The 135,089-nt window shown below is 39.3% G+C and overlaps 4 protein-coding genes, 2 long non-coding RNA genes, 1 other non-coding gene and 1 pseudogene across 7 annotated transcripts in view; 5 read left to right on the top strand and 3 right to left on the bottom strand.

Annotated features, from left to right (window-relative positions):
- Positions 1 to 13,426: 13,426 nt before the first annotated feature.
- Positions 13,427 to 37,438, bottom strand: LOC140793247 (protein STAR1). The gene is made up of 4 exons (XM_073144619.1): positions 37,078 to 37,438; positions 36,659 to 36,994; positions 14,258 to 14,445; positions 13,427 to 13,938 (listed from the first exon to the last, which is right to left on the bottom strand). Exons 1-4 carry the CDS (start codon positions 37,091 to 37,093, stop codon positions 13,687 to 13,689), a joined length of 792 nt encoding a protein of 263 aa, XP_073000720.1. The 5' UTR covers positions 37,094 to 37,438; the 3' UTR covers positions 13,427 to 13,686.
- A 6,585-nt stretch (positions 37,439 to 44,023) lies between these two features.
- LOC140780333 (uncharacterized) lies at positions 44,024 to 46,219 on the top strand. Its single transcript, XM_073125791.1, has one exon. The coding sequence runs from the start codon at positions 44,240 to 44,242 to the stop codon at positions 45,941 to 45,943; it is 1,704 nt and encodes a 567-aa protein (XP_072981892.1). The 5' UTR covers positions 44,024 to 44,239; the 3' UTR covers positions 45,944 to 46,219.
- Positions 46,220 to 59,664: 13,445 nt separating this feature from the next.
- Positions 59,665 to 69,153, bottom strand: LOC140789234 (uncharacterized; annotated as a pseudogene).
- LOC140780808 (small nucleolar RNA R71) lies at positions 63,619 to 63,725 on the top strand. Its single transcript, XR_012107570.1, has one exon. It is a non-coding gene; the product is annotated as a small nucleolar RNA R71 (small nucleolar RNA).
- Positions 69,154 to 75,561: 6,408 nt separating the features above from the next.
- LOC140797600 (cold-responsive protein kinase 1-like) lies at positions 75,562 to 84,898 on the top strand. Its single transcript, XM_073151184.1, has 7 exons — positions 75,562 to 75,787; positions 81,870 to 82,067; positions 82,152 to 82,279; positions 82,382 to 82,595; positions 82,874 to 83,105; positions 83,924 to 84,074; positions 84,176 to 84,898. The coding sequence occupies exons 1-7, from the start codon at positions 75,766 to 75,768 to the stop codon at positions 84,491 to 84,493; spliced, it is 1,263 nt and encodes a 420-aa protein (XP_073007285.1). The 5' UTR covers positions 75,562 to 75,765; the 3' UTR covers positions 84,494 to 84,898.
- A 46,619-nt stretch (positions 84,899 to 131,517) lies between these two features.
- On the top strand, positions 131,518 to 132,056 carry LOC140799170 (uncharacterized). The gene is made up of 2 exons (XR_012110955.1): positions 131,518 to 131,655; positions 131,883 to 132,056. It is a non-coding gene; the product is annotated as an uncharacterized lncRNA (long non-coding RNA).
- Positions 132,057 to 132,829: 773 nt separating this feature from the next.
- LOC140802240 (uncharacterized) overlaps positions 132,830 to 135,089 on the bottom strand; it is a 10,050-nt gene continuing 7,790 nt past the window's right edge. The window contains exon 5 of the mRNA XM_073157703.1: positions 132,830 to 133,599. The gene's annotated coding sequence lies outside the window, so the exon portion shown is untranslated. The remainder of the gene's footprint in view (positions 133,600 to 135,089) is intronic.
- LOC140802249 (uncharacterized) overlaps positions 133,480 to 135,089 on the top strand; it is a 4,689-nt gene continuing 3,079 nt past the window's right edge. The window contains exons 1-2 of the long non-coding RNA XR_012111609.1: positions 133,480 to 133,622; positions 133,782 to 133,972. This is a non-coding gene — a long non-coding RNA (uncharacterized lncRNA). The remainder of the gene's footprint in view (positions 133,623 to 133,781; positions 133,973 to 135,089) is intronic.

Raw genomic sequence — 135,089 nt, 5'->3', positions numbered from 1 at the left:
AGCTCGGCGGTATCGGGTTGGCGCGATAGTGCATCCGCCGCTCTATTTTTCATTTCCTTCTTGTATTGAATTTCATAATCATACCCCAGCAATTTTGTAACACATTGCTACTATGCCAGAGTGTATATGCACAGTCCCATAAAGTATGAAAGGCTCCTTTGATCGGCTCGGATAATGAATCGTCTATCGATCAAATAATGCCTCCATTTTGGCACTGCATACAGAATTGCCAACATCTCTCTCTCATAAGTCGATAATTGTTGAGATTTTTGCGATAAAGCCTTGCTAAGATAGGCAATGTGACGTACTTCTTGCATTAGTATAGCTCATATGCCAACACCCGATGCATCACATTCAACAATGAATTCTTTGGTGAAGTTCGGTAGCGCTAGAATGGGTGCCGTCGTCATTACTGTTTTTAATTTTTCAAAGGCTGAAGTGGCTTCATCCGTCCATCTAAAAGAGTCCTTCTTCAACAAAGAAGTGAGAGGAGCAGCGATCTTGCCATATCCGGCAATGAATTGACGATAATAACCAGTCAGCCCCAAAATCCTCTCAATCCAGTGGTAGTAGTAGGAATAGGCCAACCGGTCATACATGCAACCTTTTGAGGATCCGCCACTACACCATCCGTTGAAATGATGTGGCCTAAATACTCCACCTTGGGTACTCCCCATAGGCACTTGGACTTCTTGATCTTTAATTGGTTTTGCTTCAACAAATTCAGCACATCCTTCAAATGCTGCCAATACTCCAATTCAGTCCTGCTATACACCAAAATATCGTCAAAAAAAACAAAACATACCTTCGCAAGAGAGGCCGAAATATATCATTCACAAGGCCTTGGAAGGTAGCTGAAGCATTGGTGAGACCAAAAGGCATCACTCAAAACTCGTAATGCTCGTTCGGAGTCCGAAATGCAATTTTGTGCACATCCGCCGGGTGAACTCTAATTTGATGATACCCGGCCGTCAAGTCAAGCTTACTAAATATAGTCGCTCTGCAAGCTCGTCCATTAACTCCTTGATAACCAGAATAGGATACCGGTCCTTGATGGTAATAGCGTTTACGAAGCACTACCTACGGCACGTGGATTTCTCCACCCGAATCAGTACATTTTGTGCAACAGCCCTTCCTATCTGATAGTTTGATAGTCGACACAAAAATGCCATGTTCCGTCCTTATTTCGCACCAAAAGCATGGAGAATGAGTATGAGCTATGACTTAGTTGTATGAGGTCTTGCTCCAACACCTCGGCTACCATCTTTGAGATAACTTCTTTCTGCACATATGGATACCGATATGGCCTCACGTTCGTCGATGCAGCCCCTGGTACAATCTCTATGCTATGATTTGCCGCTCTCCTCGGTGGCAACTCCTACGGCTCCTCAAACAGTCCAGAAAAGTTATCTAATAAATTAGACAATTCAATGGTAATACCTGAACTCATTTGAGGCTCATCTCCTACTGGTCCTAACTGAAGAAGATAGGTCAAATCATACGCACAAGGCAGCCCCACCATAGGTTGCATCGCAGGAATCGGCGAAAGCCGAACACTATCAAGCCGCACATTTTTGTTTCCTTGTTTATATTTCATCCACATGCTCCGGAAATCAAATGTGATAGGTCTCAAACTCTATAATCACTGAGCACCAAGGATAATGTTGGCTCCTCGCAGCGCCAATGGATACAAGTCCACAATGATGTCGTGTCCTTGCACCCGTATACCGACCTGGCGACATAAGCTCTCCGCTCTAAGCTTCATGCCGTCTCCAATAGCAACGTCAAACCCCGTAGTCAGTTCGGCATCCAAACCCAATCTCCTCACTAACCTCTCATTTAGAAAGTTGTGTGTACTCCTCGAATCGATGAGGATGTGCACATAATACTTTCTAACGAGTCCGTCTACCCATAACGTTCTCGGCATGAAAGTACCCAAATATGCATGCATATATATTTCAGCTTGGATATCTTTCTCAACGTCCTCCTCAATGGTCTCCTCATGGGTCTCCTCTAGACACTCTCCATCATTAACTACCTCATCATCCTCCTCAGGACCATTAATAGGCATCGCACTCCCGATCGGTTTAGAACACTGATGATCGGGTGTGAAACGCTCATCACATCGAAAATAAAGGCTCTTCACTCTTCACTCCTCCACCTGGGCAGGTGTGAGAGTTCGAACGGGTGGTCTAGTGCCTCCTCTAACGTCAGAAGAAGGTCTCAAAGGTGGTCGTGGTCTAGTAGTCGTAGCCGCTATTTTTGTAACGCCCCCACCCGGCACGGCACGTGCATGCCCACGCGCCCACACGGCACGCGCGGCGCACGCGACAGGTCGGGCAGGGCCCGTCACACATAGATACTCTCCTCTACACATATAATCATGACATCATCAAATAAAACCTATGAACCTATCCATGATCACATAATCCATCACCAAATACATCATACTATCGACCAAATAAACTTATTAACATATGAATATCCAAGTCCATAATAATATACACTAGACCACTACATAATCTGGCAGGGCCCACATAGGCCACAATAAATCATCAAGATACAACTAAACAACTGATACACGAGTGCTATAAAATCTGACATATACTATACAAATCATCATCTGATACAATAAGGTACAAATATAACAAACAACGATACAACTCAATGTTTGGTTAAACTATCTTCTATACCGTCTCGCATCAATAACTCACCTCATCATCACTCTAAAATATCTTCTCAAGATATCTCAGGTCGCTATCACATACCACAGATCTAAGGGGTTAGAAAAGAATAAAAAGAGTCATGAGCAAAAGGCTCAGTGAATAGACCTTACCCCGAATCAGTGATGCCAAACAGAGAGTAAATCATGTACTGGATAATATGAATCAGAAAGAGTATCATGTCATGAATGAGTGTATGAATGTATCCTCAATAATATATAAAGGAAAAGTAGATAACATGTCATAACTGATACAAATATATAATCCTCGACCATGAGTAAACAAATCTCCGTATCATACTATCATCATAACTCTCTCTCAAATATGACACATAATGCATGCCGACCATGACCACGTTATGATATCAAATGCAATCATATATGATGAATATTGACCACTCGATAATTAGGTAATCAAATGATAATGAAATCATATGCATTTCTCAACATCATAATCATCACCGACATCTCAGTATAATATCATCATACTAGACCACTATGCATAGTCAATACCCGGTACCTAGTCTCAACAGCATGTCCAAAGGCTCAGAGCATACTCCGCCACCCGCAAGAGTATCTCTAATATAACCATACCCCGCCACCCGCTAGGGTATCAACATCCATCCAGACCGGGGACCCACATAGTTGATAGAAACCTCGTGAGGATAACTTGCCACATATGCTCTGGCGAACGGCATGTGTCCAAATGTCTGCTACGCACACAGACTAACGACCTCAGACGTAAGGCCAACAGGATCGTGACTATGTCGAGTGATCAATCATCTCCAGGCACGTCCTGACCCTCGCGCCCACTCGAGTATCCTCACGCTTTCTATCAACTATCCTATCAATCATATTTCATGCTTTCCTTCTAAATAACAGAGCAAATGCATATATCCAGTACGATAACAAGTCAATGCATAACAGGAATTTAGGTGGAATAGGAATCAAGAGAAAATGATGCAATGTAGTCTCCAACTATATCGTCAACACATGCATACTCATGCTACAGATCAACTCGATAAACAACCATAACAGTAGAATCATCTCTAATCATCTCTATATATATCACCAATGTACTCATATCCCAAATCAGCATAATCGAATGCATGATAAAATATGCTCGACTATAATCATTTCTAGATAAAATCATATAATCATGCTGGAGGCCAAAACATGCATGTACATAATATATAATATAACCTAATTTAAGAAAGGCGTCTAAGGGATAAGACTACTCACATCTTATCAGAAGACTCAACACACGTATCCCTTGAGTCCATCAATCAACTGCCACTCAATGCTGGTGAGACCCTCGGGGTCTCAAATAACGGGGTTCAGAATCTGAAAATGTTTAAGTAACATAAAGTTAGTTGTTTGTCTGATTATAATTCGTTCGAGTAAAATATGATATTTTATTAGATTTAATATTGATTAGATTTATAGGATAAATTTAATTGTGGCAATATTAATATGCTATTTATATTTATTTAATAAAATCCTAATTTGGTAATTATAGAAAATAAGTATATAGTAATTTATCTCCTTTTTATAAATAACCAAGACGTCTAAATATATGATTTAATAAAAATATAATTATAGAATAATATTATTACTAGTTATTTTGCAATACTTACTCTTATTTAACTAATCCTAGATTATACATAAAATAATCATTATCCTATTATACAAAAATAATCTACAATTCTAGTATTCCATTTTATACAAACTATTAGACAATACTAATATACTAAAAATAGACATATATAATATAAGTTAAATATAAATATAAGACTACATATATTCACTAATAAATAATAACTAAAACTCTAATAAATTTATAGGCAATATTTATAATTGTAATTAATAAATTATTATACTAAAATGCTTAGTAAAATTATATTAGTTATAAATTATCAAAATAATTAATTACCTAAATAGACTATGTTACTTATCATTAGGAAGTAATTATATAAAATAATAATAATAATAGTCCTCTTCCAACACTGTCTGCTACAAAACAAGAGGAGAAGGAGGGCCAAGAATGGAGAAGAAGAAGAGAGGAAGGAGAAGAGAAAGAAAGAAAGAAGAAAGAAGAAGAAGAAGAAGAAGAAGAGAAGGAGAAGGAAGGGAGGCTCACCTAGGCTGCGGCGGTGGCGGCGGCGACGGCGACTGGCGTTGATAAGAGAAGGGAGAGAGCTCAAGAGAGAGAGGTGATAGAGAGAGAGAGGAGGGTAAGAGAGAGAGAGAAGGTGGTGCAGCGGCGACGATGACGACAACGAGAAGCCGTCGGCGAGGAGAGAAAGAGAGCGGTGCTAGAGAGAGAGAAAGAGAGAAGGGTAGAGAGAGAACGAGGGAGTTAGAGAGAGAGAAGGTGGTGAGAAAGGGAGAGGTGATAGAGAGAGAGAGAAAGAGAGGAGGGTAAGAGAGAGAATGAGGGAGTTAGAGAAAGAGAAGGTGGTGCGGCGGCGACGACGGCGACGGCGGTGGTAGGCCGGCGTCGGCAAGGGAAGGAGAGAAAGAGAGAGAGAGAGAGAGAGAGAGAGAGAGATTTAGAGGGAGAAAGAGAGAGGCGGTGAGGGTGGTGCTGCGGCGGCGACGGCGGTAAGAAAATATGTGAGAAAAGAGAGAGAGAGAGGAAGAGAGAGAATATGTGAGAGAGAAAGAGAGAGAGATATATATAAAGAGAGAGAGGGAAGGCGGTGGAGGAGGGGGAAGGGCGGCGGTTGCAGCGGGGCCCGCCGCAACTAGCTGGTCCGGCCCGGTTGGCCGGGCCGGCGGTTGTGGGCGCACGTGGCGCCCCCAACACGCGCCCACGTTGCATGGCACGAGCTTGTGCCATGCAACGCCAATATATATTTTTTAATTTTATTTTTATTATTATTTTTTATTTCTTTCTTTTTGTCTCTTTTTTTAAAAATTTATATATTATTATTATTTATTATATTAATTATTATTATTTTATTATTATTATTATTTATTATTATTATTATTATTTTTTATTATTATTATTATTTTCTCTATTTTTTGGGGGGTTATTACAGTTTTTGAAACCGCAGAATTTCCAATCGGCGTTCTAGGAGCAAACCGCTCATCTCGGTTGCCCCAATTGATTTTCGCTGCCATCTTTAGAGCCCTATGCTTTTGTTCCATCCTCACGTCCTTCTCAAAGGCCTCCTCAAGAGTAGTAGGATATAGAGCACAAACATCCGCTTGTATCTCCTATCGCAGCCCTGAAATAAATGTACTCATCAATGTACGTTCGGGTCATGGTGGCTCACAACGACTACTAACTCTTTCAAACTCAGCTTGGTACTCTAATACGGTAGTCCTTTGAACCATCTTGCTTAATGTGGCAGCAAAATCCTCATATGCCGCTGTCCCAAATCTGCATGTAATTCTCCTACAAAAATCAGCCCATCCGATAAATCCACCACCACGAATTATCGATCTATATCAATGCAATGCCGTTCCTTGGAGGTGAAAGCTTGCCATTTAGACTTTTGTATCTTCCGCTGTACCTTGACAATCAAAATATTGTTCAACTTGAAACACCCAATCCGGTGGATGACAACCTTAGAATTTTGAAAAGTCCAAGCGTGCGGTTCTCCCCCGAATAGCGTTGTCAGGTTCGCAAAAGATCCTTGGTTCAGGACTTAACCTTTGTGCATATTGATCACCTTCTCTAAATTCTCGAGCATGTCCATCACCATCTCCATAGGGATCAACCTCATCCTTAAAGTACCAATCCTCCTCATCGACGAAGCGCATCGGTGCCGCACGCCTCTCGGGTTCCACTACCGTCGGATGAGGGGATCATTGACACTCATATGACGCACCTAGACCTGTGGGGTATTAGTTCTATGGGGTCCCACCGCTCGTCCTTCTTGAAACTCCATTCGCCATCGAGGAGATGACGAACCCAATTGATTCACGACATATTCCTTGAATTCATTGTGATCCTTTTGTATGTTGTCAACTCTATGCAACAATGTTTAGAACATGCCCCTTAGTTCATCCATATTCGAACCCAAGGACGTTGGTTGACTCAGTCCTGCCATGGTCACTCCAAAGGAATCGACCTCTCGGTTAGGATCATCGTGCATTGAATCCTCCCTTGTTGGTGTGCTCTCTATAGGTCTCCTTGTTGATGTCATTTTCCTTGTTTCAACCATTAATGGAGGTCTGAGATTCGTTTGCTCTAATACTAATTTAATAAGGCTCTGATACCAATTTGATAAGGCTCTGATACCAATTGATAGGTTCTCGAACTAAAGATAGGCTACACAATGATTCCTTCAAGATCTGGATGTATTATAAGAATTAGTCCGCGCAACTATGAGAAAATATTCGTCATATATTCTTCGGTAGTCAGCAAATTATGAAACTAATTGGGTTACGTAACTTCCTAATCTACAACTTTTGTATTTACATCCTTCACAGATTCGAACTATAGTAGGGACGAAAATATGGAATAACGTGGTTGATGGTGGTGGTGACGGGCGGAGTGGATGTTAGGGTTATAGAGGGATATGGAGATTAAGGTGGATTGTGGATGTGGTTTAAGAATATAGACGAAGAAAACGAAGTGGTCGAGATCCCAAAGAAGAGGGGTGCCTCGATAGTCGAGGGAGATTAGAAATTAGGAGAAACATTGCCAACAGTAGATGTGGAAGGATGGTGAAGAGGGAGGAGGGAGGAGTCTAGAGAGAAAATAGGAGGCAAGAAATCAAGAATCCAATAGCATTATAAAGTTGGTTGTCATCCATATATTTATAGAGGCTAGCCAACAAGTCCTAAAACAATATGAAACTCTAATTCTAGAGGATTCCCGTCGATCGAATGTACTCAAAAAGCCCATTCTCTGGATTTGCGAACATGACACAGGCATTCACAAGGCGTTCACATTCACAAGGCGTTTGAACACGGGCGTTCACAAGGGCATTCGAACGCAACTCCACATGCGTTCGAACGCGACCTAGAAAAATTTTATTTTAATAAAAATAAACACCTAATGCAATAAGAAAAGATTCTTACTAAGTGTATCATTCCCCATTCTTGATTACTGCTCTAATCAGAGCAAAATATAGGTCCTCTTCTAACCCAAGTATATGACTTGACATTACCCATTCTATGTTCACTGCCTTTAATCTCACGTTTAACCTCAAATATCATATTTTCTATCATAATGGCTAGTTTAATTGGAATATCAACAATATCCTTCACCATTACCCATAATTTGGCCCATCTCAAGTTTTCTTTTTTCTTTGTTTTTTCATCTTCTAGTATTAGTGTCCCAATGGTCTCAATAATCTTCATAAAATGTATATAATTCCAGTAGTGAAGAGGGATACTTGATAGACGAATTCAGATAGGTTCCTTACAGCACACCACCTTCCAATCCTTCCGCCATGGCTTGAAATTGACCACCGTCACTCCTAAGTCAACATCCCCTTCCCTCACCACTTCCTCCATACTTTTTAGCGATGGAAAATCCACAAGGTATTCGTGTTTAGAGATAGCCCTAACCCTCCAAACATGCTCCCATGCCCATATTGTACTCATAGCCAGTTCAAGATTTTGAGAAGGTAAGAGGCTATCATACACTTCTTTAGTTTTCCTTCATTTTGCCTCATCTCCTTAGATGCTCTTAGAAAGACCCATGAAGATCCTGCTAAAGACACATTCCGCTCCTCCATGATACCAGTCTTGCAATTCTAGGCTCTGTGTCCAAATCTTCGGCACATGTAGCAAATGATGTTGTTATGGCAAGTCGTTGCCTAGTGTCTTTGTTCGCCGCAGTGAAAGCACTCTAATCTTTCTCGCCTTCTCTCTTTATCACCGAAAGTTTGAAGGTTTTTTTGAAACCTTTCTTGAACCCTAGGTTTGGATGAATCTCCTAATAGCACATCACGGTACAAGGTTTTGATATTCTCCCCCTTACCTACGTTGATTCCATCCTCACCTAAATGGTGTGATCCATTCATGAACCCTTGTTTTCTGTGCCCAGCATGACGTTAATCCCAATCTTATCTAAGGGTCTTTGTCTTTCGAGCCCCTCAGATCCACCATGTGCGTTTACTTGAGCTAGTTGTTTGCCATGGGCCGAAAGGGTTTCGCTCTGGGCTCGAGACATCTGACATCGCGTTTCAATCTTCCCAATTTAAATATTTTTTACTATTAAATATAACAATATTTAAAATATAAAATATTATTTTTGACTAGAAAATATGTAAGATAAATGTATCCAAAGACTAATATAAATAAACTAATATTTTAATGTATCGTACCAGCACACAATACATAGGTACGCTCTTATCATACTAATGGGCGCTAGTAGATAGGTAAAGCATGGTGATGATTGATATTGCTTGCCAAAATATAATACATTATATACGTATTAGTACACAATGCATAGGTGCGCTCCTACCATAGTAATGGGCGTTAGTAGATAGGTAAAACATGGTAATAATTGATATTACTTGTCAAAATATAATGTATTACATAAGAACTAACACATAATGCATAGGTATGCTCCCACCATAGTAATAGGCGCCGGTAGATAAGTAAAGCATGAAAATGATTGATATTGATATTGATATTGATATTGCTTGCTAAAAAGTAATTGAATACACACGTACTAGCACATAATGCATAGCTATGCTCCTAACATAGTAATAGACACTGGTAGATAAATAAAGAATGATAATAATTAATATTGCTTGTCAAAAGATAATGCATTATATACGTACTAGGACACAATGTATATGTACGCTCCCACTATAGTAATATGCGCTAGTATGTGCGTAAAGCATAATAATATAATATTTCATACATGCACTGCATACTAATAATATTATAAGCTTCTCTCCCTCTATCCTATCAATCTATTTTAAATCAAATTGAAAGGTATTATAGTAATTTTTCCATCATTTCATTCACTATGATTATTATACTTTTATTTTAGAATATAAGTAAACATAGGAATAGCTATTCTTAGAATACAACTATCATTTTAGTAATAACAAATTTATTTTTGTTATTCCTATTCCTTCCTATTCCTCTGTATTCTCAATGTGAACAAGGCATGGGCCAAAGTCTTTATTATCTCATTCGTAAGTCGAACGAGGCTAAATGGATTATATGCTGTGTATTATATCTCTGCGCTCTTTTGGACTTATTACAATATATTCTCTATATTGTGCGGTAAAAGCTTATCAATTTTACTAGAAATGATTCACCTACTCATGGTTTTCCCTTAAAAAAAAGTTTTACACGTAGTTTAAAAACTTCGACTCCAAAGAATAATTGAGTTGATTTTGAATTATAGTTTCTCCAAGCAAATCTATTGTTTGGAATCAAGTGAGCCGCACAACTACTCAAGATATCTACTTATTTCATGAAAGTCAACATGAATCAGAACAAGCCCTCGTTGTTCCATTATTAAAGAATAGTTGACATGAAAATAGAAATACTACGAATTAGACATAATGCATTGTATTGCCACAAAAGAGGAATTAATTGTATAAGATTTCACTATGCATGTTTCATTAATCGCAAGGAAGCATTTATAGGATACAATTCACAGTCAGTTTCAGCAGCAAGAGATCCGTATTCTACATCAGTTGAGAAACGCGCAATTTTTCTTTTTCTTTTTATTTTAAGGAAAGTCTGCAAACTAATGCATTAATATAAGATGAGCTTCCTAAGTTTTTTTAGGACTAGTACAACAAACTTTGATCAACGGATTAAGAGATAACCATTTACTACTGTCATCGAACAAATGCTTTGTAGACTAATCTTAGCACATTGTCGTATATATTCATAATTGTGTTAGCTGCAACCTAGTAGTCACTAAAGATCCACTTGTCCACATATGCTCACACATTCATCAGGAATTTGATGTCTTCTAGGATAGCATAAACTTCACCATAGAGAGCGCTTACACATGTTGTGAGCTACCTCGTTTGCCACAGCCTTGTAGACACAATATTATCCCCCTGCCAGTGCAACCCTCCCAAGCAGCATTGATCCATCAGATGACGACATTTTCAATTGGCTGAGGGTCCAACGAGAGGAGGAGCTTCAGTCATTAGGCATGGGTTGCTCTAGAAAGTTAGTTGAGACAGCAACAATATTAACTTTCTGTTAAAAATTGGCTCAAATTCATTTTCAGTAAGTTTTTAGCATATATCAGCATTTTCGTGTCAGTGCCATTCGAACGAGCCCTGGGGGCGTCCCAATGCGGTTTCTAGACAGAGGCTGTGTGATGTAGGCATTCGAACGACCCGACCGCATTTGAAAGCAAATCTCAACCCGAGAGCAACTTTGATGCAGGCATTCGAATGGCCCAGTCGTGTTCGAACACGAATCTCAACTCGAGAGCATTCTTGATATAGGCGTTCGAATGGGACCTCCTTGCATTTGACCGCCATTTGAGTTCTGTAGTGTTGTTACTAGGCGCATTCGAACACGCCCCGCGGGTGTTCGAACACCCCATGGAAAAGCCTCAATCTAAACCTGTCCTATATCAGCATTTTCTGTGTCAGTGCATTCGAACGAGCCCTGGGGGTGTCCCAACGTAGTTTCTAGACAGAGGTTGTGTGATGTAGGCATTCGAACGGCCCGATCGCATTCGAAATCTCAACCCGAAAGCAACTTTGATGTAGGCGTTCGAATGCGACCTCCTTGCGTTCAAACGCCATTTGAGTTCTGCAGTGTTGTTACTAGGCGCGTTCGAACGCGCCCCACGGGCGTTCGAACACCCCAGGGAAAAGCCCCAATCTAAACCTGCCATGTAAATACTAAAGTGAGTTTTTTAGGGCTTGGAAGAATATTTATGAGGGTGAGCTACCATTATAAAGAGAGTGATTAGAGTTGCTAAACTATTTGGGAACGTCCCAAATGGTGTCTGAGTAAGAATAGAGAATTGGGGGAGAAATGCATCGAAGAAGGATTCTATAGCTTATGGTGTTTTTGAGATATTTGATAGAGATGGTTGTTGATATCTGACGAATAGTGTTTAGTGAGTGCATACATTGCGCCAAATTATTGACAAGAAAAGCAATGTCTAATCTTTTTAGGGAGAAATAATGATGAGCACCTATTTCTTGTCAATACTGAATACTATAAATCTGGTGGAGAACTATTATTTAGAGGAAGATACAAAGCTTTCTATGAGAGCGCGTACAACTTTTGTGCTTAAAATGTGAGAGAAATAGACCATATGTAACTTTAACTCCGAAAAAATAGTGCAATATCCCATATATTTTCTTGGAGAATTCTAAGTGAAGAAGTATGTGCTCATATACGACGTGGTAGATTCCCTGAAAGAGCTGAGTGTTTATTTGTGCTACCTCTCCTGGAAGCTTTGTTGTCTTTAGGTTTTCGTCGATATCAACGAGAGATCGAATAGTGGATAACTCAAGGAGACAAATGCGCTTCTTAAAGAGTAACTTACTCGTGTTCGATCGACTTGAGGCTGGCTTTCGAGTGTGACGCCGATTTGAGTCACTGTTTGAAGCATGATATCTCAAGCTACAACAAAGAGAAGGCTACCAAAGTCAGACAACTCGTGAAGATACTTCTTCTTATAAATAATATCAGAGAGATCTTAAAGTTTCAACCAAACATTTAAGATGATGTGAAAAGTTGCTAGTGATGAAGAGGCTTTTTAAGCTTGTACATTATAGATAGAAGGAGGTATCATTTTGCGTGCCTATGATCATATATACAACAGTGATGACGACAACGTCATACGGGAGGCTAAAGAAATGAACCCTCAAAAGAAGATTTTTCCTATCATCTTTTTAGAAATGAATATCACAATCTTCGATCTATATATTGATTTCAAATCCACGCCTATCTTTGATGAATATTCAGAAGATGAGCCTCGATGGATGAAACCCAAGACTGCGGTGAGAACCTTGGTATTTTCTTTAGTGGTAAATTGTATGATGGCATATCTTTTAGTAAAGAATTCTGTTACCTGCATGACCTCCACTCAGACCATAATTAAAGATAAAAAATCTCTCAAATATTTATATAAAAAATCTATTATCACTCACTCATCGTATGGAGTCTGCCTTTTCAAATACTCACATGCATTTATGATTTCATCCATTTAGTGCAGACAAATGAAAGTTTTGTCATTCACCTCTCTTTTTTTTTCTCTTTTTTTTTGTTTGTTTTTGCACGTCAAAAAGTTGTGTTTCCAAAATGCTATGGGACTTCATTATCAATTGAGAGCGTTTGCTGAATTTCTGTCAATAATTATGGACACACTTTACTACCTCTTACAATTGTCCGTAGCTAGCTTGTATTTTTCTTCTTTTTTTTGGAATAAACCACAATTAATTTGAGATGCGTGACTATTTCCCTTTTTATTATTAATAATGCACGATTATTTTTAACAAGAAATAGGCAGTATTATTGCGAATATTACTAGACAAATTTTGTGAGACAAATAAATCAATCCAGCGTACTTATAGATAAAGTATTATCCAACCAATCACAATGGTTAACTTGGACCCGTCGTTATAATTATATCACGTCTAGCCTCAAGATATTTTAAGTGACTCAAGAAGTGAACATAACTTAAATAAATAAAGATTTTATATTTGTAAATAACAAATGGGTATAGTTTAAATTTCTGAATCTTTCTTTACTCTAATATCAGTAAAATCAAAAGCTTAAAAGCGTAAATTATCAGAGAATGGTGATTTTTATCATTTAAATCCATGCAAGTGTTTTGGAAATATGTATACACGTGAATAAGCAATTTTAGAAGAGTATACATATCTAAGGAAAAAAAATTCCCAATTACTAAACAGAAGGAAGTCTATAAAGTTTACATGAATATATCAATCACCATGGAACCTAGATTCGATATCATGCAATATTTGGAAGGCACAAGCAATTAAATATCATGATAGGAAGGGAAATTTTGAGTACACAAACTGAGACTAACTCAGTTCCAGGAACCGTCGAGCCATCGGGTGTTTTGCTTCAGATAGATTGGAGGGGTCAAGAACTTCCACCACCTCGCCGCCAACCAAGAGACAGACTACATCAGCAATGCGTTGGATTTGCTTTACACTGTGGGATACCATCAATGCTGTCAATCCTCGACTCTTCTTCAACCTCACAAGAACCTCCTCTATGTTCTGCGTCGATATTGGATCCAAAGCACTTGTGGGCTCATCTAGCAGAAGCACCTGGAAGAACATAAATGCAGTTCTATCTTGTTAGATATATATATCAGCTATTATAATGTTCACTACTTCACTTTATTTATATATTTTGTCCTGACAAAATCATCACTGCTGTGTTAATATGAATCATATAGATCACATTAGGATAGAAGATGGGGATAACATTTATACATAGAAGTCCCTGATACCACATGGATTAAAAAATAAAAAAATCTAGCTTTCATATTAATTTCGGTAACAAATTTATCTAAAAGTTTAAGCTATTAGGTAATGGATCAATGTGTCCATGCATGAATACATAGACATAAAAGAAGAGAGAGACCTCAGGCTCATTTGCAAGGGTGCGAGCCAAGGCAACACGTTGTGCCTGACCCACGGATAGCTGCGATGCCGGTTTGGAAGCGAGAGAGGGATCCAAGTCTGCTAAGCTCAGTAGCTTTTGTACCTCGGATTCTGGTAGCTTCTTTCCTCTGAGTTGAGGGCCAAATCTTATGTTGTCTGCTACTGTACCTGATCCAAGCAAATAAGAAGGTTAACTTAACAAGAAGGATCAGCTTATCATAATCGCGCTAGTTACTATTGATTAATTAAGAAGTTCATTGTTACATAGCTCCTAAAATGCTCATGTCACTTAACATGCATTATCTGTGCTGAATTGTTTAAGATTATTGTACTTTAAGCAAGTCATGGACTCTAATGAAGCCACAATTCCCATAGTAGTTTCCTTTTCTTTGAACATAGATTAGAAGTTAAATAAGACATCTACACTACAATTACATAAGTGGGTGTTCTGTAAAAATGACGAATAACCCTGACATAATTTGAAGTCAAGACTTCATACTTTAATACTTATTAAGAAGTTAAAATAGTTGTATTTGTTGACTATAGTCCATAGTACCACTAATCTTCAACGAAGTTTGCAATCAATTCTAGGGATATCATTTCACACCACAAATTTCTAATTTTATCATACATGGATATAAGTCTGTAACCTTTAACCTTTCTGCAATTACTCTCTTCAAATTTAAGTTATAGAGAGTAATTCTTAAGGCAAAATAAATTATCAGAATTAACTATAATAATATTGGAAAATACTTTAAATGGATTGATTATGTAAAAATTACAAAGCACAAGGATCGATCGATCGTATCCAATGGTTCAAGCTTGATTCAAAATCAAGATGGATTGAATTTTGATTCAAACTATTGGAGAACCTTTTGCATCTACTTTGATCTTATTTTTTCCCTAGCTCTTTTAGGGTTTTTCCACTACATGTGTCTTCTCCTTTTTCTCTCTCTCTTTGCTCTTTTGGTTGCTTCTCTCCCTTCCTAAGATGGATGTGGTTTACATTGTTGCCCATTTTCTAGTCCTTATCCTCTCTACCTTATGCTTAGCTTGCTGTGTGCTCTTCCCTTGGTCTTCGTGGCTGATGAGGAACTAATCAAAACCTTCGCAGAGATGGTAGTTCGAAACAAAATGGAGGTCTCCATCCCTCTGAAGGACGAACACAGGCTCAGCAATATGAACCCTGAGCTTTGCATGGGTAAACTAATCATTGACAAAATCATTAATGTCCGCAGTCTCAAGAATGCCCTCATGAAGGTGTGGAGCACAAAAGGCTCCCTTGAGTTCGTTGAAGTAGGTAAAGACACCTTCCTCCTAGAATTTGAACTCTTGGTTGATAAATGGCGAGTTTGGTACGAAGTTCCATGTTCTTTCAGTAAGGACTTATTCGCGCAAGGATTAGTGTGGGTCACTAGTCTCCTCCCTATTAGATACTTTGTTGGATGGCAGCATTCATGAAGTGCATGTTAAGGGTTTAGGGTTTAGGGTAGGGCACGAGATCAATGCATGGAGAGAGTAGCTCTTGAGGTGAAGATGTTAAGGGAGTACCTTACCATCCAAGAGCAGCCTTGTTAGACATGCTTAAGCATAGAATCTCTAATTTGAATGCTCCCTAAAGCTCTCTAGAGAGTGTGGCATGTTGGCCTCCATCATTGGAAAGGGGACCTCTAATGAACTCATATGACTAGATCCCACCTTGGAGGAGGAAGATGAATATAGTCTCTTTGTCCTCATCCTCGTTCAAATGAGTCCAATCACCCTTAGCAGTGCTGTTGACCCCATAGGAGAATAGAAATGCTATAGCCACTAAAGCCATCCAGCAAGACTGCAGCCAATCCCTCAATCAATCCATGTCTCCTCTAACTTCACATCCCCATATTTCCAACTATAGATCTTTAATTAAAAGGAAAGCTTTGCCTACAGCAAACCACTCTATCAAGAGATACTCTACTAGTCCGATTGAAAGTAAGAACGAGAATGTTAACCTCAATCACAAATCCTCTAAAACATAAGCAAAGGCGATGAACATCCTTGCTTAGAATTGGTGAGAGGGCAGAGGGGAGGGGGAGAGCCAATACCATCATTGAGACGTCACAATTTTGATTAGCATGAGGGGGTCAAATTGAACAATGAACGTGGAGTAGTTACGGTCCCAAACTTTTAGTAGGATGAACTAGAATGCTTCAACTTTAACATGTAGAGGATTATTCACCATCGAAGCATAGGCACCCACCAAGACTAAGATACCATCATGCCCCCAAGCGATATAGCTTTGTGAGTGGAAAAGGTAAAAGCACCATCCATATTGATAAGAATGGTCCTCGGTGTTGGGGCACACCAAGAGCACCCTTGACACGGCCGTAAGGAAATTGCAGAACAATGGCCAATGTGCTTGACCACCTCCTTAGCAAGGACAATAGTTTTGAACTAAGTTGGTTTAGTAGTGGTTGGCTTTTGTGGGAAGATCCTCTAGTTATGGCTTTTTCAACGATGCCACAAGCCGTAGGCAATGATACTCTTAATTAGGACCTAAGTATCCTTGGAGAGGCCATCCCCTTCTTTAATCTAAATAGCTCCAATTAGTATAGTGTGTGAAGTTAAACCCTAGGTGTTGTTCCAAAAGGTCCCAAAACCCTCCTACCGGAGGACACCCAAGGAGGAGGTGCTCCACGAAATCGACCTCCTCCTAGCTCATCGGGCAAGTGGCTGAGGATGATAGGGAGTACACATGGAGTCTGGCATTAGTAGAAAGTTGAAGCCAATAAGCCTTCCACAAGAGTATTTTAATGTTAGAAGTAATCGGCAGCCCTTACAATGCTAGCCACCCCTCCCAGGCTGACCTAGGAACCAACTTAGACTTAGATAGAAAATAGGCGATCGAGGAGACAGAGACAATCCCATAGGACTAGGCTGTTGGATGCAAATTTCCCTATTGTCACCGGTTGGAAGGGGAATATTACAAATGATATCATCTAAGACAGGCCCAAAATAATAAAAAATAGGCATCTTGTTCCAATCAAACTGGAACAATAGTGAGCAAACTATCTTGGTCTTGAAATTGGTATGAACGTTAACAAAAGCAGGGAAGAAGGCCAAGGGGGTAGTGAAAATCTAGGGGACGCTCATGATAGAGCTAGTACCTCTATTACTAATGGGGCACCCATTACCCGGTCCAATGGCATGGAGAGAGAGTTAAAAAGATGCTTAAAATTTATAGATTTGTTGGACTGGGCCCAAAGGGGCTACTAAAAATTGTGAAACGCATGCTTAGAGTGTATGAGCTTGATCAAAGCCTTATTAAGTATGTTAAGAAGATCAAAGGTATGAGGCCCAGCAAGGCCCACATGATAGTCCTGAAGATTATAGATATTTAGATCACCTATCGTGTATTGAAAAGTGGCTGCAGATTGCGGGTGATCACCTCACACTAAGACGATCTAGCAATTTAATATATAAAAAAATAATAATTATATATGATAATATATATATATATATTATTTATAAAATTTTAATATTGTAATTTCACAATCATAAAAATAATAGATTATATTCAATTTATAATTCACAAATATATATATAGATTTCTTTAACATCTTAGCAATAAACTATCATGATATGAAATTAAATGCATTAATAGTTGGTGCCTTGGTGGTTTCCAATGTTAACATGAGCAAGGCTTTCTTCCAATATAGCCTCTCTTTCCCACCACTCTCTTTCCCACATAGTGATCTTTTTCCCAACTCTTTCCCACGTGCTCTCTCTTTTCCAACATTAAAGCACAGAGAAAGATAGACAAAAAAAGTGGGTGGTTTCTAATGTCAGAGAGAAATAAAAGAAAAAGAAAAAAAAAAGAAGAGGAGATGAGGCAATTGGCAATAGCTTCAACAAAATCATTGTCTGATTGCCACTTTCATCTAACCTCAGAAGTTTTAGATCTAATGGCTTTAGAATGAAGTCGATCAGAGATCTGGATAGAAAATTATGGTTAAAATAGTGGAGCAAGGTCAGAACGGGGTAGAACGGTAAATATCCGATGTTGGGGGCAGTCATTAGAGGGTGGCTAACGGCTAAGAGTGATAGTGCATGGCTGTAAAGTAGGGTAGCTACTAGTGGACGAAGGTGGCTAGGGTTTGGAAGATCGGAATGCTTATACGGTTATGATCTACTTTTAAAAGGATAAAGACAATCTAATGGTTACGATAAAAAATAAAGACGAAAATAATAATTTGGCTAAACTTAAATTCATTCAATGATCGATTCAATGATGATTATGAACACATACCTACTTGCATTTATAGGAATAAAAATCTTAGCGGATCTGATCCACATATGAATTATCTGATTTATTTAAAATTTAAAATAATAAGATAAAGCTAACTAACTAACTTTTGACTCGACTCAACTTAAACAACTCAACTAAACTAACCCACATGGTAAATTCGTAAAAATTCACCACGCTTCCAACACCTTATCCTCAATGTGACTAGTACACGAGCTGGAACTTCTAGCTGATGTCATGCTCGTGAGCCCACGGGTCTACTTGTAGGTTTGGCTCAATTAGCTGACGTGGGTACATCGGGTTATTCCACCAGTCGTCCTCGGGCTCCAAGTCATGCGCACGGTTTCCCAATTGGTTCATGCAAGTTGATTGAATCGGATCACAAAAATTTAGCATGCCTCGAGATACATGTACTTCATCACCTTCAAGCACTTGCCATAGCCCTAACCTTAGGGATGAAATTAGTTTTCAGCCTAGGGGTGTCGTTGTGGCCTACATGAGCACTGGTGGCAGTTGGGCAATGGTGTGGGTTGCCAGGAGTCAACCTCCAAGTGGTCCTTGCAGCGGCGAGCGATAGTGGAAGCCCATTATCGAGCTCAGGTGATACGATTCGGACTTCACCGATGTCGTCTCGAGCATGGATTCACTTTAGGAGTGTTTTTGTTTCATGTTTTAGTGTTTAATTTCCATTAAAATAAGTTTTCTGTAAGTCACGTTCAAACGCAGGTGGAGTGAGTTCGAACGCGGTTTGTGAACGGGGTTGTGAACGTGGTGAAGAGAATGTACTGTGCGTTCGAACGCACTGTGAACGCCTGCATCGCGTTCGCAAATACCGACAGGCGCATTCGAACGCCTACATCGCGTTCGCAAATCCAGAAGAGCGAACTCGGTGCGTTTGAACGCAGTCGGGCGAGTTCGAACGCGGTCGACGAAAATTGTGTTTTTAGGGTTAATTTGAGTTGTTGGTTAGCCTATAAAAGGATGTGGTAGGCAACCAAATTGATTATTGATTATTGAGATTGAGTTTTGCCTTGCCTCCTTCGTTTTCTTCGCTCCCGTTCTCTCAATCCCCGGTGACGCCGCTTCTAACCTCCCTCGTCCGGCTAATCACCCTAGTCCCTTAGGGGTGGCCCTCTTCTCCCCCTTCGTCCAATCTATCCCACACTTACCCTAATCCTTCCATCAACCACAACCCTTCCACCATCACTTTTCACCGGTGCCATCACATTAACGCCGGTCCACCATCCACCATTACCTAGGATCTCGTGCCTCCATCCACGGATCCAAAATAAAGCATTCTGATATTCGTCCACTAAACGAACGATATCTCGAGATCCCCAACTTTGATTCGCCTGAAACTAGATTTGTTGGAAAGCTCTTTTCTGGGTCTACAACTATCAAAGTTTCATGTCGATCCGATGGCGGAATATTTCGGAATCTTATTTCAAAGTTTCATGCAAGATTTAGTCCAAATATGAGAATTAGAAAAGATTGATCTTTAGCCCTAAAGGAGAGATCGCATCAAGCTTGGTATCAGAGCTCCATAGCCAGAGGCGTGATCGTATCATCAGGCTTGGGTTAAAGCAACAATGGTCGTAGCACCTCGTTGGTGGGTCCCTTGGTCCCTAGTGGCAGCGGTTGGTGGCTATAGCCCCACTATAGTGGAGCCTAGGTGTTGGAGAGGTCAGTGAAAGCCAACTCGACGTTGCTTTGCTCGGGCAATTTCACCGCAAGTGTGGCCGTTGATTTCGGCCATGCAATGGTCGCTGGCAATTGTAGTGGCCACCATGGTCTTGTAGTCAGCTAGTGGGAGCCGACCGTGGCCTCCGGTGGTTGCTAGAACGTTGGATCCGTGGTCACTTGTCGTGGTTTTTCTACAACAAGGAGGGTCGTGGATGGTGTTCTTTCGGCCTTCTGCTACGACTACTGCTGGCCTGGCTCACATGTAGGGATTGAGAGTTACTGGATGGCCGCCGATGGAAAGCTAGGTATTTTGGCACTAGGCTCCACCGCAGATTGGGAAGACGACATTGGGGTCATCGCAGATTGCTGCTCCGGCGTTGTTGCGACGGTATTCTAGGTCTATAGTGGACTTGGGGGGAGGGGCCTTCACTATGGCCGGAGGAGGGGTTGAGGGCGCGATTTCCCCCGATTGGTTCCCTCTCTCAATGAGTAAAAATCATAGCGAATTGGATTCATATGCGGATTGTTCGATTTATTAAAAATTCAAAATAATAAGATAAAGCTAACTAACTAACTTGAGTTAACACGACTCGAGTCAACCTACTTGACTAATCTAACCCGTGTGGTCAGATCATAACATCGCTATCCGTTGGTTATACTCACTTGCCACCATCGACTTCTCGTCGCCGCTTAGAGATGATCGAGAGAGGAAGACGATCGAGGCCACTCGGCCCGCTACGCAACTTGATGGCTCGCCAAGTTTTCCCAGGTAGTCTAGCTGTGATCGCCAAGTTCGCCCAAGTAGTCTGGTCGTGACTGCCATTTCTATTGGTAGGATGGCCATGATACGATCTTCCCTTGGGCTAAGGTTTGATCTATCCCGTTTTCAGATCTGGACAGGATTTGACATAGAAATTTGGAAGAGGATTCCTAATGATATGGCTGTTGGATCAATGTGAAATATTGATATATTATAGCCCTGGAAAAAAGATTTCCAACAAATCTAGTTTCAGGAAAATCGAACGATGGGATCTAAAGATATCGTCAAATAAATAGACGAACATCACGGAATCCATCTAGGGTAGATAGGCCGGCGGTAATGGGGTGGCACCAATGAGCAAGGTGGTGATGGTGGGATTATGGATGATGGAAGGGTTATGGCAATGATACGATTTGGACTTCACCGACGTCATCTCGAGCATGGATTCACTTTAGGAGTGTTTTTGTTTCATGTTTTAGTGTTTAATTTCCATTAAAATAAGTTTTCTGTAAGTCGCGTTCGAACGCGGGTGGAGTGAGTTCGAACGCGGTTTGTGAACAGGGTTATGAACGTGGGTGAAGATAGTGTACTGCGCGTTCGAACACGGTGCGTTCGAACGCACTGTGAACGCCTGCATCGCGCGTTCGAACGCCTGCATCGCGTTCGCAAATCCAGAAGAGCTAATTTGGTGCGTTCGAACGCGGTCAGGCGAGTTCGAACGCGGTCGGCGAAAATTGTGTTTTAGGGTTAATTTGAGTTGTTGGTTAGCCTATAAAAGGATGTGTATGGCAACCAAAATTATGATTGATTATTGAGAATTGAGTTTGCCTTGCCTCCTTCGTCTTCTTCGCTCCCGTTCCCTCAATCCCCGGCAACGCCGCTTCTAACCTCCCTCGACCGGCCAATCACCCTAGTCCCTTAGGAGTGGCCCTCTCCTCCCCCTTCTTCCAATCTATCCAACACTTGCCCTAACTCTTCCATCAACCATAACCCCCTTGAATCCACCACCACTTTTTCACCGGTGCCACTCCATTAACGCCGGTCCTCCACCATCCACCATTACCTAGGATCTCGTGCCTCCATCCACAGATCCAAAACAGAGCATCTTGATTTGTTGGAAAGCTCTTTTCCGGGCCTACAACATATCAAAATTTCACGTCGATCCGACGGCGGAACATTTTGGGATCTTATTTCAAAGTTCCGTGCAAGATCTAGTCCAGATCTGAGATTTAGAAAAGATCGATCTTTAGCCCTAAAGGAGAGATCGCATCAAGTTTGGTATCAGAGCTCCATAGCTAGAGGCTTGATCGTATCAAGCTGGTATCAGAGCCACCGTTCCTCGGACAAGCGCTTCCAATGACGACAACCAGATCCATGGCTGCACGGCGAGAAGATGAAGAAGAGATTCTCCCAATAGAGGAAGGAGAAACGATTGCAGGGACTTCCACCCGTGGAACCGCCCGATCTAATCAGAATACGGAAGAATCGAGCGTTCAAGCCGTGTTGGGGGTCTCTTTCCGAGCAAATGGCCATCAACAACCAGATGATGATGGAGATGATGCGGGAACTACGGGCGACAAGGGAAGCAATGGCGAACGGGAAAGCACCATCGACCCCACGACGCGAGTCCACCCCCTTGAACCCACCGCCACCGGTTCAGCTTTTGCAACCACAAGAGCCGCTGCTACCACCACCCTATGGACAGAGGCAAGCAAGGATGGTTACACTAGGTCCAGTTGCGGGTGAACCCATCCGACGGTGAACCACTATGGAGACCGCCTTGGAGATCAAGATCCGTGGGCGGGTCAATACGATCCGAAACCACGGCAAGTTAATCAAAACCGAAGGAGGGATCATCAACCCTTCATGGTGCATCCTCCCAGGTTAGACAAGGACATGATCCGAACGAGACAATGGCATCCGTGGACAAGTCGTGCGTCTCGAATTCCCCAAGTTCAAAGGTGGCGACCCGATCGATTGGTTGTATAGGGCGGAGCAATTCTTTGCATACCAAGGAACGGCGGAAGAATACAAGGTGACGCTTGCGAGCTTCCACCTTGAGGATGCGGCGCTTCATTGGTTTCGAGCAGCCAATGCCACTAAGGCTATCGAAACTTGGGCTGAATTTTGCGCCGATATCACACGGCGATTTGGAGCATCGGGGTATGAAGACTTTGATGCTCTCCTCTCAAAGATAGTGCAAAAGACTACGGTTGGGGCATACCAAGAAGAATTTGAGAGGATTAGTAGCCGATATCACCCACCATGGACGGATCAACAACTTCGCAGCACCTTCATCTCCGGGCTGCGGGGTGACATACAAGCCGATGTGAGGGCTTTAAGGCCTAGAACCTTAAAGGAGGCCTTCGAAGATGCGGTGCTTATGGAAGACAAACATAGGGCCATGAAGATACACTTGAAACAAAGTTGGATGAGCCAAGGAAGCCGCAATCAAGCTCAACCAAACATAGCGGCAGGAAATACTATCGGAGTACCAAGGGTTGCTGCTATAGTGGTACCTCCTTGAGCACCCTTGAAGCCATCCCAAGATGTGAAGTATGCACCTAAAGGTCCGGGACGAGCACTCACACCAGCCCAAGTAGAAGAAAGAAGAGTCAAGGGCCTATGCTTCCGTTGTGATGAGAAGTTTGTACCCGGGCATCGCTGCACTAAACCGATGGAATCGGTGATGCTAATCGATGGATTGGAGGAAGCGGAGGAAGCGGAGGACGAGTTTGCAGCTGAAGGTGCAGATGTGGCTGGACATCAAGGAGAAGAAGCTGAGGAGCAACACGTGGAGACATGATAGCCGAAATCTCCCTCCACGCCTATTCGGGGACAGCTGCGCCAAAGACCTTGCTGGTGAACAATGTAGTCAAGAAAACCACAGTGAGAATCTTGATTGACACCGGGTCCACCCACAACTTCATTGACAAGAGGCTTCTTAGGAAGATTGGGCTCGAGTCGGAACCCACGGAAGGTTTCAATGTGACTATCGGAGATGGCACCACATTGCGAGCAGATTTTATTTGTGGAGGTGTGGAATTGAAGGTACAAAGCCAAACTTTCACATTGGATCTTTATCCATTGGCCTTGCGAAGTGCCGACATTGTTTTGGAGACTCAATGGCTTCAAAGCTTGGGGCCCGTAACATTTGATTTCTCAAACCTCACACTGACATTTCGAAGGAACGGACGAAGGGTGTTGCTGGATGGAAATCAGCCGCAGCAGAGGCCAACATTGCAACCACTTGTGGGCTTTCCTTGTGTAGGGGATCAAGCTCTACTATTGCAAATGGCTGTCGCTAAACCTAACTCGAGTCATTGGGAGGACCAAATCCGGATCCACCAACTGCATCTAACTCGACCTCCCGAGCGCAATCGGATGCACCAGATTTCTATTGCTGAACTGGCATTGAGTCAAGTGGTTCGACCACCCGACACCAAGTGGACTCAATGTAGATGGACCCGAATTCCACCTTGGGTTAGTTGGAGTACAAGTATCCAAGCTCGACTGAGGATGAACCCCTTTGAGGCGGTTATGGTCGTACTACCCCTATCTTGCGTGCCTACGAAAGACTCGCGGCGACGGATAGGACCGAGCTTGACTTGGAACTTGCTGATCGAGAATCGAGCGGCTGATGCCCTTTCGCGCCAACCTGACACGAGTGAGCTTGCCTCTTTCTCAGTACCAACATTTCCTATATCTTTAGATATGTGGGGAACCAATGCAGAAGATCATACCATGGAGGAGCTTGAGTCAGAGTTCAAAGATCGCTTCCCAAATTTCAAACGTTGAGGACAAGGTTGCGGAAGCGTGGTGGATTGATACGATTTGGACTTCACCGACGTCATCTCGAGCATGGATTCACTTTAGGAGTGTTTTTGTATCATGTTTTAGTGTTTAATTTCCATCAAAATAAGTTTTCTGTAAGTCGCGTTCGAACGCGGGTGGAGTGGTTCCGAACGCGGTTTGTGAATAGGGTTGTGAACGTGGGTGAAGATAGTATACTGCGCGTTCGAACACGGTTCGTTCGAACGCACTGTGAACGCCTGCATCGCGTTCGTAAATACCGACAGGCGCGTTCGATCGCGCGTTCGATCGCGCGTTCGAACGCCTGCATCGCGTTCGCAAATCCAGAAGAGCTAATTCGGTGCGTTCGAACGCGGTCGGGCGAGTTCGAACGCGGTCGGCGAAAATTGTGTTTTAGGATTAATTTGAGTTGTTGGTTAGCCTATAAAAGGATGTGTATGGCAACCAAAATTATGATTGATTATTGAGAATTGAGTTTGCCTTGCCTCCTTCGTCTTCTTCGCTCCCGTTCCCTCAATCCCCGGCGACGTCGCTTCTAACCTCCCTCAACCGGCCAATCACCCTAGTCCCTTAGGAGTGGCCCTCTCCTCCCCCTTCTTCCAATCTATCCAACACTTGCCCTAACTCTTCCATCAACCATAACCCCCTTGAATCCACCACCACTTTTTCACCGGTGCTACCCCATTAACGCCGGTCCTCCACCATCCACCATTACCTAGGATCTCGTGCCTCCATCCACGGATCCAAAACAGAGCATCTTGATGTTCGTCCACTAAACGAATGATATCTCGAGATCCGCAACTCCGATTCGCCTGAAACTTGATTTTTTGGAAAGCTCTTTTTCGGGCCTACAACATATCAAAATTTCACGTCGATCCGACGACGGAACATTTCGGGATCTTATTTTAAAGTTCCGTGCAAGATCTAGTCCAGAGCTGAGAATTAGAAAAGATCAATCTTTAGCCCTAAAGGAGAGATCGCATCAAGCTTGGTATCAGAGCTCCATAGCCAGAGGCGTGATCGTATCAGGCAAGAGTAGATATGTTTGAAGAAGGGGGAGAAGTGGGCCACCCCTAAGGGACTAGGGTGAGTGGCCGGTTGAAGGAGGCTAGAAGCGGCGGAGCTGAGGGATGAGGGAACGAAGGAGAAGGAGAAGAAGAAGATTATGGCAAAAACTCAATTCATTCAATAATAATTCCTTGGTTGCCATCCACACCTTTAGAGGCTAACCAAGCAATTCAAAAATAATAATTATTAACCCTAGAAATAGTGAATTTTCGCCAACCGCATTCGAACGGGGTTGAACGCATTCGAATGGGGTCGAACTCGTTCAAACGCACTAAAAGCGTTCTCTGTCGATGCGAACCTGATGCAGGCGTTCGAGCGCCCGATTGCGTTCAAACGCACATTTCACGTTCTCTATTTTTGCGAACCTGATGCAGGCATTCGCAAGCGCGTTCGAACGCACCCACCCGTGTTCGAAAGTAACCTATAGAAAACTTATTTTTCTCTGAAATAAAACACTAAAATAAGAATAAAAGACACTCATAAAATATATCCATGCTCGAGATGACATTGGTGAAGTCCAAATCGTATCAATCTACCACGCTTCTGCAACCTTGTCCTTAAGGTTTGAAATTGGGGAAGTGATCATTGAACTTTGACTAGAGCTCCTCCATGACTCGATCCTCTGCACTGGATCCCCACAGATCTGAAAATAGAGGAAAGGTTGGTGCTAAAAAGGAAGCAAGCTCAGTTGCATTCGGTTGGCGCGAAAGGGCATCGATAGCTCGGTTATCGGTCCCTTTTTTGTAGACTAACTCGTAGTCATACCCAAGAAGTTTCGTGACCCACCCTTGTTATGCCAGGGTGTGTATATGTTGCTCCATGAAGTAAGGTAAGCTACGTTGGACCGTGCAGATAGTAAACCATCGGTCAATCAAGTAGGATCGTCATTTGGTGTAGGCATGCATAATTGCTAGCATTTCATGCTTATAGGTGGATAACTGTCGCGATTGGTTTGACAATGCCTTGCTCATATATGCTACGAGCCTGCTCTCTTGCATCAAAATAGCTCCAATGCCCTAACCAGAGGCATCCCATTCCACCACAAAGGACTTGCTAAAATCCGGTAAAGCCAAAACCGGTGCGGTAGACATGACTGTCTTCAATGCTTCAAAAGCCTCCGTCGCCTTGCTTGTCCATTAAAACCCTCCTTTTCTGAGTAAGGCGGTCAGTGGGGCAGTGATCTTGCCGTAGTTGGCAACGAATCGCTAATAGTACCCCGTCAACCCAAGGAATCCCCTCAATTCCCACTGATTAGTGGGAATCGGCCAGTCCACCATTTTCTTGATCTTGCTTGGATCGGATTCCACTCCTCTTGCTGAGATTATGTGATCCAAGTACTCCACTCATGGTTCACCCCAAAGGTACTTGCTTATCTTGACATTCAACTGGTTTAGTCACAAGATATGCAACACCTCACACACATGTTGCAAGTGTTCGCCCTAATTTTTGCTATACACTAGAATATCGTGGCATGATTCGAAACTCGTAGTGGTCATCGTGAGTATGAAACGCCGTTTTGTGCACATCTTTCGGGTCGACGCGGATTTGATGGTACCTCGCTCTTAAGTCAAGTTTGCTAAAATAAGCCGACCCTGTAAGTTCATCCAATAGCTCCTCAATCATCGATATTGGGTACCGGTCTTTGACGGTGATCGCATTCAAGGCTCGATAGTCGACGCAAAACCACCAACTCCCGTCTTTCTTTTGAATTAGCAGCACCGGTGATGAGTAGGCACTTCTATTCGGCTGGATGATCCCTTGCTCTAGCATCTCGACCACCAATTTGTTGATCTCCTCTTTCTGGCCAAACATTTCTAGAATGATCTGAATTTGGTGGTCATGCCGATGGATCGACGGTAGTGCTCGGGGCTCCTCAAAGAGGTCGCTGAATTCCTGCAGCAACTCCTTCATGTCAGAGGGTATTCCATTTGATGGTAGAGGTTCTGGTTTAGCAATGGCCATTTGCAAGAGCAGAGCTCGGTCCCCTACACATGGAAGTCCCAACAGCATTTGCAACGCTAGCACTTGCCGTAGTTGATTTCCATCCAGCAGCACTCTCCGACCATTCCTTCAAAATGTAAGCGTGAGGTTTATAAAATCAAATGTAATGGGCCACAAGCTTTGAAGCCATTGTGTCCCCAAGACGATGTCGGCACCCTACAAGGCCAGCAAATAAAGATCCTGATATGATTCGGGCTTCATCGAAGTCATCTCGAGCATGGATACACTTTAGGGCCATCTTTTATTCTTGTTTTAATGTTTAATTCATAGAAAACTAAGTTTTATGTATGTCGCGTTCGAATGCGGGTGGAGTGCGTTCAAAGCGCTTGTGAACGCTTGCATCAAGTTCGCACATATAGAGAATGTGAAATATACCTTCGAATGCCAGGTTCGAACGCGCCTACGAACGCCTGCATCACGTTCACACATAGAGAGAATGCAAAATGTGTGTCGAACGCGATCGGGCGCGTTCGAACGCGGTCGGCAAAAATCTATTGTTTTAGGATTAATAATTGTCATTTTTGAATTGTTTCGTTAGCCTCTAAAGGTGTGGATGGTAACCATGGAATCATTATGAAATGAATAGAGTTTGGCCCTTATTTTCTTCATCTTCTTCTCTCATTCTCTCGTTCCCCAGCGACGTCGCTTCTAACCCCCCTTGACCGGGCTCACCCTAGTCCCTTAGGGGCGGTCCACTTTGCCCCCTTCTTCCAACTTATCTATCACCTTGCCCTAACCCCTACCATCACCCATAACCCTTCCACCTCCACGTATTCAGCGGTGCCACCCCATTACCGCCGGTCCACCACCATACATCATCATCTAGGATATCGTGCCTCCATCCACGGATCCAAAGAAGGACTTCCTGATGTCTGGCTACTAATCGGATGATATCTAGAGATTCCACCATCCGATTCGCCTGAAAGTAGATTTTTGGGAAAGCTCGTTTTCTGGGCTTTAACATATCAAAAGTTTACATCGATCCGATGGCTACATCTTTTGGGATCTATTTCCAAAGTTTCATGTCAGATCTTGTCCAGATCTAAAAATTGGGAGAGATCGAACCTTAGCCTAAAGGGGAGATCGTATCAAGTTGGTATCAGATCCATCGTTCCTTGGACACGCACTTCCTCTGATGACAACCAGAGCCATGGCTGTATGGCGAGATGAGGAAGATAATATTTCCCCAATAGAGGAGGGGGAAACGATTGCGGGGACTTCCACCTGCAGAACTGCCAACCAAATCTGAATACGAAAGTGCCTAGCGTTCAAGCCATGTTTGGGTCTCTTTCCGAATAAATGGCCATCAACAACCAGATGATGATGGAGATGATGCGGGAATTACGGGCGACAAGAGAAGCCATGGCGAATGAAAATGCACCATCGACCCCACAACGTGAGTCCACCCCCATGAACCCGCCGCCACCGGTTCAGAATTTGCAACCATAAGAGCCTCTACTGCCACTACCCTATGGGAAGAGACAAGCAAGGATGGTTCCCCCAGGCCTAATTGCAAGTGAGCCCATCCGACGAGCGAACCACTATGCTGATCGTCTTGGAGATCTGGATTCTTGGGCGGGGCAATACAAACCGAAGCTATGTCGAGTTAACCAAAATCGAATGAGGGATCATCAACCATACATGGTGCATCCTCCTCCGGTTAGGCAAGGACTGGGATATGATCTGGATCGAGACAACGATATCTGTGGGCAAATTGTGTGTCTTGAATTTTCCAAGTTCAAAGATGATGATCTGATCAATTGGTTGTATAGGGCGGAATAATTCTTCGCATACCAGAGTACAGCGGAAGAATATAAGGTGACGCTTGCGAGCTTCCACCTTGAAGATGCGGCGCTTCAATGGTTTCGAGCAGCCAATGCCCATGAGACGATTGAAACTTGGGCTGACTTTTGTGCCAATATCACGCAGCGATTTAGAGCATCGGGGTATGAAGACTTCGATGCTCTCCTCTCAAAGACGATGCAAAGGACCACAGTTGGGGCATACTAAGAAGAATTTGAGAGGATAAGTAATCGATGCCAACCCCCATGGACGGATCAGCAACTTCGCAGCATCTTCATCTTTGGGCTACGGGGAGACATATAAGCCGACGTGAGGGCTTTAAGGCCTAGAACTTTAAAGGAGGCCTTCGAAGATGCAGTACTCAAGGAAGACAAACATCGAGCCATGAAGTTGCACCTCAAACAGATTTGGACGAGTCAAGGAAGCCGCAATCCAGCTCAACCAACCATAACGGTAGGAAATATTACCGGCGTACCAAGAGCCACTGCTACAATGGTGCCTCCTTGAGCACCCGTGAAGCCCTCCCAAGATGTGAAGTACGCACCTAAAGGTCGAAGACGAACACTCACACCTGCTCAAGTGGAGAAACGAAGAGTCAAAAGCCTATGCTTTCGTTGTGATGAGAAGTTTGTACCCGGACATCGCTGCACTAAACTGATGGGATCGGTGATGCTAATAGACGGATTGGAGGAAGTAGAAGATGAGATTGCAGCTAAAGATGAAGGTGTGGCGGGACAGCAAGGAGGAGTAGCTGAGGAGCGACCCGTGGAGGACATGATGGCCGAGATCTCCCTCCACGCCTATTCCAAGACAGCCGCACCAAAGACTTTGCGAGTGAACGGTGTAATCAAGACAACCATAGTGAGAATCTTGATCAACACCGGGTCCACCCACTTCATTGACAAGAGGCTTCTTAGGAAGATTAGGCTTGAGTCAGAACCCATAGAAGGGTTCGATGTGACGATTGGAGATGGCACCACCTTGCGAGCAGATTTCATTTGTGAAGGTATGAAGTTGAAGATACAAGGCCAAATTTTCACATTGGATCTTTATCCATTAGCCTTGCAAGGTGCCGACATTGTTTTGGGGACGCAATGGCTTCGAAGCTTGGGGCCCGTGACATTTGACTTTACAAACCTTACATTGACATTTTGGAGGAATGACTGGAGAGTGCTGCTGGATGGAAGTCAACCGCTGTTTGAACTTCCAAGCGTAGGGGATGCAAGAGAGCTCACTTCTTTCTTGGCACCCACCTTTCCTTTCTTCTTAGATCATACAATACAGCTCATCACTCTAGCGTCGGCATGACCCCCTTTGAGGTGGTTTATGGGTGCACCCCCCCTGTCTTGCGTGCCTACGATAGACTCACGGTGGCGGATAGGACCGAGCTCGACTTGGAACTTGTTGATCAAGATGAAACCTTGAGACGGTCAAGATTCACCTAGCAACAGCCTAAAACCGCATGAAGCAGACTCATGACAAAGGCCAGCGTGAGCGAGAGTTTGAGGTGGATCAATTGGTGTTCGTTCGAGCTCAACCGTACCGGCAATCTACATTGAGGCTAATTTTGAACAAGAAGTTGGGTCACAAGTACTATGGTCTGTGCCGAGTGCTACCACAAATTGATCCAGTGGCTTACCGATTGGACCTACTCAAGGGAACCCGGATTCATTCGGTTTTCCATGTATCGGCATTGAAGGCCCAGATCGGGCCTAACCATGTGGTGGGTTCGGCCTTGCCTGAACCAATGGAGGAAGATGGCCCAGCTGAACCGGTCCAAGTCTTAGGCCGTAGTAGAAGACATCATGGATCCAGATTAGAAATAGAAGTGCTGATCGAGTGGCTAGGCAAGGCCACTAACGAGTCTACTTGGGAGTTAGAGTCAGATATCATGGATTGCTTCCCTAATTTTACACCTTGAGGGCAAGGTTGCGGAAGCGTAGTGGATTGATACGATTCGGGCTTCACCGAAGTCGTCTCGAGCATGAATACACTTTAGGGGTGTCTTTTATTCTTATTTTAGTATTTAATTCATAGAAAAATAAGTTTTATATATGTCGCGTTCGAACGTGGATAGAGTGCGTTCGAACGCGCTTGTGAACACGTACATCAGGTTCGCATATATATAGAGTGTGAAATGTGCGTTTGAACGCGCCTGCGAATGCCTGCATTGCGTTCGCACATACAGAGAGCGCAAAATATGTGTTTGAACGTGATAGGGCGAGTTCGAACGCAATCGGCAAAAATCTACTATTTTATGGCTAATAATTATCATTTTTGAATTGTTTGATTAGCCTCTAAATGTGTGGATGACAACCATGGAATCATTTTGAAATGAATTGAGTTTGACCCTTGTCTCCTTCGTCTTCTTCTCTTTCATTCTCTCGTTCCCCGGTGACGCTGCTTCTAACCCCTCTCGACCGACTAGTCACCCTAGTCCCTTAGGGGCGGCCCACTCCTCCCCTTCTTCAAATCTATCTATCACCGTACCCTAACCCCTACCATCACCCATAACCCTTCCACCTCCACGTATTCACCGGTGCCACCCCATTATCGCCGGTCCACTACCATCCATCATCACCTAGGATCTCATGCCTCCATCCACGGATCCAAAGAAGGACTTCATGATGTCCAACTACTAATCAAATGATATCTAGAGATCCCACCGTTCGATTCACCTGAAATAAATTTGTTGGAAAATTCGTTTCAAGGGCTTCAACATATCAAAATTTTACGTTGATCCGATGGTTGCATCTTTTGGGATCTATTTCCAAATTTCTATGTCAGATCCTGTCCAGATCTGAAAATCGGGAGAGATCGAACCTTAGCCTACAAGGGAGATCGTATCAGATCCAATGTGAAAGTTTGGCCTTGCACCTTCAACTCCACACCTCCGCAAATAAAATCAGCCCGCAATGTGGTGCCATCTCCAATCGTCACATGAAACCCATCCGTGGGTTCCTACTCGAGCCCAATCTTCCTAGGAAGTCTTTTGTCAATGAAGTTGTGAGTGGACCCGGTGTCGATCAAGATTCTTACTGTGGTTTTCTTGACTACACCATTCACTCGCAAAGTCGTTGGTGCGACTGTCCTGGAATAGGTGTGGAGGGAGATCTCGGCCATAGTGTCCTCCACGGGTTGCTCCTCCGCTACTCCTTCTTATTGTTCTGCCACACCCTCATCTTTAGCTACAACCTCGTCCTCAGCCTCCTCCAATCTGTCTATTAGCATCATCGATCCCATCGGTTTAGCGCAGCGATGTCCGGGTACAAACTTCTTATCACAGCAAAAGCATAGGCCTTTGGCTCATCATTCCTCCACTTGAGCTGGTATGAGTGTTTGACCCGGACCTCTAGGTGCATATTTCACATCATGGGATGGCTTCACGGGTGCTCGAGGAGGCACCATTGCAGCAGCGGCTCTTGGTACGCCGGCAATATTTCCACTGCTATGGTAGGTCAAAATTGATTGCGGCTTTCTTGGCTCGTCCAATTCTGTTTGAGGTGTATCTTCATAGCTTGATGCTTATCTTCTATTAGTACTGCATCCTCGAATGCCTTCTTTAAGGTTCTAGGCCTCAAAGCCCTCACGTCGACTTGTATATCTCCTCGTAGTCCGAAGATGAAGGTGCTGCGAAGTTGTTGATCAGTCCATAGAGATTGGCAACGGCAACTTATCCTCTCAAATTCTTCTTGGTATGCCCCAACCGTGGTCCTTTGTACCGTCTTAGAGAGGAGAGCATCGAAGTCTTCATACTCTGACGCTTCAAATCACCGCGTGATATCGATGTAGAAATTGGCCCAACTTTTAATCGTTTCATGGGCATTGGCTGCCCGAAACTAATGAAGTGCCACATCTTCAAGGTGGAAGCACGCAAGCGTCATCTTATATTCTTCCGGGTTACTTTGGTATGTGAAGAATTGCTCTGCCCTATACAACCAATCGATCGGGACCACCCTTGAACTTGAGAAATTCGAGATGCACGGTTCGCCAAGGATACCGTTGTCTCGGTCTTGATCATATCCATATCCTTGTCTAACCTGAGGAGGATGCACCATGAATGGTTGATGATCCCTCCTTCGGTTTTGGTTTACTCTATGCGGTTCTGGTTTGTATTGCCATGCCCAAGGATCAAGATCTCCAAGATGATCTCTATTTAGGTTTGCTCGTCGGATGGGCTCAACCGCAACTTAGCCTGGTGGAACCGTCCTTGCTTGTATTTGCCGATAGGGTTGTGGCAGCAGAGGTTCTTGCTGGTGCAGATTCTGAACTAGTGGTGGCGGATTCATGGTGGTAGTCTCGTGTCGGGGAGTCGTTGGTGCATTTTCGATCGCCATAGCTTCTCTTGTTGCCCGTATTTCCTATATTATCTCCATCATCATTTCATTGTTGATGGCCATCTATTCGGAAAGAGACCCAATCATGGCCGTTCTGTGGGTGAAAGTTCCCGCAGCCGTCTCCCCCTTCTCTATTGGGGAGATCTCTTCCTCCTCATTTTGCCATGCAGCCATTTATCTGGTGGTCATCATCAGAAGCGTGTCTCCGAGAAATATTGGCTCTGATACCACTTTTGATACGATCTCCCCTTGGGCTAAGGTTTCATCTATCCCATTTTCATATCTAGATAGAATCTAGCACGAAACTTTGGAAGAGGATTTCGGATGATATGACCATCAGATCAATGTGATATGTTGTAGCCTTATAAAAGTGTTTTCCAACAAATCTAGTTTCAAGAAAATCAAACGGTGGAATTTGGAGATATCATCAAATAAGTAGAAGAACATCAAGGAATCCATCTAGGGATCCGTGGATGGAGGCACGAGATCCAAGGTAGATTATGGAGGTGGTAGGCCGGCAGTAATGGGGTGGCACCGATGAGCAAGGTGGTGATGGTGGGATTATGGATAATGGAAGGGCTAGGGCAAGCGTAGATAGGTTTGAAGAAGGGGGAGAAGTAGGCCGCCCTTAAGGGACTAGGGTGAGTGGCCTGTCGAGCAAGGCTAGAAGCGGCGGAGCCGGGGGATGAGGGAACGAGGGAGAAGGAGAAGAAGAAGATTATGGCAAAAACTCAATTCATTCAATAATGATTCCTTGGTTGTCATCCACACCTCTAGAGGCTAACCAAACAATTCAAAAATGGCGTTATTAACCCTAGAAAACAGTGAATTTTCACCGACCACGTTGAACGGGGTTGAATGCATTCAAACACACTAAAAGTGTTCTCTGTCGATGCGAACCTAATGCAAGTGTTCGAACGCGCTCGATCGCGTTCGAATGCACATTTCGCGTTCTCTATTTTTACGAACCTGATGCAAGCATTCGCAAGTGCATTCGAACGCACCCACCTGTGTTCGAACGCGACCACCTACAAAAAAATTATTTTTCTCTAAAATAAAATACTAAAATAAAAATAAAAGACACTCATAAAATATATCCACACTCGAAACGACATCGGTGAAGTCCGAATCATATCAGGCTGGCGTGCCATGCCGCCATAACCGCTTTTTAATACACTGATCACTTAGCTTGATAGAAAACCGATCTACCCACCTCTTCGAAGCTACAAGTATTGTAGTTATGAAGTAAATATTACAAAAAAAAAATTAGAAAATCAAGTCAGCTCGACACTTGGGCTAGCTTCGCTCAAGCTCAGATTAGCTAGCTTGGCTAAAGTATTTTTGTTATATGTAGGATTTCAATGGTTAAAGCCCTCGCCACTACATTTATTTCAATGGCTTCAGTTTTTATGTTATTGCTTTTGTATTTATTTTCCCTCAGTCTCATATACCGAAAAACTAATGAAAGAGAGTACTTTTTATAGTTGAACTATCTTTCAAAGTATTTTAATTCATTAATTGATTTGGTAAAATTTTAGATGTCACTTTGAAAATAAACTGTATTTGAGCTAAGCTTGACCTCATATTGGTTGGTATGTCTTGAACTAAGCTAAGCTCAAACTAGAGCCATATCAAAAAACTAAAGAAATAGAGTACTATTTATAGTTGAGCTCTCCCCCAATATTATTAAATTTACTGATTGATTTGGTTATTTTCTAGATGTGATTTTGAAAATGAGTTGTATTTGAACCAAGCTCGAGCCCACATTAGTCGGCTCATCTCAAACTAGAGCCAAGCTCGAACCAGAGCCATATCAAAAACCTAAAGAAAGAGAGTACTCTTTATAGTTGAACTATTTTCCCAAGTTAATGAATTCATTAAATAATTCAGTTATCTTGTAGACGTGATTTTGAAAATGAGCTATATTCGAGCTCGAACTCGAGTTTTAGTCCACATTAGCCCGCTTGTCTCAAACTAGACCTAAGCCTGAACTAGAGTTTTCTAATTTCGAGCTGATCTAAGCTCGGTTGCTCGTTTACACCCCTGAGCTTACGACCACCGCGGATGCCATGTCTTTGGATGTCAGGTGGTGACAAGCAAACAAAAGCGCACTATCAAAGGGCATGCACGCATGACTTCGTGTAAACGATGGAAAAGAACGGCTATGAAATGATCACTCATAGTGATTCACTAACCCTTCCGGGAAGTCTGTGTTTCTTTTTATTTTTATTTTTCTTTTTTCTTAAAAGTAGTAAAGCTGGGTTCCTCTTCCACAGTTAATCTACACTCTACAGGGAGAAACTTGCAGACACGGATAGCCTACGCAGTCGGACGACTACCAGTTGTTGTTTCCTTGTCTGCATGCGTCAGTATGACACGGCAACCATCATCATCATACACGTCAAGACATCTAGAAATCCATTTATATGCCCATATTCTCTCCCACATGCTCCAATTATCCAAACCCCTTTAAACGTGCGAGGCGACTCACCACTTCTCAAACTATTTCTTTAATTACGAAATTAAATAAAGTTGAGAAAAATCTCTTATCAATGAAGTGGATTTCTTGCAATAAGACTAGAATTCAGGTGGTGATATGCAAAAAGACCCAAGAAGAAAATTCACGGCACCTACCTTCAAACATCGCCGGGAGCTGGAAGAGCATGCCGACCTTGCGGCGGAGTGCGAGGACGTCGAGGCGGCAGATGTCGTCGCCTTCGAGGAAGACCGTCTCCGGCGCCGGCTCCCAGAGCCGGTTCAGCGCTCGGAGCAGCGTCGATTTGCCGCTTCCGCTCGGCCCGATCACTCCCATGATTACCCCTTCCGGCACATCCAGACACACCTTGTTCAGTATCTCCTCCCCCGTCGCCTCCGAAAGCTTCGTTAGATTCTGCACCCGGATCTTTGCCTTCTTCCCTGCCCCACTGGCGGCGCCATCGACATCTACTAGGAGATGCTCTCTCACTTCATCTATTGATCAGGTAAATGGAGAGCATCCAATTAGCTAGCTAGAAATTAGGGATGGAGATATTGGTTTGAGAATTAGTACGTACCTGCAGAAGAACCCATTTAATTGGGGATTGTGAATTTGTTTTCCTGATGATGCGGGGAGAGAGAGAGAGAGAGAGAGAGAGAGTCGTGTACGTTGAGATCAATCGATCTTTTAGGACTTGGTATGCTAGTGGGAGGAAATGGACGACCATTCAACGGAATAATCGGAAAAGAGATGACGAGGAGAAAGAGAAATAGTTTGTTAGAAATAATCTTCTCTAATTCTTCCAAAATCCACTTCTAATAAAAAGAAGAAAAGAAAATAAGGCAATTTTGTTTATCTAATTAGTTAGTTAACTTCTTAACATTTTTTAACATAATTTTTAACAAAGGAGGCTTAGTACATTTACAATTAGATAATTTAGGGTTGTGTATATGTCTACTTTTTCTTCTTATAGGGTAGACATCAAATGATAGTAGAGCGTGTCAAAATATAATATTTTTTTATAAGCGGATTATGATATTTAGAAATAATTACATAACTTATCAGTCAATTTTTGGCATTTATCGACACAATACATGTCGATTTTTAGAACTAGATTCTTATTTATACAAAACTAGTTGTTATCATCCAACAAATTGTTAGCGTATGAAAGATTAAATTTAAATATTCTTATAAGAGATAAAATTTGTAGAGAATTATATAAGCTTTTTAATACATTTCACATAATATCAATCAGAGCTCAGGTAATAAAGACATGATCGAAACACCGCACAAATGTATATTTTCTTTTACGCAGCAGATTATGACATTTAGAAGCAAATTATAATATTTAATAGCAGATTACTATATTTATCAGTGAATTATGTTTTTTTTCTAAGCATTAGATTCCTGTTTACAAAAAAAAAATGGTGGCTATATTGTAGCGAATTGTTAGACTTTGATAATAACGAATTTGAAGATTCTTATAAGAGCAAAGGTTTAAAGAATTTAATAAAATTTTCAATATATCTAAAATATTGATTGGATTGGAGTTTAAATGAAAAAGACTTAACTAAAACACTGATTAGATATAAGTTTTCTTTTAAGCGGCGGATTGTGCCATATAGAAGCACATTACAACATCTAGTAGCAGATTACCACATTTATTAGGGATTCCACTGAATTTTTACTCCCTGACAAGGTTAAATTTAAAGGTACTCATAAAAGTTATTCTTTTATATATATATATATATATATATAGAGTTATCACATGCATTCACAATAAGAAAGGTTGACTTTAAACAAATGATAGCTCATGGGAGTCGGTATGCAAGCAAATGCACAAGAATCTCACCCACCCCACTTAACTCCCCCTACCAGATGGGAGCTAAACGACGGAAGGCATCTAACGAAATTGAGTATAGATAATACGTAGTGTTAATAGAAGGGACTGAAAAAAAAGAAGAGCGAATTAAGAATCCGTCGTCAACCGGGGAAGGGAACATCGATCCGATCGTTTCCCCAGGTGCCGCCGTCCCCAGTCGACGTCCCCGATCGAGGTCACTCTCTCGCATCTAACGTCTGGCCACTTGCCACTTGCCATTCCTTTTGCAATATAATATGTAAAGCTTATAACATATATTACTCCCATTGAAAAATTGCAACTGAGGTTTTCTATAATAGAGGATTTTCTTTCGATTTTTGTTGAGAATAATAGTATTGAAGTATGTATATAATAGATATATAATTGGCGAATGCATGACATTATATTTTCTTTGACTTATCTGTCACGAAAATTTCTAAACTAAATAATCTCTATTTAGAAGGAAAAGATACCAAGCGGACGTTATGTTTAATTAGGGGCGACTAGGGATAGTTATTATTACTGATTTACAAATCCATACCCCACGTTTGAGATCAATAATTATTGAGCACAATAGACATTTAGACATATGTAAGTCTCTATGGCATATTTAGCGATCGAGTTATTCTCATGTGAGTTTTATCAACTAGAATGACATGATGGAGCTTTCGAATAAGATTGTGAGATCTACTACTCGGTGTGGGCAATACATGATAGTCTAATATAGTTGTGATGTTCAGAATTATCATTGATGATTAAAATATTGAGAAATATATTAATTTTATGATATTCTAATATACATGATTATCCAGTAGTTGGCATGTATCATATATTGTTATATTTGAAATTATTATAACCTGGTCATAGTTGTCATGTATTATATATATATATATATATATATATTCATAACATATGCTATATTCTGATATATACTATTTAGTATATGATTTACTTTACATTCGGTATCTCTAATTTAGAATAACATCTATTTATTGAGTCATTTGTCTCACAGTCTCTTTATTGTTTTAACTATCAGATATATATGATATCTAGTATATAGAGATATCACAAATAAATATTTCATAGTAAAGACGAGGAGAATCTGGATCAATCGTATGGAATACTGATAAGAAAATCCTATACAATCCTAATATAGATAGTTATTTAGAACAAAAAAAAATCTCGAATTTGGATATGAATACAGTTACGAGTACAAGTAATTTCATTGGATTCGAGTCCAGATATAAGATTTTTATTTAACTGCATAATATAAATAACTAAGTTAACTAAGCTGAATACCCAACCCTACCCGCTACGACGCTACCTGAACCGTTAACACCCCAGTCAATAACCCTACCAATCTACCATCCCTCGGTCTAGACATGATCATCGGGCGGGCCGGGCCGGGTTCGGGCCGGGCTCTTCGGGCCAACCGGGCTTAAGTATTTGTCCATGGCCTGACCCACTAATCACTCGGGCCGGGCCGGGTTCGGGCCGGGCTAGAATAGTCTAGCCCGTTACCGCCCGTTGGCTCGTGAGAGATCAGGCTAACCGGTCGGGTCGGGCCGGCCTGACCCACCAATCACTTGGCCCAACCCATATTTTAGCTATTTTTAGAATTTTTTAACTATTAGCTTATTTTAAAAAATATATATTTATATTCCTCCATTTTAAAAAAATTTAAAAAAATTAAATTTTTTTAAATGTGTGCTTAAAATAATGCAAAATGGTATAATACCAAAATATTTTTACTGTAGCAGTGGTAAATTACTGTAGCAGAAGGGCAAAGTACTGTAGCAGACGGGTGGGCTTAGTTACGGGCCAAACGGGTGAGCTTTCGGGCCGAGTCGGGCGGGCAAAGAGCTGGCCCGTGCCGCCCATGGGTAGTTCGGGCTCGAGCCGGGCTGGGCCTAAACCGGGTCCAGGCCGGGCTTAGCCCGGTCCAAACCGGGCCGGGTCGGGCATGGGCGGGATGGCCATTTGATCATGTCTACCTCGGTATTTCCCCATCTCAATCCACCACCTCCAACATAAGGAAACCCAAAATCCACCCGGATACTCCTCTGCTGAAAGCTACCGTTGCCATCTTCAATTCCTCCGTCACCATCATCTCTCTGGCTCTCCACTACCATCACTTCTCCGCCGTCACTAAGGTCTGCCGCCATTACCACTCCGTTGCCGTCACCATGGTCGGCGCACTTCCGACGACTGCTTGTCTTCTTGGCCTTGGATTCCACCAAATGTTTGTCTTCTTGGCCTTGGATTCCGTCGTCACTAAGCTCCTGATGCTACCTGTCCTTTATCTCCTCTCTCCTGTCTTTCGCCATAGAGTTCGATTACAACGAGGTGGCCGCCGTGCTGGAGAGCACCTACGAGCTCAGTTCTATAGACTTCTAGAACGTAGAGGAAGGAAGGATCGAGAAGGGAAATGAAGACGTCGATTTTGTTAAGATGGTCAGGAATAATGAGAGGAGGGTGGAAAGGTTGAGTCTTGAGAAGAGGGTTGCTTTGAAGACGCGGAGGAGAAAAGAAGAGGAGGAAAGAAGAGGAGAAAAGAAGAGGAGGCTTTGGGAACAGGGCTTTCTTGGTTGATGCCTTGGTATTGGTAAAGTGGAGGATTCGAGGGTTTGAAAATTTTCTATTTTGGTGCAGGAATTGGTCGGTTCGGAGATGCACTGAAGGCGTTTGATGTTTTGCAGGTGAGGAGGTTGGAGTCGCATGGGGTGCCGACGAAGCGGTCAGAGGCAATCACATCGGCCATCAGGGAGGTACAGGGGTGGTGGGTGGTTTCTATCAGAGATAGTTCCTCCGATAAGGGCTAGCATGCATGGGAGGGTATCGCTCTATTGCATGGTCTGAAAGAACTTATTAGCATGCTAGGAAGCAACAAGGCTTGACTCTTTAGTGATTCTCTTATGATTATTAAGTGGATCAACGGGTTAGTTGACTCGGTGTACTGGACAATTGCACCTTTGATTCAGAAAGTTTCTATGTTGATATCTCTTAACCAGGCTATCCATGTTCACTTCACCAGTAGAAGCAATAACTTGGTAGCCCACAGTCTAGCAGAGTTTGCTTTCTGACACCAAGTTTGTAATATTTGGTGTGGACCTTCTTTGGAAGTTTTAATGTAATCTTAATTTTTTTAATAGATTCTAGTCCAAGGAGAAAAGTAAATACTTGTATAGATTTCGAGTCGAGTATGCGTGAGATGGTATTGCAATATGGTTAAGTTAGAGTATATTAAAATTCTGCTGGAAATTAAGTAGTGCCTTTTAGCTGTCAGAGAGATATTTAGTCCTAGAGATAAATGACTAGGATGTCCTTTTTGTTTGTTGGTGGCTTTGGTCGCGCCATGTGTCACACCAAAATCAAAGTTGAGAACATGGTTCTTAGGAGTGATTGACCAAAATAGGTTACTAATTAAATTTACAACCAAAAGGGGTATGTTTTATTGTAGTCCTAACTAAATGTTGAACTCATATGCATTTTACATTTTTACACAAATCACTGATTAGTTTGATATTTTTATCTGACACTAAAAGAAAAAACGATTTCAACATTTTATTTATAGAAATCTATTTAAGTTAGTGTTTCAACAACCTAAATTAAAATTTTACTTTTAGATAAAAACGCTTATCTTGTTAGCATTTTTACCCTAGAGGTAAAATGTGAGTTCATCGTTTTTATAGGGATATAGTAAAATAAATCCTATTTGGTAATAAGTTTGATGAGTAGTCTATATTTTTATATAAAGTTTGGAATATGACTCGTTTGGTCAAAAACTTTAGCTCCAAGTGATCATTGCCAACCTTGATGATGCATAGATTAGCGGTGAAGAGGGTGAGTTTGAACTTTAAAGAGAGGGGGAAGTCATGGCTCTAATTCACTCAACTCTCACTGCTATCTCTAATTATTAGTTGTCCCACTCTTGGATTTCGAATTCTACTCTTGATCACATTTGCAAAATGGCTAGAAAATTTTTTTGGGAGAAGAGCAAGAATGAGAAGGGTATCCACCTCATTAATTGGAAAATTGTTATTAGATCTAAACCTAAGGAGGGCCTCAGGATTAGAAATTTGAGACTGACTAAAATGACAATGATTGTCCAAAATATTTTTAAATTCTTAACTAACTCCTTAGTTTTTTGGGTGGCTTTAATAAAAATAAAATATGGAGCTCTTGACCCCTAGGTCGTTAAGGCCAAGCTCGGGTCCTCGTGGGCCTTGCAGGTTCTGTGGTCTATAATCTCAATATGGACATTCGACACCCTAAATGACCCTTGGATCACTACAGTTCTACTAACTATAATTTCAACTTTTATGAATTTTAATCTTATTAACTCCTCCATGACTGCTAAAGACTTTATGGTTATGATTGTTGGGATTCTTCCTTAGTGATCGATGCTTTTAGTAGCCCTTTGGATTTTGAGATCCTGAAAATGAAAATTGGGCCAGCTGTGAGCCATTGGATTTGGTGGTTGGGTCTTAAAAGAAAGGCCACCGTGGGTTCTATATACAAATTTTTGAGGCCTAGGCTCGATTTAGATTCGGATGGATTGGAATGGAGAAGGTTATGCAAGCTCCAGGTTACTCCTAGAGTTCTCTTTAAGTGGAAAGCTATGTGGGGTAGAATTCCTACCCATGCCCTTCTTTCCAAACTCCAAATTGGGTCAAATGATCCTTGCTCTATGTGTTGGCTATGAGAGGAAATTGGTATCCACCTTTCCTATCATTGTTGAAATTAAGGAAATAAGGAAGGAGACGAGAGCTTGAAAGGAATTCAAATATGAATAAAAGAGAGAGTAAGAGGAATTGAATGAGAGATCAGGGATTATTAAGGCTAGTATATTTTGCTTTCTTTTTTGTCCTCCAGATCAAATCATTGTCCATCCCGACCAATAGTGAGAAGCAAAGGAGATATCAACGTCTCACCCCCACCATTTTTTTTTTCAGAGCTTCACTCTGATATTAAGCGTTAATAAGGAGTGTAAGTGTAATTCAAATGTAAATGAATATGCAGCCAAATAGGTTAGTTTTAAACTTATTATCTCAAGTAGGTCACTTTTAATCTATCCAAGAAAGTGGTATATAGGCTATGCTGAGGTGGCTTCATTTCATGTAAGTTACCTAATACTAGTTTCAATTAGCAGTCACATTAATGATTTCAATCAAACTATATGATGAACTCCGACAGCAGTTCATATGGATACATCCAACATTGCGTCACGTCAGTTAAAATCTTTACTCGTTCCACTAATAAGCATCAATCTTAACTACTCGATCGGTCAATTAAGATAGATAACCATATAAACTTCTTACAATCCAGATATAATTCTTATTCAACTTCCTTGATGAGGTTGAAAAGTTTGTTACATCTAGATATCAAGCCTATCTCTAGCTTTATTAATATAATTTTACTGTCTATCTTGATGATTTAATATAGCAATACCAAAAACAGTATTACAACAATGGTTGCCTATCATTAACATGCGATCGGCCACGGTGGGGGCGGACCTTGTGCCCCAATTAACTTCCTGCATGAACAACGGAAGCGTGAGGGCACGAGGCACCTCATGTATAAATTAAATTATGTGCATTGTATTATAAAAAATATATGTTTAATATAAAACATAAGCATAATTAATTTCTCAAATGGCCCATCGTAACTCAGTTGAATTATGGGAATATCGTACCAGCAGCAAGAGCGGTATCCTCACCTATTGGATCCGCTACTCTGATCTTTCCCCTCTTTCTCTTCCCCCCTAGGGTTTCGATAAAAAAAAAACCTAGGGTTTTGAATCACCCTCTCCTCCTTCCTCTTCCCTTCTCCGCTGCCGCCTCCGTCTCCTCTATAGTATCCCTCCATTCTCATATCTATGGCCGAGCCCCTCTCCTGCGCCTCTATCGCAAAGCGCCTCGCCTCGTGCAACCGGTCCGCCCGAGACCGCGCCGTTCGCTCCCTCTCCTCGTTCCTTCCCTCCTCGTCCTCCTCCTCCATCTCCGATGCCGACCTCCTCAAGCTCTGGAAGGGGCTCTTCTACTGCTTCTGGCACTGCGATAAGCTCCCCGCCCAAGCCGACCTAGCTGGCCGCTTCGCAGGAATCCTCTCCTCCTCCGGCGCCGTCGGCGACCCTTCCCTTGCGGTTAGATTCTTCGACTCCTTCCTCGTCACCATCCGCCGTGAGTGGTCTGGCATCGACTTCCTCCGCCTCGACAAGTTCTACCTCCTCAACCGCCGTTTCCTCCGCCACCTCTTCCTCCTCCTCAAGAGCCGATCCTGGGATCCCAATTTATGTATCCGCTTCGTTTCTATCCTCTCGGAAAGATCGCTTCTTGCAGCCGATAAGTTCCCCGCGCAGGGCGTTAATTACCACATCGCCGAGAGCTTCCTGGACGAGCTCAAGGAGTTCCTCCCGGTAATGCCTGAAACCCTAGATTTGCTGTTGAAACCATTTTTTGATGTTATGGAGAAATCGGCAGATAAGGTTTTGGTGAACAAGATCAAGGTGAACTGTTTCGATCGGTTGCTTGAGAACGGCAAGGAGCTGCTGAGGATGGAGAAAGATGAAGAACAGTTGGAGCCGGGGAGTGATGTCGAGAACTTTGGGAAGATTGCATTGGTGATGAACTTCTCGAAGAAGTTCTTTGACATGGCATCTGCTCCCGATACTGTGCAAGGGAACAGGAAGGTCTTGTTTGGTTTGCATGATTGTTTTTTGAAATTGGAGAAGGTTTTGGAGAAGTCTGGAGTTCAGGTTTCTATTGAGAATGTGGAGAATGGGAGCTTGGAGAATGGCCCTGAAACGATGGTCTCAGAGAATGGTGAGAAATTAGATGAGAAACTGCCCAAGAAGACTAAGAAATCAAAGAAAGCATTGGATGACAGTGAAAAGAAGTCCAAGAAGAAAGCAAAGAAAACATTGGATGGCAGTGAGAAAGACTCTATGATAAATAAAAAGAAGAAGAAGAAGAAGAAGGCCCTGGATTTAGTCGCTGATGACAGTGCCGCTGCACCAAGCGTTGATCCAAGCAGCAACGATGAAGAAGGTAACGGTGATGGAGATGAGCTGGAAATCCCTGACACAATTACATTCGATGAGATTGTGATCTCTAATCTTCAGAAGCAGTTTGAGAAGGCTGCTGCAGAAGCTGGAATGGGAAATGGAAGCTTGAATTCCGTCCTAGCAACCCCAGTTAATGGTGCTGTAGTTAAGAAGAGGAAACGAGCAAAGAGTGAAGATAGGCAGGCTATTCTTGACGGGGATAACGTAGATGGCCGAAGCACTTCTGGGAAGAATAAGGATAACAGTGTTAAGAAGGTTAGGTTTTCAATGAAGAGTAATTTGGTTTGGAAGCCACATAGTCCTATGCCTCCCCAAAGTTTGAGGTTGCCACCATCTGCCACTCCCAGAGGCAGTGCACTTAAGAAAGGGGTTCTACCTGGACCCATCAAAGAAACCCCTCCAGGTGCAAAGAAGTCTAAGCTGAAAGCTAGCTCTGCAAAGAAGACCAGAAAGGGTTCAAAGAGTCCTTCCTCTGCCGTCAAGCGCCTTCGGAAGTTACAGAGCATGTCAGTGTGAACCGGCATCCATATGATGGTTATCTCTCCATCCTTTTAGAGTTTGGATTTCTTTACTTAATTTGTTTCTGATAACTTGTAGCTTAGCCTTGCAGTTTATTTGTTTTTCTGATTCTTCGAGTCATCTTATTCTAAATGCTTGTCACTTCCAGATTAATCATGACATATTTTGTGTTACATGCTCTTAGCTCCTATATTGTAATCATGGTATTGTACTGTACCTCAAAATGGACAACCATATGTCTGGTTCAACTACTCAGCTTTGGTTCTTTTGACACGTCTGCTTCTCTTATGTTCATTTGTTTCTTTATGTATCATGATCAATTTACATACTGGTCTTTACAGAGTTTTCAGGTATATTTTTTCATCTATCTAAGAGGACAACAGGGGCTGAATCTTTTAACTGTGAGTTGCTTGGTAATTGGTATTTCATTTGGATTACTATTTTCGACATAGTTAATGTTTCCATTGGATTAGAAATTAATGAAATGTTGGTAAAGTTTCAGAGAGCACAATAGAGATGTATAGGAATTTCTGGATTAGTTGGTAGTATATGTTCTTTCTGCGGTGATTTCTTGTCAGATCAACTGTGCTTTCTAGGTATGTATCAGTCAGAGAAACAGAAAAACAGGAGGTTATCAAACATATAAAACCCGTTGATCCCAACCTTCTTAAAGATGTTAAGTGTGTGTCAGCTTGCTCGAAGTAAATTACGTAGAATCACGAGAACCCCCTCGTAGCTATCACCTCCACTGTTCCAGTGGTTCCAACCGGTTAATGATGAACTAGGCAACTATTAGGTGCTAACTTGGGCTGTTAATTTAGCTCGTTGTTCATGAACAACTTGTGTTTAGGTTGAAATTTTGTTCAAGAGGTCGACTCACTTGTTTAATAAATGAACTAAATACGAGCCAAAATTGAAATATAAATTTGCAAACACAGATTATATATATAGTCTTTATATTCAAGTCTAATGGTTGAAAATTTATTACTGGTTAATAAGTATTCTAGTCCGTGTTTAAGCAAGTTAACTCGTTGAGCTCCAAACGAACCAGTTGTGCGGAGCTCTAAATGAGCGTAGCATAGTCCAAACACGAGCTTAAGATATTTCGCCTTGATTTCTAGCTTGGCTGCTCGTTTTCAAAGGTTTCCATGAGAAAGACGGAGCTTGCTCGCGTTCGGCTTTGCTGATACCCTTGTGGTACCTAAAATAAAAGATTGGACAGAACCTTGTTCAGGCCTGCCTAATTCAAGTGCAGGAGCAGATGTAATTTACTTTCAAATGTTGACAACCCATGCAAGGGAGTGCTCAGGCTTATCGTATTGAATCAGAAAACTAACCCCCCATATTAGGGGTTTTGTTTAACTAAATGAGTTGTAAACCTCATCTTCTATCTATTTTTAATCCAACCCCTGCAATATGCATAATATCACAGGATACTACCTACTTAGGGTGTATTTTGGACAATTAATGTCTTTGTTTTTGTGACTCTCTTGGCCTATTATTTGCTTTGCTGTCCGAAATTGTATGTAACTAATTTCCTGGAGTAAAAATGGCTGAAAAGCAACAAGCCAGTGAGTTACAATGGACAGTCAAAATTGTTCTCCTAGGGTTTCCACTCCTTGTGTGTGCATTTCATCTTTATCATAAGGGAAGCTTCTGCTTCTCCTACCCCAGCCCCGCCTCGACCTCCTGATCCTAGCCCTTAGCGCTGAATAACAACAGTGGGGTGGATGTCACACCAAAGACAACTAGCTGATTAACTCCTAGCATGCTTCGACGCTTGGTACCTAGGCTCAAGTTGCGAAACGGCCCTGCAAATCTGTGATAAAGGCCTAGACCTTGAACGATACTGAGCCCCATTCTTGAACTAATCACAGTAGATTCTGAAGAATGCGTAGAAGTTGACCCGGAAGTGCTGCAGAGCAGTAGGGAGGAATGAAAATACAGGCTCTATGGTAAGTTCCTAGGTAAGCCTGTCCCCATTAGCATTTTAAGGAACATTTGAGCTAAAATTTGATCGGTCTCGACCCCTTTCCTTGCATTCGACATGCAATCGGGGCTTGCATAGGAGGATGACATGATTGGGTTCTAACTAAAGGACCTTGGTCCATAAGGGCTCAGGTGCTAAACCTAATTCCTTGGAAGTTGGATTTTCAAGTGGAATAGGAAGTCATCAAATCGGCCCTAATAAGGGTGAGGTTTGTGGATTTATCGGCGGGATATTGGAGGATCGAGATCCTAACCAATATTGCCGCTAAGTTCGGCAAGCCGCTAAGAATCGATGACACCACGATGTCTAGAGCTCGCAATCGGTATGTCAGGATGTGTATTGACCTTGACCTGTCGAAGCCTCTAAGGCAAGCCATTCCAATGGGGGTAGAATATAGAGAGCTTAATGTTAAATGTAGGTGCAAAGATCTATTGAAATTTTGTTTTGCCTGTGGTAGGATAGCCCGTGGTGTTTCAAACTGTCTTTACTCACCTAAGCGTAAAGCACCGGAGGAGATAACAATGGTCACTAGCCCCAGTGGGATGAAAGCCATCGATATCAGCTTTAACTTGGATACCAATGAGGTGGCATAGGCCGATGAGTTGCTATATTGGCCTTGGTTACGGGTGTCTCATGACAACCGTCGAGGTGACAGGGGCAAGGCCAACTTAGGCTGTGGTGGTGGCTGATACGCTCTCCCCTTTAGGCAAAGGTTCGATTTATCCCGATTTTTAGATTTGGACAGGATCTGACACAGAACTTTGAAAATAGATCCCGAAAGATGCAGTCGTCGGATCAACGTGAATTGTGATATGTTGTAGCCCTTGAAAAGAGCTTTCCAATAAATTTAGTTTCAGGCAAATCAGATGATGGGATCTCAAGATATCGTCCGATTAGTAGACGAACGTCAATGAGTCCATCTTTGGATTCGTGGATGGAGGTACGAGATCCTTGGTGATGGTGGAGGATGGTGGACCGACGATAATGGGGTGACACTAGTGAGTAAGTCCAGGTTGAAAGGTTATGGATGATGAAAGGTTAGGGCAAAGTGATAGATAGATTGGAAGAAGGGGGAGGAGTGGGCCGCCCCTAAGGGACTAGGGTGATTGGCCGGTTGAGTGTGGCTAGAGGCGGCATCACAATTCCTTGGAAGACGAAGGAGGCTAGGGCAAAACTTAATTTATTCAATAATCATTCCATGGTTGCTATCCACACCTTTAGAGGCTAACCCAAACAATTCAAAAATGGCAATTATTAACCTTAAAATAGTAGATTTTCGCCGATCACATTCGAACGTGCCCGATCGCGTTCGAATGCACATTTTATGTTCTCTGTATTTGTGAACCTGATGCAAGCGTTCACAAGCGCATTCGAACGCACTCCATCCGCGTTCGAACGCGCCCGATTGTGTTCGAACGCATACTTCGCGTTCTCTGTTTTTGCGAACCTGATGCAGGCGTTCACAAGTGTGTTCGAATGCGACATACATAAAATTTATTTTTCTATAAAATAAACACTAAAACAAGAATAAAAGACACCCCTAAAGTGTATCTATGCTCGAGACATCATCGGTGAAGTCCGAATCGTATCAGCGGCATCACTAGCTATGGTCGAGGAGGCCGCTCTGTGCTAGTTGCCTCCCTTAGACTTTCGAGGGTCCACATGCGAGACCTGTGAGCTAGACTCATGTGATTGATCTTGAGCCCACATGCTCGAGGGCTTCTGGTAGGCTAACGCGTCGTTGTCTTGCTTGGTCTCTAGGGAATGCCTAACTAACAAGGACCTAGGAACTTGGGATGGGTCAGTCCCTACCACTCATGCGAGCAATGCCTTGGGTAAAGAGGCACATGGGGCGTCAAGTGAGCTTGGAAACCTCACCTTGAGCAACGCTACCCTACTGGATGGTGTGGTGGATGGGATGGCCATTAATGGTCCAAGCCGCGTGGCGATCCATTAGGGCCTTTGTCTTCCAAGCTCCGAGTTGGTTGCTTTAACCTCTCTATCTAGACTAATTGCAAATTTGCCCTTACTAGTCCTTGAGGATGAATTCCCTACCTTAGGTGGAGTAGCCTAAGGTCCAGGGCCCTGATGATGGCTCCACTTTTGCTCCTGTGCCCTGGCCCAGTCTTATGGATCTTCAGCAATAACCTGGGCCTACCACTAATGATTATGTCTTGCTACCAGAAAAGGTAATGAAGGCACTTGTCGAGACAAGACTCTTGAAATATATTACCATCAACGATAACCCTTCTGTATTCTTTGGTGACGAATGGGATGAGGTGGCAATTGAGAAGGAAGGCACTAACCCGGGCATGGGTAGTGCTGCCTTAATCGGTGCGGCCATTCGCAGGGTTATCCGAAAGAAAGCGAAGAAGAAAGGACCAAAGTCTTACTCGAAAGCTAGACATGGTTCTAAGGAAATTATAGCGGAGAAACCGCCAACCCTCAATTGTTAAACAAGTACATTGTGGTTTGGAATTATTAGGGGCTGGCGAAGAACTCTTTGATTAGATGTAGAGAGTTATGTAGAATCCATATACCGTTTTGTTTATTTTGTTAGAAACTAGAATATATGCTACTTAGGCTTGTTTATTTGTGCGCAAGCTGGGGAGATAGTTGAAGATAAAAGCGATTGAGAGTCGTGGCTTATCTGGGGGTATTCTCATGTGCCGGTGGGAGGAGGCCTGAGCGACTACTGTCACCTTACACTCGCTAGTCATGCATGCCACCATTTCTATAAAAGGTTAGTCACCTTGTGTAACATCGTTAAAAAAAAAGAAAAAAGGAAAAAGAAAATTTTAAGCGCACACGTGACCAACATGTGTGTTAATCTAAAGGGCCCGCTCGTGCGAGGCACGTGTGCCCCATTTCTCTTTCCTTCCCTCCCTCTTTTCTTCTCTCTTTTCTCCTTCCTTTCTTTTTTTTTCCTTCCTTTCTTTTTTTTTTTCTTTCTTCCTCCTCGCTTGTAGCCCATTTTTCCATTTTCTTCTTTCCACCGCATCGGAGCACCGCCGAACCTACTGACCTCCTGGATCAAAGCACTGGAGCAACTTCATTCTCTAGGTAAGTTTGAATTAAAATTCGTTATTTAATTTGGATTTTTTGCCACTATCTTCTTTCTCTTAGTTTTGTTAGAAATTTGGCCGGCAGCCTCATGCTTTGCTGCACCGGTCTGTTGAGTTTCCTCTCGTCTTCTTCTTTTCGGTGGTGCCCTTAATGGGCCATTCTTGCCTCTAGTGGAGGCTACATGTGGTAGCCTCTCCTTATCGAGTTTCGGGTGGATTTTTGACCAGCGGGTTAGCTTCATGTTCGCGATGAGTTATTATGGGCCCAAACATTTGGACCCCGGTGGTTGGAGCTACCAGGCGACCCCTTGTCTTTATCGTGGCCTTAGGAGGATGATTCTCACCGTCGATCGCCCATAGCAGGTAGGTTTCCCCTTGTCTAGCTTTGGCTTGTTGAGGGGAAGGTTTTGGTGGGATCAGTTGGGACTACTAGTGGTCGGTACCATCGACAGCTCCCTCATCCCACCGTTAGGTGATTTAGTGGGTTGTGGGTGGCCGTTGGCCCCTTTGCCGGCCAGTAGGCATTATGGGTGCCTTCCTCGATCAGTGGGGTGTCGATAATGTGTTGGCCTGGCTGCTGGCAGCCTCCTTGGCAAGGTTTGATTAAGGAGGGAGGGGATGAGTGTTGGCTAGGCCGAGCTCATCCTTAGGTTGCTTACGGGTGGGTTGTGAGACCCAGCCCTTATAGAGCTTGGGTTGGGTGCAGCCCAACCCAAGGTGGGGATGGGTTGGCTTGCGGCCCAACGCATGTTGCTGGTGGGTTGGGCTACAACCCAACCCAAGTCATTGGCTGGGTTGAGCTGTCAGCCAACCTAGCATGTGGTGGGCTAGGTTGGACTGCGGCGGAGCCCATGTTGTTTGGGGGTTGGGCTGCGGTCCAGACCATGTGGATTGTGGGTTAGGCAGCCTAACCTAAGTTATTTGGGGTTTGGGCCGGTGGGTTGGGCTATGACCCAGTCCAAATAGTTTTCTTTGTTAAGTTTGGGCCTTGGGCCCAATGTTGATGGGTTTATATTGTGGTTTTGTGTTTGTTGCAGCCCAACCAGTTACTTGGGCCTTGGGCAGACCCAAGTGAGTTAATTGTTATCTAATATATTCTTTTTTTTTTATCTTTTTATTTAATTAGTCATGTTTAAACTCTAATTATTTATTATTCTTTAAAGATGGCTGGGTAATTATAATAATTGTTATCAATCAATTTTAATAAATTAGGCTGTGACTTGAGAGTGCTATTACTAATTGCTTTTCATAGGGAATTAGCTTTAAATGGAGATTAGCATTATAACACCCAAACTCTAAATACGTGCATAGCACGAGCCCACACGGCATGTGACAGACATCTGACAATTTGGTTAGTTGCTGACAATCAAATAAACCTGTATCAACATCATAATTTTATCTAGAATTTCTAAACTAAGAATAACTTAAGTCTGACTGTCAACAATATACAGATAACCCTAATAGAGCCTCACATAGGCCACAACACATCATCAAGAATATTTCACTATTACATATACACAACGGTGGGATATACATAATTCAACAAGTACAAAGTCACATGCTAAAATATAAAACAGATAAAAACACACTCTAATATGTTAACTGATACATCATATAACATAACGCATCTAGCGTATAATACTAACCACACTCTACTCTTCACCTGCTAGCAAAACTTCTAAGGGAGTATCCAAGCCCAAGTCTTGCCACTTGTTGTGGGTCATGTCAAGCATAAGCTCGATGGGTGGCAATGGCCACCTTGTCCCAGGTCGGGCGAGCTACCCTTATTAAGTCCACTATCCTTGCGGTCCCAACCTATAGCCTAGATTGTACTATCGTCCCATTATTAACTTTAAACAAGGTTGGTTAGATTGCCCAAGGGATTTTGTGGGGGCAAATAGGATAAGTCGAATGGGGCGCACTTGATCAATTGGGTTGCCTGTCATCTACCTAATGCTTATGGGGGGATGGGAATTTGCAACCTATGAGATGCTTGTATTAGCCTTATTGGGCATACAACCATGGAGTTAATTGACAATTTCAATAAGGTGTGGGTGCAGCTATGTAGGCCAAGTATGGGAGAGGGGATGCTTGGCAGCTTTTGAGGTGTAGGGCTAGGAAGTCGATCATCTTTAAGCACCTATTTGATTCTCTAGTAGTTCTACGTAATGCTCTGTGTAAGTCCGTGGGCAATGGTTGCTCGACTAGTGTGTTTTTTGACCCTTAGTTTCGCCCTATTCTTATAATAGCTAGGTTCCCCACCTTCATTAAGGTGTCTGCTCTGCTAGCGCTGTAAGCTGAGTTGGTTCATCTCCAATTAATTTTGGAACTTGCATCGGGTTGGGTCATGGTTTAGTCCGATCTTGGGAGATATTATGTGTGCTCGCCTCGTGTTTCTTTTGCCTCATAATGATCCTTGGGTGTGGTCCCCTAACTCGATTGGGAAGCCAACCATGGCTTCCATCTCTAGCTTCCTCGCGGAGCTTTCCCTTGAGCGGACTAGTACCTAGGTCGGATAGCCATTATTGTGGAGATTGCCTATTGCTCTAAAAATTAAAATTTTCCTTTGGCAAGCTATTTGGAATCGACTTCCTACTAATGATTGATTACACTGCTTTTCCTTGGCAACTTCAGATGCTTGCCCCATGTGTAGGATGGAGGCTAATTAGTAAGCCACCTCTCTTCTCATGTCCCTGGCCAAGGAGCTTTGGAAGGCCATCAAGTTATATCTTGATTTCAGGTTCAAGTACCAAACTATGTCGGCCAATGGAGACTGAACAAAAGAGGGCCCATATGATGATAAAGATGTTGCTACCCTCACCACGTGCATTATTGGTCAAGTTTTATGGCAAATTTGGACGACATGCAATAACGCCATCTTTCAACAAAGAAATACCAGGGTTAACCAAGTCCTGCATAGGACAATGGCTCTGGCAGTTGCTGAGAAGGAGCCATAATATACCAAAACCAGCTAGGCGGGCAGCTCATTGGAGACTGCCAAAGGGAGAGTTGATTAAGGTAAATGCCGATGGGTCCTTCTCTTATCGTGGTCTAAAGGCGGGTGCTAGATTTATTGCTAGGGATAGGGTAGGCTGCCCACTTTTCCTGGCTACTACTAGCATCCTTGCCTCAGATCTATTTTAGGTGGAGGCTTCTGTAGTTAAGCTCAGTCTCATCAAAGCCAAAGAGCTTGACTTTTAGAAAATTTTAATCAAGGTCGATTCTGAGTCTCTTGCCAATGTCCTACATCTTCAATCCAGGGACCTTAGTGAATCAGACACATTCTCCTCGATATTAATCAATTTTTACTTGACTTTCAGCATGTAACCATCCTTCACTGCTTTAGAAGGGATAATCAGGCTACAAGCTAGTTAGTAGCTCCAAGGCAGAGGTCATGATTTTTTATCTTTTTGGGTTGATTTTGCCCCTAGTTCTTTGCATAGAATTTTGTATAGGGATACTAAGGGTATCCTCTCGATACCTAATGTATTTTTGCGTTCTTCTTTGAGGTAATACTATTGCCTTTTCTACCAAGAAGAAAAAAGAGGCAACAAGCCAAGGATGTGTCTATCTGGAATCAGACTTTCTGTTGGCCAATTATACACACAAGCAAGTTTATAGGAGTCTAGTAACTCTTTTCATTAAGACTTAAAGAATTAGCTTCGTTCGCAGTTAGAACATGCATAAGCTTATTTCAATATGTCACCTTATAGTAACTAACAATAGCTTATTTCAACACTACTTTACTAGTACTTACTTCTCTCTCATTTTCTTATCTATCCAATATTTTTATATTACTAATTATTATTTTATCTTTGAAAATACATCACTTCAATCAAGTATCATTTTAATAATTTTTTCTCTCTCCTCTTCTCATCCATCTATTAAAGGGTATTTTAGTCACTAGCTGAAAAAACTTTACTTCGTATGTTACATCAAGTGTAATAATTCTACTGATTTACAATCAAATGCTATAATAACCTAAATTGGTATAAGCTCTGGAATGCAAATTTTAAAAGAAAACATAAGTAAATTAGTATAGAAGTTATTCTACAAACACTACAAGCAATTGTTACTATAATAATGTACAGGTGGAAACTAACACTGTGATCATAATTCAGTTAGCAGACTTGCTAACCTCCGTGACCAGCAACATCTGCTTTTTTCAGCTAAATATAACTAGTAATAACCCAAATTAATATACACTGCTATTATTGATGTTGGCAGCTAAAACCATAACTGGAAGGGCATTGAAGATAATAAAAAATATCTGTCAAACACAGCTGAAAAAGAGAAGAAGCTGACAACCAACAAGAGAGTCCAATTTGCTAAGTTCTACATACAATTCATTTTGTCGAATGTTTGAGATAGAAAAGAACTAGTATATGGACTCAAACAGTTTATGATAGCCATATTTTTCAGCCATATTTTCCATAATAGCTTTGTAGCTTTAGGGATTTTATTTTGTACCCTACATCATATGTTTATTATTGCCCATCCTTTTATTAGTTTAAGCCTAAATTACATATGACCTCCTGATTTATTACCCAATATCACTTATTACCTTTGAAGGAAGGAAAAAATGTGACACAAAGACGCTATGAACTATCATAATCTCTATTAGTTATGTCACTAATGAAAAATTGATTTTTTATTGAGGTAGGTCGCAACATGTTCCTTCAGTCCTTTGAGAATGAAAATGATAAGTGACGCATGTGACGGGCTCTCCTTAGTCATTCTGTCGTGACCTTTTTATCCTCAATGCCTTCCACCTAATTTGCTAATCGAAAGCTAGAACTTTGATCATGTGTAGTTCCCTTGCAACTACATGGCCTCTCGCTGAAGTACTTGCCAACCTTAATGGCTAGAAAGCTGGTGGCTAGAGTTGGAGCTCTAGTCACTACTATTCCATTGGAGGAGGATAAATTATCCAAATTCATTCATGTTCATGTGAAGGTTGATGTTTTCGAACCTCTTGTGGGGACATTATTGATCACCGTCCTCAACGGAGTGCTGACAGAGATACAAGTGAAGTATGAATGCCTCTCGCACTATTGTAACTTCTGTGGCCACATTGGCTATGAAATGCACAAGTGTTTACATTGAGGCGAACTAGAATTCCGATGGAGCAAGACTATCCCTCCGGTCCTTGGGACAAGCTACTCGATATGCTCAAATCCCACTGTTGTGATAAATTAAGTAACACTCGTAAGTGCACGAATCTATGAAGTAGATCGGCAAGCAAAATATCGATCCCACGAGGACTTGTTTGAAAACTTGAAATGTTTGAAAATCTTAAAAATAATTTTAACCTAGTTGGCAAATGGGTTTAGAAGATTATGGAGAAAAAAAAACCTTCTTGCAAATTTTTTTTAATTAAGTGTGAGAAATAAGGTCTTGGAATCCACTTATAGATAACACATTTCTATTAGATAATATAAATCTCTTCTTTTTCTACGATTCACCAAGAAATCAATCACTAGTGGATCGGAAGATTATCTTTGAATGAACAATTCAATTTTCATAAAAATTACGTTCTTCCTTTATTTTTAGAAAATATGGAGTAAAATTTTAAATCATTAGATGTATCCTTTTTAAGAAAAACAACTAATATCTAAATTCTAAACAACAAATTTAAAGTAGAAGAAAGAAGAACCTATTTAGCAATTAAGAACACATAAGAGATTTAGAATAAAAGAAATATGTTCTCAACAAGCGTCATCCTTAACCTTAAGAAAATTAGAAATTCATTTTAGTAGTTAATAACACAACTTGAATAAAAATAAATATGAGATTTAGCATTAGAGAGTTGCAAAATACTTCTTTTAAAAATAAAATCCAAATCTAAAAATAAGAGATTACGCTAAAATAAGATTAGAATATGAACTTTGTTGACTTACAAAGATTGAAACTTCTTCGAATGTGCTCTATTGTTGCTAATTGAAATGAAACAATTGCAAATTTGAATGCTGAATTTTAAACTACAACTCCTCAAAAGAAAAACTTAACATAAAATACACAAGAAAAGATATTTTTCTCTAGCTCTCAACCTCTCTATTTATAGATTTCTTGGAGCATGAAAATCTGCTCCAAATCGGCTGAAAATTTGCTGTGATTGTGTTTGAAATCAGCTAAATATGTGCATAAAATTTGGTAAAAATCTGTATGAAATACGTTAGAAATCTGTCGCATTAGATAGGTAATTTGCTTGGCTAGAATTGCTGCTCAAATAGGAATTTGAAATTTGTTTACTGCTGCAGTTATTGCTAAAATTTTGCCTGAATTGGAGATAAAAATCTGCTGCATTAGGTGAAAATTTCTTCCTAAAATTCTGCAACTTGATAGAGATTTGATTGCTGAAAATTTATTACTTGATAAGAAAAAAGAAATTTTGACTCATTCTGATTTAGATAAGAAAGAAAGTGATTAGTAGATCATGGTTTGACTTAAGCATGACTTGAAAGATGAGAGGTAGATTCAGTTGGTTAGTAGTGACTAAGCCTAATTCTGGTTTGAGCCCAAATTTGATTATTTTTAGTGATTAAATGAGATTCCATTGATCAAAGGTCTACATATAAGTAAAATACATTAATTAGTTAAAATAAAATATTAACATATAATAATTTGGGCATAACAAATATTATAATTATGAATTTAACAAATAACCCCAAACCAAGATTTTTGCGAGTCCTCGAGCAAAACGGAAGAATGAAGAATTCGGAAAGAAAAAAAAAGAAAAAAAATATAAATAAAATAAAATTCTAACTCACTTTCTCAAGCATCGCGATTGCATTTAGCATATGCAACAACCCTTTAAACCCCTAGCTTCCACTAATGGACGAGTTGTATCTTGTGAGGGTTTGTAGTGAATTTACTCACAAAATTCATCAAGTCAATTAAACAAAATAAAAGAAAGAAAATACAAGACTCAAATAATTAAAAAAATCTTGAAAAGAAAATAATAAAATCACCTAAAATTTTGCTCCTTATTGATTATGTAGAAATATTTAGCAAAATCAACCCAGGAATACTGACAATTATATCCACTCAGATCAGGAAATCTCAAATTTGCAATTACCTTCAAGACCTCATACTAAGAATATACACTAGTAAATACTAGTAAATTTTGACAAAGCGGACATAGCTAAAGTCAATCAATCTCAAAAATGTAGGCAATGTATCCAATTATCTTCTCATTTAGCATTAATATACATTCTAACCTTATTAAAACTATCCATTCTCCCAAAATTATAATAGAAAAGCATGCTGCAATTAAACACAAGGAGATAGATCTAGATCTGAATCACACTAGAACACTAGGGTATATATGTATAATATGCTTTATTACGATCTTAATTTTCTTATTAACTTAGCTTAGAATTTTATGGTTGAGTAATGCTAGTGTTATCTTGCTTTCTAGATGGTCCTTGTAGCGAGGATTCTGCTAGTGGATTTAGCCACTAGGTGATGAGGCACCCCTCGGGCATCACAGCTCGAACCAAAAAGGCAGTATACAACTATCAACCATGAATTAGAGATGGTAACTTTGCCTTTTGATGCGAACACTTCCCGAGTGGTTACGCGAAGGCCTGGTTACTCAGTAGAGAGACTATTGCTCTAATATCAATTATACCTTTTTACATTTCAATCAACTTGATATATTTATCAGTAGCATATTATACATTCAACCTACATCTGATCTGAAAATTTCTCCTGAATAATTAGCATGAAACTCTATGATGATAGATTGAGAATTACTAAGAATACCAGATATTTTATACTGATCCTCGTATTTATTTCAAAAATATAATGATGACAAGACTACATTCTGAGGATTGCATCACTAAAACACATGTCCTATTAGTTTTTTTTAAATTAGTGTATAAAAATAGAATGAAAAAATAGGATTTATGCTTCACTTAATTAAAACATCACTTTGTGTTTGATCCTCGTTTTCTAACCAAATTGACTCTGCTAAATACCACTACATATTCTAAGGAGCAAAAACACATAGAAAAATATCGAAAAACAAAACATAACTACAAGTAACTGAAAAGAAAAGACCTTAAAAAAATATAAAAATTGACCCCCCAATCTAAATTCTACATTGCCCTCAATGTAAGAAAATAAAGCATAAAAAATGGTAGAATTTACCTGAGAAGGATAATTTATACTACAAGCTTCCACTTGTCAAATGTTATACATATAATAATAAAAAGTCAAATAACAATGTACAAAAACAATCTCTAGCAGATATAGAGATCAGCCTTGATAATTAGGATCTTCTAGAAGTGTTTCGTCCACTTCTCGATTGCGCAATTCTAAAAATGGTTTAAGCTTTTGACCATTCACCTTAAATACCTCACCATTTTTAGGGTTTTCAATCTCGATAGCTACATAAGGATAGACAGTGCATATAGTAAAAGGGCCTGTCCACTTACTTCTCAATTTCCCAGGAAAAAGATGTAAACGCGAATTATAAAGTAGGACTTTTTGACTAAGACTAAATAATTTTCTCAAAATGTGTTTATCATGATATTGTTTCATTTTATCCTTATAGCTTTTAGCATAGTCATAAGCATCATTTCTAATTTCCTCTAGCTCATTCAATTGTAATTTCCTATGAGCACATGCCTTATTAAGATTAAAATTGAGTTGCTTAATCACCCAATAAGCTCTAAGCTCAATGTTCTAACTCTACAAGAAGGTGACAAAGCCTTACCAAACACAATTCTATAAGGGGACATCCCAATAAGAGTTTTAAATGCAGTCCGATATGCCCACAATGCATCACTAAGCCTTAAGGACCATGTTCCTCTTTGAAATACTCCCTGGTCTTTGACATCTCTCACAAACTTTGCAATATCATGAACATCACGAAAGATGGAGGACCAATAAAACCCACATTGCAAATTTTTTGCAGCAATCTTTTTAGAGCTAAAATGACCTCCACAGGCTTGATTATGACAAAAAGAAATGATTTTATAAAAATCATCATCAGACACACATCTCCTAATGATTTGATCTGGGCAATACTTAAATAAGTATGGGTCATCCTAGAAAAATAACTTGACCTCCGCTAAAAATTTGGACTTATCTTGCTTGGTCTAATGTGGAGGAATTTGACCAGTAGCAAGATAGTTGACAATATCAACGTACCATGGTAGCTGAGAAGCACTCATTAGCTGCTCATCAAGCAAAGATTCAGATATTGGTTTGGATTCATAAGATGATTCTAGGATAAGCCTAGATAAGTAATCTGCGACAACATTTTCAGAACCTTTCTTGTCCCTAATTTCAAGATCAAATTCTTGTAGCAACAGAATCCAACGAATTAAACGGGCTTTAGCATCCTTTTCAGAGAGAAGGTACTTAAGTGCTGCATGATCAGAATAGATGATGACTTTAGACCCTAAGAGGTAGGATCTAAATTTGTCTAAAGCAAACACAACTACTAGCAACTCTTTCTCAGTAGTGGAATAATTTAGTTGTTCATCATTTAGGGTTTTACTAGCATAATAGATCACATGTGGTAACCTATTAACCCGTTGTCCTAAAACCACTCCAATTGCATAGTCAGATGCATCGCACATAATCTCAAAAGGCTCGTCCCAATTTGGTAGTTGAATGATAGGAGCAGAAGTTAATTCAGTTTTTAACCGTTGAAAAGCCTTAAGACATTCTTCATTAAAGACAAATTGAGAATCCTTAGCCATTAAATTACATAAAGGTCATGATATCTTACTAAATCCTTAATAAATCGTCAGTAAAAACCCGAATGACCCAAAAATGATTGGATTTCCTTCACAGTTCGAGGTGATGGAAGGTTAGAAATTAAGTCAACTTTAGCCTTATCAACTTCGATCTCATCTTTAGAAATAATATGTCCTAGAACAATTCCTTTCTTCACCGTAAAGTGACATTTTTCCCAATTAAGCAGTAGGCTTTTCTCTTTGCACCTTTCTAAGACTAGAGACAAGTGGTACAAGCATTTATCAAATGATGATCCAAAGACAAAAAAGTCATCCATAAAAACTTCAAAGAATCGTTCTACCATATATGAGAAAATGCTAATCATGCACCTTTGAAAGATACCAGGAGCATTGCATAACCCAAAAGGCATGCGACGATAGGCAAATGTTCCAAAAGGGCAAGTAAAAGTGGTCTTCTCTTGATCCTCAGGTGCTATAGGGATTTGGTTATAGCCAGAAACCATCTAAAAAACAATAATAAGCATGTCCGGCTAACATTTCAAGCATCCGATCAATGAAAGAAAGGGGAAAATGATCTTTCCTAGTTACAAGATTAAGTTTTCGATAGTCAATGCAACACGCCACCCTGTTTGAACACGAGTGGGTACTAACTCATCATTTTTATTCTGCACTATTGTAATGCCAGACTTCTTAGGCACAACATGAATTGGACTCACCCATGCACTATCCGAAATTGGGTAGATAATACTCGCATCTAATCATTTTAGCACTTTAGCTCTAACAATATCCTTTATGAAAGAAAGGGGAAAATGATCTTTCCTAGTTACAAGATTAAGTTTTCGATAGTCAATGCAACACGCCACCCTGTTTGAACACGAGTGGGTACTAACTCATCATTTTTATTCTGCACTACTGTAATGCCAGACTTCTTAGGCACAACATGAATTGGACTCACCCATGCACTATCCGAAATTGGGTAGATAATACTCGCATCTAATAATTTTAGCACTTTAGCTCTAACAATATCCTTTATCATAAAATTTAACCTCCGTTGCAGTTCACGAGATTTTTTTGCATTTTCCTCTAAATAGATTCGATGCATAACCACAGCAGGACTAATTCCCTTGATATCAGCTATGGTCCATCCTATAGCTTCCTTATATTCTTTTAAGACACTCACAAGTTATTCCTCCTATTTTTTACACAAATCAGATGCTATAATAACAGGAAGAGTTTCGGAAGAGCCTAAAAACACATATTTCAGAGTATCAGGTAGTGGTTTAAGATCTAACTTTGGAGGTTCTATGATGGACGGAGGAGTTGGGGGGTGAAGATAGTGGAAGAAGTTCAATCTTGGGTTGCCATTTATTAAAATCCATAAGAGGTGCAGATTCTAACAATGCATTGACCTCCTCAAAAGAAGTTTCCCAATCAAAATCACTATCAAAATGTAAAAGACACTTTTCTAAAGGATCCTCAACATTTGGCTGCTCATTTATGCTTTCTAATAGGCCTTCAATCATGTCAACCTCAAAAACATCATCAGTTTCAGGAGGTTGATGCCTAACATCAAAAACATTTAATTCAACAGTCATATTACCAAAAGACAATTTCATAATCCCATTTTGATAGTGAATGACTGCATTCGCAGTGGCTAGGAATGACCTTCCTAAGATTACAGGGATATGATTGCTCAGGTTTTGGACAGGTTCAGTATCAAGGATTATGAAATCCACAGGAAAAATGAACTTGCCCACCTTAATCAAAACATCCTCTATGATGCCGCGAGGATACTTGACATAACGATCTGCCAAAGACAGTATAATTTGAGTTGGCTTCAACTCTCCAAGACCTAATTGATTGTAAACTAAATACGGCAAAAGGTTAACACTAGCACCTAAATCCAAAAGGGCTTTATCAATGACATGATTGCCAATGACACACGAAATAGTAGGACAACCTAGATCTTTAAACTTAGGTGGAATGTTGTTTTGGATGATTGAGCTTACCTGCTAAGCTAGAAATGCCTTCTTTTGCACCTTTGATTTTCTTTTCTGAGTGCAAAGGTCCTTCAAAAATTTGGCATAAGTAGGAACTTGCTTGATGGCATCGAGTAATGGAATGCTAATTTCAACTTGCTTAAACAATTTCATCATTTCACTAAAGTTTGTTCCTACTTTAGCCTGAGTTAGTCTTTGGGGAAATGGTGCTTTGGGAATAAAAGTCTGCTCAAATGAATTTCTAGACTTAGGTAGAGATTGACTTGGTTTGCTAGAGTCAAAGGTTATAGTTCGAAATGAATTATCATGATTATTTTGTGGGACATAGATTTCTTCACCCTCTGAGATAGATTTTTCATGATTTGGCACTTCAACTATATTGTTGACTAGTTTTCAAGACCTAAGGATAATGACTGATTGAACTTATTCATTGTGCACACCTGAGGTGGATGGTTGGCTAACCTCATATTAGCCATTTGGGTTAGGAATGGGTTGACTAATTCACTTGTTCATTGAACCCATCTTGATACTCTAAGGAAGGGCAAACGATTGTAGTGTGCATGGGACTGGCACAAATACTACAAACTTCAGATTGCACCTGATTTATAGGTTTCATAGTTTGACTTAACACAAGGGCATCAACTTTCCTAAACAAACTATCCAGTCGTGCATTCATACTCACATCAGGTTGAACTTCATATATTCCTCTCTTAGACTGTGACGTCCCTCGACTTTTAATACTAAAATCCCATTGTTGGAAATTTTTAGCTATTCTTTCAAAAAGAGCCCAAGCTTCAGGTGTGCTCTTAGCCATGAATGAGGTCCACCGCTCATGGACTCAACTAGATTACAATTTGTGTCGGTTAGACCATTGTAGAAATACTGGACTAACCACCATTTTTTAAAATTGTGATGAGGGCACTTAATTTGAAGATCCTTAAACTTTTCCCATGACTCATGAAATTTCTCTTCCTTTTTCTGCTTGAAAGTGGAGATGGCCAATCTATATTGGTTTGTTCTAGGCATAGGATAAAATTTGGACACAAATTTATAATTCAAATCTCTCCAAGTGGTGATTGAGTTAGGCTCTAAGTGATTCAATCAAGCTCTTGCTTAGTCTTTCAATGAAAAAGGAAAGAGACTTAGCCTAACAGATTCATTAGAAAAGTTTTAAAATTTGAATGTTGAATAAATATCCAAGAATTCATCAACATGAGAGTATGGATTCTCATTTTACTTACCATAAAAAGTAGGAAGCAATTGAAGGATGGCAGGTTTTAATTCAAAATGAGTTGCATTAGTGTTAGATAACACAATACATTTTGAAGGTTGGGTTCCATTAGGGGCAAATCACTCTTGTAATGTTATGGTATCATCATGAACCGATTGATGGTTTTCAGTCATTTTTCCCCTAGCAAGCAGACCTAAACTATCTCGAACCCAACCAATTTCTAAGTTTTTAAAAAGGCTTCACAAGCACAAATCTTATCAAGCAAATCACAGTCAATAGTTTGTGTTTTTAAAGTATAATATGAGAGTAAGCAATTTCTTTTTTAATTCTAATCTTGTAGAGAATCACTTCTCTTCTAATTATAGAGCTCCTACTCCCTTTTAGAGTAAGCTAGAGGATTACTAGTTAAGGCCTACCAAAACACAACCAGGTAAGTTCCTAGGAATACTGGTGGGCGCTGGCCTCTTCAGAATACTAGTTCCCTTAGGCGCCTCAGTACGACTCTCCTTTTTGACAGAATTTACCTAGACATTGTAATTTGAAAGGTGCTCACTGGGCTTACCAAAATATAACTCTTTCCGAGAGGTTCCTATGAGCTATGTGAAATCCTTTGGCCGACGTCTACTTGGAAGTTTGGCTTGGGTTTTAAAATGAAAGGGGTTGATTAACTTAAGTGGGCAAGGATGTGGTGATTAAATCCACTCCTTATCTTGGTGAGGTTTGTGCCCTTACTAAATATTTTATGCAAATATGAATGCACAAATAATTACACAGAATCAATTCAGAACCCATTGACAGGAGATTCGTGGGTAGGGTTAAGAAAATTCAAACCTTCCAATCGAGTCCACCGGTTAGCAATTACTCTGCTGGGAGTAATTTTTAAGCAATTTTCTTTTCTTCAAGCACAATCCTCTATCATTTTTTTTGGTTTCTGTAGAATAATTCAAAACAAGAACAAAATTCGAATTTAAAAAAAAATTCTAATTTAAAAAAAAAAAATTTAAACAACTAGTAAACAAATTAATTTAAAATTTTTAAAACAGTTTTCAACACAAGTCCCCGGCAACGGCGCCACAAACTTGTTGTGACAAATTAAGTAACACTCGCAAGTGCACGAATCTATGAAGTAGATCGGCAAGCAAAGTATCGATCCCACGAGGACTTGTTTGAAAACTTGAAATGTTTGAAAATCTTAAAAATAATTTTAACCTAGTTGGCAAATGGGTTTAGAAGATTATGGAGAAAAAAAACCTTCTTGCAAATTTCTTTTAATTAACTGTGAGAAATAAGGTCTTGGAATCCACTTGTAGATAACACATTTCTATTAGATAATATAAATCTCTTCTTTTTCTACGATTCACCAAGAAATCAATCACTAGTGGATCGGAAGATTATCTTTGAATGAACAATTCAATTTTCATAAAAATTATGTTCTTCCTTCATTTTTAGAAAATATGGAGTAAAATTTTTAAATCATTAGATGTATCCTTTTTAAGAAAAACAACTAATATCTAAATTCTAAACAACAAATGTAAAGTAGAAGAAAGAAGAACCTATTTAGCAATTAAGAACACATAAGAGATTTAGAATAAAAGAAATATGTTCTCAACAAGCGTCATCCTTAACCTTAAGAAAATTAGAAATTCATTTTAGTAGTTAATAACACAACTTGAATAAAAATAAATATGAGATTTAGCACAAGAGAGTTGCAAAATAGTTCTTTCAAAAATAAAATCCAAATCTAAAAATAAGATATTACGCTAAAAGAAGATCAGAAGATGAACTTTGCTGACTTACAAAGATTGAAACTTCTTCGAATGTGCTCTATTGTTGCTAATTGAATTGAAACAATTGCAAATTTGAATGCTGAATTTTAAACTACAACTCCTCAAAAGAAAAACTTAACATAAAATACACAAGAAAATATATTTTTCTCTAACTCTCAACCTCTCTATTTATAGACTTCTTGGAGCATGAAAATCTGCTCCAAATCGGCTGAAAATCTACTGTGATTGTGTTTGAAATCAGCTAAATATGTGCATGAAATCTGGTGAAAATCTGTATGAAATATGTTAGAAATCTACCGCATTAGGTAGGTAATTTGTTTGGCAGGAATTGCTGCTCAAATAGGAATTTGAAATTTGTTTACTGTTGCAATTATTGCTAAAATTTTGCCTAAATTGGAGATAAAAATCTGCTACATTAGGTGAAAATTTCTTGCTAAAATTATGCAACTTGATAGAGATTTGATTGCTAAAAATCTGTTGCTTGATAAAAAAAGGAATTTTGATTTATTCTGATTTAGATAAGGAAGAAAGTGATTAGTAGATTATGATTTGACTTAAGCATGACTTAAAAGATGAGAGGTAGATTCAGTTGGTTAGTAGTGACTAAGTCTAATTCTAGTTTGAGCCCAAATTTGATCATTTTTAGTGCTTAAATGAGATTTCATTGATCAAAGGTATATATATAACTAAAATACATTAATTAGTTTGATATGATTCGGACCTCACCGACGTCGTCTCGAGCATGGATTCACTTTAGGAGTGTTTTTATTTCATGTTTTGGTGTTTAATTTCTATTAAAATAAGTTTTCTATAAGTCGCGTTCGAACGCGGGTGGAGTGAGTTCGAACGCGGTTTGTGAACGGGGTTGTGAACGTGGTGAAGAGAATGTACTATGCGTTCGAACGCACTGTGAATACCTGCATCGCGTTCGCAAATACCGACAGGCACGTTCGATCGTGCGTTCGAACGCCTGCATCGCGTTCGCAAATCCAGAAGAGCGAACTCGGTGCGTTCGAACGAGGTCGGGCGAGTTCGAACGCGGTCGGCGAAAATTGTGTTTTAGGGTTAATTTGAGTTGTTGGTTAGCCTATAAAAGGGTGTGTATGGCAACCAAAATTATTATTGATTATTGAGATTGAGTTTTGCCTTGCCTCCTTCGTCTTCTTCGCTCCCGTTCTCTCAATCCCTGGCGACGCTGCTTCTAACCTCCCTCGTCCGGCTAATCACCCTAGTCCCTTAGGGGTGGCCCTCTTCTCCCCCTTCGTCCAATCTATCCCAAACTTGCCCTAATCCTTCCATCAACCACAACCCTTCCACCATCACTTTTCACCGGTGCCACCACATTAACGCTGGTCCTCCACCAACCATCATTACCTAGGATCTCGTGCCTCCATCCACGGATCCAAAATAGAGCATCCTGACGTTCATCCACTAAACGAACAATATCTCGAGATCGCCAACTCCGATTCGCCTGAAACTTGATTTGTTGGAAATCTCTTTTCCGGGCCTACAATATATCAAAATTTCACATCGATCCGACGGCGGAATATTTCGGGATCTTATTTCAAAGTTCGTGCCAGATCTATTCCAAATCAAGAATTGGAAGAGATCGACCCTTCACCAAAAAGGCGAGATCGTATCATAGTTAAAATAAAATATTAACATTTAATAATTTGGGCATAACAAATATTATAATTATGAATTTAACACCCATTTTACTCAGTTGGGGACCAATTCACCCTCACTGGAGCTGAAGACCAAAGGTGGCGATGAAGGAAGATATGCCTAACACCGGTCGAACTTAGTGGAGTACTCAGAACTCTCCCTCTAATAGCCTAGACCTGCAACAACAGAGAGATCTAACGAACATTAACTTGATGGGACTGGCTAGAGATGATGAGTCGACCCTCGAGCAATGTCGTACTAGAGCCACTTTACAGGTGTAGGGGAAAATGAAGACTAGAACCCAAAAACTCCCTCCACCCAACCAGCTTTTAGGGTTACATTCCCTAAGGATTGATAAATTTTAGGTTGATAAGATGCTTGTGCACGATAGGAGGACAACACATGAGCCCTAGACCACTGTTTAGAAACCTTCCTTTCTTATTAGCGTGCCTGTGGATCTTATCTGCCTAGATGCTCCCATCCAATCAGAGGTAGGGCACCACTTTTCTGCCATGCAAGATACTATGCTCCATGTGAACATGACCTCTAGTGCCAAAACCTATAGGCGATGCCACAAATCCCTATGGTAATCGAGCTACCTGCAATATCTCTCCCCCAAACGCAGGCATAGTTTTGGCTGCGGTTCAGATAGCAAGTGCTCACACTGTCTGGCAGCCCTATCCTCACTAGGGAAAAGAAAGGGCACTGAGTTCATCAATCTAAGACCACCAAAATCACCTCTCAAGGTTAGTAAAAATAAATCTAATTCTACAAATGATATGGCCATGGTGGCAAGGCCTAAGGTGCTACAGGACAAATCATGAAACTGCTATCCTGGAACCTGCGAGGGTGTGGAGGCACCTCGACAGCCAGGAAAAAAATCCTTCATAGCATGGGTGCTAACCTTGCCTTTCTCTCAAAGACGAAGTGCACCAAGAACAAGGCTCATGTTATCGTTGTTGACCTCCCTCTTCAAAACAACTTTATCATTTTCTCCGAGTATTTTCTCTGGAGGTTTGTGGCTCCTATGGGATGGTAATCTGTTTATAGATGTTGTGGAAGCTTCCTCTAGTTTCATCAAATCTAAGTTCAATTATCGAACTACCTCTCGAAGCTAACATTTATGTGGGGTTTATGGTAACCCATATCACTCATCGTCTTCTCCTCTCTAGAACCAAATTAGTACTTTCACTACCAATACGAACAGCTTGTGCTACTTCATTGGAGAATTCAACCAGTTGCTTGCTCACAGGAGAAAGGAGGCAACCACCCGAACCTTAATGACCTCTGTTTTGCTGGGCTAGCTTAGACCTGGTCTAACAAAAGAGGTGCTTGTAAGCTCATTAGGGAGCTCCTAGATAGAGGATTAGTAAACTCCTCCTGGTGTAACAGTTTCCCGAATGCCCATATTCTTTGCCTTCCAGCAATCTCTAGTGACCACAATCCCTTGCTGTTGGACACACTTCCTTGATGCAAGTCAAGTAGGCGAAGGTTCAAAAATGAGAATTGGTGGTTCTCTAAAGACACCTTCTCTAGTTTTTGCACCAAAACCTGGGACACTATGTGCAAGCGTACTTGAACTCTCTCACCAAAGCTTTATCACCTTGCTAACCAAATCAAAATTTGGGCCAAGAAGGACGTTGGGAGCCCTAGAGTTCAAATTCAACAAGTGGAAGAACAAACCTCCCACCTTCAGTCCACTTAGAACCTGATTGAAGCTGACTATATCATAGAGCAAATCCTTAGGAGCATCCATGATGACCTCATGATCAAAGAGGAGCAATACTAGCATTAGAGAGCTAAGGCAAGCTGGTTTGCATGGGGGGATAAAAAAAATTGATTCCATGACCATTGCTAAGAAGAGAAAGAAGAATATCTCTTGCCTCCAGGTGGGAGAGAAGGAATGGACTCAAGATCTATCCAGAATTTGAGATGCCTTCATCAAGCACTTTAAGAATATGTTCAAATCCACCAGCCCGACATTCATCTTTAGCTCTTGCCCTAACAGGTTTAGTAAAGCTTCTAGAATCTGTAAGGAAGTTTGGACAAGTACGCCCACCATTCCTTCTAATGCTAAGCAATGCTAAAATCTCTTGGGTTGAATAAGGCTCCGAGCCCAGACGGAATGAGTGCTAGATTTTTCCACACTCTATGGCCTAGTCTAAAAAATGGTCACAACTGAAGTAAGGAAATTATTCATTAGAGGGAACATGGATAAGGGTCTTAACAAGTCCATCATTGTCTTAATCCCTAAGAAGGAGAATGCAGTTTTGGTAAGCGATTTCAAACCGATCAGCTTGTGTAACACTATATACACGCTAATCATAATTTTAAATCTAGACAAGTAATCCTAGTGGTTTTCAACTAATCAATCTCTATGGTTTCATTTTTACAAAGATGCTCCCTATGGCTTGTTTTTATTTTAAGAACCGGTGCTAGTGTTTTACTTTATGACACTTATTACTCCATTTGTTTCATAGTCAAATAGTGCAAATTTAAAAGTTGGAAATTATAAAGATTTGTTTGCATATCATATCAAATCACAATGATCTTTTCTTGTAGAAATTAAACCATGAAGATTTTGTACCTTTTCTAATATTTTATGTAGTTTCAATTTGTAAATTGAAAAGGTGTTATTTTACAATTAGATAATAGGTGGTTATATGCAAAAGGTTTAGAGCCCCATAAGTTTTGGAGGAAAACTATTGTTCATTGACGCTCTATGGTATTGTTGTTAACTTTGTGCTAGAATTGGCCATTGACGCTCGGTTTGCATTCATTGGAGCTCATTGGAAGACAAAGTTAAAAATGTCTTTTCTCTCCACTTAAGACTTAAGCTCATTGATCATCTCAAGCCAAAGTTCGATGACCTAAATGCCTCATAGAAATCTCTCAATCAGCTCTCTAATAGCGGGGAGATTAACTCGAAGTTGGCCACCATAAGGTTACTAGTGCAATACCAGCACACATCGGCAATCATGGTAGAGCGTGGCCCTCTAGCTCCAGGTTCCTCAACCCAAAAGAGTCATGATCACCATCTTCCTATTCTATCTGCTAGGATGGATATGTCGACTGGCAAAGGAGGCTTCAGTGGGGTATTTATCAATCACAAATCAGTTGTCGATCGAGGATCATCTCTTGTCGCCTTGAAACAAGCTAATGTTCTCATTGATGACAGCTTAGGACTCAACAAAGGAGGTGGCATTGGAGGTATGGTCTCGGTTTCAATCCAAATAGGATACGTCTTCGTTTCTCTTAGATTCTCAAATCCCAAGAATGACGATGCCATTACCACAACCCAAGCCATCAATGTTAGTCCCTTTCTCCCTCCCTTTTATTAAGATGGACGGAGATCTCATCCCAGCCATCCATCCCTCCTACATGCATAAAATTGATCCATCCAATCCAAACGAAGCTATAGGGCTCTTATCTAAACTCCATGCAAAAGCAACCAAAACCCATGCAAAAACCCACCCACGTTGAAAACGGTCTTTGCCTCCTCCATTAGAAAGCTCCCATATACCCACACCAAAATCCCTTGGCTAAAAGAAAACCACTCCCTCTCCAAATTGATTCTACCCACTCCAAAATAACTCCACTCCTCATCTCTGATATCCCCCTCTTCATCCCTAGGTCCTTTTATTTCTATGAGTATCACTCCAACCCCATATAATCCCCTTTCCTCTAATACCGCGATTGAGCTAAACTCGCCACAAAGCTAGATATAAAAGTTGTGGCGTGGAACTGTCAAATGAGTGGAGGCTCCTCAACGGTTCATAACCTCAAGGCCATCCTCTATAGTACTTGAGCTTCAATTTCTTTTCTTGTTGAGACAAAGTGCAGAGAGGTGAAAGCAAAAAAAGAAAATAAATCTCTCTTCCTTCCCCCTTAGGAACCATCAACGATCATTGAGGCAATGAACTACTTCAACATTGTTGTAATTAAATGGCCCTTCAACGATAAGAATTAGATCGAGACATCTATGGAATCCCCAATTGAAAGGACAACACCTTTCTATGGTAAAGGGTAGACTATTTTGTAAAGGGAAACACCCCACTTTGCTATATCAAAAAATTACAATTGCATTAGCAGACTATCCACAAAAGAGGGTGGCTCTATTTGCTCCCTTACTCCGTCCAAAAGGTTTGTTGACTACATCAATAAAGATGGCTTGATGTACATGGGCTTCTCTAGACCAACGTACACCTGGTCTAATAGGAGGTCGCTAAATAGCCTTATCTGGGAATGAGTCAATCGCGCCTTGGCCTCTTCATCTTAAAATAACCTCTTCCTTACTACTCAGATTCTACACTTATCGGCGGTATTGTTTGGTCACAATCTATTGCTACTAGGGACTCTTTTGGTCTTTAAAATTTCAAAAAGATTCAAAATGGAGAACTAGTGGTTCAGAGTCAGCTCTTACCCTGCCTTTTGTCAAAAATCTTGGAGAGAAGCTTTCAATCCTAGTTCTCCCTTTCACGGGCAACCTAGATGCTCTAGCAAACCGCATTCATGGCTAGGCAAAGAAAGAAGCTAGCTGCCTTACTTCTCAAATTAGAGACCTGGAGAAGATAACCCTCAAGTTTCAATCCGAAGTTGCAACAAATGAAAACCTATGCAAAGAAAGATACATTCGATCCCAACCAGAAGACTTATATTTGAAAGGGGAGATATTCTAGAAACAAAGGCATTAGATTAACTGGCTCAACTACGAAGATCGAAATACCAAATATTTCCATGCATTCGCCTCAGTTACAAAATGCAGAAATACAATCTCAGGCCTCAAGATGGTCTCGCGGGAGAGGAGTTACAACACTAAAAGCATAAGTAATGCTTTTATGGACCATTTTAAGAATATTTTACCCTTCAAACCTGAATGGTGCTTTCTTTAGCCATCCCTGTGATGTTGCTCAACTATCGGCAGAGTCCCTTGAAGCCCTCTCAACATGCCCTAGGACTGGACAGGTTTAATACAAGATTTTTCTAAACTTTATGGGACCTCGTGAAGCCTACAACCTGCTCCACTATCAAGAAATTCTTTAGCTCTAGTGTCACGAAACAAAGAATTAGTCACTCTAGCATTGCCCTTATTGTAGAAAAAACTCCATGCAGTCCTTGTTAGAGATTATCGATCCATAAGCCTTTGCAATGTCATCTACAAGGACATAGAAAAGATCTTGGTTGGAAAGATGAAATCACTACTCATTGGGCAACCAAGTCATCACTCAAGAGATGGTAAACTACTTGATGACATCCAAGAGCAAAGTGGAATCCTTTATGGTTAAAGCTAACCTATCTAAAGCTTTTGAAAGGATGGAATGGGAATTCCTCGAAAACTATTTCAAGCTTCATGGTTTCCCAACACACTTCATTCGGCTTTAATTGGATGCATCACTTTGGTCTCTTTTGAGGTTATTGTCAACGGCAAACCAAGCTTCCTATTGACATTAGTTCATGACCTACTTCAAGGATGTTTGCTGTCGCTTATCATCTTCATCATCAGATCCAACATACTCTCACTTCTTCTCAATGAGGCTTACAAACTCAATAGATACAGAGGAATCCAACCGACCCGAGGAGGACCAGTCTTGACCTATCTTTTATTTGCAAACAATCTCCTAATCTTTGGCAAAGCAAAAGCTATTAAGGCTAACTAGTTGAAAATCATTCTAGAGAGGTATGGATTATTATCTGGGCAAGAACTAAATTTAGAGAAATCAATAATCATATTCAGTTGGAACGCCTCCACTACTAGTCGGGGTGAGGTGTCATAGAGACTAAGAGCTCGACCTCTTCTTATTGGTGGTGACAAACACTTGGAAAATCCACTCAAGGCTTAGTTGTCCAAATATCAAGCACTAAACTTCGTGCTTCAAAAGGTGAAATCCAAACTAACAAGATATAAGTCGAGAATCCTTTCTCAGGCTAGAAGATTAGTACTGAAATCAAATTTAAGTTCTATTTTGATTTTCTTTATGGCCGCTACTACTTTTCCTAAAGCCCTATCATAGATAATCATTTTAGTTATGAGGAATTTCTAGTGGTCTCATGGACAAGAATCAAAGGCTTTCCATCTCAAGAGGTGGCAGCTCTTGTGTCGCCCCTCTACCCATGGCAGTTTGGGCTTTAGGAGTTTGGAGCTAGTGAACAAGATTCTAATTCTCAAGTTAGCATGGAGACTTCTTTCAATGACGATGAGTTTGTGGGTGCAACTTCTCAAAGCTAGATATCACACTAATTTCTCCTTCACAGAGGCAAAAAGCGGCATTGATCATTGTGGTCTTCGGCTGCCATCTTGAGCCTCGAAAGTGAACTTAGAAAAAACATTATGTGTGAGGTGGGTAGTGCGGCTTCAATTCACCCAAGTTTTGATCCCTAGTTACTGTTTTCCCGTTGCCAGGTTCATCTTTTCATCCCAGCCAATATCATCGAAAGATCTCATCATCGGATGTGAGTGGAACTGGGATCTAATCAACTCCCTCTTCTCACCAGGAGAGGTAACTCAAATCTATAGAATCAATCTAGATGTAGATTCCTCTAACAGGAAAGATCAACTCATTTGGAAGCCAATGATCAACAATGTATTCTTCTCCAAGTCTGCCTTTTGCTCTTTGTCAAATAGAAGTTGGCTGAGTTCTTCTTCTTTGCTTGAAGGAAAAGATCTTTGGAAAACTATCTGGAAATGTAAGCCTCTCCTCCAAGAGTAGAGATATTTACTTAGAAATGCAGTATAGGGCTCTTCCAATTAGGACAGCTCTTCAATGTAGTATGAAGGAGATAGACCCCTTTTGCCCATTCTGCTCAAGCGAACCCAAAACAATCAAGATGTTCTTCTCCATTACAACTTCATTAGGGCTATTTGGTTCAACAACATACTCGACCTAAGATCAAAGAATAGGGCCACTTGGCTCCTTAACATTTGTTCAACACCGAGATAAAATGACACATGTGTTACTGTTTTAACATATTATGAAGTTTATGGAGATGTGGGAATAAATTCATTTTCAGTGGCAAGAAATCTTGCCCTCGTCAAGTTCTCTCTATACCTAAGATGAGCTTTGGGAACTCTGCATTTTGTCCACCTTTAGATTATTTCGTCAAGCATGTTCAAGCCTCCTCTCCTTTTGTGCAGCATTGTGATTAGGTCTACGACTTATATGGAGATTTAAAATTTGCTAAAAAATTACTAAGCATAAAAGAATTTTTTTTTCATATAAATCGCTAACCCGATCAGTAATTCATATTTAGAAGTCAAACCAGAAAACGATTAAGAATAGTTTTCTCTCATGCTTAGCAATTTCTTAATAAATTAAAAATTTTTATATAAGTCATTGTCCCAATCAATAATTTTTTAACTTATCCAGTCTCTTATTTAAGGTAGACTTGTAACATAAAAATTTTATGATGGTTAATTTGGTGAAAAACTCTTTTTAATACCTCATCGGAATAGATTGTGCTTTTGTTGGGACACTTTTTGTAATTCTCTAATTTGAGGTTTTGGCTGATCTAAGTCTGTCTACACACCAAATAACCAACCCAAGTAGGTGAATTACGAACTTATTACTTTACTAGTTAAGTTTTGATCCATGCACCCATGTAAGACAATACGTACGTGCCTACGAGAATCATTACCTAAGTAATGATTTAAATTTAATATAAATTATTTCTTCTGTAAGCTATTTTACGTATTAATAAATAAGAAAAATATTTCAAGTCCGCGTATCGCTGAATAGTTAAGCAATCTTTATGGCAGTTCTTTAATTTGCTGATAATATCGAAAATTGCCCATTGAATTGCTATCTTTGAAAATCGCTCACTCAGATAAATAAATTTGTAACCCATCTATTATATATAATGTTTGATGTGAACACCTCTAATTTTCTTCCAAAGCTTAAAATAAGTAATAGAATTTCTTAGAAGAGTATCTCCAAATATTAAAATTAATACGGCCGACCAAAATATTATGAAGAAAGGAGAGAAGAAATTTTATCTAGAGAGAAAAAAAAGGAGCGAAGGAAAGAATGTTAAAAAGAACTTCTATGTCGCTCTCAACCCAACTCCGTAATAAACTCCTCCAAGAATTGGTCTGCTAGCTGTACGGCCGGTTGTTCTTTTTAATTTTCCCAGCAAAATATATAAAAAAAAGAGAGTATATGCTTATGCTGTGAGAGGCCTCGACGGTCGGCATAGTAATAATCCTCGGCTTCCGCTTGTCGTCGTATCAGAACACAAAGCTCTCGTTCCTAACGATGCAAACCGAGTGCCAGCTCTCTCGCTTCCCTCTAATTACGTCATACCAAAGCCCAAAGAAAGAGAGTCAATTTCCGCTTCCTATGAGATGAGCAGTGGAACCCAGAGCTGAAGTAAAATGGCTCGCCAACTGTTCGACGGTATGCCTCCTCCTCCTCCTTCTGCTCTTTAGTTGCTACCATCACTAGAATAGAAAGAGAGAAGTTGAGTGATAAACTCGGTGATGGCTTCTGCGAGAATTGTGCTAAGTTGTCAGGAAGAAGCAAACTCTGTTATGATTTTCTGCAGCTGGAGGGAGGTAGTTGTAATTGTGGAGTCATCTTTGATTAGTTTGGAAGTCGTTAAGTTGATCAACACAACCGGCGGTGAGAATGCACAATGACGAATTTTGTAGTTATTTTGAGATTTAAGGTGATGAATTAGTTCTTCAATTCAAGTGCTGAAACACTATGTCCTTAAAATGTGAAAGGAAGGATTAGGAGTAAGTAATAAGTATTATCAACTAGTTAATGGGCCAAATTATTATGCTTTTGGTCGGAAAAATCATCAAGGAAATTGTGCTACCTAAACCTATTTGATATAGATTACTGGTAGCAATTATTTTATATACTTAAGTCAGCTAGGTCAAACAACTAAAAATAAAAATTATCTTTGAAGTGAAGTTAAATTTCTGAGCTTCATAAAAATCTTGATACCAAAAATAGGTTAGTTTCAATGCCATAGATTCATGATTCTTGTTCTTCTCTGTTGTTCTAAATCTGGGAAGATCTTTTGGCATTTCTAGGTCCGAACAGGGAGAGTTATTTCTTAGCCTGACAGTATCAAATATATTTATATTATTCGTATATACATATATCATCTCCATATTTAAGTCTTCAACATTTGGTATCCAGAGCGTTTGAAACTGTTGAAAACAGTCTTCACAACAAAGTAAATATGGCTGATACCTTGAAGCTTCCATTAAGATTAGGCTCAGTTTAACTAGGTACCTAGATGTTGCAAATATTACATTTGTACTCTAGTTTTTCTTAAAAAATATTTTAGACAAACTCAAAGCAATTTAGAATTCTGCAGAAAGCTATTTTCCTTTATTTTAGAATGGCGTTTTGCGCAAAACACTAAAGTTGTTTTTCGTTTGCACGTTTGCCCCATTTTGGTTATCCTCTGCAAGGAGAACAAAATTGACTCTTTTTGGACTAAAGTGCCTTTATTTTTGTGTGGGGAGGGAAAAGACCTTCTTTACATGCAAGTTTGTCCTTTTCAAAAACATAAATTATATATTTATGTAGAGAAGACAATACCTTTTTGAAATAAGCATTCCTCAAGCATATATTTAAGTGCTAAATGGTATCAAATGAAGAAAAACCACCTTATTAGTGAGCATATGTGCTCTTATACAGTTTCTACGGAGTATAGCAAGCTTTTACGGATTTACATATTTACCTACGAATTTAGAGCAATTTTCTGCCCATTGAATAGTAATAAGTGAAGATTGTATTGTATTTATATGTAAAAGCAAATCCAATGTACTTTACCTCATACCAACCATGCTTTATGCGTATTTGAGTGCCAAGAGGCATTAAAGAAGAAGAAACCATCGTATTTGTGTTCAGATAGGGCAATACATTTAATTTTTGGAGAAATATAAGCTAATATATTTATTATACATTTAATTAGCACTTACTGTATATAGTAACCTGTACTTATTATATATTAATTATGCACTTACTATATGTCGTAAGTGCATATTTGAATTTTTAGGTAAATATTTTAGTGCCAAGTGACATCAAATAAAAAGAGATACCATATTAGTGTGCATATGTGTTTGTATATAGGTTTTGCAGAATTACAAAAAATTTCTATGGAATGAACAATAATAAGTAAGAATTAAACATAGAATAAGTGAAATTGTATGCTATTTGATGCATAGAACCAAATCTAACTTACTTTAACTCATACCAAGCATTTTTCACGCAAGTAGTTTAGTTGCCAAAAGGTAACTAAAAAGAAAAAAGCCGTCACATTTGTGTTCATATAGGCCAATACATTATTTCTTTTTTGAGAAATGTAAACCAATACATTTATTAGGTAAATATTTGAGAGCCAAATGGCATCAAATTAAAAAAAAAAGGCATTGTGTTAATGTCTATATGTGCTTTTATATGGTTTTAAGAGGTTTACAGCATGTTTCTACTGATTTATAATATTTTTCTATGGATTGAATAGTAATAAGTGAGGATTAAGCATATAATAAGTGAAATTACACAATATTGATAGAATCCAAAATTTTGGAATTTAGTTTTGGAATCAAAATCGGCCGTATCAACTGGTCGAATCAAATCAAGACTATTTTTAATTAAATAAAATTTTAAATATTATATAAAAATGTAAAAAAATTCTAAAAATTTAGAAAAAATGATAAGAAAATAAGAAAATAAAAATTACTACCACAAGCCAAATTTTATTTTTTTTATGATGTTAATGTTTTTCTTACTTCTCTCGCTTCTCTTCCCCGCTCTTTATCTTTATCTCTTCTTCCCTCTCCCTCTTATTGCTGCATCCAACAACTATTTTTTTCCTCCAGTTCCTCTCTCTCTTCTTTTCCCTCTCTTTTTTTTCTCCTTCTCTTCCTTTCTCTCCCTCTTACTGCTCAGAGCCCACCTCTCTCTCTTTTACTCCTTGTCTTCTTCCCTCTCCCCTTTATTGTTGCAGCCCACCTCTCTTTTTCCTCTATTTCTTCTCTCTCTCTCTCTCTCTTTCTCTCCTTCTCTTCTTCCCTCTCTCTCTTCCTACCGCAGCCCACCTAGTTCTCTCTCTTCCTCCCTCTCTTTCTCTCTTTTTCCCTCTCTTTCCCTCTCATCTCTTCCTCAATTCCTCCCTCTGTCACTGTTACTACAATAGATTTTCTATTGCAGTAACAGGGATAGAGACTCAGAGAGAGAGGGAGGAAGAGAAAGAGTAGGGAGGAGGGATCGCCGAAAGGAAGAGAAAAAGAAAGAAAGAGAGAAAAAAAGAAAAACAAAAAAATTTCACCCAAGGTCACCGGAGGTCAAGATAATTGAATCTTTGTCAGAATAAGAAAGAAAAGAGATACAGGTCGAATCTAACCTCCTACACCCGTATTAATGGCATCGGCTAATATAGATCGAGTATTAGCTGATCTGACTAACACCTAATTGAAACCAGTCAACAGACTTGTTTTGGCTTGGGCCCGATCCTTTTCGATCGATCCAACTCGGGATCGGCCAAAACTAGGTTCAATGTTCTCTACTTTATATCAAGCATTCTCTCAGCAAATGTTTGGGTCTTAAATGACTTAATTTCTAAAGATGACAATGGCAGTATTGTTTAGATAAAATGCTGGTAGGAGAAAGATGAAGAAGAAGAAGAGTATTTAATATATTTATTTTAGATAAATAATTGTCTTCTCTAAAAAAGGATATTGTTTTCAAGGTTCTAAACTAGGTATCAGGATTGGGATCAACTGTAGAAAAAATGATTACATATTAGCCACCCATGTCAAATTAGATTAATTTTAATTACATACAATTTTAAATATTATTTAAAATGCATGAAAATTTTGAAATATCTTAAAAAATAATAGAAAAATAAGAAAATAAAAATTACTTGCATATGTAGCTTAAATTAAAGAAAAAACTCTCTCAAAACCATAATAAATTCCAAGTTGAATTTGGTAAATTTCTATAATTGTAAATTATTGTTGCAGAAGTGAGATAAATAGAGAGATCTCTCTCTTCACTAGTGTTATATAGCAACAAGAAAAGATGAGTTAAAGAGTGAAACGAGAAAGTGAGAAGAGAAATAAGGAAAAAAAGAAAAGGAAAAATACTCACTCGAGTTCACCAGAGCGTGGAATAGCTGGGAGGCTCACTAGAGGAGCTCGCTGAAGTGTGAGAGGTGGGAGAAGAGTGAGTATGAGATATAGAGAGTAAAAATTGAAAACTTAAAAGAAGGTAGTTGGGATATCAATTACTAATATTTCCTAGGTCATATCCATTTTAGATTCGACCTAAATCTTTACAAAAATTAGTTTTAGCCAATCCGGCAAATACTGGCCAATACCAAATTGAAACTAGTCACTAGTCTGGATTAGGATTGCCGATTTTGGAACCATGACTATTTCTCTTTGGGAAATGACAAACTAGCATTAACTACTAGGATCTGTCAACCAACAATTGATGTTGTCTTATCCAGCTATATATGGAACTAGTATTCTTTATCATAGAAATTTCTTAGGAAATCAAGAACTTATGAGCCAAAAATAATGTGTGATCATTGTAGAAAGGGATAGCAGAATAATCAATCTTGACTTAGTATCAAATAATGTATTATCCATTTTATTGGAAATGTACATCATGATGTAATAGAGAATTAATGGACATAAAATATAAGGGAATTTATCAAAAATACCCAACAATTTTATTTTATTATCATTTACATTCTACCATATAGATATTTATCATTCGACCCCTGCATTTGGCCTAAAATGCCCTAAAAACATCCCACCATTAGTTTTTTTATTTGTTAGTTACCATGTAGATGAGTTAGGATAACTATAGATACAAAATAGTTGTAATACCCTTGAATAATGTTTCTAGGTTAAGTTAAGAATAAATGGAGACTAGATACTTAAAGTCATATAAGGAGTATTTTAGGTAATTTTAATTTTGATTTTCAAAAGTAACATACTATTCTCTATTCCAGTAACTACTGTTAGGGTAGGGTTGTCAAGAAAGCTCGTCGGCTCATAAGCTTTGCTCATTTAGAGCTTGACTCAAGCTCAGCTTGAGCTCTAAATGAGCCGAGTCGAGTTGGCTTTTTGAGCTCGAAATGCTAATCAAGCTAAGCCGAGTTAGAGTCAACTCGCTCGAGCTCAGCTCGAATAAGCTCGATATATAATATATGAGATCATACTACATATATACATACAAAATAAATGTATATATGTTATATAGCACAGTTGGTTAAAATAGCTCCTATTAACCCAATCAACTTGGGTTTGAATCCTAGCCTTCACCATTATTTTGCTATTTTCCCATATAACACTATGATTTTTGTATCGAGCTATAGTCCAGCCCACAGAAGCCCATTAAGCCCATGAGCCGGCGAGCCGAGCTCGGACCTTATCGAGCTGAAGATGAGCCGAGCTGACCTCAGCTTTTCCAGCTCAAATCGAGCTCGAGCTTAACCCGAGCTCAACTTTTCCACCTCTCAAGCCAAGCTGAGCTGAGCCTAGCTCGTTTACACTCCTATGTTAGGGTGGAATTAATCTAGTATATTTTTGATACATTAAAAGCAAAATGCATTAGTTGAATGATAAATATCTATATAGTAGAATGTAAATGATAATAAAAGCAAAAGGCAGGGTGTTTTTGATTAATTTCCTATAATACTGTCTTAGTCTAAATTTTTGCAACATCATCACTTGCATACCTTGCATTTTATTTATTATTATTATGATAGTGCTTTCTTTTTAGCTATTTTAATTGCTAATGCGAAAGAAATAGCTCAACAAGCTAACACAAATGCTGCACTCAATGTCTAACCTCATTTTGGTGGTTTCAACTTAGAGCCCACTAAGGCTGATATGCCCTCCGATGAGGAAGTAAACTGTGAGCTGAAACACATAACAATGTCGTAGTGTGATTGCATAACAATGGTGTAGTGTGATTGCTTTTTCTTTTCTTGTATTTTTATTTATCCTACTCTAAAACTCTTGTGTTCTTTTTGCTCTTTCTTGGCTTAATTTGCTGGTGAAACTGCTCACCAGTATTTGGCCACGGTGGGGATATTTGTTGGAAGGGCCATTAATCTTCTTGTCCTTATTATTTTGAGGTGGACTTTTTGAATAGTTCAATCCCATACGGGACAAGATAAATTATATGATTCTTATTATGCATTTATTGGTTTGAACATAAAGTTTGTTTGTGCTCTACTGGTTGTATACCACCCAAACCTCAGATCAGTCATTTTTATTTTAAGCAGCTTGACTTCAGAAATATAAGCTATCAGTTCAAGTTGAGTCATTTCATATTGTATGTTCAACGGAACCTTCACATTTGATCTTGTAGCATCAATTATGTTAGTGAGCTAAGCAGAGATATAGACATCTAAAATTTTCTCAAGTTCATGCATTTTTCAAAGGTGATATTTTATGTTGGATACAATTGATTTGCGACTGTCTGATTTTCACTTTTGCAGGAGTGTCTCCATTGCCATCTCCTTCTGAAGTATTCTTCTCAGAGTCCTCTTCTAAAACGCCAACTGTAGCAATCTCACTCTTTTTCATTGGTGGCATCTCTACTCTTGTTATTCTTTTAATTGTTTTGGCTGTTTGTTGGAAGTGTATCAAACGAGAGTTATTATGGAAATTTGTGCAACAGAAGAAGAGTATTTCAGGTAAACCTTATTAGCTTATGTGGAAGCACCTAAGAGCAAATCTACTTGAGAAGTCTTATGTTATTGTTCTTCTTATGCTACAAGTTCCCGAGTACTTCAGTGATAATCTTCGAACTATATACTATTTCGACTACCAAACTTTGAAGAATGCCACAAGAGATTTCCACCCAAAAAACCAGTTGGGAAGAGGAGGTTTCGGACCAGTCTTTCAGGTAACAATGCCAAGAAGAGAGCCACAAGGACTGCTGTCTTGATCTCCAAGTACCTCCAAATGTTTTGAGCGTATATCAGCTCATGAGATGTTAATTTAACAGGGGAAGCTAGCAGATGGAAGGATGATCGCAGTGAAGCAACTGTCTCTCGGAAAGTCTCAGCAAGGGGAGTCTGAATTTCTAGCTGAAGTTAGAATGATAACCAGCATCCAGCATAAGAATCTTGTTCGCCTTGTTGGATGTTGTTCAGAGGGTGAACAACGTCTGCTTGTGTACGAATACATGAAAAATGGAAGCTTGGACAATATAATCTATGGTTAGCATCTCAATCTGATAGATTGTAGTAGTACTATTGGATCATCCTAATGCACTGTGAACTAGAGAGGAATTTGCATCAGGTGCATACTTGGATGGTATGTGGATAATTTTGTCAAGGATCCCTGTAAAAGTAATAGCTAATTATATCGTCTTATAAGGCTATCTTTTTTATGCTATGCTATAATCAGGGTGTTACCATATAACTAATTTTACAGAACTCTTTCTTGCGACTAGAGAAAGGTTGTTAATTTATTAATGTGTTTGCAAAATTGATAGGGAAAAGCGAGACAATTTTGGACTGGCAGACTTGGTTTCAAATTATTGTCGGTGTTGCTCGAGGTTTACAATATCTCCATGAAGACTCAAACTTAAGAATTGTTCATCGAGATATCAAAGCAAGCAACATTCTCCTTGATGACAAATTTCAACCTAAAATTAGTGATTTTGGTCTGGCTAGGTTCTTCCCTGAAGACCAAGCATATCTCAGTACCACAGTTGCTGGAACTCTGTAAGTTACTAATTATTTTCTAATGACCTATTCTCTTCTCCTTATAGTTTTATTGATTTGTATGGTTATTTCTGATAGCATATGGCTACATAATCGAGGAAAATTATGTGGTACTTTTGTCTTATAACTGTAAATATTTTCGTATTACATATTCTAAGTTGCATGTTGAAGATTTTATACCTTATCCTAGTTTGTTGGACAGAATTCGGTCCCTCTCACATGTTAGGAGAAAAAACAAGTAGCCATAACAATTGACTGTCAATTTCTTGCATCACCCTTGGTGTCCATGCTATCTATGGAAACTGCTGATGGCGCTGTTGACATTCTACCGATGATGAGGTTGGGTGAAAGGATTGTCAAACAATGTACCCTCAATAGCCAATACCAATGGTTCATATTGTGCATCTATAATGAAGATGATCAACTTTCTAGCTGTGATTAAATGAGTGGAAGCCATCTAGCAGTTCAAGAGTTCTTCTGCTTCCACCTCTACAGAATAAATAGTTTCCTAGAAACATACATAACTTTTAAAGTAGGGCACTCAAAGTCCTAACAGATTCTGTGATGGAAGTCCCACAATTAATTATTGATCCCAAGTAAGGTCTTTGATTATTGAACATTTATCGATCTTAATTAGGTGGTAACTGAACTTCGTTAGGAACTTTAAAGGTCCATCATGCCTTGGCTGTAATTGGACCGAACAGTCTGTCAAACACACTGCCATGCTTCAATAGAAAACTCTCTTTTGTCTATAATTACATCTGTTATAGCAGTTATGATAAGCTTCTAGTTTTTCTAATATGAATTTGTCATCACAGAGGCTACACTGCACCAGAATATGCCATCAGAGGAGAGCTTTCAGAAAAAGCTGACATCTATAGCTTTGGTGTACTTGTTCTTGAAGTTATTAGTAGCAGGAGAAACACAGATCTTACACTACCAAATGAAATGCAATATCTTCCTGAATATGTATGCAATTCATTTTAGGCCATTGCCTTCATATCTACATTGAAGTAAATACAAAAATTATCATGGCTAGAAAAACGTGATTCTTGTATTTCTTCTTGCAGGCATGGAAGCTTTACAAAAGATCAAAGATAATTGATTTAGTAGATCCAGCACTGCAAGTTGATGGAATTATCAAAGAAGATGTCTTACAAGTCTGTCATGTAGCTATGTTATGCCTCCAGTCATTACCAAACTTAAGGCCCCCGATGTCTGAAATAGTTGCAATTTTAACTTGCAAGAGAGAACCCATTCATCATCCTGTGAAACCAACATTTCTGAACAGGAAGCATCGAACAGATACAAATACTTCATGCGAGAGTGCTTCTAATGTTCTCTCTCCATCGTCTTTTGCTGGCTCTCAACCTGATGACTCTTCTTAGCCCTGGGAAAGTTCTAAGATTATAATGCCAACTGGATACTGATTGATATCCCATAAGAGTTGCAGCCTTGAAATGTTGAAGGTTCTTGAAATCTGCAACCAGACCTTCCGGAATGGAGATCTCTATTAGTTGTTAGATTCTAATGAAAAGAAAGGTTAGCAGTTAGGTACTGACTGATGTCTACTGCACAAGCTGCAGTTCATAGCAATAACATACACCTCAGTAGGTTATATTCGGATTCAGGAAGCATGACTGACGATTTCTTGTCATTTGAATTAAGGCAGATATAATAGTGTAGATACATTGAGGAATTCCGGCCATTCTTCAAATTGCGTATCCATGTAGAGTCTAATATTTGGCTCCATGAATAATGTTTATATATGAAAAGTTAAGATTTTCCTTTCATTTTCTCTCTTTGGCAAATGAAAGTCCAAAAACGAGAATGACTTTCTCCATGAATTAATGTTTTGCTTCGTAGGAAGCCTTTTGACACAAATACCTATTCACCAGTAAGCTTTATTTCTACACTTCTTCAAGCATTACGCCATAAACTTCGAAGCTCTGGTTTGCTTTGTTTACTCTATGAGCAAAGGAACAACGGTGGAACTCATGGAAATGAGCATATGTGCCATTTAATCAGTACTATACAGGAGATCCTGAATGTGCGGGTGAAGGGTATCCAAATTTATATATAGTCAAGTTCAGAGACACGACTATGAATGGAGAAGAGAAGCTCTACTTCTCTTTGTTTTTCTTTTTCTGGTAAAAAGGTAATCATTATGCTACCACAAAAAAGGGAGACTATTGCCCCCATAGACTTACTTAATATGGGTTTCAGATTGCACATTCTCGCTGTTTTATCTTTTCTATTATAAAATAAACCTAATTTTACTGTCTTCAGACATATTTGTCCTTTGCCAAACCTTTTACAAAGCTCTGAGAACTGCATATGTGAGAACATAAAATGATGATATTATCCTAATTCACGAGGTTTTTTTTATAAAGATTATATAGAATAGAAGAAGGTTTAAAAGTGCATGTCTTCTGTCTTCTTAGTGCCGTACACTAGCTTTGACACGACTGCTTTAATGAACGCATTAATTGAGATAATGTTACCCACCGCATGAGATATGCAATGTATGACTTGAGATATGGGACGGATCACATCCATTCTTTATTCCTCACTAGCCAGCAACGGTCCATCTCCTTCTCAAAATTGTAGTTTAAAATTAGGTGTAATTTTTATTGAAGCACAAAAGTAAAGACTATGAACCCTAATTGTTGTTACTTTTTCCACTTAGCCTTAATCTTCAGTGCTTCACTATCGATTTTCCTTCATAAATTATGTTCTTGCAAATATTGAATAGTTTTTCAACATTAGTTTTCATTCCCGTTTATCGTCCATCTCATTTGTAGTAAACCCTATGCAATTTTCTTTGTTCATCTCATTTTCAACATAAATTTTGATTTGTAGTATTTGTTCTTGTGTCCTGTTCATTCACCATTTTTTATTTGTATTTGTCTTAGTTATTTTTTCTTATCTCTATTCCTTTGTTACTATTCAGTATATCGTCAAAAAAGATGTTCGAACAAGAAGAACATGAGTTTATTTGAAGTATTCTAGATATCATGAGTAAATCCTATTTAAACTCACAGCTATAGTCATTTAGTCATTCCGTTGTTGCAATCGAGTCAATCCTTAGGCTGTTAATGTAATTCTTTATTATTCAACATTTTTTGTTACATGATTACGTATTACGTCAACATCCACTTGTTTTGTATATTTCCTAAGTAATTTGCTATTGACTAATGGAACTTGTTAAGTATCAATATAAATCATTAGAACTCTACGTAATTTGCTATTGACCAACAAAACTCATTAAGTATCAACGTAAATCGCTAGAGCCCTTGTAATTTGCTACTAGACAATGTAACTCGTTACGTATCAACTTAAATTGCTAGAGACCTATGTAATTCGTTACTGACCAACGTAACTCATTAAGTGTCAACGTAAATCACTAGAGCCCTACATAATTTACTAATTACTTATGTAATCAAAGAGTCTTGTATTCAATGTTCATTGTTTTTAATAGTTTATCCATTTGTGTCCTACAGTTTCTCGTTGCTACGCCTCCAAAGTTTCTTCTCGATACTAGTACGGTTTAGGAGGTTCACAAGAGAGTGCCAGCATACTGTTTCGGTTCATCTTAGATTTCCCTAGCATACCCCCGGACCAAGTGTTGCTAACATACATTATCAATTGTTGGAGAGATGGATACACATTTTTTATTGGGCACCAATTTCTTAGATGGAAGTTGAAGAGAGAGTTGAAGAATGAGGAAGCAATGAAGTGATAGGAAATTCTAATAAAAGAGATCTCTTTCTTAGAAAGACATTTTGATAACTCCAGTTTGATCAATCATTAGAGACAGGAGATTGTTCCACAACATTTGTCAGATAGAGATTTGGAAGTAGACATCCTCGATTTTGTGAGGATTTACATACTATACCTTTTTAAGAGTATTCTATTATACACAAGCAACTATACCCATTTGAATTGGCTTAGTATTTGGAAGATATCTCTGAAAAACTACTCACTTTCTCGATGAAGAACTTTATGAATTTGACACTCCATAGATAAAAAGATAGAACGGAATACACAAATTAACATAAAAAAACCCTTATCAACTAAGGGTGAAGAAAACTACATACCTCTTCTACGAGGTAAAACTAAGCACTATAAAATTAGCAGTTACAAGAATACTTGCAAACCAATTGTTATTACTAACAATCATCTTGATAATGTTTTGCTTGACACCCTCTTGGATTAAGCATAGAATGAATCAAATGTCTTAAAGCTTCTAGCACCTCCAAGACTCCCTTTTTTCTCAAAAATATAACTCTTATCACCTCTCTCGAGTTAGTTCTCCCCTTTTCAAGTTGACATTATATATCACCGAAAAGATAGCCTCCAGAAAAATCTAATTTGATCCAATAAGAGAACTTAGGTAACCCATTCAAACTAGATCTGAGTCATTTGAATGTATTGGTGTTCCGATTGTAACTCGTTCCAACTGCCTTCAAACATTGGAAATAAATTCTTCAAACAACTATCCAACATTTAAAATATCTAACTCTCTATAAAATGCCATTTTAACTCCCTTCTCATGTTGGAAATACTTAGTTTTCTAGAAATTTCTGTTCAAACACTTTTCCTATGTTGGAAATACTGAGCTATCTAAAAATTTTCATTCGAACATCTTTCCCACATTGGAAATATTGAACCCTCTGAAATTTTCATTCAAATGTCTTCTCACGTTGGAAGCTACTTTGCTCTTCATTGACATTCATTCAACTATGCGTACCATGTTTAAGTAGGATCATCATTCCGAAAATCGTTCGATCAGGTATCAAACCCTCCAAGAAATTCGTGGGAAAGAAATTGACTCGACTAACCAACCTGTTCGAAAAAAACATCTTCTTGCTTTCTTATTGATCTCCAAAATTGTGCTTTTGGTATTACAATGTAATCTAAAGAAATTTGACAATTACAAGTCCTAATAAACTCTCATTGGCAATTTCTTGACAAAATCAAAACTCCTCTAAATACAATGATTCTAAGAGTACAAACATCCTATTAGACAAAAGCACAACTTGACTGCATGAAGACCTTGCAAAACTGCAACTTTTATAGCAAATGCACATAACTCTAGAAGATTTGATAATAACAAAATAATAGCCATATGTCATGAACTTAATAGCAAGGCTCAGAACATATTACATATAAGCATCCGAGAACACACAATGTTAAGCATAATAACCAAGTCATCAACCGCAACCAAGCATAATAACAAAATCATCAACCACAACCAAAGATGAGCACAAAAGTCGAGGGACCAACTGGAGTCTCCTCTTCATCCTTAGACTCCTCTAAATCCTCAAAACAAGGACGACGGACCCCAAAAACATGAGAATGGTTGTGCCTTAAAGTAGATAGATCCAAAGGGCGAGGAGACTTAAGACATACTTCAGAAGGATCCACAATAGTCGACCGAGCCAGTATCGCTAACAAAATAGATCCACACATGAAGGAAAACACGATCTTTTTTCAGTTAGGTGGTTGGCCTTTTAGGCTTCATATTATAAAAGTAGATCAAGTTCAAAATACGGTAGAAGTCATTGAGGAAAGCATGAGCAATCATACTGGAATCCCAAATGGCATTTGAAGCAACAATCTCACAAACAACGGTTGTGATGTTGGGAGGATGTGAAGTAGGAGTAAATAGAAACATGTAATTTTCAACTCACGAAAACTAAAATTGAGTCGGCATTAGAGCTGCACTAATTGAAATATCGAACCCTTGAGCTCTTGACATTACCCGATCAACATTAACATCTGCATTGACATAAAATTCTCGAACCACCTCCACATATGCAGTCCCTCCCATACGAGTAAGTCCTGCCATGAACGCCTATAGAAAATAGCCTCCATTCCTAGATCAGTGAAATCCTCAATCCAAATATCTCGTTCAACCAATATGGGATGCTTTGGAAACCCCTCAACATATTTCTTTTCCCCTTTGTTGGACACAAACTTATTCACCATAGGCTGTGAACTACGCACCACCACTCGAAGCCTTGTGCTTAGCAACAACGAATTTTAGTCTAGGCATGGTTCTTACCAAAATAAGAAGGAAAGGAATGGAAAAACAAAATTAAATATTAAACATCCCAAACAAAAATCATGAAATGCAAGAGGGATGAAAACATTTTGAGGGAATAAAACCATACCTCAAATTCAGAATATAAACAGGTTGCTAGCTAAATCTAGAGGTTTCAAAGAGAAAAGATAGGAGAGAGCAAGGAGAAAAGGTGGGATGAAAGAGGGAAAAAGGAAAATGAACTATTTCAAATGGTTTTGAAACTCACATGCTTAAGTCGTTTGAACGAGATCTAGTTTGTTTTCAACAATTAGACAAAAGTACCAGAATTCAGACAAGCCAAAATAATTTTTAGCATCCAAGAAATCACAATTTTAGGCATTTTCTACAAATGTCGCACATAAAACAACAAAAATAAATTCTTCAAAAGAGTTGCGACAAGTAACTCAGAGAAACTTCTATTCAAACCATAGACAACAAGTTTTCACTACTATGAGTCATAATTGTGTTAGCGGAGGCACCAAGATCAGTGAACACAAAAAACTGATATATTAGAAAGCATTGACTGAGTAATGGAAGCAGAGGATAACCAAGATATAGTGAACTTAGACACAAAGCTCCTACAATGTAATATGTGATCTCAACATAATAATAAACAAGTTGTAATAAGGAATGTCTAACTCACTCCTAAATTCAAACTCACATGAAGAATTAACGTGCAATGATAGCTTTCACACTCAATGATAGGTACTACTTTTTTTGACAAATGAAGTTGTATCATGAAAAAACAGAAGAAGATATCACTGTCAAACTAGACAAGTGAGTAAGATGGCTTGCAGACTAACATGAGGTACCTCTTTTCATCGATCTTTTACTCCCTTTTTTTTGTAAAAATAGAGCTTGGTAGATTACTTCATAGTCATTTAGAATTAGAATACAGACAATCCTTTAAGCAATTAGCTATACCCTTGAATCAAAGATCAAGATGAGATTCAGAGGAAGAATAGGTAGAGAGCACAAAATAAAAATCAAGATACATATAAAGATCAAAACAAGAATATCAAGATTCAATAGATGAATTAGGTTCTCATCATGATCAAAAACACAATTTTTTTAAATAAGCTAGCCTAGTGGACAAAAAAAAAACAATAAGCACAAAACTCAAGATAACCCCTAGACCGGTCACAACGAAGGAATCATTGAGCAATGACACCCCCTGGGATGTCTTAAGATTTTCAAATTGTTGGGCATCCAAGGGTTTGATAAATAAATTACTTAATTGTAATTCAGTTTGCTTGTATTCCAAGGTAATAATTGATACGATCTCTCCTTTTTGACTAAGGCTTGATCTATTCCGATTTTCAGATCTGGACAAGATCTGACACGAAACTTTAAAAATAGATCTTGAAAGATGTCGTCGTCGGATCGACGGAAGATTTTGATATGTTCTAGTCCCAAAAAAGATCTTTCTAAAAAATCAAGTTTTAGGTGAATCAGATATCGGGATCTCGAGATATCGTCCGATTAGTAGACAAATATCGGGTAGTCTGTCTTATGATCCGTAGATAGAGGCACGAGATCCTAGATGATGGTGGATGGTGGTGGACCGGTAAGTAAGTGGTGGTGGAAGGGTTATGGGTGATGGAAGGATTAGGGCAACTGATGGATAGATTGAAAGAAGGGGGAGGAGAGGGCCGCCCCTAAGGGACTAGGGTGATTGGCCAATCGAGGGAGGTTAGAAGCAGCAATCGCGAGGAACGAGAGATATGAGAGAAGAAGACGAAGGAGGCAGGGCAAAAGCTCAATTCATCAATAATGATTCCATGGTTACCATCCACACCTTTAGAGGCTAACCAAATAATTCAAAAATGGTAATTATTAATCCTAAACAGTACATTTCCGTTGACCGCGTTCAAACGCCCCCGATCGCGTTTGAACGCACCTATTTCGCACTTCTCTAGATGTGCGAATGCGATGCAGGCATTCGCTGGCGCGTTCGAACGCACATTTCGCACTCTCTAGATGTGTGAATCTAATGCAGGCGTTCACAAGTGCGTTCGAACGCACTCCTCCCGCGTTCAAATGAGACATAGATAAAACTTATTTTTTAAAAAATTAAACACTAAAACAAGAGAAAAAGACATCCCTAAAGTGTATCCATGCTCGAGACGACATCAGTGAAATTCGAATCGTATCAATCCACCACGGTTCCGCAACCTTATCCTCAAGGTTTGAAATTAGGGAAGCGATCTTTGAACTCTAACTCAAGCTCCTCCATGATTTGATCCTCCGCATTGGTTCCCCACATATCTAAAAATAGAGGAAGGATTGGTGCTGAAAAGGAGGCGAGCTCACTTGTGTCCGGTTGGCGCGAAAGGGCATCGGCTGCTCAGTTCTCAATCCCCTTTTTGTAGACTAGTTCGTAGTCATACCCAAGGAGTTTTGTGACCCACCGTTGTTGTGCTGGGGTGTGCACATGTTGCTCCATGATGTAGGGTAAGCTATGCTAGTTCGTGCGGATAGTAAACCGTTGGCCAATCAAGTACGGTCGCCATTTGGTGACGGCGTGTAGAACTGCTAGCATTTCGTGCTCGCAGGTGGATAGCTGTCGCGACCGATTTGACAATGCCTTGCTCATATATGCCATGGGTCTGCCCTCTTGCATCAAAACTACTCCAATGCCCTCACCTAAAGTGTCGCATTCCCCCACAAAGGGCTTGTTGAAATCCGGTAGTGCTAGAATCAGTGCGGTAGACATGGCTATCTTCAATGCTTCGAAGGCCTCCGTCGCTTTGCCCGTCCACCTCCTTTTCTGAGTAAGGAGGTCAGCGGGGCAGCGATCTTGCCGTAGTTGGCAACGAATCGACGGTAGTACCCTGTCAACCCAAGGAATCCCCTCAATTCCCACTGATCAGTGGGAATCGGCCCGTCCACCTCCTTTTTCAGAGATATCTTGCTTGGATTAGCTTCCACTCCTCTCGCTGAGATTATATGTCCCAAGTACTTCACTCGTGGCTCTCCCAAAAGGCACTTGCTCATCTTGACTTTTAACTGGTTTTGTCACAAGATATTCAACACCTCACGCACATGCCGCAAGTGCTCGCTCCAAGTCCTGCTATACACTAGAATATCGTCAAAGAAGACGAGCACGTACTGACGCAAGAGCGGGCGAAAAATGTCATTCATCAGCCCTTGGAAGGTAGTCGGTGCATTGGTGAGCACAAACGACATGACTCGAAACTCATAGTGGTCATCGTGAGTTTGAAATGTCGTTTTGTGCACATCTTCCGGGTCGATGCGGATTTGATGGTACCCCGCTCTTAAGTCAAGTTTGCTGAAGTAAGTCGACCCTGTAAGTTCATCCAGCAACTCTTTGATCACCAGTATTGGATATCGGTCTTTGACGATGATCGCATTCAAGGCTCGGTAGTCGATGCAAAATCGCCAACTCCCGTCTTTCTTTCGAATCAACAACACCGGCGATAAGTAGGCGCTTCTACTCGGTTGAATAATCCCTTGCTCTAGCATCTCCACCACCAATTTGCTAATCTCTTCCTTTTGGACATGCGGGTACCGATAGGGCCGAACATTTGCTGGTTCAGCCCCTAGAATGATCTGGATGCGATGGTCATGCCGACGGGTCGGTGGTAGTCCATGGGGTTCCTCGAAGAGATCTTTGAATTCCTACAGCAGCTCTTGCATGTCAGTGGCTATTTCCCTTGGTGGTGGATGTTCTGGTTTAGCAACAGCTAGTTACAATAGTAGAGCTCGGTCCCCTGCACAAGGAAGTCTCAAAAGTGGTTGCAACGTCGACCTTTGCTGCAGTTGGTTTCCATCCAGCAACACTCTTCGACCATTCCTCCGAAATGTAAGTGTGAGGTTTGAAAAATCAAATATTACGGGCCCCAAGCTTTGATGCCATTGGGTTCCCAAAACAATGTCGACACCCCGCAAGGCCAACAGATAAAGATCCAATATGAAAGTTTGGCCTTGCACTTTCAATTCCACACCTCCACAAATAAAATCTGCCGGCAATGTGGTGCCATCTCCAATTGTCACATCGAACCCTTCCGTGGATTCTGACTCGAGCCCAATCTTCCTAAGAAGCCTCTTATCAATGAAATTGTGGGTGAACCCGGTGTCGATCAAGATTCTCACTGTGGTTTTTTTTACTACACCATTCACCCGCAAAGTCTTTGGTGTTAATGTCCTTTAATATACGTGGAGGGATATTTCGACTATCATGTCCTCCACGGGTTGCTCCTCAGCTACTTCTCATTGATATCCAGCCACACCTTCATGTTCAGCTGCAAACTCACCCTCCACATCCTCCAATCCATCTATTAGCATCAGTGATCCCATCGGTTTAGCATAGCAATGTCCGGGTATAAACTTATCATCACAACGAAAGCATAAGCATTTGGCTCTTTGTTTCTCCACTTGAGCAGGTGTGAGTGCTCGTCCCAGGCCTCTAGGTGCGTACTTCATATCTTGGGATGACTTCAGGGGTGCTCGAGGAGGCACCATTGTAGCAGCAGTTCTTGGTACTCTGGTAACATTTTCTGCCGCTATGGTTAGTTGAGCTTGATTGCGGCTTCCTTGGCTCGTCTAGTTCTGCTTTAGATGTAACTTCATGGCTCGATATTTATCTTCCATGAGCACCGCATCTTCGAAGGCCTCCTTTAAGGTTCTAGGCCTTAAAGCCCTCACGTCGGTTTGTATGTCTCCCCGTAGCCCGGAGATGAAGGTGCTGCGAAGTTGCTGATTCGTTCATAGGGGTTGGCATCGGCTACTTATCCTCTCAAATTCTTCTTGGTATGCCCCAACCGTGGTATTTTACACCGTCTTTGAGAGGAGAGCATCGAAATCTTCATACCCCGATGCTCCAAATTGTCGGGTGATATCAGCGCAAAAGTCAGCCCAAGTTTTGATAGCCTCATTGGCATTGGCTGCTCGAAACCAATGAAGCGCCACATCTTCAAGGTGGAAGCTCACAAGCGTCACCTTATATTTTTCCCCCATACCCTAGTATGCGAAGAATTGCTCTGCCCTATACAACCAATCGATTGGATCGCCACCTTTGAACTTGGGAAATTCGAGATGCACGATTTGCCAACGGATGCCATTGTCTCAATCTGGATCATGTCCAAGTCCTTGTCTAACAGGAGAAGGATGCACCATGAATTGTTGATGATCCCTCCTTCGATTTTGATTAACTCGTCGCGGTTCCGGTTGGTATTGTCCCACCCACAGATCTAGATCTCCAAGGTGATCTCCATAGTGGTTCGCTCGTCGGATGGGTTCACTTGCAACTGAGCCTGGTGGAACCATCCTTGCTTGTCTCTACCCATTGGGTGGGGCCAGCAGCGGCTCTTGTGGTTACAAATTTTGAACAGGTGGCGGCGGGTTCATAGGAGTGGACTCGCATCGTGGGGTCGATGGTGCAATCCCTTCACTATGGCTTCCCTTGTCGCCCGTAATTCCCGCATCATCTCCATCATCATCTGGTTGTTGATGGCCATTTGTTCGGAAAGATACCCCAACACGGCTTGAACACTAGGCTCTTCCATATTCCGATTTGGTTGGACAGTTCCGCAGGTGAAAGTCCCCGCAATCATTTCCACCTTCTCTATTGGGAGAATCTCTTCTTCCTTATCTCGCTGTGTAGCCATAGCTCTAGTTGTCATCATAGGAAGCGCGTGTCCGAGGAACGGTGGCTCTAATACCAGCTTGATATAATCTCTCCTTTTTGACCAAGCCTCGATCTATTCTAATTTTCAAATCTGGACAGGATCTGACATGGAACTTTGAAAATAGATCCTGAAAGATGCTAGTATCAAATCGTCGGAAAATTTTGATATGCCCGTAAAAGAGCTTTCCAAAAAATCAAGTTTTAGGCGAATCGGATGTCGGGATCTTGAGATATCGTCCGATTAGTGGACGAACATTGGGTAGTCTGTCTTAGGATCCGTGGATGGAGGCACGAGATCCTAGATGATGGTGGATGGTGGTGGACCCGTGTTAATGGGGTGGCACCGGTAAGTAAGTGGTGGTGGAAGTGTTATAGGTGATGGAAGGATTATGGCAAGTGTTCGATAGATTGGAAGAAAGGGGAGGAGAGGGCCGCCCCCAAGGGACTAGGGTGATTGGCCAGTCGAGGGAGGTTAAAAGCGGCATCGCCGAGGAATGAGATAACAGGAGAGAAGAAGACGAAGGAGGTAGGGCAATTATTAATCCTAAATAGTACATTTCCGCCGACCGCGTTCGAACACGCCCGATCCCGATCACGTTCGAACGCACCTATTTCATACTTCTCTAGATGTGCGAACGCGATGCAGGTGCTTGTAGGGTTGTTCGAATGCATATTTCGCACTCTCTAGATGTGCAAACCTGATGCAGATGTTCACAAGTGCATTCGAACACACTCCACTTGCGTTCGAACGCGACATGCAGAAAACTTATTTTTTTAAGAATTAAGCACTAAAATAAGAGACAAAGGCATCCCTAAAGTGTATCCATGCTCGAGACGACATCGGTGAAATTGGAATCATATTAGTAATCTTCTCCTCAACCAATTCCCGAATGGAATGATGAGGAATGTCGATATGCTTGGTATGCAAGTATTGAACAAAATTCTTAGAGATATTTATGACACTCATGTTATGACAATACAAAATCATAGTGCCCTGATCTATGTCATAGTTTTTGAGTATTTGCTTTATCCACAAGAGATGAGATAACTCCCAAAAAACCATGTATTTAGCTATAGCTATAAACAACGATATGGAATTTTATTTCCTACTATGCCAACCGACCAAATCATTCAAAATCCAATCATCACACGACCCAGCTAGATCAGTATCAAAAATCCTGAAATGATTGCACCAGTATCAAACATGTACTATATCCCATGATCTACAATTTCATTCACATATCTAATAATATCTTTGACAGCTGAAATATGTGACTCCTTAGGATTCAATTGGTGCCTAGCACAAACTCCCACATTTAAGGCAATATCAGGGCGACTTATAGACAAATATAGTAAGCTCCATATCATGCTCCTATAAAGAGTTAGGTCGACCATTTTTTTAGAACTATCCTTACCAAGTTTTGCACTTGTGCTCATAGGGGTTTTAGCGTGTTTTGTCGATGTCATCCAAATTTCTGAATCAAATTTTTAGCATTTTTAGATTATGAAATAGAAAGATCATTCTCAAATTGAACAATTTGAAGTCCTAAATAGAACTTCATCTCACCTATCAAACCATTTCAAATAGTCTATGCATTAGCTACGCAAAATCTTGAGCAAGCTTACCAGACGTAGCTCCAAACAGGAGGCATATACAAAAATATGAGCTACCACAAACTTGCCAGAATCATGACTAATGAATAAAGATTTATCCACTCTCCCTTAAGTAAACCCCGACTCTAAGAGAAAGATGTCAAGTTATCATATGAGACTTTAGGAGCCTGTTTCAATCCATAAAGGATATTTTTCAGCTTATACACATGGGAGAGAAATTGTGAATCCTCAAAACCTTTTTCTACTTAACATACACTTTTTTATTTATGGTACTTTAAAAAAATACTTTTCACATCCATTTGAAATAATTTAAAGTGCATATGACATGCAAGAGCAAATAGAATAAGTATTGATTTAAATCTAGCTAATCAACAAATATTTCATCAAAATCTATCTTCTCAACTTGTGTGTGTACTCCTAAGCTACAAGTCTAACTTTGTTTCTCACAATTATACCATGTTCATAAGTGCATATGACATGCATGTTAATAATTTGATTAGTGGGCTCATATGTTTAATAAAATATATATGGGCCTGCCATTTATGTTAAGCCCACTTAAGTGATCTATAAGTTTAAATTTATTTTAGGCTTTAGAAATATAATTAAGTTGATATGTTTCTAAATGTGTAGAAGCCCATGTCATAATTAATGGGCTTGTGATGATAAAGCTTATTAGGTTGTGATCCCTGAGGGAGATTTTAATAAAATATCGATTCAGTTCCTATTTCTCATTACGTGTGAAACTGAAAGGTGTGAAAACCCATCCCTTAGAATTTCTCAACCATCTCCTTCATCTTCCTTCTTCCTTCTAGTATCAATGGCAATGACTATCGATTCAGGTTAGTTTTTATATTATTTTAATATCTCTAGAATTATATCTACATGATTCAACTGATCCTGTTTATTGGATTTGTGAAAGTCTTTCAGTTGAAAGGATTAACTTAAATAATCATTGCAAACTAAATTACAATCGCCGCCGCAGCATGAGTCCAAGAAATAGACGATCGCATAGATCGCAAAGAACGCTATTGCCAAGCGACTTTTCTCACGGAGAGATTGCGTGATCCATGGCATGAGAAAATACTTCAAACATGAATTCACTAAAAATGGATTCACGTGACCCTACTCTGAATTTGAATCTCGATTAAAAAATTCAGTAAAGCATTCCTTTGAAACATGAAAAGATTTATATAATCTTTTACCAATTGCATACATCCATATAAAACATAGGTATAAAGCGAAAATTGACAAATGAGAATTCTTCTATGTTGTGGCATAGACACTTAGGGCATATTTCAAAACAACGCCTAGAAAGGTTGATGTCACAAGGAATACTTGAATCTCTTGATATGTTAGACTTTGATGTTTGCATAGAGTGTATTAAAGGGAAAACAACTAATAAATGAAATAAAGGTGCAAACAGGTGCAATGACGTCTTAGAAATAATACATATAAATATATGTGGACCATTCCCTAAAGCTTCATGGAATGGTCAAGCATACTTTATTATGTTCATAGACGATTATTTACGCTATGGTTACTTGTACCTAATCTATGAGAAGTCACAATCCCTAGACATATTCAAGCTCTTCAAAGCCGAAGTTGAGAACCAACTAGGTAAGAAGATTAAAGCCGTGAAATTTGACCGTAGTGGGGAATACTATGGTAGATATGACAGATCAAGAGAACAATGTCCTAGGCCTTTTGCACAATACCTTGCCGAATGTGGTATCGTTCCTCAATATACCATGCTAATAAAATTAAATCAAAATGGTGTAGCTGAGCGATAAAATCGAACCTTGAAGGACATGGTAAGAAGCATGATGAGTCATTCTTTTTGCCTGAGTCATTGTGGGGTGAGGCAATAAAGACTGCACTTTACTTACTAAATAGAGTACCCAGTAAAGTAGTGACAAAAACCCCTTGTGAGTTATGGATAGGCAAAAGGCTTAGTATTAGGCATTTACATGTCTGGGGATGTCCAGCTGAGACTAGGCCTTATAAGTCGAATGAAAGAAAATTGGACTCAAGAACTATCAGCTGCTATTTTGTGGATTATTCTAAAAGATCAAGAGGTTTCAAGTTACATGACTCCTCAAACAGGTCCGTTTTCAAAACGGGAAATGCCAAATTTATTAAGGATAGTGAGAGCACTAAAATAAGGAATATAGTCTTTAAGAAAAGTATCAACTTTCCTATTATAGACACTACTATTACTATAGAAGGTGATCGGATAATCATTCCTAACACTGTCATTATAGCAAATCCGAATGATGTAGTGAACTTAGACACTATTGTGCTACCTTCAACCCAGTTGGAGGAAACATCCATTCAGGTTAAGGAATCACCTTTAGTTATAGCGGAAGCATCTCAACCACCTCAAATAGTAGTGCCTTTAAAGAGATCTACTAGAGAAAGGAGATCAATAATTTATGATGATTATGTTGTCTATTTTCAAGTGCATGAGTTTAATACAGGATTGGAAGATGATCCTACATCTTTCAATCAGGCCAAACTATGTGCTAACTCTGAAAAGTGAATCGAAGCCATGAAATAAGAGATGAAATCTATGAAAGACAATAGCATTTGGGACCTTGTAGAATTGCCTAAAGGTACAAAACTGATTGGTTGTAAATGGGTTTTTAAAACCAAACGGGATTCAAAAGGCAATATCGAAAGGTATAAAGCATGTCTTGTTGCCAAAGGCTTCACTCAAAAGGAAGGCATTGATTACAAAAAAACTTTCTCACCTATTTCAACGAAAGATTCTTTTAGAGTAATCATAGCACTTGTGGCTCATTATGACTTAGAGCTACATCAAATGGACGTAAAGACTGCGTTTCTCAATGGAGACATTAACGAGACAATTTATATAGTGCAACCAGAGAACTTTGAATCTAAGGATTCAAAGCACCTAGTATGTAAACTAAAGAAGTCTATTTATAGTTTAAAGCAGGCATCCCGTCAGTGGTACTAGAAATTTGATCAAATGATTACTTTTTTCGATTTTTAGAAGAACACTATTGATCAATATATATATCTCAAGTTTAGTGGGAGAAAGTTTATTATCCTTATGCTTTATGTAGATGACATACTACTGGCAAGCAATGATAAAGCCTTATTGCATGACACTAAGAAATTTCTATTCAGTCACTTTGATATGAAAGATCTTGGTGATGCATATTTTGTGCTGGGTATACAGATCCATCGTGATCGTTCAAGGTATATACTTGAGTTATCACAAAAGGCCTATATTCAAAAGATGCTTAGTAGGTTGCAAAACTGTGCACCTGAGGATACACCAGTTACAAAGGGTGATAAATTTAGTTTACAACAGTGCCCTAAAATTAAACTTGAGATAAAGGAAATGGAGAAATCCCCTTACGCTTCTATTATAGAGAGTCTCATGTATGCTCAAGTATGTACGCGTCCAGATATAGCGTACATAATAGGGATGTTGGGTAGATATCTGAGTAACCCTGGATTGGATCACTAGAAAGCAGCAAAATGGGTTATGTGGTATTTGCAAAGAACGAAAGATTTTATGCTCACATATAAGAGACCTGATCATTTGGAGGTTGTTAGTTATTTAGACTCCAACTTTACTAGGTGCTTGGATAGCAGAAGATCCACTTCAGGCTATGTTTTTATGCTAGCAGGAGGAGTTATTTCTTAGAAAAGTGTCAAACAAATACTTATAGCCACTTCTACTATAGAAGCATAATTTATACCTTGCTATGAAGCATCCAACCATGGGTTATGGCTGCGAAATTTTATCACCAGGCTGCAAATTGTTGATGGTATTGAGAAACCATTGAGAATCAATTGTGATAATAAAGCTGCTGAGTTATATTCCAAGAACAATCGTATGTTATCAAAGTCTAAGCACATTGACATCAAGTTCTTAGCTGTGAAAAAAGGGTTCGGAGTCTTCAGGTGTCAATTGAGTATATCAGCACAAACTTTATGATAGCTGACCCACTCATGGAAGGGTTTGCCACCCAAAGTGTTTAATGAGCATGTGGGTCATATGGGAGTTCTCTTTGCGATATTTCAAATTAGTGGGAGCTTGTATTGCTTTTATGTTTGGATTATTTGACAAATATCGAACATTAAGATATTTTTTTGTTTATTGTACGTACTAAGGTTCAAGAATAATCTATATGTTCATCTTGACAACTATGACATGAAAATCATGATTTACTGTTATTGTTTAGCATATAGTATTTGTAAATATGATCGTTAGACCTTTTGGGTCATAAAGAGGATTAGTTAGAAATAGGCATGTATAGATCATTTTTTATGTAATTTTCATGCTACACATCCATATTTGATATATGTCATTAATTGCATTAGTATTGTAATTATTGATTTGGACTTGTTATAGATATAGTAGCAAAGACCACTTTAGTCCTATACTTGTTTAGTTAATAGACCAGATTTGTTTAAAAGAAATTTTTATAGTCGAATGACATTTTTGAGCTTAATATAGTTATTTTTACCATGTGCATTATCCAGTGACATATGTAGCCTAAGTGAGAGATTGTTAATAATTTAATTAGTGGGCTCATATGTTTAACAAAATGTATATGGGCCTGCCATTTATGTTAAGCCCACTTAAGTGATCTATAAGTTTAAATTTATTTTAGGCTTTAGAAATATAATTAAGTTAATATGGTTCTAAATGTGTAGAAACACATGTCACAATTAATGGGCTTGTGACGATAAAGCTTATTGGGTTGTGATCCCTGAGGGAGGTTTTAATAAAATATCAATTCAGTTCCTATTCAACATTACGTGTGAAACTGAAAGGTGTGAAAGTCCATCCCTTAAAATTTTTCAACCATCTCCTTCATCTTCCTTCTTCCTTCTAGTATCAATGGCAATGACTATTGATTCAGGTTAGTTTTTATATTATTTTAATATCTCTAGAATTATATCTACATGATTCAACTGATCCTATTTATTAGATTTGTGAAAGTCTTTCAATGCACTATCTTGTGAACCACTCTATTCTTTCTTTCCATAACAGTATACTTGTAACGCCCCCGCCCGACACGAGCACGTGCATGCCCACGCGCCCACACGGCACGCACGGCGCACCCGACAGGTCGGGCGGGGCCCGTCACACACAGATACTCTACTGTACACATATAATCATGATAGCATCAAATAAAACCTGTTAACCTATCAATGATCACATAATCTATCACCAAATAAATCATACTATTAACCAAATAAACCGGTTAACATACGAATATCCCAGTCCATAATAATATACATTAGATCACTACATAATCTGGCAGAACCCACACAAGCCACAACAAACCATTAAGATACAACTAAAATAACTAATACAAGAGTACACTATGATTCGACCTATAATATCCAAATCATCGTCTAATACAAAAGAGTACAATATATCAAATACTAGTACAACTCAATATCTGGTTAAACTATCATCTATACCGTCTCGCATCTATAGTTCACCTCATCATCGTTCTAAAATATCTTCTCAAGATATCTCAAATCGCTATCACGTACCACATATCTGAGAGGGTTAGAAAAGAAATAAAGAGAGTCATGAGCAAAAGGCTCAGTGAATAGACCTTACCCCGAATCAGTGTTGTCAAACAGAGCGTAAATCATGTACTGGATAATATGAATTAGAAAGTAGCATGATGCCATATATGAATATGTATATATGTATCATCAATGACATATATATGAATGAAATCAATTCTCATGAATGAGCATATTATATCCTCAACCAAAAATATATCACATGATGAAATTACCATATAACATCACCGAATATAACGACATATCATGTATAACAATTATGATTCAATGATACTAGTCACATCAATGATAATGCATGATGTATGCCAACCACTAGAAAATCGTATATGTCAGAGCCAGATATAATCCACATATCTCTCACTATCACAATCATCCATCTCAACTCTAAATATCATCCACCATGCTGGACTACGGTACCCGGCCCAAACTCGATACACAACATGTCACAAGCTCAGAGCATACCCTGTCATACGCTAAGAGTATCTCTGTAGATAAATCATACCCTGTCATACGCTAAGGGTATCTCTGTAGATAAATCATACCCTGCCATACGCTAAGGGTATCCTAGAAGAAATTAATCATACCCTACCATATGCTAAGGGTATATCAATAATAGTTGTACCCTGTCATACGCTAAGAGTACAACCATTAACCATCACCATACTCTATCATACGCTAAAAGTATATCCAATATCAGTCCGGATCAGATACCGCTCCAGCCATCACATCATATCACATCACATCATATACACATGTACTTTTATGATTTCCTATACATGATAAATCATATGCATATATCCAGTACGACAACAGATCATGTAAGTCAGGAATTTAGGTGATAAAGAAGCCAAGAGAAAAATGATGCAATGCCGACGACTCTAACCATATATCTAACACATGTATACTTTTGCTAGTCTATCACATGCATACTCATGATATAGATCATTCCGACATAAAACCATAATAGTATAATCATTTCTATATTTCACCAATGTACTCATATCCCAAAATGATGCAATGCCGACTCTAACCATGTATATAACACATGTATATTTTTGCTAGTCTATTACATGCATACTCATGATGGAGATCGTCCCAACATAAAACCATAACAGTATAATCATCTCTATATATCACCAATGTACTCATATCTCAGATCAGCCTAATCAAATGCATGATAAAATATGTTCGACTGTAATCATCAATAGATAAAGTCAGATAATCATGTTGGAGACCAAAACATGCATGTACATAATATATAATATAACCTAATTTGAGAAAGGCGTCTAGGGGATAAGACTACTCACAGTTTGATCAGAAGACACAAACCATGCGTCTCTCACGTCCGTTAGATAACCGAGTGACACTCATCGCTAGCAAGGTCCACGGGGTCTCAAATAAGGAGGTTCGGGATCTGAAAATATTCAAGTAATATTAATTAGTCATTTATCCAATTAAAATTAGTTCAAGTAGAATATAAAGATTTATTTGGTTTAAAAACACTTCTTTTACTTTGCACATAACTAGATTCATATTATAGGTACGATTCAAATATTATGACATACTATTATTATAAAATGCTAGTTATAATATACGGAAAAAGGTTTGTTTCTTTTTATTTAATATTCTAAATATATAATTCTAAAGTAAAAGCTAAACAATTATAAATGGGATATAAGTATAGATAAGATCTATTTATAATAAATTTATATTTCTTAGTCTATTTTGATTAATTAGAACTTATATAGTATTTACTTAATTATGTAAAACAATTAATTAATTAATAAGACTAGTATCTTATTCTACACACAATAGTATATAATAAATTATTAAGATTACTGAAATTGCATATATTATGAATATCAGTACATAAATCTAATAATTATAATTTACAACACTATCTATTAATCTAATAGAAATATAAATACATAGTTACATCAAAATAAGTATTATCTATATTTATGCATAATATTTTATACCTAGTTAATCATCAATTATACTAATTATAATTAATAATTATCATGTTGAAGAATATATATTATTATTAAAATAATTAATGTCTAAATAATTTATCTACATTAATTAAGGAAGTAATACCTAATTAAATAAAAAAATAAATATAAAATAAAATAGATAATAAAACAATGTCACTAGTGCTAGGCTCGGCCCAGCACTGTAGCAGGCAGTGCTGGGCCGAGCCCAGCACTGTGCAGAAAAGAAAGGAGTAGAAATAGAGGAGGAAGAAGAAAAAGAAAGAAAGCAGAAGAAGGAGAAGAAGAAGAAGAAGAAGAAGAAGAAGAAGAAGAAGAAGAAGAAGAAGAAGAAGAAGAAGAAGAAAAAGAAGAAGAAGAAGAAGAAGAAGAAGAAGAAGAAGAAGAAGAAGAAGAAGAAGAAGAAGAAGAAGAGAGGAGGGGGAGATGGGGGAAAGAAAGGAGAAAGGAAGAAGAAATAAGAAATAAGAAGAAAGAAGAAGAAGAAGAGAAGAGGAAGAGAAGAAAGAGAGGAGGAAAGGGAGGAGCTTGCGGACCCGGGCCGGCGGGGAGGGCACCGGCCACTGCTGGCCAGCCAGCGGCCGGCCTCTCATCGGCGGCTCGGCTCCGACGAGCCCGAGCCCGAGCTCGAGCGAGAGAGAGAGAGAGAGAGAGAGAGAGAGAGAGAGAGAGAGAGAGAGACACACACACACACACACAAAGAGAGGGAGAAACAGAGACAGAGACAAAGAGAGGGAGGAAGAGTTTCTTACCGACGGCAGCGGCTTCGGGAAGGTGGCGGCGGCCCCACGTTGGCAATGAGGAGTGCGAAAGAAAGTCGAGAGAGAGTGGAGTGAGAGAGAGACCGAGAGAGAGAGAGAGAGAGAGATTTAAAGAGAGAGAGAGGAGGAGGTGGTGGAGGGGGGTTGCGGCGGCGCCGGGGCCCGCCGCGGCCAGCTGGCCGCAACCCATTGGCTGCGGCAGCGACAGCGGGCGCGTGGCACCCCCACCACGCAAGCTGCATGCGCAACTTGCATGGGCACGAGGTCGGCCACAGTATGGCCGGTCGCGTCATGCCCAATTTTATTTTATTTTTTTATTTTTTATTTTGTTATTTTGTTTTTTGGTTTGGGTTGTGACAATACTGTTGAGGTGTTTTTGATATAGAAAATTCATAGTTTATACCTTGAAAGTTTACAAAAACTCATGTATTAATCATTTTCAAGCTCTCCCCCAGATTATTGACAAAGAAAACTGACCCAAATAAACCTAGAATAGTCATCAACCATAAGAAATATGTATTTCTTGCCTCCGATGTTTTTAGTTCTTATTGATCCCATTAGGTCGATATGAACTAAATCCAAAGGTTTCTTTGTGAAAAGATTGTCAATTTTCTTATGAGAAGAGTGAATTTGTTTCCCTAACTAATACAGACCACAAACAGTTTTTAGAATGAGAAGACAACTTAGGAATTCCTCTAACAACCTTAATTTTTGATATCTTATAAAGATCGCTATGATTTATGTCACCTAGTCTTTGGTGCCATAAGTCAATTTCATTAAGATAGGTAGAATTACAATTCAATCAACTTGTAGTACTAATAAAGTAACAGTAATTACTGTTTTACATTTTGTGTCAAGTATCATGCATTCGTCACTAGAAAAGCATGCATCATGATTATCATCACAGAATGGACTAATGCTTAATAAGTTCACCTTTAACCCTACAACAATTAGAATTTCATCAAGTTAGGAATTACAGGTGCGACTACACAATTTCTATCCACTACTTTTGTACTGCTCCGATCTCCAAAAGTCACAAATCCGCCGTTATAGTTTTCTAGAAAAGTAAACAAACTTTTATCATGGGACATGCCTAGAGCACCCATTATCAAGATACCATATATCATAATTTAAAGCATTGAGAGTCGTATGAATAACATAGCATTTTAGGTCAGTTTTTCTAATCCATATTGCTCTAGTTTCTATGCCATACATCTGAGATTGCTTAAATTGTTTTAGAATAAAGCACTGACGATGAATATGTATAATTATTCCACATTAGTAACAAGTAGGTATGAATTTACTTTTTCTTACCTTGGGTATACTCTAAGGTCTTCGATTTACTTGATTATGAACGATGTTTGTGATGTTCACCTTCTTTGCTGGTCGAGAGTGACACCATTGAAAATAGCGTTAAATTCCTTCATATTAAATCCAGCATTTTTATAATTTATTTTATCCATTGAGCAATAGGTTTAGCAACGACATTTCTATGTTCATCAATAATTATGAGAGACTCATAACCACAAATCATAGAGAACCACGCATGTTCACCAATGGATTTTAAAAATGCCCGCATTCTAGCTTTTCAGTATGGATAATTTGATCGATCAAGCAAGGGAGGTCTAATAGTAGATAGCCATTCTCTAGTAAGTTCCATGAGAATCTCTCTAATGTGAGAGCTCCGCTCTGATATCGATTGAAACAACTAATCACTTTTTAGATGAGGAACTTTATGAATGAGAAACTCCATAGATAAATGGGTAGAATGGAACACACAAATAACACAAATTTTAATGTGCAAAAACCCTTATCAACCAAGGGAGACAACAATCATGTACCTCCTCTATGAGGTATTAAGCACTATAAAAGTAGTGATTAAAGGAACACTTACGGACTGATTATTATTATTCACAATCGTCTTAATAGTTCTTTGCTTCACTTTCCCACAATGCACCACCTCACATGCTTGGTTTCCAACTTTAGTACCCTTGAGGCAATCGCCAATCTCTTCGATCTTGGACTAAATGAGCATAGAATGATTCAAATGTCTTCAAGCTTCTAGCACCTCCAAGGCTTCCTCTTTCTTCTCCAAAGTATCACTCATATCACCTCTCTAGTTTTAATCATCTGCTTTTCAAACTGCCCTTATATACCACCAGAAAGATAGCCCCGAGAAAACCTAATTAATCCAATGAGAGAAAACTTAGGTAACCCATTCGAACTAGATCTGGGTCGTTCGAATAGATTGGTGTTCTGACAACAGCCTTCGGACATTGGAAATAAATTCTTCTCTAGAATATCCTAGTAAATACCTATCCAACGTTTGAAATATCTAGCTCTTTGGAAAATATCATTTGAACTCCCTTCCCACATTGGAAATACTAAGCTCTCTAGAAATTTTCATTCGAATGCCTTCCCTATGTTGAAAATATCAAGCTCCCTAGAAATTTCTATTCAAACATATTTCTCACATTGGAAATACTGAGCTTTCTGGAAATTTTTGTTTGAACATCTTTTCTACGTTAGAAGCTACTTTTCTCTTTGTTGACACATTCCTTCCAACTGTGCATGCATATTGGAACAGGACTATCATCTCGAAAACCATTCAAACATGTATCTAGCCCTTTAGAAAATCAAATTTCGTGGGAAAAAAACAGACTCGACTAACCAACATGTTCAAATAGAATGAACCTACTCGAATAGAAAATATTCGTGCTTCCTTATTGATCTACAAATTGTGATTTCGATCTTTACAATGCAATCTAAAGAAGTACAGCCCATGGAGTTTTATTTTTGTTGCCATTTTGCCAATTAAAAGTGCTAACAATCTCTTCACTATGCTGATATTCTTGGGCACAAAAATTATGCTTTAATCTGAGAGAAGATGGAATACAAGCTTGATAAGGTTATTAATTTGTTTCTTATTTTATTTTAGTTATCGTAGGATTTTTTATTTTATTTTTCCATAAATATGGCCTCATGTTTTGTATCTTAGGTATGTATTGAATTATTGAGTGAATTAATCATTTCTTCTCTCTTGCTCTTTGTATTTCTATCTCTCTCTTTACATCTTTTATCTCTCTTGGCACTAGCTGTCTTTTTCATCTCTAACTTTTCCCCTATTGTCTCTCTTTGTCTTAGCATCTCTACCTCTCATATGGTTTCATCCTTTTCATAACCATTGGCCAATCATAGATGTCGGTCATCTATATGCATCTGCAAACCACCATCACATCTCTTGCCAACCCACATCCTTCAACTACTTGGCCATCCTACCACTTCTAGCACCTCCCCGCGATCATCCTCCAATTTTAGTCACATCAGAACCTTTGCCTAGCAACTATGTTCATTAACCCTAGCCAAGTCCATCTATTAACTACCATATCCAAACCCTAGATCTTTGCACACCCAAGCTAAGCCCCTCTATTGCCATATCTGGAGTCCAATCACCATATATCAACCCCCTCCAATCCCTAAATACACCACCAAACCTCGTTTGCAACTTCAAGGCAGACCTGCCAATCCAACACTTCAACCCTGCGTAGATCCACACTATTTTTAGAACACTAAGACTAGCTTGAGAGCCACCCCACTAGGATCGTGTGCACCAAATCTTTGACAACAAGAAGCCAAACCCCTTTTTGTTGTTTTAGGCTAATTCAGGTGTGATCCTTTGCCAGGGCACATTAATTTGACACTAGAGCTATTTAGATTGCATCAATTTAATATTAGAGCTATTTGGATCGCATCAATTTGATATTAAAGCTATATGGATAGCATCAGGGCAGCTAGAAGAATGGGTGCCTATAGTATTTTGCTTGAACTGGATCCCTAGGAGCTGATGGAGTGTATTAGGGATGACAAAGAGAGCCCCCTAATCATCAGAAATATTATACAGTAATGTTGTTGTAGTCTTCTCCACTCTTTTGTAAATGCTTATGTAAAGCATATCTATAGACAAAAATATAACCGCCAATTGTGCGGCTACTACAGCTAGGAATTTTAGGAACTAATACTTGGGATAGTGGTCTTTATTTATTTTGATATTTTTCGTGTGGCTGTGGTTAGGGTCATATAAGCACTAATATGCTCTTTCACTAGAACAAAAATACGACTCTGACCACGATACTTTCTATCTCTCCAACAGATGGAGTAAAGAACAAGGCATCAAGTGGTAACCAACTCCATAACAAAGAAGAGACACTTACTAATCACCAGTCCATTACACAATCATGACGAAATGATTCAATCACTCATCTCCTCATTCGCTGCTTGACCTCACAACGTCCAAATCCAGCGGTAATACCGAGCCTCTGCAAGCTGGGTCAAATTATACTACTCTCATCACTCACAGTCACCACTCTCTCTCTCTCTCTCTCTCTCTCTCTCTCTCTAAAACTCTCTCTAAAACTCTCTCTGTTTGTGTGCTCTTTGGGAGAGAGCAGAATGCAATTAATAAAAAGTGGAGGGTGGGAAGAAGGGAGAGGATGTTAGTCTGCTTGGTAATAAAAGCTGGTGGGGGCGACAAGGAGTTAATGGGATCGCTGGGCTTTTGTACGGGAAAGCTCAGGGACTGGAGGAAAAGGGGCACGGCAAGAGAGAAGCCTAACCAATTCAATTTCGTCTATGGCATTTATATTGTCTTCTCAGTTTACTCGTCTCTTCTCTCTCCCTCTATCTACAACCCTAGGAACCTACCAGCTGCTGCAACCGACCAAACCCAGTCTTTTTTAATTCCCATTATTTCCATATCAGGAAACTTGGTTGCTTCCAATAATGCTAATATATGATCGATGCACATCGGTTTCTTCTGTCGTAATGTCTCTAAAACTCCCATGTTTCATAGCAGGCAATTGGTGCTCCTTCATTCATGTCGCCAGAATTTGGGTGATGTTTTCACTTTGGAAGTACGTATCCTAGCACTTAAGGAGTCGGCGCACTAATTATTAATTAAACCCCCTCTTGCATTGGAATGGAATTCTCATTCTAGATTGGCCCGGTTTCCAGTTCGCGGATTCGGATTCATACTACTATGCCATGGAAAAAAGATATTAATGAAGCAAAATGGTTTTACGAGTAGAGATGATTAATGTTACCATGAACTCATAAGACAGTAACAGAAATTACGATCTTACAAACCTCTAAATTTCATCCAATGAGGATGGATGGATATTGGGATGGGCAGGTCACTGGTGCCAATTGCAACCTTTAACAGTAGTATTTGTCCAGTTCTATATTCTTTCCATCCTGCCATTTTTAGTTTGCCAGTATGTGTTGTTCTCTTGCTACCTTAGTATTTCCATCAAATGGGATGTTTTTGGTTTCAATTATCAAATAGCTAAGCTAGTGGTTGTTTTCTAGAGAAGACCTTCCATATTATATATGTTTTTTAATTTAATTTCCTATATGGATGTTGGAGCAATATATAGTTTGAGCTTATTAATTTCTTAAGAGCATTATCTTAGTTGTCGGACCTATACATCAAGAAGAAGTAATCCCTTTGTTTGGCATCTTTGCTTGGCGTCAAATTAGCTACAACACTATTATGATCTATTAAAAAAATTAGGAATATATGATTGACCTCGTATTTAAATTTATTAGACTTCACAGGGTACATAAGGAACACACCAGTTTATATGGGAGTAAGAAACGTCATTCACAAAATCTTTTTCCAAAATGGCAAAAGTATCCTTGGAGAGGTACTGGAGTTGCAGTTTCGTCGGTGAATAGTATTATTTTTACTCTGTAGGAGAAAATTTTAAAAAAAAAATCACCAATTCAATAAAAGTGAAAAGAATAAGATAAAATGGCTTGGGGAAAGAAGTAATGGAATTATATGTCTGCATAGCTAACAATGCGGAAAACAGCATGATTTGGATATCAGAGGTCAATAGAGAAGTCTCTAGGTAGTTATGATCACGTGCCACCGTGTCCTCTCATCCTGCACCTCACCCACTTTTTAGCCTGCCGAAAGCCAATCAACTATCTTCATTGATGATCTACAAAGCTTTTAATTGACCCATATGTTCATATTTATCGCCCAGCAAAATTTAGAAAGTTAAAAATATAAAATTCAGAAACATAAAACCTAAAAAGCTTCTCTCTTCTCCTGCCAATCTCTGGGGGGCACTAAATACCTACCCAGAAATGGCAGACAAGGAAGAGAGAAGATATGATCACATCCCTTCCACTAGTAGGAGAGGTGGAAATAACAACTTGAATCACGAATCGTACCTCTCAACAAGATGTAAACAATTCAGTGCGCTCTTTGCTTAATGTTCACATCTTTCTCTAATCCGCCACTAGAATTTCAATCAACTCCATACAGGAAATATTCAAAATAAGGGAAGAGTTGATGTATGGAAGATGGTTGCAAGAACAGCTAACAATTAGATTGGAGCAACAGATCATAACACAGCAGCTCCAAATCAGCTCTACAGATTTTGAGCTGAATCAAAGTATAGAGAGAGAGAGAGAGAGAGAAAGTCAAAAGGAAAAGAAGAAAGACAAGCAGACGAGTAATATATACTTCATTTCTCCTCTTTCTTCTTCTTTCTTCTTCTTCTTCTTCTTCTTCTTCTTCTTCTTCTTCTTCTTCTTCTTCTTCTCTCATTTTTCTTCTTGAGCAGCTATTGGCTCTAGTATGCTATCTTCTTCTTCCCTTCCCATTGCTTCACCTATTATGCAATGGATTTGGACCGGTGGGAACTATGCGCTTGTCGTCGTCGACTAAGCTATCGTTCTTCACCGCCCGAGTGAGCTGCCGACAAAGTTCGGGTCTCTTCGACTTGCACTGACCAACTTCAATGGTGACAACACCAACTGAATCATTTGATGGCCTTCTTTTCGTACCAATCTCTCGAGCAAACCCATGCGAGCCGACGCCCGTGATGACCAGAAGTAGGCATGCGACGAGCCGAGCCCACCGCCTCTTCATGACCCGCACCAACAAATGCTTCAAAATTGAAACTGAGTACGAGCTTGGAGTAAGATAGAGATGAAATAGAATGTGGCGAGACAAATAGGAAGAGGATAGATGGAGGAGAAGTGATCAGGAGCTAAAGGTTTAGGGTAGGGAGGAGAAGAGGGAGTGGATGTGGCCGAAATGGGTCAAAGGGATAATAACTAAGGTTCCTCGGATTTACAGTTGTATATGATACATCCACATCTCTCGATCAGTGTTTCCCACCAAACTGCATTTATGAATCTTCAATTCTGCTGGCAGGTTGAAAGCTTTGTGGGGGGAGAGAGAGAGAGAGAGAGAGAGAGAGAGAGAGAGAGAGACAGCGAGAAAGAGAGATGCAGAGAGAGAGAGAGACCAGAAAAAGAAAACACCTATACCTGACCACCTCTCGTATACTAAGGTGTAGAGAAATTGGAAAATAGGGTAATAGGACGCATTCTATTCCATTCCATTCCCATTCGATTCCATCTCTCTCTTGATGGCAAACATAGAACAACTCAATATTACCTACAGATGGTATCCACGTGCTCTCTAGAGAAGCCTTGATATGCTAATTAATACCCACAGCATAGTTTATAATTCACACACACAGAGAAAGAGTAAGGCTAATGTTTGGCTTGTCGAGGAAGTTAGCAGGGAAAACAAAGGAGACAGAAGACCTGCGAAAGAGGGAAGAGTAGGAGAGGCTCTGCGTGAGTCAAGAGGGACAAAGAGATGAAGGCAGGGAGAGTCCTCCCGTTAAACCCGTGGGGGGGTTCGATTTCAAACTTTGGTTCTTTCTCTTTGGTGGGTGGTACTGCTGCAGAAAACAACAACACTCCCAACCACCACTTGGACTTCATTTGAACTAACACATAGGTAGAATTATGGGGTTCAATACTTCGAAAAGTTGGTTCTCTATTTTGCTCCGTATTATCAGTTGGTCTGGTTGGTTGAAATAATTTTGTCAACTAATCCTGGGGCTTGAATGTGAGCTGTAGTTGTTAAATAATCAGTTGACCCCAAAGCTTAAATTATTAGGTGGTAACAGTCCAACCATTTATATCATATCTTTAAAACACCTCATATGTTAAGTGTGATCCTTATATATATATATATATTATATGTAGACAGATGAAAAGTGTAGCTCTCCACACAATACAAGTAGAGATAATATAAAATAGAGATTAAATGGGGCTGAACCAGATTAAAACTTTAAGCCTCAAGAAAACTAGATTTTGATACCGTTAGATAATCAATACAATAACTAGTTAAAACTTGACCCGTAATATATATCATACATTTAACATAACTAGTTGAATTTTTCAAATATAAGAGTACTGTGCATGGTAAGCTAATTAACCCAGAAAATTGACAAGGTACCAAACTATTAGGACTGTTCTATATTTTTGTTTGTCACCTCATTTCAATTTATCAAGGAGAATTTATACTTGGAAGTAAAATTTTATATGTTGCTATCAGAAGAACTCACTACTTAAAACCTTCTGAAAAGATCTTAAATGAAAAATAGACTCTCTTACTCCTATATAAGGTTTTAGATTTGTTCCTGAATGCAACTAGAGCACTTTAATTAAAAGAATATAAGGACTGTGCCATAGTTAAAATAACTACTATTGTATGAATATTTTTGGGTTTGAATCTCAGCGGAAGTATTGCCAAATCTCGTATTGGGTTTTGAGAGAGCCTTCGTTGTAAGTAGATTTTAACCCAAAACTATGTATTATTCCATGATTCCGTCGCTGCAGAAGTAACTGATAGGCTAGATTTGTTGCACTAAGTCATTCCAAATTAATATCCACAATTAGATGAAGTTGCAGAAAGAGAGAGTTCTTTTCGATAGGTCCACTCACATGAGAATTTTTCTCCTCCTCTGACTAAGAAGGAAGAATTCCTCTCCTACAATTTCGATCTCTTCTAGGAGAGAGGCCAGAATATTACAAAGACAACTTGGATGCACACGCATGGTTTCAGCAGAGAAGTTTCGTGATTTACGAGGATATGATTAAAGGTCTAAATTACTCTATTATATTTGTATAATACTAGGCTAATTATAGAGTAGACAAAATAACTAACCATTCTTGATATATAGATCAAACAACTGAGCAAAATCCTTTCAAAAGATAGACCATAATGGGTGCAGACTATTTGCATGTAACACTACAGTGAAAAATTTACTAAACATTATCCTCAACATTTATAAGGTAGAACCAGATCCATGACATATGTAATGAGCCGACAGAATCTAACTACTAAGCTTCAAGAGACTATCAATTCACGCTTATAAAAAAAGGTTAAAATAATATACGAAAGAACATAAATACTGCTAAAGCATGGGTATTTTGTACCCATTGAGCAAAGATGGGTTGTAATTGTATAGCAGTATCTGAAAACATATCTTGGGGACGTCCTAAAGCACTCATGGTATCATTATGAATATACAAGCCAAAACTGTGAAAACCTAGAAATATACATACCCAGTTAAGATGTGATATGATTGCATCAAGATGCCTAAGGACACGATCTAATAGATCGTTGTATCGAGTAGTTGGATCGTAGTCTCTTACCATAAAAATGGCTACATGTGCAGCAACACCAACTATGAGAAATCCACCAATCCATATGTGATGTGTGAACAATGAAAGTTGTGTACCGTAGTCAGTAGCTACTAATGGTTATAGGATTTCCTAATATTGTGAATAAAGTCAAGAGACTATCAATTACCACATGTTAACGATATCATCAACACAACCGATCGTAAATTTACGATATTTATTAAGCAAGACTAGATAATAAGAATGTGTACGACACTTGAGCTCAAGTACGTCTTTTCAGTGCCTTGTGCTGAAATGTCCACTTTATGATACTTAATCTTGTCTCAAAGCATTTATTACCTGAACCAAACTATTTATTAGTTTATTAATTGCCTACTGACAGCAGATTAGATTAAGGACTCAACGTCGAAATGCTAACCTTGCTCCAGAAGGTTCTCCTAAGTAATATCCAAATTAGCCCACGACAAGAATGATATATGGTTTTCGTAACATGGCAGCGTTCACACCAAAACGTGCTGGGTGGTTGGCCCTTTGTTGTCTATATTATCAAAAAACGTAAGACGAGGGCTGTCAAAATAATCAAGCGTCAGCAAGCTCAATTTAGACTCAGGCTCAGAATTAAGTGACCAGAACCTGAATAGTAAACTAACTTCAAAATTAATTTCAAACCAGCTTGAGCACAAGCCGGCTTGTTCATACTCGGTTCAATAAGGACTAATTGATTTTTATATTATACTAATATATTATGATTTAATGATGCAACCCAAATTAGGGAAGTATCGTGCATGGGCTAGGCAAGGCTGAAGTGATGCTCTCGATTCGGCCCGGCTCGGGGCATCTGATATGATTCGGACTTCACTGATGTCGTCTCGAGCATGGATACAACTTATGGGTGTCTTTTCTTATTATTTTAATGCTTATTTCAGAGAGAAAAATAAGATTTCTGTAGATCACGTTCGAACGCGGGTGAGTGCGTTTGAACGCGCTTGCGAACACTTGTATCAAGTTCACAAAAATAGAGAACGCGAAATATGTGTTCGAACGCGATCGGGCGCGTTCAAATGCCTACATCAGGTTCACATCGATAGAGAACGTATTTTGTGCTTTTGAACATGTTCGACCCCGTTCGAATGCGGTCAGTGAAAATTCACTATTTCTATGGTTAATAATTATAATTTTTAAATTGTTTGGTTAGCCTCTTAAGGTGTGGATGGCAACCAAAGAGGCATTATTGAATGAATTGAAATTTTCCCTAATCTTCTTCTTCTCCTTCTCTCTCGTTCCCTCATTCTCCGGCCACTCACCCTACTCCCTTAGGGGCGGCCCACTCCTCCCCCTTCTTCAAATCTCTCTACCTTTGCCCTAACCCTTTTCATTATCCATAATCCTTCCACCACCACCTTACTCACCGGCGCCACCCCATTACCACCGGCCTACCACCTCCATAATCTACCTAAGATCTTGTGCCTCTATCCACAGATTCATAGAACGGACTCCTTGATGTTCGTCTACTTATTTGATAATATCTTCAAATCGCGCGGTCCGATTTTCCTAAATTTAGATTCATTGGAAAGCTCTTTTCTAAGGTATAATATATCAAAATTTCACATTGATCCGATGGCTATAACTTCTGAAATCCTCTTCTAAAGTTCTATGCAACATCCTACTCAGATCTGAAAATGGGATAGATCAAACCTTAACCCAAGGGGAGATCGTACCAGCGCCACGAGGGTATCTAGTTGATGGTGAGTCTCAGGTCTATGGGACCGTGTCTTATGGTGTCAGGTGGCCAACCCTATTTAGGGGTAAGGCAGGACGTGGCTTAGAGGTAGAGGCAACAAAGACTCGAACATAGTAGGCGCTCTTGTAGCAATGGGTGTGCACAATCTAATTGTGGGTGGAGTCCAGAGCGTGCACTGTAACCAATTTTCTTTTAACCTAATTTATTATGGTCCAAACGTTTCCCTCTCTTATTACTAACATTCATGATGGTTAGAATATTTTCTTATTGATTAGATGAAGATTTTCTCATTGATTGAGATGAAGGTTTTCTTATTGATTAAGATAAAAGTTTTCTCATGAGATGAATGCTTATTTTTAATATGGTAACTCATAGCCATAAAGCTTGATAGGAGCTAGTATATATATAGTGGATTTGGTCCTTAAGCTCATTCACTCAATTCAGAAAAGCCACACCATCAAACTAAAGTGTTTGAGAGCTTAAAAGATCTAAAGCTAACCTGAGAAAAATCATAAGTTTTGAAGTGTGAATTTGAACACCAATAGTTGGAGGTATGATGATCTTTTGGGAGTTTAGTTTTTGATCCTTTATAGAATTTCATTCCGTATTTTGGATTGTATTATTTTATTCTAACATTTGGTATCACAGCACTTTTTAATCTCTGCCTTACTATTTATGAATAATATCTATGTTCTTCTCTATTTGCGGCCAAGATTTTTGTCATAAATTAAAGTTTCTTTTTGAGTTATTTTTGATGAAAAAGATAAGTTAGAAATCCTTAAGATATTGATTTTCTAAATATTCTATGTTTAAAAAATAAGTTTTTAGCATCAAAACATCGAATTTATGCTGAGTTGTGGTGCTGGAATTTCTGGGTCTAAACTAGGTTTGTGTGACCTAGATGAAGATTGAGGATGACCATAATTTGCAAAAATGATATTTTCCATCATTTTGCAATAATAGTATTTTTTTGGCTTAGGAAAATAATAGTTTTGAGATTTATATAATTGCAAAATTTAATTCTTAAGCATTATTTTATATTGCTCACATATGTTATTTATTTACGCTTAGAATAATATATGTAATTTTAAGTTGAATTAAATTGTGTAAATTGATTGATTATGCTCATTATATATTGCATGGATTAATTATTTATGTTCTAAATTAATGCATGCAATTTTGGGATGAATTTTGAAATTACATAACATGCATAATATATGCAATAAAGAATATTATGGTAAAACTTTGAAATTTCAGAATTAAAAAAAAGTCTAATAAGTGATTTATATGATTTTATTTAATTAAACGGTAGCCACAACATCTTTAATTAAATGAAAGTATATTTTATAGTTTTAAAGATCACATAAAGTAATTTTAGACATTAATTGTAATTAATTATTTTGAATATAATAAATTTTATCTCACAGGAATTTTTATTATATTTAAATAATTAATTATGATAGAATATCAAATTATTCATAACTTACCCACATGAATTATGAATTAAGTGATAATTTCATAGTTTTATCATAAAGTTTAATATATATATCTAACTTTGCTCATAATATACCCATAGAATTATGAATTAAGATAGTTTAAGAAACTCTATCATAAAGAATAATGAATCTTATTCAAAATAAAATTTAGCCCACAGGCAAATTTTATGTCATTTGATTCATTTTTCTAAAGTATGATTTACATTGGTAAAACATAATTTCATTTATGCTTCAATTTAATATAAGCATGTAATATTGAATGCAGCTTCACAACTTGAGAATTTATCTGATATTCATTGTGATATTCTCAAATTGAAAGGGGATAACTATAAAGTATGGAAGGAGAGAGTTCTCCTTCATCTAGGGTGGATGGACATTGATTATGCAATTAGAAAGGATGAACCACCTGCAATCACTGCTACTAGCACTTCAGCGGACATTGCGCTTTATGAACGATGGGAGCGATCCAATCGTCTAAGCATGGTATTCATTAAGACCAAAATATTTGCTAGTATTCGTGGTTCAGTAGATCAACATGAAAATGTCTGAGTCTTGCTTACAACCATTGATGACTAGTTCATCACTTCAGAAAAGGTTTTAGCAAGCACTCTAATTATAAAGTTCTTTCCTCTAAGGCTCACTAATGTCAATGGTGTGCGTGAGCACATCATGCAGATGAGGGACATTGCGGCTCAACCCAAGAAACTAGAGGTTGAGATGTCTGAAACCTTCCTAGTGCACTATATCCTAAACACTCTATCACAAAAGTATGAGCTTCTTAAGATCTCGTACAACACAAATAAAGAAAAATGGTCAATCAATGCGTTAATAACCATGTGTGTTCAAGAAGAAGGGAGACTGGTGATGGAGCTAGGTGAAAGTGCAATGCTGACTACAACCTGTAGGAAGGGAAAAATTCAAGCTAATCAGAAGGGGAAGGGTAAAACACCACCCCAAGCTGATATAAAAAAAGAGGCCAAGTGTTTCTTCTGTAAAAAGTAAGGACACATGAAAAAGGAATGTGTTAAATTTCAGAAATGGCTTGAGAATAAAGGTAATCTATTCGCATTTATTTGTTATGAATCTAATATGGTAATGTTAATATTAACACATGGTGGATTGACTCTAGATCTACAATCCATATTGCAAACTTCTTTCAGGGTATGCAAAACCTAAGGAAGCTAGTGGGAAGTGAGCAAAACATCTTATCTGGGAACAAGATGAGCTCACATATGGAGGCTATAGGAACATGTTTATTAACTTTAAGCAGTGGCTTTATTTTGTAATTAAATAGAACATTTTATGTTCCTTGTTTTTCACGAAACTTGATTTCAATTTCTAAACTTGTACCGTTGGAATATTCCTTTAATTTTTCAAACACATCATTTAGTTTATTTTACAATTTTGATTGTGTTGGGAATGGTATTTTGTCTAATGGTCTTTATAGTAATAATTTGCAAAATAATGTCACTTATAATTCAATGCATGTTCACACTGGCACTAAACGGTATAATATTAATAAGGTCTTCTCTATGTTTTGGCACTGGAGATTAGGACACATCTCCCTAGAAAGAATTAAGAGATTAATTAATGATGGAGTACTTAGTACTCTAGATTTCATTGATTTTGAGATATGTGTTGGCTGCATTAAGGGAAAGAAAACTAATAAGTCCAAAAAGGGTGTCAATAGGAGTTTGGGCTTATTAGAAATCATACACACTGATATATGTAGTCCAAATGTGGATTCATATGGTTAGAGATACTTCATCACTTTTATTGATAATTACGCACGATATATGTATCTCTACTTGCTTCTAATAAGAATGAAATATTAGATGTCTTCAAGATATTTATGGCTAAAGTAGAGAAATAATGCGGAAAACAAATTAAAATTGTGAGATCAGATAGAGATGGAGAGTACTACGGTAGATACACTAAAGATGGATGTGATAATTGCCCAATACACCATGCCTGGTTCACTGAATTAGAATGGTATGGCAGAAAGAAGAAATCGAACATTGTTAGACATGGTGCGAAGTATGCGTAGCAATTCCAATCTTCTCAAATTCTTGTGGACTGAAGCACTAAAGACGATCGTGTATATATTAAACCGAGCTCCAATCAAGGCTATCTCAAAGACACCATTTAAATTATTGAAAGGTTGAAAATCAAGTTTGCGACATATACGTCTTTGGGGATGTCCATCTGAAGTTAGGATCTATAATCTACAAGAGAAAAAGCTTGACTCAAGGACTATTAGTGGGTATTTCGTTGGATATACCGAAAGGTCTAAATGTTATAAATTTTATTATCCATCTTATAGCACTAGGATTGTGGAATCAAGAAATGCAAAATTTCTTGAATATGACTTGATGAGTGGGAGCGATCAAATCAATAATATAGTTTCTGATACTAATCATTTAGAGTCTCAATATTTCACTTTAGGTGATAGATTGTTAATTGTTCACAGCACCCCTCAAGTACAAATTGATATTGAACAACCAATTATCGAAAGCCTTCAAACTATTGACAACAGTCCAGTAGATCAGGTTGTTTAAGAGATGCATGAAATTTTTGAAAAAAAAGTTGAACCTCATACTTCTCAGGAAGATGATAGTATGACATTAAGAAGATCTACTAGAATTAAGATGTCAACAATTCCTAGTGATTATATAGTGTACCTACAACAATTTGACTATAATATTAAAGCCGAAAATGATCCTGTGTCTTTTTTACAAGCCATGAGTTGCAAAGAATCTGAATTATGGTATGATGCCATGAAAGATGAGATGAGTTCAATGAAGAGTAACAGAGTTTGGGATCTTGTTGAGTTGCTTGATGGTGTAAAAGTCATAAGTTGTAAATGAGTTTTTAAGAATAAAAAGAGCTCATTAGGCAATATTGAGAGATACAAGGCGAGACTCGTTGCTAAGGGATTCACTCAAAAAGAAGGAATTGATTACATAGAGACTTTTTCTCCTATATCTAAAAAAGATTCTTTGCTAATTATATTAGCATTAGTACCCTATTTTGATCTTGAGTTGCAACAAATGGATGTAAAAATAGTATTTCTTAATGGAGATCTAGAAGAGGAGGTTTATATGAAATAACCTGAAGGATTCCTCTCTAGTGAAAGTGAGCATTTGGTTTGTAATTTTAAGAAATTCATATACGGTTTAAAACAAGCATCAATGGTATTTTAAATTTCATGGGGTAATTTCTTTATTTGGATTTGTTGAAAATTACATGGATTAATGCATATACCAGAATGTTAGTAGGAGTAAGATTGATATTTTACTTGCAACCAATGATAATATTTTGCTTCATGAGGTGAAACAATTTCTTTCTAAAAATTTTGATATGAAAGATATGGGTGAGTGCAACCTTAGAAATGTGCATCCTTTGTCAAAGGCTGACTTGGGAGTGAATTGCTTTGAAGATAGCCTTGAATGTGGTTTGCCTTAGGAATATGAGTGCGTTGCAGTTGGATTCATTCTTCTTTATCAATAATCTCACAAAGGTTCTCCAAACATATTCTAGTGTCTTGTCTTCCTAGATATGATTTCGATAGATGTCTTAAAAACAAACATAACCTTACCACTTCTAGCAAGCAATTTTTTTCTTCTCTATTTATTTCCCAACGTGTCATTTGGTATTTTGGTGTCATTCTTGCAAATGGTCTCTTATAACTATTGACCTTGAAGGTAAGACTCTATACATGATTTCTATTTTAGATAATTTGAATTTGTGTTTCTTACCATCCTAAGATGATTACAACTTCTCATTAGATCTATCGTAGAAATAATTCAATAAACACATTATGTACACTACTTAAAATATCTCCCCTTGCTTCACAAGGATATAAGATCTCTATCTCATTATAAGAACTCTTATAGCTTTGAAGAGAAAATCGACAGCCTAAAATCTAAGCACCTCCTTTTCTCTGAGTGTAGAAAGCAAAGATTTTCCACATGTCTAAAATCACACAACGACAAACAAAAGGAAGCACAGAGAAGATAATCTCATAACAAAACACCCAAACAAATTAATATATATAATTTACCTCAAGAAATAAGAAACAAGATATGAACCAAAAATAATGCGCATTCACAAATGGGAAAAAAAGTCAAACTATCACAACAGGTAGTATAGAAGGTCACCGACCCCGTATGCAGCAAAACTTCAAGATTGAAACCTCTTCCCTTGGTTGGTCCCCAAGATGACACTAATGAAGGGAAACGATGACATAAAGGCTTACATACATTTGAATCCTCTTGAGCGCACTAGTTCGCTTAGTTATATGACTAAAATAAGACCTCTAATAAGAAGCTTACTCTTGCATATTAATTCCTAAAAAGTTTATCTAGTAACTTTTAGATGTTAAAGGTTGAGAGATAGAGAAAGAAAGCTATCTAGTTTCTTTGAAGATTTCCTTTCTCTTGCTTGAAGTCCATTATCATGTCCTTATGTTGTTTTGCCATCCTAATTTTTTTCATATACTATTGTTTTAAGTTTTCCAATAAGATTCACATTATCTTTCTAAGCTTATAATATTCTTTGAATAGTTCATTGTAAGACCATTGAATGTCCATCTATCTATTATAATTAGAATCACTGTCACTTTGTTCGTGTGTGTTTGACATCTAGAAATATTAGACGATAACAAATAAGTAGTTAAGTCAATATATTATCCTTAATTAGGTTCAAGATCATTATTTTTCAAATTCAACAGTATCATCCCAAGAAGTGTGCCTTACCGTTTTTCGTACGATTTTCGCACTCATGATTATTGTGACCATAACCCTAACATTCATAATATTGAATTACTCTCACTATTTTTAGTCATAGGTAAATTTTCTTAATCATTGTCACAAAGAGTGTCATCAACATAGGATCAATATATCCTCCACCTCAATTGACTATAGAAAAACACACATTATGGCTTTCTAATATGGATAGTTGCATCCATCTAATTTCTCTCAAAAAATTAATCTCTTAAAGGATATATCTCTAAGGTAAGAGACTTCTTTGATACCAATTGACAAAATAATTTAAAGGAGATGGGATATGTAAGTTCAACATTTCGTAATGACAAGATCGTCGATATAAAATACTAGTAAATATATTATACCAAAATTTTATGTATGATCAAGTCACACTACTTATGGAAGACCTGTATGTGCAAAGAAATCAAAGATCAAAATCAAAACAATGCGAACTTTAGCATTACAGCATCATCAAACCATTCCTAGTTGGTTCAAACTATGACACGGTTCTAGCAATAGATCATATAAGGAACATAAGTTCGGTGCTAGCTAAGCTTACATCAATTAAAATTGATCACACAAAACTAATAAAGAAAGTTTAGAAAATGATTCAGACTTAGATTTTTCGTAAGAGATTCTCCTAATACAAACAAGAGATATTCTGTCACACTTATAAAAGATACCAAAGGCTAGAGAGAGGATCATCCAACTCAAGCAAACTTCAAGTGTAACATCCAAAAAAAATATGTTGTACTTGTCATATTTCTATTTCCTTTGTTGTACGTGTCTTATTTTTATTTCCATAAAATAGTGCATGTAATGCTTCCACATTCTTGCATGGTAGTCAATTGTATCCATTCTTCTTTTTTTTATGCATGAGCCATAGGTAGTTTCCTTGTTAGGGTCCTAATCTTTTGGGAATGCTCCCAAAGTCTGCTAAGTGGGCAAGATGGGTGTAAGTCATCAGTTGTAAAAGAGTCTATAAAATGGAGAAGAATTGAGTTTGCTTCATGCGGTTTTGGGCTGTGGCTAGGTGAGTCTTGAGCAGTCTCAATGTTTCATCTCGATCAGCAAGCTCCAAGTCAAGCTCGGTCCTATCCGCCGCCGCGAGTCTATCATAGGCACGCAAGACAGGGGGAGTGCGCCCATAAACCGCCTCAAAGGGGGTCATGCCGATGCTAGAGTGATGAGCCGTATTGTATGACCACTCAGCCCATGGAAGGAATTTGACCCAATCCCTTGGTCGTTCCGCCACAAAGCATCGCAAGTATTGCTCCAGTCCGCGATTCACCACCTCGGTTTGGCCATCTGTCTCGGGGTGATAAGCTGAACTCAGGTTGATTTGAGTCCCTTGCAATCTGAAGAACTTGGACCAAAACTCACTGATGAAGATGCGATCCCGGTCTGACACGATCGTCCTAGGCATCCCATGCAAGCGTGCCACTTCCCGAACAAAAATTTCAGCAACCCTTTTTGCTGAAAACGGGTGAGACAATGTTATGAAATGAGCATATTTGCTCAGTCTATCCACCACAACCAACACCACCGATTGTCCCCGAACCTTCGACAGCCCCTCGATGAAGTCCATGGAGATATCCTCCCAAATACGCTCTGGTATAGGTAATTGTTTCAGCAGCCCGCTAGGCTTGAGTGCCTCCGATTTGACTCGTTGGTAGATTTGACATTCACGCACATACTTCTTCACGTCCGTCTTCATTGCTGTCCATGTATAGTTTTGGGCCAGCCGCTTGTAGGTACGTAATACCCCTTCATGCCCTGCTATAGGAGTATCATGGAAGTGTGCCATCAATAGTCTCCGTAGCTCTTCGTTCCGGGGTACCTTGATTCGCCCGCACTCTAGTACTAACCCATTGCGCTCATCGTGCTCGGGGTGGCTTGAGGGGTTCTCTCTCAACTCCTCCATGAGTTGGACCAGCTCACTATCCTCTGCACTAGCTCTCCGCAGATCTGAGAAGAAAGGAAAGGTGGGCGCCGAGAAAGAAGCGAGCTCCCTTGCGACCCCTTCATTTGGAAGTTCAAGTAGCGGTTGGCTTCCATCTAGTAGCACTCTCTTGTCATTTCTCCAAAACGTCAATGTGAGGCTTGTAAAATCAAATGTCACAGGCCCCAAGCTTCGAAGCCATTGGGTCCCCAAAACAATATCGGCACCTTGCAAGGCCAACGGATAAAGATCCAATGTGAAAGTTTGGCCTTGCACCTTCAATTCCGCACCTCCACAAATAGAATCCGCTCGCAATGTGGTGCCATCTCCGATCGTCACATCGAACCCTTCCGTGGGTTCCGACTCGAGCCCAATCTTCCTAAGGAGCCTCTTGTCAATGAAGTTATGGGTGGACCCGGTGTCAATCAAGATTCTCACTGTGGTTTTCTTGACTACCCCGTTCACCCGCAAGGTCTTTGGCGTAGCTGTCCCCGAATAGGCGTGGAGGGAGATTTCGGCTATCCTGTCCTCCACGGGTTGCTCCTCAGTTTCTTCTCCTTGATGTCTAGCCACATCTGCACCTTCAGCTGCAAACTCGTCCTCCGCTTTCTCCAATCCATCGATTAGCATCACCGATCCCATCGGTTTAGCGCAGCGATGCCCGGGTACAAACTTCTCATCACAACGGAAGCATAGGCCCTTGGCTCTTCTTTCTTCTACTTGGGCTGGTGTGAGTGCTCGTCCCGGACCTCTAGGTGCATACTTCACATCTTGGGATGGCTTCAAGGGTGCTCGAGGAGGTACCACTGTGGCAGCAACCCTTGGTACTCCGATAGTATTTCCCGCCGCTATGTTTGGTTGAGCTTGATTGCGGCTTCCTTAGCTCATCCAACTCTGTTTCAAGTGTATCTTCATGGCCCTATGTTTGTCTTCCATAAGCACCGCATCTTCGAAGGCCTCCTTTAAGGTTCTAGGCCTTAAAGCCCTCACATCGGCTTGTATGTCACCCCGCAGCCCGGAGATGAAGGTCTTTGCGAAGTTTGCCGATCCGTCCATGGTGGATGACATCGGCTACTAATCTTCTCAAATTCTTCTTGGTATGACCCAACCGTGGTCTTTTGCACCGTCTTTGAGAGGAGAGCATCAAAGTCTTCATATCCCGATGCTCCAAATCGCCGTGTGATATCGGCGCAAAATTTAGCCCAAGTTTTGATAGCCTCAGTGGCATTGGCTGCTCGAAACTAATGAAGCGCCACATCCTCAAGGTGGAAGCTCGCAAGCGTCACCTTGTACTCTTCCGCCGTTCCTTGGTATGCAAAGAATTGCTCCGCCCTATACAACTAATCGATCGGGTCGCCACCTTTGAACTTGGGGAATTCGAGACGCACGACTTGTCCACGGATGCCATTGTCTCATTCCGGATCATGTCCTTGTCTAACCGGGGGAGGATGCACCATGAAGGGTTGATGATCCCTCCTTCGGTTTTGATTAACTTGTTGTGGTTCCGGATCGTATTGACCCGCCCACGGATTTTGATCTCCAAGGCGGTCTCCAAAGTGGTTCACCCGTCGATGGGTTCACCCGCAACCGGACTGGTGTAACCATCCTTGCTTGCCTCTCGCCCATAGGGTGGTGGTAGCAGCGGCTCTTGTGGTTGCAAAGGCTGAACCGGTGGCGGTGGGTTCAAGGGGGTGGACTCGCGTCGTGGGGTCGATAGTGCTTTCCCGTTCGCCCGTAGTTCCCGCATCATCTCCATCATCATCTGGTTGTTGATGGCCAATTGCTCTGAAATAGACCCCAAGATGGCTTGAACGCTAGGTTCTTCCGTATTCTGATTAGATCGGGCGGTTCCACGGGTGGAAGTCCTTGCAATTATTTCTCCCTCCTCTATTGAGAGAATCTCTTCTTCATCATCTCGCCGTGCAGCCATGGATCTAGTTGTCGTCATTGGAAGCGCTTGTCCGAGGAACGGTGGCTCTGATACCAGCTTGATACGATCTTCTCTTTGGGGCTAAGGCTCTGATACCAGCTTAATACGATCTGGCACGGAACTTTGAAATTAGATCCCAAAATATGCTGTCGTCGGATCGATATAAGATTTTGATATGTTGTAGCCTCGTAAAAGAGCTTTCCAAAAAATGTAGTTACAGGTGAATCGGAGTTGGGGATCTGGAGATATCGTTCGTTTAGTGGCCAAACATCAAGATGCTCTGTTTTGGATTCGTGGATGGAGGCACGAGATCCTAGGTAATGGTGGATGGTGGTAGACCGGCGTTAATGTGGTGGCACCGGTGAAAAGTGATGGTGGAACGGTTGTGGTTGATGGAAGGATTAGGGCAAGTGTTGGATAGATTGGACGAAGGGGGAGAAGAGGGCCACCCCTAAGGGACTAGGGTGATTAGCCGGACGAGGGAGGTTAGAAGCGGCGTCGCCGGGGATTGAGAGAACGGGAGCGAAGAAGACGAAGGAGGCAAGGCAAAACTCAATCTCAATAATCAATCCTAATTTTGGTTGCCCTACACATCCTTTTATAGGCTAACCAACAACTCACATTAACCCTAAAACACAATTTTCGCCGACCGCGTTCGAACTCGCCCGACCGCGTTCGAACGCACCGAATTAGCTCTTCTGGACTTGCGAACGCGATGCAGGCGTTCGAACGCGTGATCGAACGCGCCTGTCGGTATTTGCGAACGCGATGCAGGCGTTCACAGTGCGTTCGAACGCACCGCGTTCGAACGCACAGTACATTCTCTTCACCACGTTCACAACCCCGTTCACAAACCGCGTTCGAACTCACTCCACCCGCGTTCGAACGCGACTTACAGAAAACTTATTTTAATGGAAATTAAACACTAAAACATGAAATAAAAACACTCCTAAAGTGAATCCATGCTCGAGACAACGTCGGTGAAGTCCGAATCGTATCATCCCAAATCCATATTCTGAACTATTTTAATAGACTTACACATATTTAACACAAAACTAAAGATACATTTAATATGACTACTTTCTTTGGTCACGAATTGTCAGTTACAACTAAAATAATCTCACAAACGAAATCATTTTATTCTTATATTGTGACAAATAAAGAAATCAAACTTGCAATATGTAGCTAGCCACTGTGCAAACCTGTACAAAGCTCAACCAGCATCACTAAAATCCCTCTGCAAAGTCGTAGAAAAATTAAAGAGAAACAAATGGATTGACTCCAAATGCCCTTAGTTCTTTTAGCGGGAGGCATTGTTCGTGGCACAGAACTATCACACTTGGTTGGTCCTAATGAATGAAGGCTAGCTTTCTTTCCTTCTGGACGACAAAACATAATGTATTAGATTCCCCTGTCATGCATATGCACTACAAACAGTTCATTTCCTTAAAGTTCCAAAGATGTAAGCTTTGCCAACTTGGGGCACTAGAAGAGAGAGATAAGGCTACTACAGTTAATGTCTTAAGTGGTAAGGGCAACAAGAGAAAAATAGATACCCACCCACCTTATACGAAGGATATCCACCATTTCATTGTTTCCAATCATTTCACCCTTCGCATGCTCTCTACGAAGAGGCACTCCGGGCTTAGCAAGTGGGCAGATTCCCACTTGTTTTCACTAGGGTTTCCACTTGTATTCTTTTGTTAGATGCTTTAGAAGAGAAGTTACGTTTTTGTTAGTATCATTCTAAATTTCATATTGTATGTCTACACAAGTTTCTAGAGGTTCCTACAGTGGGCTGCTTACTGATGAGGTTGACCCCACTTCCATGTAGCCCATGTAGCCATTTTGTCTTTTAATGTCGATTAACGGTTAAAACAAGAAATACTTGTCCATTAGTTTCTAAAATTTAAAATTTTGCATGTATATACATCTCTGAATTTTACACGTATATCAGTAGATCTTGTATTTAAGCCTGTCTAGATTTGCATTTATATGTATAGAGTACGTGGTTTAATAGCCGAGTAGATCTTATGGGTGCAGAGAGAGGAGAGACAATATATGATGCATTAAATGTGGCCAATCAATTTTAAATTCTTCCAGTACTTTGCAAATTATGCACAGATATTTATGATTTATGAATTCATCATACGGATTCTGCAGTTTAATAACTAAAACTAGGTGTATAATTTATCTCTCTACGACTTTTCCTTGATCCATTTTGCATGCTATACCAGGATATTATACATGTATTCTAATTTCATTGTAGCATATATATATATATATATATATATATATATATATATATATATATATCATAAAAATGGATGAATTATTGTTTATTACCTAGATTTGATACCTTGAGAGCATGCCTCTTCTCTACCAACAGGGTTTTTGTTTTGGTCATAAAAACCTTCGCACCCTTAATTTACTCTCTTCTTCTCGTTTCTAGTCCTTGATTGCAGTGTTACCTCTCCCAGCCTAGCTTCTCTTCCTCCTCCCCTTTACTCTTTCTTTTGTTAGAGCTTGATTAATAAATTCTAACATGTTTATAATCCATATAATCGATTAAGAATCAGAATTCTCATAATACAAACAACACATGTTCTTTTCAATCTTTAATTTAATACACCTTAAATCCATATCAAAACCGTGAGTAAAAAGAGAAAATTAAATAGAAGATGATCCTTGAAATGGCCTTTCAAATTTTGTTCCCATTGAATACAACAAATTTCTCTTTGAAGAGGAGGTTCATAAGAGAATATGCCCTAAACCAAAAATGTGGACCGTCGTTCCTTAAATTGAAAACTGCTTCAGAAGGTTAATTACAATTTTCTTTACTTCTAATTGTCCCCCATGGAAAAAGAAGTCACCTAATGGAATTTACACAAAGATTCCATGACAATTATACCCTTAAACTAATTAATTAAATCACTTAATTTTAAGCTTATTTAAAAGATAGTACACACATTTAATTTATTTACATATTAGCCCTAATTATTAAAATTAATATAAATTAATCCAACAACCTCCCATTGGGCCACATATGTAACCTGCGAGATGTGTTTAATTTTATGAGCTAAGAAATTTGCTATGATCCTAGGGTATATCAAGACAATCTCATCAACTAACAAAGTGGGTTTCGTTACATTAATCATAACTTGACTCATCATTGGTTACATATACAAAAACAACTAAATGACATAGATCAATCATGAATGTGTAACATGGATATTACATGCAATATAATCCATACATGCCTATTTCTAACTTGTCCTATTTTATTTTATTGAGATTAATACCTTCAAATAACTTACCAAAGTGTAATGAACTCAAGATTTTATTTTTGTATAAAATAATCCAAATACATAGAAAATATTCAAAGTGTAACATAAAGCAATAAATGAAAAATAATACAAACTCCCACTAAAATAAAATATCCTCAAATAAAACAACACTCGTATGAATAGTGTGCTTATAAAAAGACTTTGCGTGGTAATCCTTTTGTGAGTGGATCTGTTATCATAGAGTTTGCCCCAATGTGCTATGTGAACATATTGCACTCTTTTTTTATAACTAGGAACTTAATGTTAATATACTTTAACTTTGTGGAGCTCCTATTGTTGTTAGAATATAGAATTGTTGGCTTATTATCATAAAATAATTAAACTGGTATTTCAATACACTCCAAAATGGGCAGCCCAATGACAACAAAATTCTATAGCCATATTATGTGGTTTGACACATCATAATATGCTACAAACTCTATTGCATAGTAGGTAAAACTACTAATATTTGCTTGGCAAACCTCAAAGAAATAGCTCCACTAGCCAATAAGTAAGCATTGGCTGATGTTAATCTCATTTTGTCTTTACATCTACTAAAATTAGAGTTGGAACATCCAACGATCTTTAACTGGTCTGATCTCCAATATATGAGCGTGTACTCTTTTGTTCTCTATAAATACATCATAATTCGCTTAGCTGCTTTCCAATGATTCATGTCGAGGTTACTCAAATAACTGTCTAAGATACCAACAATATATGGAATATCACAACACATACACACATGAGCATATATTAGACTTTCTATAGTTGAAGCATAAGGAATCTTTTGCATTTCCTTAATTTCAAGCATATTTTTTTGGCACTTGCTGAGACTGAACTTGTCTACTTAAGTGATAGGAGTGTTATCTAGTTTGCTATTTTGCATGCCAAATCTGAGAAAATGATTGATATAGCTTCCTTGAGACAATCTTAGAATAACCTAAGAACAATCTCGGTGTATCTAGATTCTAAATACAAAAGTGGTGTCACCAAGATTTTTCATCTAAATTTTTTTGATATAAATATGTTGGTGTCATGTAGCATGTCTATATCATTTGTGGCAAGCAATATGTTATCGACATATAAAATCATGAACAGTATTGAGCAACGCCTAGGTCAAGTGCTACAACGCTGGTTTAACATAACACATTTTTATAGGTTTTTTAAACCCTAAATCTGATGGCCATACACCTTAATTTAATGATTTAGCATCCCAAAAATATTTTTAATGCATAGATTAAAGCAAATAAAATATATAATCATGCATTTTAAATTATAAATAAGTTTTAATCCACAAACAACTATCAAATGATCAAAAATGCCAAATTCTATAAACATATGAACCCTAAAAAATTTCTTCATAATTTATCTCTAATTTCATCAGAATACTCAAGGAATTAAGAATGGATTAGGCTATGATACCCTTTGTTAGCGCCTTCATCAATAAATCCTAACATATTTTTAGTACATATAATCAATTAATAATCAAAATTCTTAAAATATAGAAAAATACGTTCTTTTCAATCAATAATTTAATACATTTTACATCTATGTCAAAACTAAAAACTATGAATAGTAGAAGATTAGGATTGCGGAAGCATACCTGAACCCATTGGTAGAGGAAATTAAATAGGAGATGATTCTTATATTGGTCCCCTGAATTTTGTTCTCAGTGAATACCACAGATTTCTTTCTTAATAGGAGGCTCCTAAGAGAATATGCACTAAGACAAAAATGGGGACCATTACTCCTTAAACCGATAACTACTTCAGACAGTTTACTATAGTATCCTTTATTTCTAATTCTAAACCTTATAGAAAAAGAAATCACCTAATGGTATCTATAGATAAATCTTATAACAATTATACCCTTAAGCCAATTAATTAATAATTAACTAGATCACTTAATTTTAGGCTTATTTAAATGATAGCACGCACATTAAGATATAGCCCCAATTATTGAAATTAATATAAACTAATCAAATATCTTCTTCTCCTTCCTTGACGTCAGTCACGCCTCAAACTAGATGTGATGAGGTGTTGTAGCAAGGGGCAGGCCTCCCTCTCTTTCGTAGAAAGCTCATGCTCACCCCCTTCCTCCTCGGTGGTTTTAGCCATAGCGAATGGGTTTTAGGACGAGGGTGAGGGATTTAGAGTCATTTTGGTGCTTTTCATGGTTAAAATTTGATATGTGGAGGCTTGTTGTTCTCATTTGGGCTAAATCATTATTTTTTCATTCTTGACTTAATCTCTGAGTTTGTTGTTCCCTTAGTATGCTTAGTTATCGTTTTGCAATTTGCTTGTTTGTGGTGATAACCGATGGTCATATTGGTGGTCTTGATTGCGGCTTCCTCTTGATGCCCTATAGGGATGTGCATCATTGGATCTATGGTGGTCGTGACAAAATTGTTGAACGCCGAGCCTTCGCACCTACAACTCCATCCGAGTTGTAATATATTATCATTTCGGTCTTCTTTGGGCTTGTTATAATATTTTGTTCTTTGCTGAGTTATAGATGATTACTAAGTTGTGGGTTTGTTCATACGTCAATCGTCCAATCTCTTCCTTTGTTGTGTATATCAAGCTTTTATCAATTTGATTGGAATTAAGAAAGTTCTTCACCGAGAGTTATTTCCCTAAAACAGAAAGGAAACAAGAATGGAGCACACAAGGAGAACTAAAAATGACCATGTCCCGTATTAGTAGATTTAAGTTTAAATTACTCCATTTCTTAGTAATTTACGAGCATAATTTGCACAAAATTTTTGCTATGTTTTCAATTTTAGAGGACCGCCATTTTCAGCTTTCCTTGCCTTCCTAAAACAAATAATGTCTTCTGACCAAAATGCCCTCCTAATGGTAATAACTAATGAGAGGAAAAAGAAGGCTGTGGTGCACTAATTACGAACAACAAAGAGATGGCCCGCAGTGGATCCCAATCCATGCTTTGGGTGGGGTGGGCGGTGTGACGATACACTTGAGAGCATGTTGTGTTTTTGTCATAGGTCAAGGACTTGATGGAGTAGAGAATCTAGAGATGATATCCTATATAGTCTCTCAGGTCTGGCTCAGGTCCTGGGGTTACAGATGGGTCCTCCCTCCGTACCTTGACACAGATTAGACTTGAAGACCCCCAAAGAACCATTGGAACCAATTAAGAGTTGCTAATGGAGAGTGACAGTTTGGTATATTAGTAGTTACAGGGCTCCTGCACAATAAAACCATGGTTCAAAGTTCAGGGCGTGAGGGGAAAGATCAATGCTAGAGATCAAGACAAACAATAAGACATTGACCAAGGAAAGACTGGAACTACTCTTAAGTCTCAAACTGGGCCACCATTATAATTTAATTGCATTCATGGGTGACAAAGAAATTTCTTTAGGGTGCTCACGGGCTAAGTTCAATCGCAGGACTGTTCATTTCTCAAGACTTTCAGTATCGCTGCCCAAACCCCGACATCTCCATTGTCATTAGAGTAAAAGACAAGGCCACGACTAAAGGAATCCGCCGTCAACAGACCTCCTTTTGTCTCCAGCACTCAAAAAGCAGTCCCTGTGAGCAATATGCACTAACTTTAACAAACACACCTCAACTACACCATTAACCTAATCATAAAAGAGATTAATGCAAAATCATCAAGCTTTAGGATTTGCTACGAAGCTAACTCCTAGGCAGGATAGGGTTGCTCTTTTAGATATGCCCAACTTGTTCTCGTAAAAGGTCAGTGACTAGTACACACAATGCTCATAAAGGTAAGTTTGGTTGCTTCATGCTGCCTCCTCTTCGAAGACATTATAGGATCCAGAGCAGGGCGACAATAATGTTCTCATCCCAAAGCATCAATTATTGAAGCCTTGACTCTATTCATCATGTGATCAGTTCACCCTCAACAATTTAAACTTGAGGGCCAAGAGAGAACTTTGCATGAGTCACCATCATGGAGAAACTGCAATACGTGGTATTCACATGCCTTCTCACAATGGCGTTCTCTCTCTCTAACCAGCCAGTAGCAAATAATTTCCTCGTCTCACCGTCTACTTTTGGGAGGAGGCTTGGGAGGGAGCTGCATATTTCAGCGCACAAGCCTGTGGTGAAACAGAATACTGAGGTAAGATTCTTGTACGTTAACAAATAAATGCATAAACATCATCAGGTAGTCAAATAAGTCTCTTTGACTAATATTTCTATTAAAAAAAAGTCTCTTTGCCTCAAAGTTTGAGAAGAAAGAGAACATGAGATAAGTCTTAACAGATACATTTGCTTTCAGATAGTTCGTGGAATAAAGAAACCCGAGACTATGAATGGTTCAAAAGGTCTAGTTCAAAATGAGGATGGTGAAGAGCTAATTTTCATTGCAGATTACCCTGGAGTATCGACTCATCATTCTCCACACCCTAAGCATCCAAAACCATAGACAATCTCAGCTTCACTTGCTCAGAGTGATTTTCTCCAGCTTATGTATTGTGCTTCATGCTTAACTGATTTTAGCACTGCAGTTAATACCATTCTAAATTGCAATCTTTCTTCCCTATCAAGATTATGCATATAATGAGAATAATATGAGAGGGTTGCTCTTGTATCTCAAGAGCGTAAACTGCAATGTGTGTACATACTTGTAGCCTCCAAATGGCCTTGCAGCTTTTACTGCAAGTCTCACACTTGCCTTATATTCTTAAGACTGAAAACAAAGCCAACTTCGAAAAGTTAGCCACAGGCTGATAACTTATCATATAAGTCTGTAAATTTGCTTGTCGAACACTTACAAATTTTGAAATGCACTCTAATGAAACCTAATGTTAGGGAAAGACACTAGCATAATGATACTGCACGTAGGAGGTTATGGAACAAGCATGTTGGGAATTACAACTTACAAGTACCACCTTAAGTTTTTCTACTTAACTCCTTGGATTTTGCTGACAATCAATTCAGTCTTTCTGCATAGTTGTTTGTCTTACTTTCAACCCTGTAGCTACTTTAAGATAGCAATCATAAATAATTGTTTACAGTGTACACCATGGATGGGCGTGCCGACCGGCACACCTTGTGCTAGTGACATACTAGCAGATGGCACAAGGGATGCCGCATGGCACCCCTCATAATAGCTTCGCTGCTCGCTATTGACCTTGTCATTGAGCTCGTCGATCGCCTTCGTCGTCGCCGTCGCCCGAGCTCGTGTCGGGTGCCCTAGCCTGAGGGAGGGAGGAAGAAAGATCGAGAGAGAGAGAGAGAGAGAGAGAGTTAAAAACTTAATTTGCGAATTTGAAAGTTTTTAACTAATAACCCCACTCTCTCTCTCTCTCTCCCCTTCGAGCTAGGGCACCCGACGCGAAGGCAAGCAGCGATGACGAAGGCGAAGATGAGTATCCCTTACCTTTTTCTCTCCTCTTACAACACGGCCAGCAAGTGTTGCAGCACGTGCCATGCTGGCTGGTGGTCAGCACGGTCCGTGCCTGTGGCACAGCCATTGTTGGTGTACACTACCTTTAATAAGTTTTTTTTGTTGAGAAATTAATCTGCTCCTCTATTATGAAAGAACGTATTTACTACTGTGAAAATCAGTTCAAGATATACCTAA

Source organism: Typha latifolia, chromosome 1 (genome assembly GCF_019914945.1).
Source record: "Typha latifolia isolate L0001 chromosome 1, TyphaL0001v2, whole genome shotgun sequence".
Classification (NCBI taxonomy): Eukaryota; Viridiplantae; Streptophyta; class Magnoliopsida; order Poales; family Typhaceae; genus Typha; species Typha latifolia.
This window is presented reverse-complemented; position numbering and strand designations above follow the sequence as displayed.

Excerpts from the sequence above, each read along its gene's own strand:
- LOC140793247 (XM_073144619.1), bottom strand. Across the intron at positions 14,446-36,658 it reads GCTCCCGGCGATGTTTGAAG|GTACAGTAGCAGACAACATA; the intron begins GTAGGTGCCGTG and ends TGCTTGGATCAG. Across the intron at positions 13,939-14,257 it reads CCCTTGCAAATGAGCCTGAG|GTGCTTCTGCTAGATGAGCC; the intron begins GTCTCTCTCTTC and ends ATGTTCTTCCAG.
- LOC140780333 (XM_073125791.1), top strand. The coding sequence starts at position 44,240 with ATGGCCGAGCCCCTCTCCTGCGCCTCTATCGCAAAGCGCCTCGCCTCG.
- LOC140797600 (XM_073151184.1), top strand. The coding sequence starts at position 75,766 with ATGGCTCGCCAACTGTTCGACG. Across the intron at positions 82,280-82,381 it reads GTTTCGGACCAGTCTTTCAG|GGGAAGCTAGCAGATGGAAG; the intron begins GTAACAATGCCA and ends TTAATTTAACAG. Across the intron at positions 84,075-84,175 it reads TGCAATATCTTCCTGAATAT|GCATGGAAGCTTTACAAAAG; the intron begins GTATGCAATTCA and ends TTCTTCTTGCAG.